The sequence below is a fragment of the Notolabrus celidotus genome, chromosome 18 (assembly GCF_009762535.1).
Source record: "Notolabrus celidotus isolate fNotCel1 chromosome 18, fNotCel1.pri, whole genome shotgun sequence".
Taxonomy (NCBI): Eukaryota; Metazoa; Chordata; class Actinopteri; order Labriformes; family Labridae; genus Notolabrus; species Notolabrus celidotus.
The window spans coordinates 9991693-10102247 of NC_048289.1; the positions used below are offsets into that span (position 1 = coordinate 9991693).

A 110555-nucleotide genomic window follows, 5' to 3' on the forward strand; every position below is an offset into this window, starting at 1 on the left:
AGACAGCAAAATAGCTGTTTGGACTGCTTGTGGAGAACAGGTGAGGAGAGGAGCAAAACGACACACCATTGACACAAAAAATTTAATTGTGCATCTTAAGATCTGTCATCCTGAACGGCATCAAATTCATGAATTTTGGTGTTGGTGTCAAATAAACCTGTCAGCAGCCTCTCTAGAAATAGAGCAGTGATTACCAAAAGGTGATGGAGCTTGCCAAAGAAAATAATAATAATTGTATTAATTGTTCTTAATAACCAGTGTTTCAGCTTTTGGTGGACGATGCAGGCTTCTGCAGGCTAATGATGGAGCCTGCACTGTGTCTAGCTGGTGTCACTTCTCAGATGTTGCCTTACCTGAACATCTGGACATTGTGTGTAAGTGCTGTCAGCACCCTGAGCCTCACTGTCCAGTGGACTGACGATATGCAATCCACAAAAATGATTCTTTTGTTTTTCATTACTGAATATGAAAATGATACATTTATTATTTCTGGTTGTTGTTTTAATATCTGGACAATGAAAAAGGGTGTTTAGATCGGTATCAACCAAAATGAGTTTGAAAGTATCGGAATATCGGATATCTCTGCACTTTGATATGTGGGAAAGACAAATGGAGACAAAATTATTGAGGATGATTGATTTTCGGTTCAAATAGCAGGAGAGGTGATTGGACTTGTGTTGTGGTAAATCCTGCACAAGTGTTGCGAAGCTTAAAAGAAGAATTGATTTCAACATCTTTTGCAGCAGAAATAGTTTGGTCAATCATTCTTTTTTCAATTTTTTGTTTATTTCAAATATAAGTCATGCTTACAAGCAAAGCACATGGTACACACGGGATGAAATACAAAATATATGAAAAAAAGAAAAAATGGAAGAAGGAAAAAAGAAAAAAGCACAAACAAAAAAAATGCAAAATTAGAAACATTTAGAAAAAAGTGATGAAGTGAAGCAAAATAAAGTAGTTGTACATGATTAAATGAGTCAGTGACTGACTCAGAGAATGTTATGGCTCAATGTTTAACGTACGTAAAACACCATGTCAACACCATTAGTATTTTGCCATCTTATTCCCCAAGCTTCCAAGCCCCAGCCTAAATCTAGGACTCTCTTTTTACTTCTCTCTAAACTAAAAGTACACCTGTCAATCATATATGACAAGAAATTCAGTTCATGTGATAATTTGCTGTGAAAGATTGGCAGGGTTTTGGATGAGCGAGTCACATGTGGTTCAGTGTTGTTAGTATAAACTCAGGGAAATCATTCATTCATGTGCAGGCAGCATGCAGATATGCATAAGTGTTAGAGGGACTGCACGTAAACATTCAGAGATGGAAACTGGACGTCCTGAGATTCCAACATCTGCAGCCGATGACACATGCATGCTAATACACACACATACATGCATTCACAAACACACACAGACTACACTCATGTGCAGACACTCATGCACATGAGCAGACATACCCACAAACTTCTACCCATCTATTTCTTACACACTATGTCCCACTCATTCACACTTCTACACGCCATCACTCTCCTCACCTGGAGTTGAGGTCAGAGTGCGATGCCCCCACTGTGCCTCCTCCTCCGCTTCCTCCTCGGCTCTTCTCCAGGCCCAGTTTGGTGAAGATGCCCACCAGCACCATGATAGCCACCACGCCGCAGATGATGTAGACGATGAGGTGTGTGCTGTCCCGGTCCCCGTCCTCCTGGCCCTCAGTGATGGCTGCCACAGGTTTGCCGGTGTTGGCCCAGATGGGCGTGTCGTAGTTGGAGCAGATTCTCTGGTCCAGACGCTGCTGACGGAACTGGCAACAGAAGCGGTAGAAGCAGGTACCGCAGCAGTACAGAAAGACGCCGGCGTTGCAGTTGAACGGTGGGTCCCATTGGCCCATCACGTCGTAGTAACCTCGACAACGTGTCCCTCCGACAGGAGGCACATCCTCGTCGTCTGCATCTCCACCGCTGGAGGGAGTGGACAGCCCTGTCTCTGGAGGAGTGTTCTGAGTGGGCTCAACATAATTTAGAGATGTCTGGTTGATAGGTGTTGTGGGGGCAATGTAAGGGTCACCGTCTGTTGCTGTTGCTGTGGCGATGGATGAGTCCTGGGTGATGGCAGGTTGAGGTGTGAGGAAGGAGAGGAGGAGGAAGAGGAAAAGGTGGTAGAAGGGACATATGGTGGCTGCCATGCTGCTGGAGCGCCGTTCTGTCCAACGTTCCACCTGCAGGAAGCAAAGAAGTGTCAAAAAACATAAAGAAAACAACGCCAGTGAGATTTTTTTTCTATTTCAAACTCACGAACTTAAAGTGGAAGTTAACTCATCATGACATGTCAACAACAGTCCCAATGAGGCTGAGTTTTGGACATGCAAGGACAAACTTACACTACATAAGAGCATGCATTAACTGTTGAAAACACTTGCAGCATGTTCTCTGTGAAAATTGATTGACGCCTGTATGATTAAACCCATGATGCATCAGTTGACCTGGCAATGCTTATGGAATCAATAACAGAGAGAGGATGCAGGACGTTTAAACAGGTCAGTTAGAATCACTGCTGCAGACTGTTACTACTCAGTGAGACATGATCAATGCCAACTTTCAGGTTTTAAAAAGCAAAGTGAGGCAAACTAGAGAATCAGCAGTGTAATGACAAGATGTGACAGAAAGATATCTGCCCTCAAAGTGAAAAACAATAATGGAAAAGAAAGGATCAAAATTAGCACAACAGCCTCTTACCTTCAAATTAAAAGCACATACGTCACATTTTTTCTTCTAGAGAATCACCGTGAAGCATGACAACACAGATCAACCTCATTGAGAATTTTGTGCAGAAACTCATTCTTACCTTTTTCTCTTTGCAGTCTGCACAGACGACCCTCTCTGCGATTCTTTCCCAGAGTTCAAAGGGCTTAAAAATCCCCTCTAGAAATATCCACAAACTTTACTCAGCAGCATTTTTCCCCCTCAGATCTCTCGCTTTTCCTCATGTGTTCTCCATCGTCAGCTGGGGGCTCGATCCGTGGGACTTCACAAACACAAAACGACACGCTCCTCTTATCCTCTTTCCTCTTCCAGTGTCACCTCCTCTAAGTCTTCTTTCTTCTTCCTCCTCTTCTTTTCTCTAAGAGCTGCTCAGTCTGCCATGGCAGGTGTGAGTCCACATCAGTCCAGGACTGTTAGGGATCTTCTGATGTTAACTGTGTGTGTTTGCATGTGTATGTGAGCGAGAGAAACTGATAGAAAGAGAGAGAGAGAGTGTGTGGCAGCACTGAGCGCTGCAACAGTTCAGGAACCAAATGAGATCTCCTCCCCTGTTTACCTCTTGTCAGTGGCAGATAGACAGAGAGAGGAAGAGAGGAGAGAGGAGTGGGAGAGAGAGGGAGAGTGTGAGTGTGCATTTGTATGTTTCTTTATTGGAGGGGGGTTATATCCAGCTGGATCTCCCATCATCCCCTGAGGGAAAAAGCCTCAGAGGAGGGACAAAAGGGGAGGGATAAAAAAAAGAAGAGGGGAAAAACTGATATGTGAAAGGATTGAATGACTTACGTCATTTTTTTTTATCAAATTTGAGGCTGTTTTTGCGTGTTTCCTTTTCTGTCTTGTTTATTTGTGTGTATGTGTGTGTTAATTGAGTCTGCTTGTGTGTGTGTGTGTGTGTGTGTGTGTGTGTGTGTGTGTGTGTGTGTGTGTGTGTGTGTGTGTGTCACTGCATGTTGAATGTGTTTAGGAGACAGTCAACATCTGCTGCGGTCACTTCTGCTCATCATCTTCTTATTGCCCCGTCACTTCTGTGTCCTGCCTCTTTGCATCTTCACACACACACACACTCCCAGACACACACACACACACACACACACACAAACACACACACACACACACACCGCCTCCCAAATCGCTGATCTCCCACACAACACCCTCCTTTTTCTCCTCTCTCTTGCATGTCTCCCCCACCATCCCCATCGCTTGTTTGCAGATTTCTGATTTAAGCATGTCCGTGTTTGTCTGTGTTTGTCTGTGTGTGTGTGTGAGTGTGTGAGGGATTGTGAGACTTTGCTTATATTAGAAGGATTCAGAAGTCAGGGGGGTCCAACTCCAGCTTTGCCACCTCTTTTGTTAAAATCCTAACCTGCATAAGACATGCCAAAACCAGCAGTCGAGAAACTGGCACACACTGCTGAAGGCTGCAGCGCTTGAAAACACACAGATACTTGGCCACACAAATGCATGCTCACACACATACACACACACACTAAACCCACACAGACAAAACTGGCACACATGCACATGGAAAACTAAAAAAATATTCAAATAAAAACCTGCTCATTTCTGAACAAGCTGTATTTTTCTCCTCACTCATTCACTCACTCACACACACAAACACAGACACACAGTCAGATTCCACTTCTGAGGCCAATTATAAGCACTCTTCTCAAAGTAAACTACCACATGTACATTTTTTTAATGGAATTATAAGCCAGATTGACAAGAGGCTTTTTGTTTTGCTTCCCGCTAATCTCCTCTTCCAAAATCCTCTCCTTTATGTCTTGTCAGTCTGCAGAAAAAAAAACTCCACGCTTCCTCCACTTTCCTCTGATTTTCCATTTTTTTGCATGCGTGGATATCAGCGAGAGAGGGAGAGCGTAATACAGAGAATGAAAAGAGGAGAGTGAATGTAGGGCAGTGGGGAGGAGGCCGACAAGAAAAGAAAGAAAGGAGGAAAGAAAGGAAGGAGGAAGTGGGGGAGGGAGAGGTGGAACGGTGGAGGAGAAAGGATTGGCTGAGGACCAAAGATGAAAAAGGAGGCGCGCACACATAGACCAACATTGAGAGCGGTTTAGAGGGAGATTTAGGAGGGAGAGTGAGAGTTTGGAAGATCTGAGGATGAAGGGAGCAGAGTGATGACAGGTAATGAGGGGAGAGATGATCAGAAAGAAGGGGGAAATGGTTGACATTGTGGACAGAGTGATGAATAACCTCCTTGATTTATTTACAGGGTGCTTTTTTTCAAACTTTTTATGCTGATGAGACCACTCAGGGTGTGAGATTCAGGATTCACTTACAGTATAAGCAGACAGATGTGTTCTATGAGGAAGGTGCAGCAAGTATTGATTTGAAAGCAATGTGCAGGTTTCCTGATGGCAAGCACGATGAGGCTGAGCACAAACTAGATGATTTTAGAGCAGATTTAGGGCCTGATTAGAACTGTCTTTATGAGTGTGGTCTCTGCCAAAGGACTGTAACGTTTTGATGGACAGGTTGGGGATCTTTTTCTGCAGGGATATTTTCTATTCTGTGTTCACAGAACTTTTTGATAGTTATTTGAATATAATTGGTAATTGAAATCATACATTTTTAAAAAAATACTTGAGACCTTAGGCAAGTTACCACTTGTACTGCAAAAACTCAAAATCTTATCGAGTGAAATTGTCTAATTTTTATTCAAAATGTTTTATCCCACTTGATTTAAGATAAATTTACTTAACAAGTAACATTTGAGCAAGATAGAGGGACTTATTTTAAGACAATGCATCTTAAATATCTTGTTAAGTCAAACAATCTTGAAATGATCTTGTTTTGAGTTGTAATTTAGAAGAAACAAGGTTTATTTTAAATTTCATATATTTTTCAAGCTGAAATCTTATTTGTGGAAGACGGATAATCTTGATTTTTACTTGATTTAAGTAAATGCATTTTATTGGAGACTCTATCAGAAAACAGCTACATTGATAAATAACTGATAAAAAGAAAGAAAGAAAGAAAGAACGAAAGAAAAGTTGTTGTTTTTAAGGGTGGGTTACAGTTTTCAGGCACTGTTTCTTCTAAATCAGATAAAAATATACATCCTCAAACTACATGCACACAATGAAACACGTACGTTTGAGCATAGCTGGCTTATCCTAAAAAACAACATGACTGAATATTAGTATATCCAGCTCACTATGAGAAGACATTATATCTCAAAATGCTCAAATTAAACCTTGTAATCTTATTTCAAGGACAAGATGGTCTTAAACAAAGAGAAGTGCTGCTATAATACAACTCAAATTAAGGTGAATATGTCTCAAATGAAGAAGTTGACATGAAATTTATTAGTGCAGAAATCTTTTTTTGAGTGAAGAAATATTAATTGTTAACTTTCCTGTCTTATTCTGAGACACTAAGCTTTAAAATATTGGTAAAATATTACCTGAAATAAGTTTTCCCTGCTAATTTTAAGATCACAGTTTATAAATATTATGTCTTATTTGAAGAAATCTTACCAAGAAATTTTTCACTTGTTCTATTGGCAGATTTTGTTGCATATTTCAAGGTAAAAGTACCTTGAAATAAGTTGTTTTTTTCTTGTTTTTGGAGGGGCATTTTTTCCAGTGTGTATTCATTTTTCCTGACACAAGCTTTGTTAAAGAACATTGCCTCTGTCTTTAAAACATCTTCACTGTACACATTTGGCTGGGTTTTCTTGGGAGCTCTACCTGAGCAATGTGTGTATTTGAGGTTTTCTGCAGTCATGCCAGGTGTGCTGAAAGATAGCTGTTGATCCCAACTATTTTATGGGCGCCATTTCTTGTTTGTGAGTGTATGTTTATGTCTCCTTCGCTGAAAAAGCCCTGTGTGACCCTACCAGCAACATAAAGAAATTGAGTGTCTGCAAAAGGAATGAGTGAGTTGATGCCCAGACTTATTGTCATTCAGTATATGTTTTGTGTGCACATTTGGACATATTGGTACAATAGCTGTAGAAAGTTCTTCAGTTTACATGCACAAATTGCCTTGTCACTCTAAATGGGGAGTGTAAAAATGATAAGTTGCCTCCAATGAAAATGTCACTCTGTTTTCACCGTTGCAGCACCTGCAGGAAATAGAGGTCATGGTGTCTAACTGAGAAATCACAGTGTGTTTTTGTGTAACATTTAATAGAAACAGGAAAATGAAGATGATGATTATGTGTGTGTGCATTTGTGTGTGTTTGTTGTGACAGTGAATGAGCAGAGGAGCTGTTGTCAACCCATGAATTCTAAATAATCCTGTTGAATTAATTTTCATCTTGAACTAGATTCTCAAAGTGCCTGCAGGTCTCTGATTTACCAAAGCAATGTTGCTTCCTTCATTAGCAGACACTTTGAATATCCCGAACATGTTGAATATTTCATTTGATGACTTCACAGCATTAATAAATATTCATTCTTTGGCTTTGTGTGCCTCCGCTGACAAGTGTTAATGGGAAAATCTTAATCCAAAAACACATGTTCACATCAATTACTGGTGCTGTGTTTTGCTGGCTGTGGTCCTTGCTGTTTTCATTTACAGACAAAGGAAGAAGGTGTTTTATCCCAATGTCATCAGCTTATACAATGATTTTCATGTAAAAATAAAACTACACCAGCCATAATTGTCAGTCTCTGAAAACAATTCCTTGTATATCTTACAGCATGTCAATCTACGAAATTGTTTTCAGCAGACACGTGACATAATATCATTAAAAGATCATGAGAATCTGGAGAAATCTCTGTACAAATGGGACAAGGTGAGTAACTAATGCTGGATGGCTGTGATCCTCAGGCCTTCAGGCAGCACTGCATTAAAACAGAAATGACTGTAGTGGAAATCAATGCTAGAAATCAGCAGAGGGGAAGGATCACCTTGCTTGTTATCAGTGCACTGTTCAAAAGCAAGCATCCATAATGGTTTGAGGATGATTAAGTGCCCATGGTATGGCTAGTTTACACCTTTGGGAAGGCAATATTAATGCTGAATGATATATACAAGTTCTAGAGAAACTTATGTGGTCATTCAGACAAAACTCTTAGGGGAAGCCATTGCATTATACAGCAAGAAGATGCCGAGCTACACTTTAGATGTATTACAACAGCATGGCTCTGTAGTAGAAGAGTCCAGATGTTAAACTGGCCTGCCTGCATTGCCAACTTGTCACCCACTTCAAACATTTTGGGCCATCATGACACAAAAAATAAGACAAAAGAGACCATGAACTGTTGAGCAGCTGAAATCTTATTTGAGGCAAGGATGGGGACAACTTTCACTTTAAAACCTCCAGAAACTGGTCCTGGGTGATCCAATCCCAGTTGGACAGCTCTATACTGGACCTTTTCCACTACACAGTTCCAGCCCTTCTCGACTAGACTCGACTCAGCTCTACTCGACTCGACTCTACTCGGTTTGGGTTTCTTTGCCACCAGCCCGAGTACCGACGGTACCGAACGGTACCGTCTCACGCTTGGCAGGGTCGTCATACACACAGCTTCGCGAAACTGCGTTCACGTCATTTTGAACGTGACACATCAATCACAAACAATGGAGGACATGGAGGCAATGGTGTACTTGCTGCTTGGTCTGTGGCTTTTTTGTCGCAGGACGAGTGAGAGAGGGAAGCAAAAGAAGAGCAAAAGAGTACTGATGTCGTTTGATTCCTGTGTTGGGCGTCGCGCTCATGACTCTTGGGTGACGACATTCTCTGACCAATCAGTGGCCGGCAGTCCGTCGACGTCACCTTTTAGTGTCGGCTCAGCTTGCAGCAGGTTTGAAAAACTGGTATCTCACACAAGGTACCACGCCCGTGGAAACACAACACAAACTGAGTAGAGTCGAGTCAAGTCGAGTAGAGCAGGGCCAAGACAGGCCGGTGGAAAAGGGCCATATGTGGTTAAGCAGTTTGCAATATGATACGTGTCCAGATCTCACCTACTCACTCTGAATGCAAATAAACACAGAGCCTCATTAATCTTCAATAAACATTAAAAACATCAAATTATATGAAATAAAACAAAACTGTGATGCAGGGAGACTGAGATAGCTGCACCCATACCTGGTGTGGGAGTGACAGATTAACAGGTGATCATGGAGTGAAGTGATGACGTGATATTAAAACCTGATTTTTCCCCTACAGTTCTGTAACACCAGTGAAAAAAAGAGATGGCTTGACAAGAAACTTTAGCTGTGCTAACCTTTTGTTCTTTTTCCAAATGATTGCATCTAATGGTCTTCATCAATAGACAGTGGTTAATCATTTTCATATCTGGTTAACATTCAGCTCCAAGCTCATAAACAAGGTTCTAAAAGGACAGAGAGTTAGTTTAGTGCAAGTCAGACAGTTTTTGAAGGTCAAGAATTTAACTTTTAGGATCTACTTTTAAAGCTCTTTAAAACAATAGAGTTTCAGATCTCTTTAAAGTTTTTAAAAATATTCCCTGACACTGACTCGTTCTGAAGTGTCTTGCAAGTGTTTCTCATCTTCAGGAGATGAAGCAGATAAAAACATCATTTACATACTGACTGCTGTACGTCTGTGTGAGAGCTGAGCAGACATAAAACAGAGGTACTGCCTGCCTCTGTTTGAAAGCTTTTCAGAGGAGGTGTCTGACTCCTGCAAAAACTTGACGATTCTAAATTTGCAATCTCTAGTGCTGTGTTGGGTCTGTCTGTAACTGTGTGTGTGTGTGTGTGTGTGTGTGTGTGTGTGTGTGTGTGTGTGTGTGTGTGAATTATTTCAGTGTATGAGCAGGAGAGAGTGAGTACTCCACTTGAAGCTGAAGAGCTTCAGGGCTGTGATCAGAGGGAAGCCCCTTAATGAGTTGTTCCAGGCGAGTCTTTGATGCTGCTCCTCTCGGGGAATTTCGAGAATTAAAAGAAAGGAGTTAGGATGGTGGAATGACCTTTCAACTTTTACATCGCTTATGCTGCAGGGTAACATTACAGAAAGGAAAGACGTTATTTCAAGTACTATGTTTTGGTAATCCCATTTTCAATTTTGTTTCAAAATTAATTTGCGCAGCTTCTTGAACATTTATGCAACAATGGAGTATGTTTGAAAATTCATTGTAAATGCTTGGTTTTTTTTCTATTGAGAAATGACTTCTCGGCCTGAGCCCATTTAAAAATAAACTGAGGTGTAGTGGAAAACTGTCCTGTTGTCTGACAAATCAGAATTTGACATTCTTGTCTCTGCAGAGAGGAGGGACCACCTGCCTTGTTATCAGCACACAGTTCAAAAAGCAGCATCCCTGATGGTATTAGTGCAGAGGCATAGTGCACATGGCATTGCTAGTTTACACCTCTGGGAAGGCACCATGAATGCTGAACAATTTAAACAGGTTTTGCAACTTATTCTGCCATCCAGCAGGGAAGACCTTGCATAAAACTAAACAGCAACACAAAAATGGCAAACTACATTTTGCATGGATTATAACAGCATGGCTCCATAGTAGAAGAGTCCAGGTGCTAAGCTGGCCTGGCTGCAGACCCAACCTTGAAAACATTTCATGCATCATGACACAAAAATAGAACAAAGGAGACTGAACTGTCAAGCAGCTGGAATCCGATATCAGGCACAAATGTGATAACATTTAACCTACAAAACTCTAGAAACTGGTCTCCTCAGTTCCCAAATATTTCCAGAGTGTTGTTCTAAGAAGAGGTGATGCTACAGAAAGGCAAAAATGCCCATGTCTCAACCTATTTTGAAATGTGTTGCCGGCATCAAATTTAGTATGAGCATATTTTTCAATCACACATTCTCAGGTAGCATTGGTATCAACCCCAACACAGTCGAGGCAGATGGCTGTCTAACATGAGTCTGGTTCTGCTCAAGGTTTCTGCCTGTTAAAGGAAGTTTGTCCTTGTCACTGTAACTTGCAAAGTGCTCTGCTCATGGTGGATTATATTCCTGTCTGTAAAATGACACTTGATCTTATCCTGTCTTGATGTCGGGAAAAGGGCAATAGTTTGCAAATCCTAAGTGACTTCTGTATTACTCTACTGACGGTGAGAGAGGAATTGGGAGCTGCTGTGGATGTCTGCCCAGCTGGGTTTATGAATTCTCATGCAGTCACTGTTCCTGTTGGTGTTTCATGCTATTAGCACGAGTGACGATGGTGCTTCCTGACATATACAGGCAACCGACAAATCTCAGTCCCTCTGAACAAAAATTTAAAGTTATTCAGTCAGCCAGCATCATTCACCAATCATTAAACTACTTTAACCAGTAAATTCAACACCACTAAATTATTTTTAAAGGTTATGATTTGTATTCAGTTTAGTTAAGTTCTTTGTTTCTTTGATTTTGTAGTAATCATTGTTTGTATTGGTTGTTATGAACAGGAATGATCTAATCATCAACTGGCTCAGTTCATCATCAGCATCAGCTATTAGGTTTAATACTGCGGAAGAAAAGCATATATATAACAACAGTACACACATACATAATAATAATAATAATAATACATTTTATTTATAAAAGCGCTTTAAACATACACACACACACACGCACGCACACATACACACACATGCACGCATGCATGCACACACACACACACACACACACACACACACACACGCACGCACACACACACGTTCACGTATACAGTTGTATCAGTGTCTCCTAACAGATGTATCTCAGCTGCTGACAGTTTGCAGGGCTTCGGGTTAGGCGATTATAAGGTCAGCTCCTCTGGGACAATCTGGCCGACTGCACACTTCAAACAGGAAGCTGATAGATCACAAACATCAGCCCATCGATCTCTGCATATAGAACGTAATCGTCATGCAAAGGGTTCATCACAGGAGCTCTGCATGCACACATGTCTGTGTGTGAGTTCACCAACATATTCAGCACATAAACTGAGGGCTTACGTGACGTCCTGGGAGATGCATGTACATGTTTTCATAACATATTGAACGGTGAGATTCAGTAAGAAAACAAACAAGAACATAGTGGGGTGGGGGTGTGAAGCCCTAATGACAAAAGGCTTGCCATTTTTGGACTTTTGAACCCTGATAATTATGACCGTTTAAAGTTCTTCATACAGTCATTCACTATGTTTATTACCTGGCTTAAATACTTGATACTGATTAGTCAAAACCCCATAACCACAGTTATTAGTTCTCGAAAGCAAATGTAACGCCAAGGAAAGCATGATCACACAGATCCCATCCATCCAATCTGAGCTCAACTCTTCCTGTTGACACTGTGGCAAAAATGTTAGTTAGCATCTCAGTCTGGTTTTGAGAGTGGGGGAATAATGAAAGCATCGGGCACAGATGTGAGAGCAGCCTGAGGAGCTACTGGACTACTGGAGAAAAGTGGACCAATATCTTGTCCTGCAGTCCGGGCAATGGCAACAGAACTGGTGAGAGCATTTAAGTTGCTGCAACAGTGTTAAAGTTGTGAAAACTGTGGAGCCCAGAGAAGAAGGAGAAGTGAATGAGGACAAAAATATCAGCATAAACGTCCTGCAGTGACAATATTTTGTTGCCTGTGTTCTTGTGGGTTCCTGTAGGTTCTTATAGTTTCCAGCATATCCGTATCAGCTGGAGTCCAGATCGTCCGCAGCAGAAGGATGCCTATGGCAGCTCAGAGGGACCTACGAGACAATGGAGCTCAGGGACTCCAGAAAGGCTGCCACCGACGATTGGCCTCAAAACAGCTCTTCAGAAACAGATGGGTGACGTCACGGACACTACGTCAATATTTTATACAGTTTATGGTAAGAACTAATGTTGAGTGAATCAGATAAGACTTATCTGATCCATATCTGGGTCCTGCTCACCCTTTCAGGATTCTCATTTGTATAACCGCCCCTTCACTGTACATAATCCCTCCTTCTCAATATTTGAAGCTCCGACAGTGTTTAAATATTGAAGTGCAGAATCCTGATTTCTGATGTTCCTACTCAGTCATCTCATGTTCTGGTTTAAAAGTCAGCGTGTGCGTTAAAAAAAAAGATAAGTTGTGATATTAAGTGAATCTTGTGTGCATTGGTTTAAAACACATCAGAAGGTTCATTTAGCTGCTCGGTAGAACTCCAATGTTGGAGTTCAAACAGACCCAGTTTGATGAGGCTCTGCTCATGCAAAGGCTTTTAATGAATACCAATTACACTTGTTAATTCAGGCAATGCTTTATCTGCATTTACATGGTCACGAGTGAACACCAAAGGAGGATTTTTCTTTGTGTGTCTGTGTGTGTGTGTGTGTGTGTGTGTGTGTGTGTGTGTGTGTGTGTGTGTGTGTGTGTGTGTGCGTGTGTGTGTATGTGTGTGTGTGTGTGTGTGTGTGTGTGTGTGTGTGTGTGTGTGTGTGTGTGTGTGCTCTTATTTGTTCAGGTCTCATTGGACCACATTCTCACGTAAAGAGTTTATACTCCAGGGAGTTGGAAAAGGTAATCTGAAATTACCTTGTGGGACGTGATGTTCAGTGTCTGTCTGTCTGTCTGTGGGGGGACGTAAGTCTGTCATTTTCATGAGATATCTGGAACATGCACGTTTTCACCTTCATTTACATGTGAGCACACATTTAGAAACAAACATAGGTAGAAAACGAGTGGGTATGACTCACACTGCTGTGTTGCTGCTACATCACTGAGATGTATGTGTCAGTTGTTGTTTATGTCTGTGTGTGTGTGTGTGTGTGTGTGTGTGTGTGTGTGTGTGTGTGTGTGTGTGTGTGTGTGTGTGTGTATGTGTGTGTGAGAGACAGAAAGAGAGCTTTATACTCTGATCTCTCCTGCACTGAAGTACAGTAGGTGCTTTATTTTGAGGCATCAGCTGCCAATCTTTTGTCTTTTTATCTACGCACTCTGTGTGTACGTAGTAAACAAGTGTGTGTGTGTGTTCTGTGTGTGTCTTCCCGCTGTCAGTCGATGTTGTGATAGCTATGAGTGTACAACACACAGCTAATGAGTGAGTCCGATGTTTCCGAGGCTGCAGGATTGAACCTGTTTGACGGCACATTCTCCCCAACGTCACAACGGAGCCCAACAGATGGACGTGTAGTGCACCACATGTTTTGACCACAGTAAATATTGCTGACTTCACAGCCCTCCTCGGGTGGTGGGTTTTGTTTTGTGGATACGAGATGTGACGTTGGGAAATGTTTTCTCCCCCGACTCTTTCTGGTATGCCTGGAGAACAGTTTCAATCTGTCCCTGTCTGTTCCCTCATGCATTCACGCATCACAGTACACTTAAGGTCATATGTCTGCTGCAGCTCTAATAAAGCGACTTGAGGTGACATATTGCGGCATGATTTGTTCATTGTTCACCAGAAGGCAGAAGGTGCTGAGGAAAAGTCTTTAAATTAGAGTATTGAGGCTCAAAATTTGCAAAGCTGCACGAGTGAAGCTTGAATGTGTGTAAGACGGGTTGCAAAAAGCAGTATGACATTTGTATATCCTGGAATACGTTTTCATGTTCTGTGTTCATCAGTCACTTTTCTGTCCACAGCAGATGGTCATTCAAAGATTAAAGGGTTAGTTCATCATTATTGAAGCAGGGTTTATGAGGCACATGAGAACTGGCACAGAGGCTAGGCTACCAACCGCTGCAGACACTTTCAACTGTATCTTATAATTTAACTAATATCAAGACAGTGTGGCCCAAACACCATGTTGGTATCGGTGTACACTCTATTTGCACGCTCCACTCCTGCAGCAGTAAAAGTTCATTTTGTCTTTTACTTTTCTTGCATTGTAATTATTTCTGATTTGATTATTTCCAATGAACATCAACCAGTAAGTCTAGCAGACATGATCATCCTCTGTGTATTTAACACATGTTTTGCTGAATGTTTTCTGCTAATTAAAGGCCAGCATGAAGCTGCAAAAGATAAGCACAAAGTCAAAATCTCCATAGCTTCTGAATCTTTCTGCAGCCTTAATTAAGAGATCATCAAATTAATTATTTAAGCCCTCCTCCAGGCATGTTTTTAAACATGATTAATAATTTGCAATTTCAACAAAATGGCTTTTATTACAGGGTTAAATGTGTTTAATTAAAAATGTGTTTTAAAAAATACAGCCAAACAGAGAATAAACTCACTCTTATCACCCATGTGCAGTATGTCTATAAAGACACTGCCAAAAACTCAAATCTTACAGCTGTACTTGTCTTAGTAAAGCTGCTGTTGGTAGTTGTGATATAAACATCAGCTAGGAGCATAGACTGTATAAAAAATGGACGTAGTATCCGTGACGCCACCCATCTGTTCCTGAGAGCTGTTTTGAAGCCAATCAACTGCAGCAGCCATATTGGAAATGCAGAACTCAATCAGGCAGAGTGTGACGTAGTGTGAGCCTCCTAGCCAACAGCTAGTGTTCCCGACCGGGAGTCACGTCAGTCATGTCCTTATTTGGGCAAAAACTCGTAATCTTAATATCTTCTGAACCGTCACTTTAGAAAAAGATTCATGCCCCATACAGTGTGTGCCGATAGAGAAATTAGCTTCGTAGGGCCAAGCCGTTTTTTGAACCAGGCTGTGAACATGTTAATTCATGCTGCAAAGATCATCTTTTTCCCATTCATGTCTATTTGGTTTCCGGTGTTTCTGCAGCCAGCCTCAAGCGGATTCTCGATGAATTGCAGGTTATAACACTTCCGCATGGGCTCCTCGTTTGAGACCGGAGGTTGCCGCTTGGTTAGGAGAGAGGTTTCAAATGCCAACTCTACCCCTCCCTTCTCTGCTCCCGTAACCCCGCCCACAAAAGATCATTGTGCACATTATATGAGGAAGTAGTGGCTTCCCAGCTAATCAGGGCGACGTAGTGGTGCCGCCACTCGACCAATCAGGACGGAGGACTGCAGATTAGCTATGATTGGTCCGTCATAATGGGAACGAGGGAAATAATAACATTGCTTTATAAATAGGCATTGGAAAACAGAGATTTCGCGATAGTCTTACAGATGAGTACTGATGGGCATTATGACCATTTCTCCAAACCCAGAAGAAAAAAGGTAACGTTTTTTACACCATTCCTACCAACAGCAGCTTTAATGGTCAAAATATCAAATTATGATAATCAGTATAAGCCAGACTGACCTGACAAGCCCAGATATACATCTTAGTTCAAATTATTCCAAGCCATACTTGATAAATTCCTTTTGATAAGTATTACATCTTGTTTCCACTTGTTGAGAATAAATGTGCTTACTGCATTGGCAGCAAAGATTTTGCGACAGATAATGACAAAAATACACTCAGAAAGATTAAATATTTCAAACTGCTTGTTATTTGCTGTGTAAAAGGCTTCATCGTCTGCATAGCATATCATTGGCCAGTTTTATTTCACTGTTTTCCAACATGACATGTTAATTGGTCCAGAATGACCTTTAAGTTGAGGGTAACCCAGCTCCGTATTGATCGCTGACTGGCTTGAATGTCTGTCAGCTGTTGGTTAAATCCAGGCAGAACAGCTGCAAACAATCCATGAAACAACATCCACATTGATTGTTTTCCCTGAGTGCATTAACTCTGCTATGGAAGGAAAGTTAGTTCATCTAACAGTATCCGGTTTATAAAAACACTCTGGTGACCTCTTTTCTGTATTTGTAGAAAAGCATAGTGCAATAGTAAAAGCTGATGCCACAATGTTGAGTGGATTGTGGAAATCCCATTGACTTGAATATCGCAGCTCTCGCCATAAATAGAACACATGGAACTTTCCTAGTTCACCACTGAGTTCAGACTTTAACTACTTTTTTCTTAAGAAATACAGAATCCAGATGAAATGTGAGTCTGGCTCTCAAACACAGACATTACGGACTCCTCTTCCCTTTCAGAAAAAGGCAGTAGACAAGAAGACATGCTAACAGAGAGCAACAGCATTGTTATTACACTTGCTTAGGTGAATGATTAGCGGTGTTGCTCTGACTGTTTGAATGCACTCCATCAGCCAATTAGAAAAGCAAAGACAAAGAGGGCAGCAGTGCCCAGAGGGCCTGAAATGGAGCGCAGGACTGTCCCCACAATACCCTGTCACACATATACACACACTCACAGAGACACACATACACAGACACTGCTGGTTTATGTTAGTTTTAAACTGAAACTACAAGGAGCATAAAAGAAAAAGAGGGAAATGAAACATCTCCGTTTGGATAATTGAGACACAGCACATGGAAAGAAAAGAGTGCTGCAGCATTGTCTCCAATCAGGGAACAACATGTGTGTTTATGTGTGCGTGTGTGTGTCCCACTACACAGTCCCCTCTGGACCTCCCTGTCAGCGCTGACCTTTACAAATCAAAGGAGATGCAAATATCCAGCTTCATTTGGGCCTATTACCACCCCACACACAGCCACACAGGAGTGGATGAGCCCTGTGCAGACACCCGGTGAGAATAGCTGTCAGTCGTCTCAGCCGGTTTGATTAGTGATTTGAAAGGCCTCTCCCCGGCCCGACTCTCCTCAACAGATACAAATCAGCTCTGACGCTGCCTCATCCATTATGGGCATCATTTCTAGGGAGAATTGTAATGAGTCTCATTTCCCCACAGTATTGTCTCTTCAAGCACTGTTTCTCTCTCCACCCTCACAGCGTTCACACTATTGTCCAGTTATTGGCAGAAACATGTTCTCAAAATAAGTCACTCAATGCTTCACGAGCTGTCATATATACTCTGAAAGAAAAAATAGTTTTAGACATTTTAATAAGTCTTTTTTTTTTCAGTTTTATGCACTAAGTTTAATAACTGTCATGACAAAGATTTGATGAATGAAGGTTAGATATGAACCATGGTTTAATCAGGAGTCCTAAAAAGTTCTACAAGGCCATAAAGACAATGAGCAGATCAAAGCCCTCCATATAAAACTACTGTATCACCATAAATCTACACATCAACTGTTTTTATCACCATAAATTTGAATTTAGAAACACTTTGTCACTTTGGATGTGCAGAATACCATCTCTCATTGACTATAACTGAGCATGGTGCACTGTTTTGGGGCATTTAACACAAAGTTTTACAGTTTTACATTTAACATTAAACATTCAAACAAATGGCAGCACCAGAAGTGTGTGTTTTCAAATAAAAATACCAGTGGAACTATCAACCTAAAATCATTACTGCCATGAATACATACTACTGCTGGCCTGTTAAATTTTTTCTGTCAACCAACCTTCATTTGTTGTTGTCATCCCTGTAACCCCTGGGTTATATTTTCACTAACATTGCAGACATTTGTAAAGGCTGTACTGAAAAAGAAAAAGGAGTGGAAATTTCAATCTCAACTTGGGCGATAGAATGCATTAAACCTACTGTAAGGAATTTTTGATTGGTCATGAAACAGACTGACTTTGATAGTAATGCCTCTTTTTGATGATGATGGCAAAGCAAACAAGACCACCAACAACAAGACTGACAATTTCCCAGCTAGCAGGGAATGTTCTCACCACAGTGGCTAACATTCCCTATGAGTTCTGATAATGTTTCAAGACAAGATTTTCAGTGAAAAATTCAAAGAACATCTTAAGGATGTTATCGATTTAAATAATGTTCCTTTTTTGTTAATTTTTAATTGAAGAAAATTTTGTCTTTAACATTCAGATGATGCTTTTATAATATTCTTTAGATAACAGACAAGGTTTTGAGTGTAACATTCAAAGAACAACTTAAGGATGTAATCGATTTAAAAATGTTCCTTTTTTGTTTACTGTTAATGTCAGAAGAACATTTTGTCTTTAACATTCAGATGATGTTTTGATGATATTCTTTAGGTCACAGATTATTAAATGTTTTCTATAAAATGTTCCTATAATGTTACTTAATAACAAATAAGCAACATTCTCAAAGCAACATGTAAAACATATTTTCAGGATGTTTCTGATGCCTCAAATCACAAAATGTTTTATTTAAGAATAGTCCTGTGATATTTCATTAGAACAAAGATAGAATGCTTTATCTTTAACATTCAAAGGATGTTTTGATAACATTCTTTGGGTCACAGATTATTGATTGTTTTGAGAGTACGTTATCTGAGAACAAATTGTGAACATAAGGAAAACTTCCCGCTGAGAATGTTTCAAGAACATTAAGGCACTGCTGTCACTTAACATTTTCTTAATGTTTTTAGCAAATGTTACTAGAGAACATTCTTTAAAGACAAAGCAAACGTCCTGCTGAAAACAATACAGAAACATTCTCTGTAATATTAACACATTTCTTTTTTAGAACAAAACATTGCTAGCTGTGTTACATGTTGTCATTTATAATGCTCGTAACTACTGTGAGGGACATTTATGTGTGAGCCTGACTTCTAATTATGGAACATGTGAAGTCATTGTCAAAAATGTTTTAATTGAAATATAAATCCCTGGTGTGAAATGACATGGTGTTATGCTTAATTATTAAAGGTTACGATTGTTTATAATTGCTGTGGTTAATTGTGGACATCTGGCAGCAGTCATTTTGGCTTTTATAGCCATTGTTGGCCAGAGGTGTGTTAAAGTGAGTTAAAATCTCAGATCTTTTTAGCAAGGAACTTACAGTCTTTACTTTTGGTCCAACGTTGAGATACCTCGTACAACTGAAAGGTCTTCTTTTGTGTGTAATCTCATTACAGTTATTATGGAGTTCATGCCTGGGGAATATGAGCACCCCTGTGGGGCAAATTAAATTACCATCCATCCAGTATTGGCAGGACACTTCACTCTTAAACACAAATGTCAACCTCACAGGCACCAGATCACTACAGCTATAAAGAAATAATGATCCGGTAACAATGACTGCAAAAACATTCAAGACACTTCATTCAATAACTGATAGACATTAGAGCCTGGACCACAGGGGTAGATAATCTGACTGACCAACCAACATTACCATTCCCAGAGGTATACTGCAACAGCTTGATGTTATTGATCCTGTGGTTTCAGGTATGATTGTGTGTGAGACAGAGGCAGCTAGAGGAAGGGCAGACGGATACATGGATCACAGTAATCAACGTCATCGAATCCCCTCCATTTACCTTCAGACAGCCTTTTGACAGCAGTGATGATACTCAATCCTTAAATGCACAAATATGTATTAAAAAAAATGACATCCCTGATGAACAAATGTAGAAGGATGTACAAAGACTGGATGGATGGATGGATGGATGGATGGATGGATGGATGGATGGATGGATGGATGGATGGATGGATGGATGTATGGATGTATGGATGTATGGATGGATGGATGGATGGATGGATGGATGGATGGATGGATATGTGGATGTGTGGATGGATGGATGGATGGATGGATGGATGGATGGATGGATGGATGGATGGATGGATGGATGGATGGGGTACTGTATGTTTGTATGTATGGATGTATAGATATGTAGATGTGTGGATGGATGGATGGATGGATGGATGGATGGATGGATGGATGGATGGATGGATGGATGGATGGATGGATGGATGGATGGATGGATGGATGGATGGATGAACGGACTATGGATGGATGAACGGACTATGGATGGATGAACTACGGATGAAAGTATGTTTGTATGTATGGAGGTATAAATGGATGGACAGCTGGCTGGCTGGCTGGCTGGCTGGCTGGCTATAGAAAGATAGATAGATAGAAGTTGGGTAGATAGAAGGATGGATGGATGGATATATAGATGGCTGGCTGACTGGACAGGCTTGATGGATCAACAATGACAGAATACAGTTGTTGACATAAGTACTGAGTGTCAGCTCATTGATTGACGGATGGTCAGGTCACTGAAGCTTTATTAACAGACAATTAATTGACCAGTTGTTGTTTACTTTTAATCACAGAATCAGAGCTTCATACCAAATTATGTCTCAATAAGTTTGTTACCCTGCCCTACTCCACAGCATATTTTCAGGATGTAGTTCTTCATTAGACATTTTTTTCAAATCAACCAAAGTTTCCTTTTAAATGTCAGCGAATAAAAAAGTTGAACAACTCAACCTTATCGCATTAGACATAAAATCCATTGATGAAGTCCAGCCATTGATTTCTACTCAGCTCACACTTTTCTGACCTGTAGCTGTAAAAGGCCAATGTGTCAACAATCCCCAATACTACAGCCAATCCCAGAGCAGGAAAATATATTTTGTATTAACATACAAATGTTACTCAAATGTTACTGTTTTATCATTGTTGCCATATAAATTGTCATCTCTTGTGGAAATGTAATACTTAACAGGGAAATTGGGATGATGGCCCTAAAATAAATCTCATCCTAACAAGGATAAAGGTTATAGGAACCTAAACTTACAGGAGGGACTCAGCAAATAAAATCAGCAGTTGAGACAAAATATTGAAGATGGATGGCTCAGTAAATGAGTGCAAAGCTTTGAAATCTGTGACAAAGCAAATTGTGATGAGGAGGGGGAAAGTAAAGAAGCAAGAACTTAGAAAACTTCATGATTCGCTGATTCTGTCTGAAACTCAGAAACATAAACTGCGCAAAATAAACTGTCAGAGGAGAGATTTATTACACCAGATTACTGGCTAATTTCCATCTGCTGCCTCGAGGCAGGTTGACATACACACAAATACAAGTACAGGAGATAATATGATTAAAAGTTCAAAAGACAGTCAATATTAAATACTAAATTCAATCATGGATCAAGTACAGACGTGTGTAAGAACACAAATTCATTACCCTGCAAATCATATGACTCATCCCTGCTGCTCAGCCCCTCCATACATCACACATACAGCAGCGCACTTTATAATAATAACACTTATGAATACTCCTCAAACAATACTCACAATGAGAATGAGAATTGAGAGAATTATTTGATTTTATAATTTGAGAAACTGTAAAATGTTGTAACTGTTGGAGCACGAGCAGCAGTAAGAGCAACAACTGTGACAACTTGGTAAACAGATTAGTCCCCTGCCCCTGACCTGCTTTTAGAAGCTTCAGGCCCCTTACTTTTTAACAGTGTTTTTATGCAATGAGATACTTCTTTTAAATACACTGTGTGTGTGTCAGGGGCAGTTACCTCACGGCGGTGTTTTATTTGAAATTCATGAATAATCAAGCAGAAACTGAAAGTTTTTATCACAGAGGTCATATGTTCGGTATTTGTGTGCCTGCTTATGGGTATCTGTCTGCAGCTAATCTTACATACTTCTGATGTCATCAGGGAATAATAAAATTGTGTGATACAAAGGCATTGGAAAACACAGAGATTTCGCAATAGTCTCGAATTACTCCACACACCGATGAGTACCGATGGGCATTATGAACTTTTCTCCAAACCCAGCAGAAAAGAAGTAACGTGTTTTAAACCATTCCTACCAACAGCAGCTTTAAGTTATCCATATGCAATACCGTCAATGATCTCACTCCCAGTGTCCAACAGTTCTATGAACTTGTACGACCTAACCATTAAGCCAAAGTATCAGAAATTCTCATCACAGCTTTGTGTCCAAAGTTTATTGAGAGAGCTCAATAATTAGGATGTTTTTGATTAACTTGATGAAAATAGAGGGATTGATGTGTTAGAGGACAAGCAAGTCCTGATAATGTTCAGCCAATGAGCACCAGCTGATGACAGGGTGCAAGGGGGTCAACTAGGTGGATTACTGGGTTCAGGAGTTCAAATGGATGAGGATAAAAATGGAAAAATATTCTGGATTATTAATAGGAAAAATGCCTTGGATTGTCTGAGCATACACTACAAAACAGAAGTTGGCATTGAATCTTCAAGTCATTCTCAACATCATCAAAAACATCAGTTTGGTTAGTTGCCAAATTCATCCAAATATTCACTGTAAGTAGGCCTACCCCTCTTGCCTGTGTTGTACAGGTTCACAAGAAAAATGAATGAGCTCAAAGTTCAGTTCACGCAGACCTAAAATGAACTATAGTTAATTTTTTTAAATTTTGAACTAAGTTCATTGTCCAAAAAATGAACTATTTTACGATGTACCTAAATGGAGCGACGCCTGCGAGCTAGTTCAGACAGACAGCTCGAGCTGCAATGCCATTCACGTCACATGTCCCACTCTCTTATCCATCATCCAATCCTGCCCTCTGCCTCTCAAATTGGCGGTCTATTTAAACTGGGAAAAAATCTCCCATCTCTCCCTCTGCCTGTCAACGACTCTGCTGCTGCATGCCATTGCTGATATTTTCTTCTTCCCCGCCGCCTCCCCAGCTTCCACCTGCAGGCTCCGAGGGTGTTTAGTATGTTTTACTCATCACTCCTCAAGTCTGCATGTAAACTTATCTGCAGGGAGTGATGAGGCCGGAGCCTGGGCGCCAAACATGAATATGTATTTGCTGCTACAATAAACAATTTAAATGTGAGTTGTCTGACTGAACTTCTTTTTCAGTAGAGCCTGTCTTGCTTCAATCCCTTGCCCTCAATCACTGACATTTTCTAAACTAAATGAATCACTGTATTCTTCTATAGAGTCATAAACAGATATGAAGTTTAAAAGCAAAGAAAATCCCAATTAAACAGAAAAAATCTTCAGCATTGAAAACTTAGACCAACGCATATAACTATGATTTGTTGGCTGACTACTTGCCAAAGGTACTGACTTTAACACTCAAACACACAGGGAGATCTGTTTAGTAAAAGAAGATGTCCATGGGATGGTTTTAACATTCCCTTAAAAAAAAGGGCTAAGGAAAGGGAAACACAATAAGTGAATTACTCTCCATTCTCAGAAAGCTACACCCCTCTAAAACTGTACAAGACTTTGCCCATTGGAATATGTCCTGATTCTTCATAAAACTCCTTTGTAACTCTCACAAGAGCTGGCTTCATCAGCACCGCTAACTACATTTCAATTGCTAGCAGCATATGCTATGATAAATGCCTTCCTGGTGCCATGAAAGTGACTTTGGTAGTTGTAAATACAGTACTTGTAGACTTGTTTATGAGATTCAAATTGAGCCATTCAGTTCACCTTTCACCAAAATATAATGGTGTTGGTCAGGTTGTTTTTGCCCTTGCTGGATTTTCAGTCTCTTGTCTTTTCAGTTACTGATCAATGAGGAACAGAATGATGGACTTCTCGTCAAACAACTCATAATGATACATTCTTGATCTGCAAGACTGTTGAAGCCTGTTTAGCTTGATGCAAGTTGGTGCTACTGATGAGTACTATAATTGAACACACAGGTGATCATTGATCAGAAATATATATTTATTTTAATGCTTTTTTTATTTGGCTCATTTTGAAGGACTTCTCTTTCTGTTCAATGCTTTTTTTCCCTTTTGTGTGTCCCTGATTGGTCGCTCAGATGCATAAAACATTGTGAATACAATTTTGAAGAGGATTATAATATTCTACTCACAAACTCTCTGAACCAAAGGAAACCTACACTTTCACTTGTGCAGTCATCATCTCTCTGAAACAAGGACAAATTCTTCCTGACGGTGCAGCATGCTTCCTATAGATGCTGTGATGTACCGTCTTGTCCTGAACATTTGCATTGCTAAGCAGCAGCCAGGTGAGTGGCAGTCGCAGTAGTTGATTTTAATAGGGAACTGCTATTTCGGTGAGTCCTCCAGCAGGCTTCTTTCTCTGGAGTTAATCACACTGAACAACACATCACAACTCTGCGGCTCCTCTCTCCTCCTCTCTTGGGTCTCCACTGGCTCTCCTTTCTGGCTCTGCTCTTGTCTTCTTCTTCCCTCTCTCCCTCGCTCCCTTCCTCGCTTCCACTGCTGCTCCTTGTTTTTATTTATATCTACATCTGTTTCACCTCCTCCTCGTCTCGTTTACACCTCTCACTCTTCGCTGCTTTTCTTCACTTTCCTCAGTTAATCACCGACGGTCTCTCAGGGATGTTTTTGTTGAATGGCATTAAAAAGGCTGCATTGTAATAATACTCACTGCCCATCATTGCTCCCATGCCACCCATTCATTTTCACCCACTCATTTTTAAGAGCCTCCAAAAATCCTGAAACAATCAGCTGGACTCCCTCTGCTTCCGTCTATCCATCATTGTAATCACACAGCAGCCAATTTGAACACATGAGGTGGGAAACTTTGACTGAAAGAACAAATGCAGCTGACATGTGACTTTTGAAAAGAGGATATAAAAAGCTACAAATGTCAGAAATCAACTTTTTGATCATGTAAAATGTTTCTCTTGGAAAAAGCAGAAAACTGGGTCTACTTTACATACGTAGTTCTGATTATCATTTTGCTCACAGTATTTGATATTTGACTGTGAAAGTGCATGCAGGAAACAAAGGGAGTGACAAAGATGTGATGCACCACAAAGGGACTCTGGCCGTAATCAAACTGGGGCAGAGCAGTAATGTAATGTCAAATGTGCCATAATGTTCTGTTACTAGAGCGCGTTTCTATTGATTGCAATGCAGTCGAACTCAGACGAGGCACCATCATCAGACAGAATGTAAATTGTCGGTAATGCTGTTATCTTATGTCACATTACAGGGAAACTGCAGCAGCTATAGTACAATCATTCAACCAGGGATGTGTACGAAGGGTAATAGTAGTAATGCTGCTGCGCTCTTACGTCACACCGATTAACTTGTCCAATACGTCCGATATCTCTCCTCAATTTGTCTCATCTGGTGCTATTTTTTTCTTCTTCTTTCTGGTGTTAATAAAATGATCGGCTATTAACCCTAAATTACTTTGAATACTAGGTTACAAATTAAAAAAAACATCAATTGAAAAAAGTTCCATGTTAACTTTTACGTCACATCAATCAATCAACCAATCAACCAATCAACCAATCAAGCTTTATTTATATAGCACCTTTCATACGAATCAAGTGCAACCCAAAGTGCTTTACAGCGATTGAAAAATAAGAAAGAAGCAGAAATAAAACAATGGCAAGACACATTAGGGGAAGATAATAATAATAATAATAATAATAATAATAATAATAATAATAATAATAATAATAATAATAATAATAATAATAATAAATACAATTAAAATAACATAAAATAAAATAGAGACTAACATGGCTTCTCTCGCTTCTTGCTCACCCTGTCGGTATTCTAATATGCATAATCACCTATTACTATAATTTGTCCCACTTTTAAGCGGCTACCAAGTAAAGACATAAACATGTTAGCACAAAATATTGATTTAAAGATGATTCTATTGATTAAGAAAGAGGTTTTTTTTATAAAGGTATACAATATAGTTCCTCAAATTTCCCAATTGTTTACGCTTCCATGGCAACAGATTCTTATCCGCCTACTTGCGGGAAATATTATAATTAAACTGAACGTTTTAAATCATTGGGAAGCTATCTAATTAGCCCACCTAATTGTTTTAAATTACTTCAGATATAACATTTCCATTGATGTTAAAGCTGGGTTGGTAGTCAGATTTAGATATACTTTTTGTTATACTGGTTAAAATGATCTGTATGTCCCGATGGCAACCAATACAGAATGTGTTCTTAAAGAAGAGCGAAAAAAAAGCCGCTATCTACAGCCGGAGTAAACCTGGGAAAACACCAACCAATCCCTGTCATCAGGATCCAAATTATGAAACCAATCAAATCCTGTCCTGCCGTTCTGCCCGCCTCCTGCACGTACATTTCCCCATCGTGCACTCCCTGACCCCTGCCTCTGCTTCCCCTGACTCTACTGACTACCCCCCTCACTCGACCTCAGGCCTCTCCCCCTGACCCGATTAAGTGCTTTGCTCTGGACTGTAGTCCGGATCAGAGTCTAAAAAGTTCTCACCACAGGGGTTCTGACAAGCAAAAAAATTTAGGACACTTAGTGAGTCCTACAGAAAACTTAAATGTATTATTTATAGCTTTTCTCCTGAACTGGATAATGACAGTTGTTAGTACTAACAGTAGCCATGTTTGTTTGTGTTTGTAACTTTCACTATGATAATGTTTTGGTGTTTTCTTACCGCTGAGTGAGACATGAGTTGACGTAGTGCAAAACACAACCGATGTGCTGAGGACAGGTTTTGAATCAGTCACGATTATATGGTTGCGAATAAGCGGCGCTCATGCATGTAAGCAGGGGAAAGCTGAGGAAATGCTACATTCAAATCCGTGCTAGTTTTCCGTGACTACCAACCCCAGCTTTAACGTTAGAAAAAGTGGACTGGACTTCTCTGAGTTTTGCAGTTGACACATATTTAAACATAAAGGTGGCAAATGTCACAACTTTTAACACTGTTGCTACTTATCACTACAACTTATAGTGTCAATTACTTAAGATGCATTTAACAGCTCTGTTTCCTGGGGCCCAGTCGCTCCTCAAATCTGTGCCTAGTAGGCTAACTGTCATAATTTCCTGTCTGTCAAAACCAGCCTGAAACGGAAACCAATATTTTTTGCCACAGTGTCAACAGAAAAAGTTCAAATGTGCCAGAATCTTTTACTAGGATAGGTTTGTTATGATTTATGTGATCAGGTTGTCACTTTTGCTACAAAAAACTAATCAACATTACTTTGGGGTTTTGACTAATCAGAATCAAGTGTTTGGCACAGCCAGGTAATAACTGCAAGTAATACAAAAAATTGCACATAGTTGTTAATAAGCCTTGTAATGTAAAATATCGTCTCAGAATATAGTATGATAATTATAATATATATTACAGCAGAGTCGATCTTAGAAAATGCTGATCATAGCAGCTCACACTGGTTTGCATCAGTGTTTACCAAGTTAAAAATAAGACCCAAGTTGTCATTAATTATTCCTTGAATGCAATTAAATATTTCCTCTACAATAACACAAACAAGTAAATTGGTGCTTGAGCTGCTACATGTGAGCCTTGTTTGAACTTTTGTTATTTTGGGCCCTGAAAGTAAAACAGTTCTTTCAGATTATAAAAGAGGGAATAATTACTCTGGTGCTGGGCTTTTCTCAAACCTCTCCTTACTCCCTCTTTTTACTCACGTGCTCTGTACTCTGTAGGCTGTTAAATCCTCCAACAGCAGGTCTGCACTGATGCTGACTTGGTGAACACGTTTAACATTATGTTGTGCTGATCATGGAAGATACAACATGGATCTTTCATGATGAAAGTTCAATGTTATTACTTGCACATTTAATGATATTGTCCAGTAATTCCTCCCCTGGTTTATACAGGAACCCAATACATAACCACGGTGACTGAAGTATCCTAACACTTTCTGTTACCCTATTATGCATTTGTTTACATATCTGTATATGTTCAATGTATTTGTACTTGTGTTCATTTACAGTATGTGAACTTTCTGTAATATTATAAAGAATAGCAAATGTATGTAAATTAGAAATAAATATAAATATATATATATATTCTGCACAATATTTTGCATATCGTCACCCTATTAAAAATAATGGCCTAAATCATTTTTTGACAAAAATTCGTTTTTGACCTAAATCATCTCTTGATGATTCTAGCCACCTCTGGTAAAATCACCTTAATCCTTAGTTGAAAGGATTATGCTCTTTATGCCCTATAGGACAATGGCCTATGACAAGAGGGTGACTTAGGCCATTTTGTTCTTGTCCTAAGTCAAAATTTTTGATTCTTAAGGATACACCCGTCGAGGATCATCACTTCTTTGACAATTTTCCACATAGTTAGGCAAATCAAGATGACCGAGAATGAAGATTCAGGGGATAAACTGAGTAGTACTGGGATAGGTACAGAAACATGCCTCCTCAGCGTTTGATTAATCTGACATTTGTTCAATTTAGGTTATTAACGTTTTAAGTTTGCTTTACGGAATTAAAGGACAGCTAATAGTTTCAAAAAGTTGTCAAAACTGGATGTTGGAAATGGGTTCAGTTCAATAAAAACCCAGCAAAGAAGACCTGGAGAAGAAAGGAAAGGGACTGCCTCCTGACCAATTTCATTTACCTGACATTTGTTTAATTTAACTCAGGGTAATTTCAGTTTTGAGTTTGCACTATGGAATAAAAGGGCAGTTTAAGCCAGGTTTAAAGTTGCCTAAGCCACTCTAGAATGTTCGAAAATTGGCCTAAGTCACTTTATTCTTTAATGTTACATAATTGAAACACAACGTTCTATGTATGTCAACAGTCATCCACTGTCAAGGCCTTTTTGATTGAAATAATTAATAAATATCATATGCTCTGCATTTCGTAAGGTTTTTTGTGTTTTCCCAAAAACTTAAAAAAATGACAGGCCATTATTTTAATAGGGTGACGTTATAAAAAGATGGATTACACAACAGTTCTCAAAAAGTAAAGCTTGAAAACATTCGGAGCTCGCCCCTGGCTGAAGTATAGCTCATGACCTTGTCTCCTCTACATTGACGGATGGGATATGTGTCAAACTTTAAAATTAAGAGTCATGTCAAATAAACTTCTCTCAGCCATAGTTTGTGTCATAAAAGTAAGCTCTTATCATACTGATTTATGTCTATGTATATGACTATCTGAGAGGTTTAGTTTTAGTTGTTTTTTTGATACTATATGAAAAGGGATGAATTGCCATGATGGACAGCTCTGTAGAGAAAACGCAGCCCCTGATTCATAATTATTCACCAGATGAGCAGATCAGAAGAGGGATGTCAGGAGGAAGCACTAACACAAAAGTTCATTAACTTTCTTTAACTGTGGGTAAGTGCTTCAAACAACACAGGAATCTCAACCAAATCACACCAACCTGTGTTTTGGTTAGTGCAAGGAGCAGGGCTTCAATACCACTGCTCTACCACCTGATCCCGAATGCATAGACTCTGGCTCTAAATAACGTCATCCGTGCAAGATGTCAGTGTCTATTGCAGGTTGTTTTGGCTTCACTTTTGTACAAGGGCTGGATATGGAGATGCATCATCTATCTATGTGCAATCAATGGTCCAGTTTGAGAAAGGCCCACTGACTGACTTCACTCCTATCTGAAATGCTTGAATAAGAAGAGATAAATGATAAAACCACAAAGACACATTCAAGTCCCTTTTAGACATTCCCAACTGTAACTTTACCCAGTGCCTAATCTCAGTCCTGTTCTGTACAACCTGTACTCATTAATGTAAGTGATTCCCAGTACATTCAGTCTGATCCTGTCACTTGCCTCTTGACTGTCACTAACATCAAGCGTCTGAACTGAAGCCTCCCTCCAATTACACTGAGAGCTCAGGGCCGTTTTGGCAGAACCGCTCAATTAATTGATGCTTCCATTGTGGTGAACCAACGTTCATGTTGTGCTCTCATGGTATCCTTTCAGCGTTTCAACACCCATCCAATATTAGATCGCTGACACAGAAACAGTAAACTGTTGAACTTACTGATGGAACCTGTTAAATGTCAGGAAACGTCCTACAAAGCAGCAGAAAAAGAGCCGTTACAAAATCTGTTGAGCTAAATTTGCTTTTCTGGTCAAAAACTGATCAAACATTTGCAGAAGACATACTTTTCTCATTTATTTTACAACATCAGTCAGCCAAACTGAGCCTGATACACATCAAACCTTCTGACACTGATACAGATCCATTGATTGAGAAAGGAAATGACACTCCAGTGATTGTGCCAAACTCAACATTCATCAATCAATCATCAAAAATGCTTGTTTTTTTTCATACACAAACATTTCACAGCTCTGGACTAACCTGAACATTACAGCAACATCTGTCTCTCCCGCCAACTCTTTAAAACCTAAGTGCGTCCAAACCCGGCCAACATGGGTGCATTATGTAACTCTCCCGCACACAGTTTAGCTGTCCCAAGGTTATGTTAAAAGACCTCGATGACATAATAACTGGTCGACCCTGAGTGCAGCCGCCCTCTAAAGAGCCAGTTGGATCTCTCACCATGGTTTACACGTGGGGGCTATTTCTTCTAAAACAGGATGAAACCCAGTTATTTTATATTTAGCCTGATTCAACTACATAGCTGATTCACTAAAAAGTGAAGCCCAAAAAATGTAATAATAGATTGTTTTTTCTTTACTTGAAGTGTTTCTTTTGAATTCATAGAAAGATTAATGTTGAACAAATTGGATGTTTGGAGCTCTTCATCTCAAATTGCTGGATTTACACATGCCAAGAAGGATATTTGCACGACAGTCTCAGCTTTATTAACAAAGAGTGATTGTTTTTGTTGGCATGCTCATGCTTGACATTAAGATAAAGAACTGTAAAATAGATGTGTTAATTAAATTGATTAGCGATGTTCAAATAAGTTACAAAAGTGAACACAAAGGGCCTTATTTAAAGGATTTTATACACATGACCCATTGCGCACAGCACAAAGTGAATTAGGGTCGCCTTTTCCTAGTTAGTTGGCGTACAATTGGGGCGCTAAGTTGGGTGCATGGCGTAGGCGAGGTTTGATTAAGTCCCTTGATTATTCATAGATGCATTTTGGGTGCAACATGAATCAAAACCAAGGTTCAAGGTTTCTTTATTATCCCCGGGGGGCAATTTGTCTTTCAGTCAGCGGTGACACAAACAAAACAGTACAACAAGTCACACCAACATCAAACCATTCAAAACAGTAACAACAGTAACAACATGGAAACAACAGTTATGCGGCATCGTTGAGCAGGCTAGCTGCTACCAGTACAAAAGAGTTTCTTTTCCTTTTGTCCTGCTTTTTGGCATCGCAAATCTGCGGCCTGAGGGAAGCCAGTGGAATCAAGAAAAAGAGGATGGCACGGGTCAGCCACGATGGACCAGGCCTTGCTGAGGGTCCTGGCTTGGTGAAGGCTTGACATGTCAGGCAGGGGTGTGCCTGCAACCCTGCTGCATATCTTCACTATAGCCTGCAGTCTATTTTTATTTTACATTTACGCACGAGACACAGCAGCATAACTTCATTATTCGTATAAAACCAGGACGCATCAACAGTATCAGGCAGGATCTGATGATGGCTAACGTCCCATGCACTGTACATCAGAGACAGGTAACCGTAAATCTTTATATGCTGGATTACATGGCTATATTCTTACTGTGTGCATAATTTATATGGTACAGTTTTTGATTGTTGGGGCCACTAGGGGCCATGTGGAAGGGTAGGTATCCTCGGTGTTGTCACCACCTGGAGCTTGCATGAATGGAGCCTATGTCTGTTGAATATTGGAAAACTGTGTGGGTTGTGTTGTAACACACAAATGTTCTCCTGGTGGATATGATGGACAGTGGAAGCTGGCATGAAGGGGGGTGGCTATGGGATGCCAGAGCTTACTGTTAAGCCTCCCAGAGGTCTCGCGGGTCTTACTTATATAAACACCAGTAAAGGGAGGTACCCACTTGATAACCCCAGTGATGTGCTCGCTCTCACTGCCCATCTGTTCACATCTATCTGGGGTAGTGGGGGGCATTAGGAACCATGTGGTTGGCTATTTAACAATGAAAAGAGAATACTAGTATTGATTGGATGGGTTTCTTCACTGGGAGCTTGTCTTTCTTATAAAAGCACAGTACATTGTGTTTATTTTAAACTCAGAGAGGGACAAAATGACTAATAATTAAAATATTAAGATGAAGAATATCTGAGTCCTCTGTGCAGCAGGTGAATCTGTTCTGTCTGCTCTAATTCAGTGTGACTCTTTGTTAAGCTGAGGCTTGTGTTTTGTGCTCTCAGTTTAGCTTTACAAAGTTACATTTACTCATCTGGCTGTTCCACATGTCATGTGTCAAAAATAAAGTTACACAGGAAGTAATGGTGGAAGTAGAAAATTGTTTACTTGTCCTGACAGCTTGCATTCAAATGGCTGATTTTCCCTTGAGATCTCACTGCAGTAATGACTATGATGACAGTAATGACAGTAATGACAGCTTGTTTACTTACAGTAATTCCTCATATTGGTCTGTAATATTATTGATACATGGAACTTTAGATGAAATTGAAATAAAATTGTGTATTCTGCCAGATTCTTTGTTAAGATTTTGCTTTCAAATGTTTCAATACATGTTATAAGATTTACTGATTTTACTGGACTAGTTCTGAGTAAAAAAGAAAGAAGCCAAGGATTCTTGCTTAGCTGGGACTGAATGCCAAGGAGAAAAGATGGGTTTTCAGGAGTGTTTTAAAGTGCTCAACAGACTGTGTAGCTCTAACCTGGAAAGGTAGGCTGTTGGGGCCGCCACTGAGAAGGCTCTGTGCCCACGAGTCGAGAGTCTGGACCGAGGTACTGCCAGGAGCAGCTGGTTTGATGACCAAAGTGCTCTGGAAGTACTGTGAGGCTGTAAAAGGTCTGATAAATAAGACGGTGCCAGACCATTTAAACACTTAAAAATAATTAATAAGACCTTGAACTGGATCCTAAAGTTCACTGGCAACCAGAGCAAATATGCAAGGACTGGACTGATGTGATCCCACCGTTTCTTTCCAGTCAGCAGGTGGGCGGCTGCATTTTGGACCACCTGTAGACGGCGCAGTGCTGACTGGTCGAGACCAACAAACAAAGAGTTACAATAATTTAAGTGTGATGTAATAAAGGTGTGAATAACTCTCTCGAAAAAATGTCTTGGAAGATAAGCCTTTACTTTTGCTAATAGTCTTACCTGAAAGAACCTTGTTTCAACAATAGAGCTTATCTGCTTGTCAAACTTAAAGTCACTGTCCGAAATAACACCGAGGTTACTTGCAAAAGGGTGACAGTAAGGCTTAAGGGTGCTATCATAGCCATCTAACAGGTATTGTTGGCCAAATAAAATAATCTCCATTTTATTTTTGTGCATGGAGAGAAAGTTCACTTCCGTCCAAGATCAAACATCATTGAGGCAGTCTAGTAAGACATGGACAGATGTTTGCTCATTTGTTTTTAAAGGCAGATAGACTTGTACATCATCAGCAAAGCAATGAAATGAGACATTGTGCTTTCTAAATTTGGATCCCAATGGTAACATATATATCGAAAAGAGGAGGGGGCCCAAAATAGAACAAGACATCACCTGTATTCAAACTAACATGAGACTGTATTGATTTAAATTATACTATTCACAATGTGAATCAGAAGGCTCTGTGTTTGCATGTTCATGTTTTAGTGTTTTTTTGTGCTTTGTTCGCTGCCCTCCTAGCTCTGTCTCTCGTGTTTCAAACAAACAGGTGTAGAACAAAACACTCCTGCTATTCTCCCAGCACCCTCCACTCTCCTCCACTCCTCTCTTTCTCCCCCTGCCCGTGCAAATGTCAGCCTTCACATCCTCCGCAATCAAAGGTTCTGCAGTCGCAGCAGGAACCTCGTGAACCTGACTGTTCCTCTCGCATTATACAACCTCACTGAAAAAAGAAAACGGAGGCAGGATGAGACACATTCGCTCTCCGTGAAGCATGGAGAGGTGTGGCTGAACAAACATGGATAAAAACATGCTTGTTGAGGTTTGCTTTTTATGCAACTTTTTACTCTGTAATCGGTAAAAAGGATGCACTGGATCACTGTACAGCATCAGATCTGTCCTAAAGTAAATACAAGATCCAAAATGAAACATGTGCACCTTCAACTTTAAGGCTTTCAACATTTTGTTAATATGAGTGTCAGTGAAGGACATACTATCGGTACAGAAAACAAAGCAAACATGCATCCTTGCATCTTGTCTTTGTTATCTCCGGGAAACATCATAAATAAAATGTATGGATCCATGGCTGCTAAGGGCTTCTGTACATTGGCACTCTCAACAAGGATTCGTCAGAGAAAGGGCTTTTATTGTGAAATGTCTGATACTGCAAAACCACAGCAGAAGACATTTTGCTGGTGCTGGTGTAAAAAAATTTGTCCCAAGTCTTTTTCATTTGCACATTTTTGAGGATAACTATACATTTAAATATATTCACATAACGTAACATGTGACAAGTAAACTTCTAAGTGTGTTGAAAGTACTCTGAGCTCCAGGGGAGCTTTGTGAGGGATAAACTGACTCCCCCTCTGGTATGGGTGGGATTTAATTGCACTGTCTTTATTGATCTTTTTATTTCACTAAAGGCATGAAAGCAAAAACTGATTAACAAAAAGTCTGACCAGTCCTACACAGGGAGAAGTTTGAAAGAAATCAATTAAATAATCTGTTTTATGTCAAATCTATCGATGAGAAAAAATCTTACTAAGAGTCAATTATATAAAAGAAAGATAGAAATTTTGTTGAAAACTTTCACATGTCACTGTTAAGATTTGCTGAGTGTATGAGTGACTAAAGATCGTGTGTGTGTGTGTGTGAGCCAGCTGCAGGGCAGGGGCCTCCTGTCAGAGGGATGTGGGATACAGAGGAGATCTCTAGCCCTTGTGGCTGCGGCCCTTTGGACCTCACTGTAGTTAATTAGTGGCATGGCCTCAGGACTTTAATCTGCTCTGTGTACGGGAGAGAGAGAGAGAGAGAGAGAGAGAGAGAGAGAGAGAGAGAGAGAGAGAGAGAGAGAGAGAGAGAGAGAGACAGAGAGACAGAGAGAGAGAGAGATGTGGTGATGCTTCACTTGAGAGCTGCTGTGACCTGTGTGTGTGTGTGTGTGTGTGTGTGTGTGTGTGTGTGTGTGTGTGTGTGTGTGTGTGTGTGTGTGTGTGTGTGTGTGTGTGTTTGTGTGTGTGTGTGTGCGTGCGTGAAGTGAATGTAAGAGAGCGGAGCAGGCTGATTGTGTGGTTGCGTGCTGTGCATTGAATATCTGTACGTTCTGGACTCAGTATGTATGAGAGTGTGTGTGTACTAGAGAGAGAGGGCTTCTGATGGCTCATCAGGGTCTTTGAGCGATGATGATGATGATGATAATGAGGAGGAGTTGGCCGAGTGGAACTTGAAAGGCTGAAACAGAGCGTTTGGACTTGATTCAGGCCGGTGCAGCAAAGAAACCCTTTTCAGAAGAGGAGGAGGAGGAGGTGGAGATGAAGAGGTCACTTTACACTCCCTCTCTGAAACAAGAGCTCTTTAATCACTTACATTTCTCCCTTTAATTCTGGTCCATGAGTCTCTTTCTAGTGAGCGATTAGCTCCCTGTGTGAGTGTGCCGGACCAAAATGGTTTCAATAGAAAGACACTCTGGTTTGATATCCACCCTGATGTCTACCTCTGGTGTTTAACATCACTTTTTAAGTCTACGTAGTGACGCTATGCAGCAAAGTTTCCGGAGCAGGATTACACCTCAACCACACCTCTTCCTATTCAAACATATTCCCTCCCTCCATTTTTCTTCCTATTTTTCTCTGTCCTCCCATCTGTAGGACCCTAAAGGGGGGTCTGTCATGCCCGGGAGCTACAGCAGATCCCCTAATAAGCTTCCCCAAATTAACAGCAGCAAGAAGTTCAATTTCAAATTGCATCCTGTTGATGGTGTGGTCCTTCGCTCGTGAATTTTGTTAAGGTGAAGATGATAACTAGCTGGAAAAAGTAGTGAAATGTCAAATCAATTTAAGTCAGTTATGAATCATAAAACTATATTTGTTAACAGTGCCATATAGTTCTTCACAAATAGCTTGAAATGCATCAACCAAGATAACAAAGCTCTGGGTACAACCAGTAAACCCATGTCAGCTGATCTGAGAGAGTGCCGGGGCTCATAGGTGATTAGAAGGTCATTAATGTACCAAGGGGCTTAATCGTGAAGAGCTTTGAAATTTTAGAAATCGATACAGAAATGGACAGAAAGTCAATGCAAGGAGGCAAGGATCAGGGTTTAGTGATCTCTTTGTCTTGTTTCAGTGATGAGTTCAGCTGCAGCACGTTAGACCTTTTATATACTCACAGTGAGGACAACAGAAGTCCAAACGTGAGCATTCAAGACATTGAAAAGTATAAGGGGTCCAAGATTGATAATTACACTGCTTGAAGAAATGTTTAGTTTTTCATCATTTCATTTGAAGAAGTTTTCAATTCTGAATAGCAAGAGAGATGCCAGGGAAAACCAGATCCCACATGAGGTAGATGGTCTTTCTTGATTGTTTTGTCTTAAAGTGACAGCAGTCTTAATTTCAGTGTTTCATAACCAGTTAAAAACTCATCACATGAGCTTTACAGGCGGGGAGTCAACACGGGGGAACCAGCAATAAATGGCATCATTCTTACTCATTGTTTCCATCTCCATTTCTCTGCTATCCAAGTTCAGATGAAGAGATTACCAAAAAATGATAGGAAATACATTTTTCCAGGCAAGTGACGGTCAAAGACACCTGATTCATCTCAAAACATTTGATACATATTGCTGGCAGGAAGTAGAAATAATCTCATTGAATTTAACAAAAAAAAAGTTTTGAAGGTAAAATGCTAACACTTGTTTTTACACAGCCCCCTCTAGAGTCACAAAAGGTTTCACACAACGGTCATATATAAGTATGACATGTCTTTGTTCATGCCAATAAATTGAATTGAATTGAATTGAATTGAATTGAATTGAATTGAATTGAATTGAATTGAATTGAATTGAAGTAGCTACACCTCCATTAACATACAGAGTCTGAAGAGTCCAACCTGCTGTGCTGCCTTTAAAGGTTGAAGTAATGGATCATAGAGTTGAGTTGGTCATGGCCTTTTTGGACTAAGATCAAACATACCAGAGTATAAGGTTTCAGATTTCAAAGGATAATTTATTTCCTTTTCTTAACTCCTTAAATAAAGTCATGTGAGTCTACTTAAAGACAGTGGCTGTTTTTGAAATGGCCTGCTGCATACTACCTACTAATGTAGTATGTAGTAGGCAGTAGGTACTGTTTACTACATACTGCATTTGGATTTAGTTTGTAGTATGAGTATTCTGTTCGATCTGTGATACAGTATGCTGGGTCAGACGTCACTTAATTTCCGGTTTCGGAAAGCAGAAGTAAACATGGCCAAGCTGATGGAGAAACTGCTTCTTTAGCTTCACTTATGATTTAAAAAGTTAGTAAGTGGTTTATATGGAATTTAATAATTTTCCCAGCAACTAAAAACTGAGTCCCCCGTCAAAAAAAGAAGAAAAAAGAAAAAGCAGAACGAGCGCTGTGCATTATGGGAAACAGTATGCAAGGCAGACTGGTCTGATGCATACTGAGAAATTTCCTGAAAAAGTAGACATCTGGGTAGTTTTGCTCTTGTACGCGTACTACTTACTACATACTGAATTTTGGCTAAATCAGTACGTACTGCTGGTATAGTAGGTGGTTTTGAAAACAGCCATAGTTTTCTTTTAAGATGGTTTAACATAAAAGTATATACGCTACCAGTCAAATAACTGTCAGTCACTTTATATTAAGTCTTTTTGGAGACCATCATTTTTTACATCACATCCATTCATAATGTGATTATGTAATGTTAAATAGAATCATTAATAACTGAAGGGAAGATGCAGCTCAAAAGTTAAAAAGCAATTTGACTTACTTTAGCTGCCTGTGTTTCCTCTGCCACCAGAAGAATTGTGTTTACTGTTTATGAAACAGATTCAAACTCTGCAGCGTCTATACATCGAAGACTTTAAGTCATTTGATAGAAATTGCAAGAAATCTTTATCACAGGCAGCAGATGTTCAGACATTAACTGGTCAACTGGTGTAGGAGCATGTGTTCAAGCCGCATTACATTTTCATGCAAGCAAATTTGAAGCAAAATGGGCTTTGTGTCGTGCTGCCTGATATCTATTCGGTGCGTGGTCATGTAAGGAATTATTCAATGCAGCCAAATGTGTAGTCGGTGTCTTAAAGACTTCTCATGCTGGTTCCAGACAGCTGATTCCTTTACAATGGCGCCCCCTTGTGGTCTATTGATTTATCACCAGGATTAAGTCAACCAGGAAGTAACACAGGGTGGATTTAATAGATCAGGGGTTCCCAAACTTTTCAGCATGCAACCCCCAAAATATTGGTGCCAAAGACTTGCGACCTCCACTGTCCCTCAAAGTGATTTAATGTGGCTTCATGTAGCTGGTCTTCAGAAAATGACCCTACATATATGAGCATGTGGCTGTGTTTCCTGTGCCATTAGGAATGAACCCACTGCTACTGATGCTTTTGATAATTAACTGTTCACTAACCCTAAACTTAGGACTCATCTGGCAAAAAGAAAGGCAGAAAACTCATTACATTTTCTATTTTCAAGGTTTTATTTCAAGTTTAGCTACTATTTTGTTAATATTTTTTAATATAATGGGTAAAATGTACTATTTTTAGATAACTTTGAAAAAAAAAACATTCTTGAAGACATCTCACGACCCCCCCATTTGTGTCTCGCGACCCCCCAGGGGGTCCTGACCCACACTTTGGGAACTCCTGCAAAAGATGACTGATATGATGGTAATGTAATGGAAAGAATAATGATGAAAACAATGATTGTCAGTAATAAAAGCTCTTATGAAGTCTCTGTATGTAATTTGTTCATCTATGGTGACCATGTGTGAAAGAAAACAGACTCATCTTTAGACTTTTTATAATATCTTTATTTTTTTTTCTTTAAAAAATGACAAGGTCCAAGTACTTTGGAAGCCCCGCCCTCACCCTATGTTCCCCAGCCGGCTAGCTCAACTCTAAAGCAACCAGCAAAGAAAAATAGTCATATGGACAATTGATAATATACACCCCATATACAGCAATACATAGTGGTCTACCATAATGTTACCATTAATACGCAACCTCTAATGAGGCTTCAATTCAAACTGTTGCCAATGATATGGTTCATTTCAATAGCAACGGTCAACCTATGACGGTTGTTGTTTTTTGACTAGTGTGGGCGGGTTCAGGTTGCCGCGGGCGACAAGGTCACTGACAGCTGCCTCTCTCTTCTCACAATGAACAAATCAGCTGATCAAAGTTATGGTGACTCTTGCTTTATCTCACCCAGCAGCTTTCAGATTGTGACCTGAACGCCCCCTTCAAACCAATCAGATTCAGCATAAGTGCAAAGTTTAGGAGGTACTGACACACACACTCTGATATCTGGAGGAGCCTGAGTGATCGTCACTGACGGTCAATCCTCGGCTCTAATCTGTCAAACCTTTTTTTAGGAGTTAAAATGTTTCATTACAGTGACCAACAGCTCTGCTGGTTCACTTTAACCTGCTTAGGTTGCAGCTCAGGACACAGGAAGGAGGGTTTCACCAGCTTGGATGTGAGCCATCTCCTGTTTGGATGCACATAGAATTCAATTTCAAAAAGTCCACTTCAGTTCCAACAAGTTCAAGTCCTTTCTATGAATTTACACTCTATGTGTCTCTCTTGTTTCATCCTGCATTCAGTAACAGCCAGTAAAAGACAGGGCAAACGTGTGTGTAAATGTGTGTGCATTTGCATGTGCCAGTGACCCCCGCAGTGGTAGAGACAGCATAGAAAAGGTTTCAGTATGTGCATGAAATAAAGACGCAGCCTGTACACAGTGTGAGCGAGCGCCTGACAGTCCGCGCGGAGGGCTACAGACACGACTCCCAGTGCAGCTGAAGGTCCGTACTGTCCAAGAAGTCGGCAGAGAAGACACTGGGTGGAGTGTGCGGCGCCAGCGGGGTCAGGCTCGTGCCCCCGTCTCCGTCATTAACTCCTCCTACTATACTGCCTCCTCTCCCCACACCACCCCCGCTCCCTCCACTGCTGCTTCCCACCATGGAGATATCCAGCCAGTCCATGCTGTCCAAGGTGGGGTCTCCAAAGTCCAGCCCCGTGGAGTGAGGGGAAAAGCCCAGGTCGGATGTGTCCATGGGGGAGGGGGGGTGGTCCAGGATGCTGGGCGTGCTCAGCATCTGGCTGTGGAGGTCGTCTATCAGGGTCAGGCCGCCGTCTGGCTCCACGCCCAGCAGCGGGACACCTGTGGTGCTCTCCAGGAAGTCCTCCAGGCGCCCGCTGCCCGTGCAGGACTCAGACACAGAGGGCTGAGGGGAGATGAGGGACTGTGTGGGGGTGGGAGGAGAGAGGTGGAGGGGAGATGGGGGTGAAGATGGGGAGGGTGGGTCGGAGAGTGGGGTGAGGGATGGGTCTGGGTTGGACTTGAAGCCGGGGATTTCTTTAGGATGACAGAGAGAGAGAGAGAACATCATCAACACACTGAAGCGGACTGAACGGCTGTTTACTGTCATTAATGTTTGAAACACTTTGTTACCTCCACTCTTCAGCAGGATGTCAAACAGGTCGTCCATCTGCTGACTGTTCAAGCCGTTCTCCTGCTAACAGAAGAGAAAACATGTCATCAGTCGGCCGCTAAGAACAAAAGTCAATCCCTGTCAAGGTTTGATCCTTCTTTGCCAATTTAATTTCTATGTATCTAACTGGCCAGAAGCAGATCACACGACAAATTAGAAACTTTAGCACCCAGTGTGCAGCACATGGACAACCTGTGCATTAGAAGGGGGCAGGACTACTGTGATGTCACCAATGAGTTAAGAGACTCCTGTTTTAACCCTCCTGTTATGTTCGTTTTTCTGGAACAGCAATAATGTTTCTGGGTCAATTTGACCCAGGGCATTTTCAATTATCCAAAAGTGTCAGAACTCCAGTAAATCCCAATACACACACTGAAATCAGGATTTAGTCCATTGGCGTTCTTTAATTCTCACAAATCCTTGTTCAATGAGGATAACTCGTTTTTCATAAAAATTCATGTTAAAACTTTTTTAGTATACATTGGAAAGCCCTAAATATAAATACAATAGTTTTACATGACAGATTTTTTGTTTATTCTACTTTACATTTTGAATACATTTTTTTAATGGAGTGATGTTGATAAGTTCACATGACACCACTTCTGTCAAATGCTGCCCAGATTTTTATGCTGCATTTAGCTGGTTTGGAAGACATATATTGCCTAAAATAGACTTTAAAAAGGGTCAATTTGACCCGCAACATAACAGTAGGGTTAAAGCCTCAAGTTTGTCTTATTTTCATATTATGGAGTCAGAAGAGACCATACTCTGATAAGAAGCTGGATATAAGATGCTACACCTCGACTCACACTAGGGTGACATTTAATATGTCAGTCACATTAAGCCCTATACTCGGCATACCCTGCTTTCTGTTAAGTTTGAATCAAAATGGGACTATTATTTATTTACAAAGTAATCTAGTTCAATTTAGGAAAAGTTGAGACCACATATTTGGTAGGACAATTTTAGCTGAGGTAGTAAAACAAGTAAGAAATTGGGTCCATGTGTGGTGAACTTGCATACTTCTTTTCGCCCTCTGCTGGCCATATGAAGAACTGCAGACTTAAGACACTTGGACATGGGTTTCATGTATTAAAATAAGAGGCTACAAACACCTCTGACAGCCACGGTGCAGCCTGAATTTTTTTTACATTCTCCAACAACCTTGAAACCTTACAGTAAATGTGGTGTCAAAATACAAAATGTAACAACTGCAACTCGTTGTTTCTCAACTTGGTTAAAAGTTTCAGAAAAACTCATTAAAAGGCTAAAGATGTTTTATTTTGGTGATCTGTTTTTGTCACCTTGGAGTGCCTACATGTAAATATGATCAGAGAAGTTATGTTTTGAGTCACTAAAGCAGGGGAAGTATGAGAGCTTCAGAAAGTCCTCACAGATCAGATTATCACAGGTCGTGGTGGAGCAACAAGTGTGATTCTGATTCTCTCATAACTGCAGGTCAGTCACTGGTAACATGTCCTCGCAGATATCTCACTTCTGAGCGTGCTACGTTTACAAAAACTCTCAGGGGATTACCAGAAGCATTGTGGGTAATGTGTCAAAGAAGCTTAAAATCTTGTCATATTTAGTGTTTCATCTAAATACTGACACCACAAGTGGAGAACTGAAAAACAGTCAAGTCTTATCACATTAAATCTAATCTTGCACCAAATTTCCAACCACCTTCAGATGAGTAAAAAAAAGAAGCAAACAGCTCAGAGAGAGATGTGGGGATAGAAAATGGAGGAGCAGGCAGAAACAGAACAAAAACTGCAGAAGAGATGGAAAGAAAAGATGAGCTGGGGGACATACTTTGGAGCGCTGAGCAGGAAGGGAGGTGTTGGGTTTGGGAGAGGGAGGGGTGAACAGTGTGTGCCGGTCGTAAGGCGGACACACCTCCTCTCTCTGCCCGGGTGGAGTGATGAAGAGATGGGATGAAAAGTAAAGAAAAAAAGAGAAAAAAAAAGGAGGTTAATGAAGTTTACAACACATGGAGAACAGAGCAGTAGAGGGAAGAGGAGAAGGAAGTGGATTTACCTTCAGAGACGAGATTAAGCTGCTTTGGCTTTCACTGTCGGACACGTCGTCAAAGAAAGGCTGTAGATTGGGCGGAGCAGTGACTGACAGGCTGGGCTGCAGCACGCCATTGGTGTCCAGGTGAAGCCCCGCCTTCTGTCCCTGTGTGAAGAGAGTGACAGAGACACACTTAATGTGATGGATACTGATCTGTGATGGATTACTCTAGTCTTATCTCTGAATGACAGTGTGCTGTTTCACATCTTATAGTGGCTGTGTTTGTGGCCCAAGCCAGAGCTTCACACCTTCATCAGTGAGTGGGATATGTTAGGCAGTGAGTGAGCATTTTTTCCTCCATGTTTATGTGTAGGAAGCATGAAATATTGGCAAGCTTAAGGATGTGAGCAACTCTGACAAGGACCAAGTTGGGATGTCTGGAGGACTGGGTCAGTGCATCTCCAAAACTGCAGCTCTTATGAGGCATTCCCAGTCTGCAGTGGTCACTATCTACCAGTGAGTCAGCACTCAGCATCAAGGTCACGAGCGGCTAGGGCTCGCTGATACATGTGGGATACAAAGGCCTGTATGGACACAGGGCATCGCAATTTGTTGTGCACATGCCTACGTAGTTGCAGACCCATGCGGGTGCCCATGCCGACCCCAAAGATGACAATGCCTAAAACGGGCATATGAACATTAGAATGGTGGCCTTTGGGAGCACCAACAGTGCTGACTTGGTCTCCACATTCCCCTGATCTCAACCCACGCGAGCATCTGAGTCAGACTTGGTTGTCCAAACCAAGTCTGATCCATGGTGGCCCCACTTTGCAACGTCCAGGACATAAAGGATCTGCTGCTAATCTCTTGGTGCCAGATATCACCGCACACCTTCAAAGTTCTAGTGGAGTTCATGTCTCATCAGAACAGGACTGTTTCGGCCTTGACTGGATGAGGGGGGGACTTTACAATATTAAGCAGGAGGTGATGATGTCATGGCTGATCAGTGTAAGCTTGTAACCTCCAAAAATCCGTACCTTGTTACAAATTGTGAATTGGTTCATTCTTTATATTCCCCCTACGCATTCAATAAACATGTTCAGAGAAAAGCTTTTGTGTTGTACCTTTTGGATGGGCTGGCTCACAGGCTCGACCTCTGGCTGCTCTTTTGATTGGCTCTCAGTGCTGGGCAGTTTACTTGGGGTCGACTGTAATCTCTACAAAAAGATAACAAGCAGAAAAACAAATATTTAAGACTGAATTATTTATCCTTTTTAATCCACCAAAGAGTATAGTAAAGAGTAATATGTTTTTTTATTTACCTGCAGTGTGATGCGCCCGTTGGTTTTGGCCAATGATGACACTCCGTTCTGTCCGTCTGTGGTGTTACTCGTGAGGGCGATCAGGTAGTGGTTGCCGTTGCTGTCAGTGACAAGTGTGGGCGCTCCGTTTGCCTTAAGCAGGTCTAATGAAATGGCCTGAGTGTGGATCTGAGTGCCGTTCTGTTGGTTGATGACAATTGGAGTCACCTAGACCCAGAAATAAAAACTAGATTATATTTAGAGCCAAACATTTGACTGAAACAGTCGCACTCAGATGAATCATTCACATGTCACATCTGCTGCTGCTGGGACACTTCACCTGTTGTGTGGTGGCGGTCGCTGTCTGCTGCCTCTGATGGTGCCTCTGGTGAGCCTTCAGCTGCTTCCTCTGCTGCACTGTGGTCCCTGCAGGCTTTTGGATCTGCACCTGAACCTGCTTCAGTTGGACCTGGTTCTTCTGCTGGTTCTGTTGGACCTGTACTTGGCTTTGTTTGAGCTGGTTCTGTTGCACTAGCTTCTGCTGACTGAGTTTCTGCTGGGCTAGTTTCTGCTGCGCTAACTTTTGCTGGGCCTGCAGCTGCTTCTGTTGGGTCTGCTGGATGATGAGTTGCTGCAGTTGCTGCTGCTGATGGAGCAGGATTTGAGCTTCTTTCTTCTGCTGTTGTAGTTTCAGAGGGTTTGGCTTCACTTCTGGGGCTTTCTGGGTTGGACTTTGCTGCAGCGTCTGTTTCTGCTGCTCAGCCTGTTGGACTTGTAGCCGATGGATGTGCTGTAGCCGTACGAGAGTCTCCTGAGAGCACTGCATCGGCTGTTCTGATTTCTTCGTCTGGGCCTCCTCTGTCACTCCCTCCATCCCCTCCTCAGGCTCCACCTCCCTTTTCACCTTCACCACAATGCCATTGGGCAGAACAGGGGGCTGAATAGCTGAGGCTTTTATCAGAGTTTGAAGTTTCACCTCTGTGGTCGTTTTGCTCTTATCCCCTGCTGCTAACACTATACTACCTGACACCTTGCCCTGCTCCAGCTGTGACCTGAGCGTCTCCACCAGCCTCTGCTTCTGCCGTAGCATCCGGGTCAGCTCCTCAATCTGTTTGTCCTTCTCATGCAGCATTTGGTCCTTGTCCATGGTGTCCATGGCAATTCCAAGGTGGGGCTCTGGAGGCTGACTGGAGGAGGGTGAGGACCTGGAGAGGCTGCATGAGCTCTGGATTTCCTCTTTGACGCTGGAGAGAGGCTGTGAGAGCGGAGAGACGTTGGAGGGGTGCTGAGGAGATGGGTGCAGGGTGAGCTGGGTGAGGGGAGAGCTCACCTGAAGGATGACAAAAACAAGAAGAGTATTGGGGAAAAAGTTAAAGAGACGTCACTGCAAAAACTCCGTCATTGTAGACACTTGAAACAATAGACCACATCAGCCTTTAACCATGTCTGTAATTTGGGGTCTTAAGAGTGTAAAAGTGACTATCTCAGATCTAAAACATTTGTTTACATCCAAAGCTAAGAAAATGTCACCTTATTTTCAACAAGCCATGAACCCCACTACAGCTGTTTGGCTATTTTCACCCAGTCTTGTGTGCGCCTAATTTCGAGGACTATGGTGCTGAGGACTAAAGGCTACTGTTTGTTTTACTGAGGGAGTTTGGCTCTAGCTGATGCCATCACTTAGTCTGGCATTTATAGCTGAAACAGATAGGATAGCATATCAGGTAAGCAGATAATAGTGCTTGCGTATGCTTACTGCACACTTTGACCTTTGTGTTCAGATGCCGAGTGAAAGACATGATTTTCAGATGTTAGCACAGCTGTTTATTTGCATGATTCTAATTTGGACAACAGGGAATGTTCGGATGGAGAAATTTAAGGCCAATTCAGATTTCAATGTTAGAAATGACTTTCAGGACTCCGTAACCATGGTTTATTTTTGTTTTTTAATAGTTTTTAAACAGTTTTATTTCCTTTAATATATAAGTTGATAATTGTTGAAGTAATTCAGCCTTCTTATATCATTTATGAGAGAGTGCATCTTCAATCCCTCAAATGTACAAAACTAACATTAAAGCCCTCGTAAGGACTTTTCAACCGGTAGTAAAACTGATTTAAATTATTACTGAAGTAAAAAAGATTATCAGTGATGTGACACACAATTTCCATCTTGTAAAAACTGCTGTAGAGGTAGGTGTTAGACTCAATGGTTGACGGCATGCTGGAAAAGCAGCCTTTGCATTTTCAACAGCAAATGTTCACTAAATGACACATTTACCTGTCTTTATTGCACATAAGTAAATTATGTATATATATACTGTCGCCTGTAATTTTTTTTTTTCTATAACTATTTTCTTTCTTTTTTACAATTCTTATAATTTAAGTGTCTGTTTCTTGTATTCAATGCTGCTCATACGTACCTTAAATTGCCCTTAGGGGACAAATCAAGTTTTTTTAATTCTTTGTCATAGAAAATTTTCAAACGCTAAAAATGTAGATAAGCAAAGAAAAGAGATGTTAATCATTTCCCATATATGACACCAAAATGTGTAAATGATTCAACCTTCTCCCACATATAAGTATTTGAAATAACTGCTGTTAATACAAAATACCTTTGTTTCCAAAAAGCCTTACAGTCAGTTCAAACATGAGGCTTACTAGCTTGCCATCATTAAGTTAATGCTGTTATTCGCCAGTAAGCTGATCTCTTTCAACAGGGCCAGATCGACCAAAAGTGGCACTCAGCTGTAATATTGGTGCATCCCTATAGACAACTGAACTAGAGCTGCACAACACATAATGTGAGCCGGGCCTTGAGAGAGAGGAGGTGTAGGGGGAGAGTGGGGGAAAACATGCACGAGATCCCGTCTGGACTGGGGATGGATCCTATGAGCAGTGTGAGAGGTTCGGACTGTAGTCGTGTCACACTTGCCACCTGAGCTACACTGATGAATCTATCTTTCTTTTTGAGTAACTTTTTTAACAGTTCTGATAATTTGTTTGTATTAAGATGTATGTGGATGCTTATGAGACTTCACTGTTTTATCATGTTTTTTCTTATTTAATATTTCAAGAAGCATTAATAAAAAAAGGCAATGATTTACAAACAGGTCTCACCATCTCTCCAAACATGTCTCCATTACAGCTCGTCTCGTCGGGGCTCAATCCAGCCAGAGATCTCTCAGACGGTGTAGGCGACACTGGAGGGCTGGAGCTGGTGCTGCCAAACCGCATGACCCGCCCCGGAGTCATCTGAGCCAATGACGACAGAGCCAGCTTAAACCCTCCCTCTCCTGGTTGGTGCTCAGGCGTGGTGATTGTGGTTGGGGAGGATGTGACGATGCTGGCAGCTAAGGTTGTGGCCTGCTGACTGGGCTGCGATGTGCCGTTTTTCACAACCACTGCATTATTGCCATTTAGCTCCTGGTAGTTGCGGAGCCTCTCAATGAGATCGTTCTTGGTGCCTGAGACCGTCAAACCACGCAGTTTCAATTCCTGTTTCAGCTCAGCGACCTGGAGGATGAGAAACCAGACCAGGACTCAGTGAACAGGTAGTGAGTCAGAGTGAAAGAGAACAGAGTTACTGAAAGAGACAAAAACAGAAAGTGTGAAGCGAAGAGGAACAAAATAAAGTTCACAGGTTCCCAAATAGGAAGAAAGACCCCTCAAAAGGTCCCAAAATAAAACTGAGAGGTCACATCATGATAACAAAAGTATAACAGAGAATAACTGCATCAAATAATGATGATACATTTCTATTTTTCTCCTTTTCACTCATGAGAGTAGCTCTCAAAGCCTGTACAACGTTTCCCAAATGAAGCCCTTTACGCTGTGAATCGTCGTCCCTTTGTAGGCAGAGCTACAGGTTTAGAGTCATTCTTGTATCTTGTAACTTTTGGAGGACTACATGCATCAAAAACTGTGTATTTAAAGCACTGAGTAATCATTTAAAGATTGGATAACTTGTTGAAATCAGCAACAATGTTTGAATGCTCACTCGCTAACCTTCAGTATCTTTACAATGAAGCCCTTTAAAAAAGCTCAAAGAACTTGATGAGTTAACAATCTTCTTGGCAGGTACCTGTCTGCTTCTGGACAGAGCTGTCTCTTAAACTCACCTTGAACTCATCCAGGTTGGCTGGCAGGGTGCCTGGTTTGGCCCCGCCCACTGCGGTTTGGCTCTGACGGGCATTGCCGCTCTGATTGGAGGTGGCGGGGGTGGTTGTCGTGGGAGCACTGCGGGATGGGGAAGGGCCAGAAGTGGTCGTGGGAGGCTGCTCAGTTGGTGGCCTGATGAGGAGGGAGAAAGATTTACGGATGAATATCGCTGGTCCTTCTTTGATGCAGCAGGTAATGACATACAGCGCTGAAAAATGTGTGAAACAGTGATGAAGCAGTAGAAAAATGTTCCTTCTCATTGACCATGTCCACACTAACAGTTTCTTTTCTCTACCTTGGTGGCTTTAAGTCCTCCATAACAAAAAAAACAACATCAAAGAGGCTTCATGAACCACAAAACCTAAACAGAGTGAATCAATTTTAAGAATGTTCCAACAAAATTACTTCTGCTTTTTTTTTTAAATCTCAGGCTCGTAGATAGAAGTTCAAAAGTATGAATAAGGGGAAATGACCCAACGCAGAGAGGGCAGGAAGTCACAGAGGCTGTTTACACCTGGTATCCACATCCGTCCGGGGTGACTGGATCACAAGTGACATCCTTAACTGCAGGTGTGAAAGCACCTCAATGTGTCCTCCACTGAGGATGGATCGAACACTGATCACTCAGGCCACATATGGAGGTGGACTCCCACTCTCCCCATACTCACAGCAACAAGCACGTGAAGTAACAGACCACCTGATTCTCATATACGACTGATTTTATATTTCTCTGCTGCCTCGTGAATTTATGTTTTATAGAGTACATTTCTATGTTAGTCCAGCATGTGAAAATATAGTTTATACATTACAGTGGAACTGGATTTAGTGTCCTTATCAATTCAGTAACTTTTAAATGTGGTGATCCTGTCCTGATAACGGAAGAGAGTGAGACAGAGAGAAGTTGATTGGAGTAGATTTGAACGCTCGTATTTCCGATCACTCAGCATGCATGTCAAAATCATGTCAGATCAACTGTATGGGGAAAACTTTTGGCAGGTAGTGTTGCATAATTGCATTATTGGTACTGTTTTTATATAAAGAGGAAAAAGGAGGTTGGCACTCTATTTGGGTCTTTGCATAAAACCTCTGCAGCATCCATGTTTTCCTTCAGGCTCACACATACTCATAACATCACATTCTGGACTCACTTGGGAGGAGCAGGCAGGATGGTGTGGTAGTTGTAGTGCTGCTGTTGCTGGTTGAGGATCTGCAGCTGCAGGAAGAGCTGCTGCTGATGGAGGAGCTTTGCGTACGACGAGTCCATCTGAGGCGGACGCTCTTTGTCTGCCTTCTGGTCTGGAGGGATGTACTGGTGGTACTTCAGCTTCTTCACCTGAAACCAGAGGACATACAGACTAAGATCCAACTCACTTGTTTGATACTTTTATATACTGTTGCATTACATCAGCATGGGGCTTTGATTCCGCACCATCTTCCAGTTGATAATTTTTGACATTTCGAAAGGCAAAAAGAAAGTGTATTCGGTTAATGTAGGCGGAAGGATCAGCTGTAATAATGTCATTACAGCTAAAGAGCATCTATTTTCAGTTCTGAAAAACAAGTCTGTGTTCTGGTGTATCTAGGAAACAGGGACTGAAGTAAATTTCTTCTTCTTGCACATGATGTTCCTCCTTGTAAGATTGCTAAAAGTAAAAAATAATAAGTATCCTGAGAAGTCCTGGCTCTTGAGTTCTGAGAAATCTAACACCAGAACCACAGTGAGGTCAGCCTGAAGGAGAAGTTGAATAATGAACTCAAACTTCTCAGTTGAATCATACAGAAACACTCATGATTCTGTAAAATGAACCCATGTCGTTATGTGAATCTGTTCTAGGTGCCATGTAGGAGGAAATAAAACCAAGAGCGTGCTCACCTTGGGTTTGCTGTCCTTTGGTTTCTTGGGTCTCTGTGGAGGACGGTCTGAACTCGACTTAGCCTGAGACTGCTGACAGAAAGCGTGAGAAACGGGGTCGGGAGGAGGAAGTAAGGAAATGAAAAGATGAGGGAGGGTTAGCCAGTTATAGCAGCTCCAAAAATAGAGATTAAGGTCAGATTTATTCATAAGTCATCAAATCTGCAGGACGTTCAACTCAAACTCTGGGATTATTAAAAGAAATAAAAGTGTTTCTGCACCTTGACCTGTCCTGTAGAGGGGCGGGAGCTTACGATAGTCACCGCCGTCCCGTTTGTTAATTTTGTGAAGGGGGAGGAGTCTGACCCATTCACCTGGACAGGAGCTGGTTGAGGAGGAGGTGGAGGTGGTGGAGGAGGAGGAGGAGGAGGGCGCTGTGTAAGGAACTGAGAAGACATTACTCTGGTTAATGGATGATAGTGTTATGAGGAATACTTTTAAATCCCAGTGACCCACTCTTGACTCTGATGATGGATTTAATGTGACGGTACCTGTGAGAAGGGAATTTCTCCATTCTGGGTGAGCATGTCCGGGGGGGACAGCTGAGGAACAGCGCTCACAGGAGAGTCATGATTGGTTAGCTGGTCTGGTGACAGAGCATCACTGCTGTCTTCATCTAACGACGAGCTCTCTCCTTCAGCTCCCTCTGTGAGAACACAAACATTTTTCAGATTCAATAAAACACCAGAGTTAGTGTCACATCTTGTTGTGATCTGCTGCACATTTCTGTGGCGGGTGAGGGCAACAAGTTCAATTTCCAGCTTCCTCACAGTCACACTGTACAGCACTGTCATGGCTGTAAAGCAGATTGCTCAACATCACTGACTAATTTTAGAGAAGTTATGCAACACTCTATGTTCTGCTGTGTTTCGACACACGACTGTGTCCAAACATTGTTGTTGTGTCATTTCTGTTGTAAGTCAAAAGTTTGTCAGGCATCACCTTCAGGAGAATGATGCAACCTGGAGTTATTGAGGAGTGTGTTAGTACACTCATCTGTACAGGACAGTATTACAAGTGTGTGTGGATACCTGGATGTTGTAATTAGACAGCTCAAGGTGAGCTAAGATGAATACAGATACCATGCAGTTTCAACTTGTTTTATCTTTGTTCTAACTTTAATCGTTTAAGGCGAGATCAGTTGTGATTCTGTGTCCGCCAGGACAGTAAAACTCTGCAAGTTACCAACTTCAGGAGCAGTGAAGGGGGCTGATTATTTATGATCCCTCCTAATTTAAATAATAAGACCCAAGACTATTTACTATGTACGTTAAGTTACATAAGTACAGAGAGAGAGAGAGAGAGAGAGAGAGAGAGAGAGAGAGAGAGAGAGAGAGAGAGAGAGAATAGATCAAACATAACTGGTCGCATATAAAATTCAATGTTTGAAGTGTTTGCTGTATGTTTTTGTTGATTGTTACTGGTCATGGTTTTTGTTTTTTAACTCTGTAAAGCACTTTGAATTACTCTTTGTATGAATGGGGCTTTATAAATAAACTTGCCTTGCCTTGCCTGGCCTAATCTGAGCTGCGTGGCTCCAAAACTATCATTATTAAACACTAGAAACAGCAACAAAGCATGTTATGTAACTTCCATTAGCTACAGTGGATAGTGCATTAGCACAGCCATCACCAAACTTTAAAACACCATGGCCCAATCTGATATAAACTTAATATTCTGGGGCCTTCGTCAACCTTGGCCCACTTTCAGTACCTTTAGGGCCTACCATGGGGCCGCGAACCACACTTTGGGAATCACTGTATTAACAATCTGTAACTGCAGCTGCTACAGTTAAGCTAATATGCAGAGAGGACATGAGGTTTGTACACCTGCTCACTGGCTACAAACAGTCATATTCACAACTCTTCTGCAAGACCTCAGAACCCGGGCTGTGCAGAAACCTCAGATCACTCACACATAGAATAGACACAGAGAGCTAATGGACGCACAGTTTAGATAATAATGTTCATGTGTTTGTGACTTTAACGTGTACTTGTTTAAGTGCATATTTACAAAAGTAACAAAGAGTTCTGCATAACTATTTGTATGTTGTACTGTTCTGGGGATTTTAAGACAGTCAGTCCGACTATGTGTCAAGACACGTGGATGTTTGAATGGTGGAGGTGTTTGTTTTTACATGTGTGAGTCGTGAGTGTGTTTGCAGTTACCCGGTGAGTGCACAGTGCAGGTGACAGACAGGATGTTCTTGTGAACCAGCTCGATGGGACCAGGTCTGTGGGAGATCTTGTCGTTGAGGTCGTCGGCCAGACGCGCTCTCTTTAGCTGCAGCTGCTTGGCCTGAAGGGACGGCTCCGCGGACGTCTCTGTGGAGGACACAGACAGGACACGAGCACATTCATGGAGGGGATCATGAAGGTCTGCAGCCAAAACAAGACATGGTGGAAACACAAGGTGTCAAAAACTTGAGCATACAAGATGATACACACAAAAGTGGAAGTTGAACAACTGATGATAACAGACATGACTTTTAAAGCCCCTCTTTTTAAGTTTAAGCTAAATTCAAAAGCTGAAGTGAAAGGGGAATCAGGCTGTGACAAACACACTAGAAATACATGAAGCAGACAAAGAGGTCACTACAAGGAGAACCTTCATTGGAAACAGTTTATAAACCGGCCTTATTAACCTTCTTTCAAAGCAACTGAAGTCTTGATTTAGCTTTTACATGTTCTATAAAGTGAATGTGCCATCAAACTATAAGTAATCACAAGAAATAACAGCTGAACTCATCCTGAATAAACACATGTATAAATATCTATGAACTGAAAACTACACATTAACATTTAAACTCAGTTTCATGTTCGTCACATAACTTTTGGATAACTCTAAAGAGATCTCTCCCATGTTGACTTTAAGGCACAAACTCACCCTCCAAAATGTGCATCCTGACCAGCTCGGAGCGCTCAGGCCGACTGCGGATCTTCCTCTTCAGGTAGTCCTCGGTCTGAATCAAAAACAGAGAGTAAAATTAAAACATGAATGCGCGTCAGTTATTTATCTTCTATTAAACAAATGACTGAGGATATAACATAAATACAATTTCAAGGGATTCTCTCCAGGTTGTGCTGACATTGTTTCAGCTGAGGTCAATAGATTGGTGAAAATGATGAAGGCATGAGGATTGGATTTCAATTTTAACAGGTTTTAATTGTCAGCTGCTGAATGGGCTGCATCACTTTTTGAGCATGCTCAGTTGAAAGCTTCTTTTGCATGATTTAGCAGATTTGGACTGTGATTTTAATAGTTTGGAACAAAACTTTAAGATGATCAGAATCCCGAGCAGTCCTCTTGGTCCATGCAGCTCCTTACTCGAGAAGTACTTCTATTTGTGCCTCCGATTAAGTATTGACATGCCATTTATCAAAGGGTTCTAATCATATAAATGTATGCTGACAGGGGGATTCAATTATAATAGTGCTTTGTGATTTGAGCTGGTCGCTTCAACCGTAAACAAAAACCTTTCACAAAGCATGCCCTTTGAGAAAGCAGGAAACTCTCTGTACAGAAAACACTCACCCTTGCTCGCTCCAGACTCCTCCGCTGTTCGTGAAAGGCTGCTGGGCTCTTCAGTGCTACACGGGGGGAGAGGAAGAGGAAGAGAGAGAGAGAGAGAGAGAGAGAGAGAGAGAGAGAGAGAGAGAGAGAGAGAGAGAGGGGGGGAGGGAGAGTTAGAGTCAGCTCAGACAGACTAATGGAAGTCGTAATGCTCCTTTCAGCAGGCGACAATGTGAGAAAAGATACAGATATAGAGGAAGACGGATTCGAAGCAGAAGCGACGGCAGGATGCGAAGGTCAGGAGTGCGCTTCTGAAACGCAGCGTGCTGCGTGTGCAGGAACAAAGTACAGTTTCTCTGCGGGAGAAGCCAGCTCAGTTATTACAGTGTAACGACATTAGACATCTTAGGTCTGTTATTCTGCAGGTGAGCTCCTGCTCGTGTTATTACTGAGCTCCATGAGGCTTAAACAGTGAAGCAGCTGCAGGAAGTGTCGAGCTGGAGTCATCAATGGTGGTGGCACATAAGGTGGGTTGTAAGGGAGCAAATATGCGGACAAGCCTCACAGGACCACATGACTGCAACCAAAACCAGAGCCTTCCTCAAGTAAACTCAGCAGTTCTATTAGCTTAACTACAAACAGACTGCATTCTGGGTATTCTTCCTCTTTGCTTGAAGTGAAAAATAAAAAATGGTTAAGCCTTCTTTGTTGCTTTTGTAGTGACTCAGTATTGAAACAGCAGCTCCTTCTATGGTTCTGTGCCTATTTTAAAACAGATAACACTGAAGGGCTCAGACTTTCAGGTTGGATTCTGAAACTTGAAGCAGACTGTTTCAAGGAGTAGCTGTCTGGATTACAGCATGTCTGAAAAATGACAGCAGCGAGGTCTGGTGGACGTCAGATCTCAAAGATTAGTAATCTGGACTGGGTCATTGTGAAAAGAGCAAAGAGGACAGAGGAGAGAGGGAACTGATGGATGGACTGCTGCACACAAAGAAAACAGTAATGCATCACTGCACTCAGCCATGACTACTCTCAGCAGAGGAAGAGGTGTGAATGTCTGTTTGTGCATATGTGAGTAACATCACACATGTGTATATTTTTAAGTCACGTACAGTGCAGACTTGAGATGGACTTACCAAAGAAAGATTGTGCAGAATTGTCACTAAAAGGTCAAATCTAATTTTGAAGTATAAGTACAAACCTTAAGTTAAAAAAAAAATCAAAGCTGACTTTTTTTCTCTTTATAATCATTTAAAGCCAAAGTCTTACATTTTACACATCAGTGTGTTTTCATAACGGTAGAGACAAGTCCATAGCAGGGCTAGATGATGATTTTTGAATATTTGAATATTCGGATATTCATTTCAAAACTGGATGACCACATTGAGTACTTAATGAAGCTATTATCTCATCTTAAAAATATACTGTTTCAAAGTTTTTTTCCAGCCTCTAGTTGTAATGTGCTACAACCACCAGGTGATGGCTGCAGCACAATCTGAAAGCTGTTTGCTAGCTGCCATTAAATGACAAAAGAAGAAGAAAACACAAAGGTCAGTTGCTGGTTAAACTACCATCAAAAAGGTTTGTGTGAAACTTCTTTGAAACAATTAACAAAAGTGAGGTCATGTGCAAACTTTGTGAAATAAAAACAAGCATCTACATCATGTCCATACATACTGTATCTGTGTATCTAACTTGCACAGTCATGGGTTTCTCTCTTTCCTTAAGTCTGCATGTTTGCTGCAAGGGGTTGGTTGACTAATTTTAAAATCATGCTTAACCAAACTAAATAAAGGATCTTTAACATTTCTAAATTACATTTGGAGCCAAAAGCGGCTAAACAAACATCAACCTGATAAACACAGAGATGTTCTCTTTCTTTGAGGAAGGATGTTGAGGGACAGCGGCAGTTACGATGATGTAACGCAGCGCCTGTACGATTGGTCAACAGCTGGTGAAACCCCTGCTGTAGGTGAGTGTGGACATGCTGGCTACAGCGGGGCGTCCACTCTGTGCGTGTGCCTCAGATGACTGGGTGGGAGGCATTCCTCATGTCACAACGCTCCCTGACTGTCAGGAGAGGAAGACCCACATACCAGCTGTGATATAACCTATAAGCCGTAAAGATCTCAGCAGAGCAGACAACTGGTCAGCTGATCCTCCAGCTATCATGTGACATAAATAACTCTGGAGGATATTTCTTGCGCATGAAGTGAGGATCTGACTGTTGTCAGTTTGTTGGTAAATGAGGCTCAAATTGGGATTTCATTGTGAATCAAACATGAGAACAGCGAAGACAATGTGTCTATATAATCTAAGGAGCTGCTTCACTGGAGGAATATTATCTCTTAAAGACAGAAAAAATAAACATTCATTAAAAGTCCAAGAAGTCAACTGTGGATCTGTAATGAGTCGATGCCCTTTGGTGTTGCTGAGGCTGTATGCTACGATAATCTCTAATTTTTAAGCCCTAAATGACATTATGTTGTTCCAGCAGCACTTGTATCACCCTGATTAAACAATAAGACTGCAGAATAAACCGATATTTTGAACTTGTGACACTGACAAAAAATATCAGAACAGAGCGGGAGCAAACAGACGGGAACTCTACTCTGCAGAACACTCATAATGCATAGTGTCACTGTCTCACAACTTCAAACCCACACGATACTGAGGAGGAAAATGTAGCTGAATCTGTAACTTATGAGTTTAATTTATCAGGCAGTGTGTCAGATATGCTTCAATTTGTTTCTTACATGCGTATCTGAAACACATGACTGAGCCGTATACCTCTACATTGAACCTCACTATTCACTCGTAGACTGTGGTGGGTGAAGACAGAAAGGATGGAGACTTGGTCAGTCACACCACCAACAATTTGCAAAACTGGTGTGAAGATTTGATGCTGCAGCAGAAACTGACCCTTTCTAGTTCCCAGCACTCTCATTTTCCTCTAGAGCGGGGCGATATGCTTTAAAGCACTTCACAATAATATTGTTACCATTCACCCACAGTATTGTAGTGTACAGCAGCTGGATATTCAAGGACTCGCAGCAAGATTTGTTATTCTCCAGAACCTGACTGATATCCATTTCTAGGTCGATGACATGGGACAGAAATTTGAGAGGCCGATATCAATATTTCGTTCTGGCTCTAGTTTCTCCTAGTTCATGTGTCAAACGTCTATAACTGACAAGAAGCTTCTATTAATAAACTTTATATTTAATAAATACCCTCTCTGAAACTCCTTTTACACGTGCACTCCTGACTATTTCTAGAAAACTACAGGAGAGCCTCTAAACAGGACACTGTAGATGTCACATCAGCTGTGTCCCAATTCAGGCGTACGATCCTTCGAAGGATCCAACCTTCGTTGCCTACGTAGACTGATCAAGCTGAACGTGACTGAGACGATGTGGTCTACAAAAGATTTTCTGTTTCTGTCACTAGCCGCTACCGCCTTTACACTGCAACCTAGCAAAAGGTAGCTAGCTGGCAAACTAGCTAACATCACATGACTTAATCTCCATCTACAACATTCCAAAGATGATCTTACGTTTCAAGGCAACTATTGTTTTAACATTTAGATCAAGCGCTATTCCACTGAGTAGAAACCAAATACCTGTATATTCGAGTGTTGGACGCATGCGAGGCTGCCTTCTCCTTTTAATTGGCGCGCAAAGAAACAAGGGATATGTTGAGCACCGAAAGATTGCACATAATCTTCGTATTTTTCATGGCTCGGAAAAGAAGGACGCATTGTGCACCCTCTGAATTAGTACGCATGGGATGTAATGATTAAAAGATGGAGGATGGGGGCGCTGGTGGCCTAGCGGTCTAAGCGCCCCACATACAGAGGCTACAGTGCTCATCGTAGGGGTTGCCGGCTCGATTCCTGCATGTCTTCACCCACTCTCCCCACACATCTCCTGTCTCTCTTCAGCTGTCCTATCAAATAAAAATTATTGGGCAAAAGCCCAATAACATAACTTAAAAAAAAAAAAGATGGAGTATGAAGAGACGGAGTCTGACGCATATGTCTTTCTATCAATGCAATGTGTAAAAGGACGCGCTCACAGTGGCATTAAAGAGTGTAAAAGGATCTACGGGTGTGCAAGAAAGAATACGAAGAAGCCTGGTTACGTGATGATCAAAGACATTGCATTGTCATGCGGTATAAAAGTTGTGACTGCTCTCACTTGGTATTGGGGAATTTACCTGACTTTTACCTTCTGCATTTACAGAAGATCGGATGACACATACTTCATACAAACATTTAACTAGGGGTGGCTTGATGGAAAAGTCTGGAAAAGTCTGTTTGCGTTCACACATGCAGCTCACTCAGACAACTTAGGGACATTTCAGGAGTTTCGTGCATGTGTGAAAAATCTGTGACTTCTGAAATACTCGGAGCATCTGTACTCTGTGTTCCTTACATTCATATGAACATAATGTTCAAATCTACAATCACTTCTTCTTTAAGGATCAACTTCCACATATACTGTCTGAAGCGGATTCATTACTTTGACTCTTTTCTTAACAAATATTCTTCTTTAAAACAAAGCCTATATTTATTGCTCATGGCTTTGCTGTAAACAGAAACAGAAGACATTTCTGAAAACTTTATCTCCTCCTCCTCCTCCTCCTCCTGCTGTGATGAGCGGAACTTTGAAACAGGAAGTGGATACAACAAGAAGAGGAAGCTGCCCTATTTGATAACGCAAAGTGGTGCAAAGTCACCACCAAATTTGACACATGCAGAGCCCACATACAGCTTTAGATCACACAAGCAGATAGCGTCTGACATGTTCTGCAGTCTCAGTCTTTGTAATAGTTGATTTGAAATTAACTAGAAGGATAAATTGAATATCCTGTGTAGCAGATGAAGATAATGAGATATGCTCAGAAAGCACACTCTTCTAGTAGCCATCTTGTGTTTTTTAAAAGAATAAAAATATGAAAGTCTTTCACACGCTCGTGAAAAGCTACCCTAAGCTGAGCCAGAGAGAGTTAGAGCTTCTTCTATTGAGTTTACTGAGCATGTGCATCACTGACTGGAGATGGAAAAAAATCAATGCGCTGACTATGCAGAGTACGAGTTTACAGAAAAAGAACACATTTGAACTCTCCTGAGCATCACAGACTTAAAGCAGAGACTTACGTGGCATGATCCCTTGGCTGACCAGTTCCTCTCGTGTGCGTCTCTGCAGGAGTTTGAGCTGGAGGACTGCATGGAGACAGAGGAGGTGAGGAGGGAGGGAGGAGAAAGAGAAGAAGAGAGAGTCAGTGAGCGCCGGTGAGAATAAGAAACTGCAGCGATGGAGCTCTGAGCTCTTAAAGCTTCTAGATCATCTCTTATTGTCCGGCGGTCAGCAGTCCGTCTGCCTCGATAGATCAACATCCACGCACTGAACACACTGATGCATTCATGAGGAGGACTCAAATCATCCTCCCATTTCCCCCTTCTTCTGTGGTTTTTTTTTTAAACTGCAGATGGGGCGGGTACAAAAAGGGCGTGCAACTTACTACACACTTCCTGATTCTGGGTTTTGTTTTTTTCATTTCAGTGAACCAAGTGAGTGCACATAAAAAAAAAGTTTCCATTTACCAGAATATCAGTGAGAGACACTACAGACTGAGAGAAAGAAAAAAAAAACATGTTTAACGAAACATGAAATTCTTTAAGTGTAGTGGAGAAAAAAGAACAGTGTATGGGCTGATTGCTCTGTCATTTCAAAACAGGAAGTACTTGTTACATAACGTAGAGGCTGCACAGAGAGAGAGAGAGTTTTAAGGAACGAATGATGTCTGACCTTTCTGCACACCAATTTCAGGACGAGGACATCTTAAAGACCTACTGCACTTATCAGAAAGCTTTTTAAGTCATTATTTAATGTAAAATCAGACATGAAGTTTAAAACATCATTGGAAATGTGATCTGCTGCAGAGACATGCAACTGCACAGTATTGTATCACCTCTAGTTAGCCTGCACCAGCTGCTAATGTCTGTTATTATTACACAGCTGTGTTAAGTGCTTGTTTCTGATTGAACGTTAGATAACGCTCTTTGACAGCAACAGTCAGTTATTTCTTGATAGCAGACTGTTGCTATGAAGAACACACCGCCGCTAGGGCTGCAGCTCTAATAGCATGTTCTAACATACTTCAAGGTGGGATGTTTACACCTCTGTGTAACACAAAGAGGCAGAATGGCGGGGTGAAGTTGTCCACCTCTGATCCTCTCTCAAAGGTAGTAACAGAAATGTGATTGGTGGAAGATACAGTATGTAGCGTCATAAACCTGATTTATACTTCTGTGTTGAATCAACGGCATAGCTTTCGCCGGATGTCCGCGTAGCTACTGTACCAAAGCAGAGGCCTACGCACGTAACTACGTGTAGAATTGATGCAGACCGCAAGCACTGTGATTGGTCCGCTCGGCAGCATTGTATTTCCTGCCTTTACAGCACTTCAGGGATCCTGCACATCAGCTGTGTATTTCATCTCCTCCTCTCTATTCTTCCCTGTAATAATGTCTGTATGGGGGCGCTAGTGGCCTAGTGGTCTAAGCGCCCCACATACAGAGGCTACAGTCCTCATCGCAGGGGTCGCCAGCTCGATTCCCGGCAGCGACCATTTGTGTGTTCCCCTGCTCCCTCCCCACATTTCCTGTCTATCTTCAGCTGTCCTATCGAATAAAGGCAAAAAGCCCAAAAATACATATATAAAAAAATCATGTCTGTATGATAAACAGCAACATGTATCAGCTGTAGATTAACATAACACGCTCTGAATTGCTGTGGAAAAGTCAACAGAGATCGTAGTGGGGCCGGAAGCAGGCGGCCGGCTATCAGAAAGACCACACTGCCCTCAAGCGTTTCGGCGGAGTATAACTGAGCGACACGGACACATAGACGCAAAAATATGTGATGCTCATGTCCGTGTCAGTCCCTGCTGGGTAGGGTCGACGCAGAAGTATAAATCAGCCTTTAGTGTTTGTGTATGTTGCTTTCTGAGCAGTGCCCCTCACACTGAGTCATGCAATGTGAAACTGCACACCGGGATACTAACAAGGCTTAAGACTTATAAGAACTAGCTTTAATCATATCAATACGTGAAAGAAGTCCAGTAAGTTTAGCATGGGTTTGTTTACAGCGGGACAACCAAGAAAAAGTCTGGTGAAGTTAAAGACACAAACTGTCAGCTTTATGCAACACGACATGAACACTTGACATCATGATGCGGGATATGACGAAGTTTGATGACTGTTAAATGGAAAACAAAATATCGCAGTCTCTTAAAGTGATGCGGCAGAAAAAACTCAGTTGCTGTGGCGCTGATTCATGCCTCCTGCTCACTGTGTGTTACTTCACCATCAGTGGAAACGTTCAGTTCAATGAGTTCTAATAGCTAAGCTGGCTCAATTTAAGAAGGCTATAGTAATTGTTACTTTGGACAAACTTCAGTGTAACAGATCACTTCTAATGGAAGAAGTATCCTCATATTCTAATAAGTCAAATCATTTCTAAATCAATATTTGGTGGACTTGTCATAACGTATAGTGAGTAGGTTGTTATAGTAGAAGAACCCCTTCAGGACCCCTACACTTAGTGTCCTGCTCACCGTGTCAGGGTTGGAATCAGCTTTGACAACTTACTTACTGTACATAATCCCTTACAAATTTAACTTGAAGTTATTTTGATTTGTTCACATTCTACATTTATTTTGCTTTATAATCCTTCAAGGTCTTAATGGACCCTTGTAGTAGGTTTTCAAAACACAAAACAACTATTTTATGCCTTTTGTTGTTGTCTTTGTTTGTTTGTTTTTCTCCTAATGCTACTATTATTATTACTTAACCCCCTTTGTTTTCTTTGAATTTGTTGAAACAGATACACTATTCTCCTGTTTTATGTGGACATAAAACTGTACATCATAAAAAAAAACACAAACAGCTAAGAAAGCCTTTTTAACCGTGCACTGAAACGTTGGAGCCCCTTCTCCAAGACAGCAAGAAATGCAAACTGTGAACAATTTGAATGACAACTTGAGACTAAATGAGTCATTACTGCTTTGATTAGATCACACTTCACCTTTGTTTGTACTTTTCCTTTTTAATGTAATCATGCTTTTCTTTTTCCCTCCTTCCTTACATGCATTGTACTTCACATTACCTTGCTACGTGCTGCCTGTTAAACATGCTATAGTTGCCTGTTAAACAAATGAGTTAGGCTGAAAACACAGAGTATGAGGTGGGCTGGACCTCTCACTCAAACACACAGATGACTTCCCGGCCACAAACACGAAGGCCACTATGATAAGTATGTGCAGAGGAGCTACAGGTTTGTCTCTGCAGACACGCGAGTCCATCAGTAACTGATACGGCACTATACTTCCACTGTGCTTCCTGGCAACAGGCTGTTTCCATTTTAAAACTCAAAACTATTTTCACAGACATTCAGCTCAGCTCCACTCAGCTGAGACTCTGGGTCTGAACGCATCAGCTGTTCCTGTTTGAGGGGGGTATGTGTGTGTGTGTGTGTGTGAGAATGTGTTTGTGAAGTTGAACACACCGCCGAAGTCTCCCGAGCATTTAAGGCCGGGCATGTGTCAGCACCTGTTCCCTCTCACCAACACAGTGACATCATTGGTGCCTGCAGCTAAGCTAGCTAGCCGGCCTGTTAGCTGCCCCTGCTTTGCTGCTTCTCTCTGTTATGACAAACAATCCAGCCCTAGACGGGAACACTGCGAGTTCTACGAAATAACGTCAGCCCCTTTGAATCTAAATGTCACGCCTTGGCTCTGCACTCTCGCTGGCGGTCCAGGCTCCTCTCTGTTTTATTTACAGAGCCTGTTCGCTCTCCATCACGGAGGATCAGAGCGGCACTCCAGACTCCGCTCTAGAAGCAATAACATGTCAGCTTCACATTCAGCGAGGTAAACACAGAGACCTAAACACGGCCAGGCACGTTCATGTGTGCGCCGCAGCAGTGCAGCAGTCCAGAGATTAATATTCTCCTCTCACCAAACACACTGGCAAACACTTAAGAGACTCACGTGTTGCCTGAGCCCCCACACACACACACACACACACACACACACACACACACACACACACACACACACACACACACACACACCACACACACACACACACACACACACACCCTTTGACTGCGCCATGGCAGGAGTGGAGGGGAAGATGCCGAGGCACTTGGCACTTCCAGAGAAGAGGTTTATTCTGGGAAGGGGAATCTTACACTTTACCTTGATCCAACCTCGCGTCTCTGTGCTCCCTCCTCATATTCTGACACAGCGGACAAACTTTACAGTTAACATTTTTACTCTTTCCTAACCTCTCTCTTTCTTTATCAGTTGTTTCTGACTCTGGGTGAAGTGGAAGCTCTCGCATCAGATGCTTAATCAAGCTGCCACAGTCGCTCATACATGCTGATATCATAGTGAGTGAGATACGAAACAGAAATGTTGGTGTATCAAGACTTGGAAACCATGCTTTTAAGCCGTCATTTGACATGTTTTTCAGTGGTTTGAAATGCAGAAGTGTCACACTGACACCTCATATGTCTAAGTGGAGGTGCTATGTGTGAAAAGCTGCAGTGGTGTTGAAACTGTGGGCTGATGTGGGCACACTAAATCGACAGCCCAATCATTAATAGACGACATGCAAGAATGGTGAGTTAAATCAAAAGCTTAAGAAGTACAGAGGCCAGAGAGTCCTGTCGGCACAAGCATGAAGTGAACTCTGCAAACAGAGGGAGGGCTGAATGTAGTTTGGAGGAAAGACCATTCCATCCAAAATAGACCCGCCAGAGTCAAACTGGAAAAAAACAACAAAAAAATGTTGCTGCAGCAGAACAGAGGATGATTCTTACAGTGCATGAAAACATGATTCAACATGATTTCTCACAGTAACCTCATTTCACGCTTGCATGTTAATACAGTCAGCACTAATGCCAAAGATATGCCAGCTGTCATTGGTGTTTAAATATGACAAAGCCTTCTTCTAAACTAGGTTAGAGGGCCATTTATGGTTAATTTAAGAAAAGGGATGAAAAGGCAGGGTAGTTTTATTGGGATACTAGGCCACCGCCAGATCTGGCCTCTGCAGTCATAAAAAGTTAGAGTGAAGGAGCGCAGAGCAAGAGAGATGGAGAGAGCATGGCTGCACTTACAGCTGGAGAAGAGGAAACAATGCAGCATGAAAAGTCTGCTGGCTGCTTCAAGGACTCTTTGCTGAATCTAGTTGAGATTTTTTTGGTCACAGGATGTCTTTTGTCGTTGCTACAAAGACAACCTGTGGCCATCACAGTAAGGGACACAATATACAGTTAGATGTAGCAACATAATATATTGTTATGTTCTTACAGAGCTTGATGTAGGGAATCACAGCCTCTGATTAAAGGCTTTATCTTAAAGGTGATTTTCACTTTTTGAAAACCACTCATCAGTGCATCACCTATAACCAAAAATATGTCTTTCCACTTCTTGGTTGTCCTCACCCGCAGCAAAGAGAGTTTTTTTTGTTATAAAACAAATGACAGAAGTTTAATTTTGTCATTGGTGAAATACAAAGTGCCTGCCTTTGAAACTTTTGGTGTACAGTTAAATACTTAAAGCTCCTCTCAGGAGTTTTTAAAGGCACAGTGAGTAGTTTTCATGTTGTGTTAACGCTGGTTAACCCTTCGGATGAAATCAATGGTGGGCTACATTTCCCATGAGCACTATCCCCTTCCATGGTACAGATGTGGCACTTGACTAACCGTCCATTTTTTTGTGGAATCAAATGAATATGAATCTTCTTTGTAATACTACTTTTTTAATAACAAGATGTCCTTCAGCAGGATGCAGAGTGATGAGGTCATGTGTTGATTTATAGCTACATAAAATTAACTGTCACCCGACAAAGGCAAAACTTTGTAAGCTCTAATTTATTACTGATAGTTAGCTTACAAATGGTAATAAAAAGTAGCCATTTAATGTCACCTGTTACAGCCCTGCTATCATGATGTGAGCTTCAGAGTCCCAATGATTTCTGATTACCATAAATATGCACACTGTTTAACTCTTTTGTCCTCAGAGGGCAGTGAAGCATTCACATGCTGGCATACACATAACATCCTGTTCCTAGCCATTTTGCTTTTAGCTAACAAAGTCATGGTTGTAGAGTTTCTCTGTCTACAGCAAAACTTCAACAAAAACTTGTCTTTTTGCTAATCCTGCTCCATGATCTTTGAGTACAGAACATTTGTAGAGGAAATTGTATCTGAAGAAGAAAAACTCCTTCTCCTTGCATTCTTGCTAGACATTTCAGGGTGAATGCCGAATATCGACTCAGCTTTTTGAGGTAAATCCCACCTTATATAGGCAACAAATTCAGTATAAAATAATAACCAATCATGTTGCTGATAGTCTCAATTTACTACGTAGGTCATGAAGAAGTATCAGTCAATCAAAACTTCCTACAGTGCCTTTAAAACATTTCTTTGACAGTCAAATATTTTAAAGCTGATGTGAGGAGTTTTAAACTGATTAAGAAACAGGCTGAAATGAATATTTCTGTCTTTATATGACTGAAACAAGCAAACAAGATGATATCAATAAAGACTGACCGTCTCTTTATATTTATTTTTAACGTCTGAAACTGCTGCGGCAGGGTAGGTGTCAGATGAGGAGAACAACACTGTAGCGTTTCTTTTCACAGCAAATATTCTTGATGAGTCATTAAACTGGCCTTTGAAAGAAAGGAGGATGAGATTTTTATATAAAAAATGATAAAAGCAGCCTAGAGATAAGAGGTACCGCTTTGTGCAAAAAGGTTGCAAGAATCAACACAAACAGGAGCTTTAAGAAGTAAGTAAAGTTTCAATATATCGTATGAAGAAGCCTGTAAATCAACTAGGTATTTGATTAATGAGACAAAAATAGAGGTAGCCTGTAAGACATTAAACTTGAAAGTCAGGGATTCCTGTTTCTCAATAACGTACATGTAGTGTGGAATGAGGGATCCCAGGATTAGGTTTAAGGTTAGAGAGCCGTCAGCGAGGGAAAAGGAGGAGGTCAGTGAGACAGAGCCAAGTTCCTTCTGGCCAACTAGGCTAATCCTGCTGTGCTCATGTGTCACCAGATCTGATTAAACATGTCTGAGTTCATCACTGTCCCCAAAGACCCCCAAGCCTGGCACAGCTAAGCCTACAAACTCAAGACCATTATAGCAGCACACATGTAGGCAGTATGCTCCATGCCCACACAGAAGTCTGCTCACGCCGTCACAGACCCACCTAACAAACACCAGATACTCCGCGATGCTGTACACTTGGCATTGTCACTGGAAATGTTCTGTTTGGAAAGCCTGTTGATGCTCTCCAGTATGAGATCATCGTTCACTCAGTGGCTCAGTTTGATTATGAAGGCAGCCTGAGCACACCACATGTTTCGCACATCAATGACAAAAAAAAAAAACGGCGGTTAGAGAGCAGGAACAACGCAAGGTTAAGGCTATTCACACCTTGAAATCAGTCGCACTGCTTTGGTGTGCCGCAGTGTGCTGGGAAACTAATGACAGCATGGGGGGCTGGAGTGAATACTAATTATCTTTAAAGTTTGAGGAAGGAGAGTCACACTCCCAGAGCTTTCATAGCTTTCTGCAGCTCCTGTCACTCTCACTCTCTCTGCATGTGATGCCTTTCTGGATGAAATTAGCAAAGGTTAGCAGTTAGTAAAAAACAGGCTTGGAATGACTTTTCAGCTGTCAGCTGCGGTGTAATATATGCACAGTACAGGGAAACATTTTGGCTACTGTTGCTGGATATTCATTCCACTTTATTTTCTCCTTTATCGCTTTATCGCTTTATCGTCCAGAAATGTTTCGTTTTTTTCATCAGCCGTCGACTGTTTCTTGTCAGGTTGGATAAACAAACTGAAGCTTGTTTTTATTATGTTGAACTTGATGTGAACCATCCCAAATTAGGCAACTTTTTTTCCCCCTCTCATTCATCTAGTGGTTACATATCAGTTTCAATGTACTGGAGAAGAAATCCTACACAAACAAAAAATATGTTTTCTTGCCACACTGTACATTGTTGCAGTATCTAGATGGTGCTTTCAAAGCATTCTTTCATGTTGGATAAAAACAAACTGAAGCACATTTTAATGTTGAACTGAGTGTTAACCGATCCAAATTAGGCTGCACTCCCATTTTTGAGGGATTTTGGTAATGTCACTTCTGGCTACAGTATTACATTTTTCAAGTAGCTTGAACTAAGTCCACACTAAAAGGTCTTAACTTCCTCATTACAAGATCTTCTGCTAGTTTCATATTATTTAACTTGTCTACAGGTTGCGTTAATGAGAGAGGAAGTTCAGCAACCTGACAGAAAAGGAAAGAAGAAGAATACTGCTAAAATCAATATGAAGGTTCTCCAAATGTGGACAATGGTTCATGAGAACGAAATGCATGCAGCCAGTTAGTTATGTTATCATCTGGCTGTGTTAAATACTTGATTCTAATTGGTCAAAGCCCCTTGAACAAGGGTGATACACTTCACATCAAATCAATCTGCAGGAAGCAGTGCCTCTGCCTGTTGACACAGTAAACAACATGGAGGATATTTTTGATGTTACTATTAGTGTAATTTGGAGAAAACAAAACCTAAGATTCATGTTAAATGGCTGATCAGTCATGTTCTGTATCAGTTCATAATATTAATGGAAACCCCTACGTTTTGATTTTATGAAGTTGAATGTTTTTCTGTCCTAAAAATATGCTGGTTTTCTAATCGACCACACGCTCACTTACATTAGCTGTCACTTATTTTGTTGTTTTGGTGATTAACCGTTGACGTAAACATTCATTTGTTTCTTCCTTATTTCCTATGTAATGTCACTGCTGGCAGAAGTGTCTAATATTTGCATGTAGCCTCAACTAGGTCAGAACTAAAAGTTTGAAGTTCCAAACCTTTAGTTAAAAACCTGCTGCTGGTTTCACACCATTCTGCCTGTCAACAGGTGGCGGTAAAGAGCAAAGAAATGATGCAACATGCCAGCAAAAGTAGAAATGACGAATACAGCTAAAGTGAATAATGCAGACAGTAGAAAACATAAACAGAGTCTCGGGATCATCTCCCTTTGGTCTCTGAAGAGGTGGACTTTTAGCAGTACATATGTTTATCTCTACTCTAATAATGGGCTTTTTATAAGGCTGTTAATGGGGTCACTTTGGTTTTAGGAGCCAGCCTCAAGTGGACACCATAGGTACTGCAGATTTTGCACTTCTGTATTGGCTTCATTTTTCAACAAAGGAGGATGCAGCCTGGTAAATATGGAGTTTTTTTTAAGTGTTGCTTAAGTTTAGTGAAGAAGAAAACGCATGAAACTACTTTTTTGTCAATATTTGTAGTTTTGGTGTCTAACCAATGATGTTAACATTGTTTAGTTTGCTCCTTGTTTGTATATGTTACTGCTAATCGTGGCATTACAAATATGTAAGTAGCTCCTACTGGGTCAAAACTTAAAAGCTCAAAGTTTTGACCCTAGTAATTCTGCAGCGTATTTCACATTATCCTGCTTGTCAACAGGTTAGGTTAGGATTTTAAAGTTTGGAAGAGAAAGAAAGTGTATGCAACAATTTTTTTGGGACTTTTTTAGGCGACTAAATCAATCTAATTTTTTTGACACATTTTTTGGAAACTTATTTCCTTTCAGACTGAATTAAAATGAGATGTGACTTTCACATCATAGACTCTGTTTTTCTCACAGCTGTCTTGCCACAGTGGTAAACTTTGCTGTAATGAACAAGTTTATCAGAGAGAGCATGTAACCACTTGTACTTCCTTCCTTCTTAGGTCTATTAACCAAATCACTTATCTTTAGCAAAGCCTTGTTCTCTGTTAATGTGAGGCCATAAAGTGCGAACATAAAGGACATAAACACAAATCATATCATGTACCGCGTGCAGCTCCAGATCGCCCACCTTCTTTCAGGCTGTGATAGATCTGTCTGTCATGATCCATCGTCAGTCCTGCCTTCTCCATGTCATCTCCCATTGGAGGAGAGCCCGGGGGGGAGGGTTCAAAGGACAGGCAATGGTTGGTGTCCAGCATTATCATTCAGAATGAAGTGCAATTATCTGATAAACATTGGACTTCTTATTCAAAAGCGGTCCTCCTCCGAGTACCAAATGTTTGCAGTTTTTGGTTGAAGAGGAAAGGAAAGAGGAGTCCTCGAGGTGTCAAAACTGCGCCAGCTGTCCTCTCAAATAACTGTCCTCTCTTTCCAAAGGAAGGACGTGATTCAGACGACTGTAGTAAAAGTCACAGAAAATCCTCTGGAGCAGAAAGGTGTAAAGAAAAATGCTGCTGCTGCTGCTGCTGCCTCGCCTCTTCTCTCCAAGTGCTTCTTTCTTCAGTAGCGGAGTGATCGATTGGTCTGTCTCTCGTCTTCTCTTCTTCCTCCTGCTCTCTCCTTCCCTTGCAGTGGCAGCCGGCGAGTCACGACAGAGCTGCTGCCCGGAGAGAGAGAGAAATCCACAGGGGCGAGACGTGGATGAAAAAGAATCAGAGCCGAAGGGGAAGGAATCTGAAAAGAGGCCAGTGGCGGAGAGAGAGAGGACGGCAGTGAACTCGCCAGAGAAGAGTGCCCGGAGAGATTGCTCTGGTTGCAGCTCCTCCTGAATCTCTCTCTCTCTCTCTCTCTCTCTCTCTCTCTCTCTCTCTCTCTCTCTCTCTCTCTCTCCCCCTCTAACACACACACACACACACACACATACACACAAGCAGGCAGTGTGGCCGATAAAGTTCTCCTGCTCAGCTGTTGCCGTTCATTCACTGTTACAGGCTGTCAGGGGGGCTGCCACATGCAAACCTCCTCCCTGTCAAACACACAAACAGAACAAACTCACAGCAGCATGAATGAGACGATCTGTTCTTGAGCACTTTCTAAACTACACAGACTCTCTCTAAAACACTGATTGTGTTTTCACAGGGGTTCTTTATGGGACCGGTAGCGGTAACAGTTTTCAGTGATGACCTCATCCAATAGAATCGACCTTTGTCGGAGATGCTCGGGTAAATCTGATAGCAGGATGAATCACACACACACACAGACACCCGGTGACTTTTAGAGTGATTGATTGATATCCAATCACTACCACAACACCGGAGAGGTTTTTGTGAACTGAATGCCCTTAAGGAAAGAACTGGGATAAATATGATTATACGTCTATATATTCTTAACTACTCTTACGCCGTTGTTTTTGCTTTTGTTTAGTTATGTAGCCTTAAAACTTCCATAAAATTGAGAAAGAATGAGAGCAGGAGATCAAAGTTGGCGCATCCCAATCTGGTTGGACAACTCAACCGCAGAATGCTGATGGTAAACGTCGACCCCCCTCCCCCATCGCTCCCCTCTGTTTTAAATAGCAGGGCCAGCTGGCCATAAGGGGGCTATATTCAGCTTGGTATCACCTGTGCACTCGCAGGGTAAGGTTACTATGAGCAGCACACATCATTGCACACAAACTTTTCAGCTGGATTTTCTTACTTTGAATCAATATTCAGCAAAGTGTCACATAAAAGGCAGAGCATCACTTTCATTCCTTTTGTTTGGCTGTACATACCGCACCAAGAGGAGCCCGACTTTCAATAAACAAAGGACTATATGACTATCTAATATAATTTATGACATCATGGCTGACCTGTACAGCATGCCCCTATCACACCAGTAACACACGCACACACACACACACACACACACACACACACACACACACACACACACACACACACACACACACACACACACACACACACACTCAGTGCACCTGAAAACACAGACACTACCTTGAGCAAACGGCGGCTGGTACCTACAATAACCGTCTGCTTTGGGTGTGTGATTAAAGTCCACCTGCTGTTGTGATTCACAGTCTGGGCAGGAAACACGTAGATGACAACACACACACTCACACACACACACACACACACACACACACACACACACACACACACACACACACACACACACACACACACACACACACACAGGCGCTAGGATTAGGATGTTGCTGTGTGGGCTGAGCAAATCTCAGCAACACACACACACACACACATAAAGTGAGACACAGGATGTCAGCATCCTCATCCTCGGACATTTTCACGTCTGATTTTGCACCTTGTAATCAATCAATTGTGTTTTCTCTTTACAATAACCACTGGTTGCACTGTTCCCAATGGCAAATAAATACCAAGAGAAAATGCAGCTTAACATTTATAGTAATGTATGTATTCTTTGCAGCTCAATGACCATAATTGTTACTTTGACCTGAGTAAAACAACGGTTTGCGGAGGAGTTTTTATGGTTTTCAGGCTCACTCACCATGGCGTGTGGGAGGTAAAGTTATGGTTCGTCCAATAGCATTACAACACTTGAATTAGTAGCTAAAGATAATGTGAGGAAACACGACTTAGCGTTAGACTTGTAACAAATACATCATGAAAATCAATGCATAAGCTGTCAAACCTGACCCAAAACCACAACTGTGAACCTCATGGCAGCACGAGGAGGAAAGTCAGGGGGTTCATTTCACTCTATAATACGGGTGTCTGTACTAAACTTAACGTCAATTCTTAAGAACCCAGATGAGATATTTAGTCTGGACCACAGCTGAGGACACTGACAAAACATTGACAGTATGTTTGTGTACAGAGCTCCAGAGAAAACCACTGCACTCAGCCAGGGTGTTAACCTTTAGTAAGAGAAATGAGCTCTTATTACTCTGACTTTTGGAACATTCCTGTCAAACTATTTGGCCTTGGACATTGTTATCTGGGTCCTTCTTATTCGTCACTAGAAGACATTTTCTGGGAATTGAGTAAAGAAAAAAAATGTGTGCTTTCAGTGTAAGTAGATAGGACATTATTGTATGAAGGTCTTGCCAAAACAGTGATTTGAGGACTTCCTGTGGATGTGTAAATGAAGGAAAAACTCCCACAAAGATTCCAGTTGGTCATTGTGACCTGATGGGGCAGCCAAAACATTGTTTTAAATCACAGTTAAGAACAGCAGCTTGTCGTATTGACATTATCACTCTCTGCTATTATAAATTAAAGAGATAATGTAAAGGACAGGGGTGCCTTAAGATTTTATGACCAAATCAGCACAGTACATTATCATGTAGAGTTTTCAAAGTGAATCAACATACTTCTTTTCAATACCAGGTGCTATGAAGTGTCAAAATCTGTTATTTTAAAAAGTATCAAAGACAGGGCGCTGGTTGCCTAGTGGTCTAAGCGCCCCACATACAGAAGCTATAGTTCTCGTCGCAGAGGTCGCTGGTTCGATTCTCAGCTACGACCATTTGCTGCATGTCTTCCCCCTCTCTCTACTCCCCATATTTCCTGTCTCTCTTCAGCTGTACTATCAATAAAGGCAAAAAGCCCAATAATATGACTTTAAAAAGTATCAAAAAATTATGAAAAATAATAGATCTACTGTCATATTTTTTACCAAAAGATAGAGAGAGCAGCAGAGGTAGACTGACATTAAGTAGGTTCAGAAAGCAAGCAATTCTAATCAAAACAAACCGATGAAACAGAGAAACAAGACCTTCTTTTCTAATTGTTAAACAGCACTTACTACATGTGTCCACACCACCGCATAAATGTGCAGAAAGGAGCAAGCTTTTGTTTAATTTCCTGCTGAATTTGTGCTTCCTGCCTGTGTGTGTCTCTGCTCTGCACTTGTATAGAAACAAGTATCAATAGTTTTATTTTTACCAGTATTGCACCAAAGCTCAAAACTCTGGTACCATGACAACTCTATTATCATGTGTAATCCACGACTTGCTCTGATTTCAAACATCAGCTCTATAATGAAACAGCCAACAGCTTCAAAAAACACAAAATCACCTCTGAACTATGTTTCACATTTAAATAAACTCACAGTAAAAAGTGTCTAACGCCAACATGTTTTTGATTTTTTTCGACCCAGGTCAAGGAATATCATGACCCTCCACGCAAAACTGTTCGTCCTCCAGACACAACCTGCCACAAATAATTACCCCACCACATTCCAATAACTTCCCCTCAACAATTAGGAGTTTCCGCTTAACTCCCCCAATCATTGGTAACAAACAAGACCAGGCAAGGCGGATTCAGGTGAACCACCCGGGAGGAGCCGGGAGGAAATCTGATAGTTTCTATTCATAGTTGGCACAACTTGCCCTTGGACTTCCTCATGTTTTATCCTGCTTTATGAAAAGACATAAACAAAGGTTCTCAAAAGAAGGGTCGCTCTCTCTGAATTTTTCTATTATCTTCCTGTTGATGCTGAGCTGAAGCAGGATCATGCTGGAATGAAATCCCTTCACATCCTTCAGTATCACTGGCTCGTACATTCTTGTCTAATGCTGGAGAGAGCAGCTATTTTGACTCTTAGCTTAAAGCAATGTAAGACACGTTTACAACTGAACTGATGCATCATGTTTACAACTGATGCCTCCTGCACACATATTGTATATCTACACTTGAAATTAAAAACTGTCAAGTATCCAAAGTTGGCATCGGATGCTTGCCTTGAATCACTGCGAGTGTGCTTGGGCTGAGGCCAGATGTTTACTTATCTAAATGAGGAAATGTTAGTATTTAGATCATTGATATGCAGGCGATGTTCCTCTTAAAGCACCATGCATACTCAGATATATAGTTCATGTCTTATATAACATTCCTTTTGTACTTCTATTGAAGTGTCCAGATAGAAGGAGTGCAGCTGTTCACTCTACTCTTCTGTTATCTCTGTGTTTACACATATAATTCAATGCATGTTGAAAACAGTGTGGCATTAAGCCTAAATTCTTACATTTCCAAAAACTAAAGGACCAGGTCAGATATTTTCTTGTCATCTGTGCTAAATCATTATAAAGTAACATCATAATCTGCAATATTCCTGGCTTTGATATTCTCCCTGAGTTTGAAACTGGTGACCTTCTACTCAACAGGCAAATTTACCAATTAGACCGAAGATAAAGCACCAAAAAGATCAACCAAACAAAAATCTACCAGGTCGTCTGTGAGTCTACCTCAGGTCAGGGTAACCATTAACATTCCAGCAGAGAAAACAGAAGGTGTTTTTTTTCGTCCACTTCCTGGTCCTCCCCACCACTCACTCTGTAGAAGAATTTACAAGCAGTGCTTATACTGAGCGATGACTCAAAGCTGACATCAGGCCCTGTGGTTTTTCTGTTTGATGCACTTACATTTGTGAACAACCTGAGGACTTTGGTTAATGATATCTGAACCAGGGCACTTACACTGAGGGCGATCTTGAACAAAACCCTAATGCAAACACAGGTATGACACGCCTGCACTTAACCACTCTACTTTACTGTATCCCCTCTGTGTTTGTACTGGAAGAGGTAACCACCAGAAGCTGGTTGGCCGACTCTGCGTGTTTGCAGATGAAGCAATTGTACTTCTGGGATATCCGATGTATAATCCTTGGCTGACCGAATGCTGCACTTTAGTTTCATTCCCAGGAGGAGGCATGTTTTTTTTTCTTTATGAAAGAAGAAAGCCTGCTAGAATAATTAGAATAACAAAATAGGACAGAGTACTATAGGAGCCACTCCAAGCTATCACATTAGAAGCACTGGGGTCTAGAACTTTAGTTCCTCAGTACAGAAAAGCTGGGGTTAATAATTATAACCTGGTTCCTATTTCATACCGTGATCAAACAGTGCTTAAAGCAATGGTGACAAAAATTACACTCACCAAAGCAAGGCAGAAGTAAAAGCAAAACTAATCTTGCTAAAAATATGAACTCTGTTCTGACTGACTGCTTGTGATGGTCAAGCAGCACAGTTACAACCATAGCACAATATGAATGTCTATGACACGTTCAAATACATGACATAACAGAATAAAATGGGAAATGTTTGTCCAGACCTATCAAAACCACAAGACCATCAAGAAGAACATCTACAGCCTGATGTGTCTGCCTCCAAATAGTTTAACCTTAAAATCACCAGTGAGGCCGGTTCATTTAGCGTCAGATCTTTTTGTAATTCATTCCAATTAAAGGAGCAGCAAATATAAACGCCTTTTTACACATCTTAGGTCTGACCTTTGGCCCACGCAGTAACAAAAAAGTGTTAGTTTCTGTACTCTTCTGTCTGATGAAGTTAAGAAGGTATAAAGGAACAGACTTAAGATTTATAAATGAGAATCTGCCCGTGTTTTAGTCTACGTGCTCACAAGGAGGACCAACCAACACGCTTGTACAGCATAAAGTGATGAGTGAGGGCTTTACAGTTAGTGATGAGTCTCCTTTTACCAAGGCAAAATACAAGAAGGTAGCCAAACATAGTTTAAGTTGCAATAATATTTCTTACAAGGTGGGGAACACAACTGTCTATTCCAAGCATATCAGCATCGTGCAACATATTACACATGAAGGCAGTATCTTCATAGACTGTATAAATAATGGACGTAGTATCCGTGACGCCACCCATCTGTTTCTGAAGTGCTGTTTTGAAGCTGATGGTCAGCGGGAGCCATATTGGAAATGCTGTAGTTAACCTAACTTCTGTCAAGCTAGTGTGACATAAAGAGGCAGGCTTTGAGCCTTCTAGCCAACAGCTACAGTGTTCCCGCCTGTCAATCAAGTCAGCTGTGCCTCTCATAATTTTGAAAACTCGTAATCTTAATATTACGCGTTCTGAAAAAATTCACCCCCCATACAGTGTGTGTCAATCAAGAAGTGAGCTATCCAGACTACACTCATTTTTTGTACCAGGCTGTAAACATGTTTATTTCTGCTATAAAGATCGGCATTTCTTAATTGGTGTGTATGTGATTTCCAGTACTTCCAGAGCCAGCCTGAAGCGGACACTCCAGAAACTGCAGTTTGTAACACTTCCGCATTGGCTTCAATTCTTGCGGCCGGAGGTTGCTGCTTGAGTATCTTTCACTGTCTCTGGGCTGAAAAACTCTGATACATATGACTGCTGTTGCAGGACAGTTATCCTCCTCCTCCTCCAAACATCCGTGATAAGTCCTGTTAGTTATAGTAACACACTGTTAAAATCTGTGTTGAAATTGGTAAGATAGAAGCTAGTTATCTAGCTAGCTAACTAAACAAGGGGACATATTCAGATCTTGAATTTCCCCGTTGCGGGATGAATAAAGGAGTACCTTATCTTATCTTATAAGGTTACATTATGATGTGTTCAAGATCAGGTCAAATGGCTATGAGTCAAAAATATGACATCATCAATAAAAGAAAAGCCAGTTCTGCTCAAAATGTATTGTTGTCTCATTTTCATTGATAGTGGAAATGATAAAGACTCTGAACATTCTCTCTGGAACAAACTAAACTCAACCTATTTATTTTCCAGAGCGTATAAATAGTTAATACTGTGAACAAGTAGATATGATGACTCGTGACTGGCTGCATGTGCAGTGATACATTTCTGTAGGATTCTACTTTCTTTATGCTTTTTGATGGATTGCTGTGTCTGATGTATGTTGGGTGTGTCTTTTTTTTTTAAAGCAACTGTTATTGATTGTTTTCTATGTTTTTATCCTCAATGTAAGGCACATTGCGCTTACCTCTAAGGAAATGTGCTTTATAAATAATAAAATTGCTGTTTCTATGAAGGAGTCTCACTCATGTTCATCTTTATCAAAAAAAATCTGGTGTTAACATAATAGATGTCCAGTGCTATGTATTCACCAATGTTTGCTATCTTGTGTTTGAATATTTCACTTCCTTTATGTATATTTTATTTAAAGCTGATAAAAAGGAACTTTACTGGAGGATTAAGCTTTTACAAGCCTTACAAACAAGCACACCAGTGACCTACCTACATGACGTGTGAACCCAGACACAGAGCATGACAGGAAATAAGAGCTAAAAAAACCCTTGCTAATTCTGTTGTGCTTAAAGTAAAAAGGAGCTAGACGTAGAAACAAAATGAGCTCTTGACACGGTCAAACGTACTTTGTTCTGCAGTAGCAGCCGTCCCTCTCTCACATCTTGTCAATAAAAACCCGCCTGACTATGGTCTAATTGTGTACTGTTGAAGGAGAGAGAAGAACCTATGAGAGCACAAGTGTTGAAGAAAAAAGAGAGGCACAGACCAGCTGGCAGCTGTTAGCATCTGGTAACATTACCCTCACTGTAATACAGAGAGAACTGAAGGAGGGATGCAGGAGGAGGAGGAGGAGGAGGAGGTTGTGTTCAGTAAATGAGATTTTCAGAACAGAGGCTGAGGGAGGAAAAAAAGGGAGAAAAACAGAGCAGCAGAGCCGGGAGAGGGGTGTTCCCTGACCAGGGATGACGGCTTTAGTACAGACTGTTACATAACTCCAACATCTGAAAATGATTTTTATTGTAGCGAACCCACCAACCTCCTACCCTACATACAGAGGAAACACTGCTTTCTCTCTCCTTTTTACGACTGTTTTCTGAGCCAGTCGTACGACAACAGACTCAGGGGCCAACTGGCTGCAAAGAAAGGTGGCTGCGGAAGCTAATTAGCACAACAGAGAGAAAAGAGAAGTAAAGTCTGCAAAGTTGAAGAGCGGGTGACAGCATGTGTGCAGCAGATGAGCGTCAGGCAGAGAGGGAACTTCTGCCTGTTTGATGCTGTGAGTGTGTGTATTCTTGACTTCTTTAAGGTTACTCTTTAGGGTTTTATAGGCGTCCTCTTCCTGCCTCTACCTCCTCTTATCTCGCTGTTACTCTGAATAGAAGTTCTCATGAAAGCCTGGCTGTTAATTTTAGACCTTCTTTTACATTCAGAAGAAGCTGCAATCGTCTCTTTTAACTTGAGCCTTACAGTAGTTCAAACTTTTGCTGCTCTTTTAAAACAAAAGTTATCTTTAAAACCATTGAAATGATTATTGTATGGATTCATAACAAAACACATCACGGGGCTTTCAAAAATAATAATAATAATAATAAACTTTATTTATATATCATTTTTTAACAAGGTTACAAAGTGCTTCACAACAAAAAAGCAGAGAATTACAAAGCATGAAAAACGGTGCAAACAGGGGGAAGAAAAAAGACAGAAGCAAAACAAGACATCTGAATGCAGAGCAAATTCAAGAGTTAGGGGTGGAGAAATGTCTTCTTATATAAAAATGTTTTTAGTGATGATTTAAAAGCAGTTAAGGTTGTGGACTGACTAATTGTCAGTGGCAGGGAGTTCCACAAACTTGGAGCTTTGATTGAAAAGGCCCGGTCACCTTTTGTTTTAAGGGGGGATCTTGGCACAACCAGCAGAGATGCATCCACAGACCTGAGGGGCCGCCCAGGCATGTAGGGGGTTAAAAGGTCACTTAAATAGTTTGGGGCCTGTCCATTTAAAATTTTAAAAGTAATCAATAAAATCTCGACATGACAAAAAACTGGAAGCCAATGTAGGCTGGCGAGGACAGAGGAGGTCTAGACAAAATACTCTGTTATACTGTTGACACGACATGGGCCCACCATGAGCGAACATTTGGCAACATCTGGCAACCATGACGAGGAAAAACTTCCTTTGAAGCATGAGAAACCTTGAGCACAATCAAACTGATGGTGAACAGCCATCTGTGGGAACTGGAAGGGTTGCAAACGTGGGACAAGGGGAAAAAGCCTGAATAGCAATAAAAGCAACAAACATAGCAGCAGCAGCAACAACAACATATAATGCTTACTTGAGGCTAATGCTAAAAATAATAACAATGGCAAATATGTGTAATATAAGCAATAACAGCTTAGGAATGATGATACAAGTAAAGTCAACAGGTCTATTATCAGCATTAACAGCCATAATAAAGATAATACAGGGAAGACTGATAAGGTTCTGTGTAATACTTTGTGTCTGATGTTCAAACGAGCAATGAGATTTGATGTGTTTAAAGTATTGTTAGTAATCAGACACTTATCTTTCACATAGAAGGTGTAATACTCCCAAAACTGCCAGCATTGTCTGTCTCGTTTGATCAAGCTGAATTCTCTGGGGGTTAAAAATGACGACAAGAAGAGCAAAAACTTGCAGTTCCTTGATTCTCCACTTGGGGCTGTTTCTAAAAGCCAAGGAATACCCCTCAACACTCATGTTAAAATGCACTGGAGTTGAGGCTTTAGGCCTGCCCCAACTATACCTCCTCTGTTAGGTTGAGTCAACATTTCCAATATGGAGACCGCCGTCATTCAGCTTCAAAAACCAATGGGTGACGTCACACAGAGTACTCCATATTTTATAGTCTGTTCACTTGACCATAAAAACAAATCAGAGTTTGTGCAACAGGTGTCTTCTTCAGCCTAATAAAGACCCTCATCTCTGAATCAGCATTTAGCTGTATGAGCATGCAAACATAAATCTGATAAAGATGAGATATGACAACGTACAGATAAACATTAGCTACTGACATTGATGAATGGCAACTATTTGCAAAGGGCTGATGTCTGTCAACAGTTTTTATATTGTTTTTTTAGACTATTATAACCCCCTCCCTCTCACCCACTACGCTCTGCCTGTGAAAGACGCCTGGTGCTCCCAGGCCAGCATGGCTCTAAATCTCGAGCCAGACTCTTCTCCTCTGTTGTTCCCAACTAGTGGAATGAATTACCTAACTCCTTACGATCTGCAGAGTCCCTTTCTACGTCTAAGAGATATCTGAAGACTCAACTGTTCAGGGAACACTTAGGCACTTAACCTGACCCTTCTCCTCTCCTTCCTCAGGGGTAGAATGAATCAGAAGGTCTGAAACCCAGCTCTTATTGAATATTTAGCACTGCATACTGAATGCTGTTGAATGTTGAACGATATTGTTGACTTGAATTATTTGTTGTGATTAGCTGTCGCTACATTATCTTTTTAAAAAAAACAGCAAAAAAAAACTGGCACTTCTTCTGGCACTGGATGGCAGAACCTGTGGCCAATCAACTTGAAGCACTTTGTCGCACTTACTAAGGCTTTTCCCTCCAGTCTAAATCCTTGTTATCGTTGTGCGTCGCTTTGGACAAAAGCGTCTGCTAAATGAAATTGTAGAATTATAACTTGTAGAATTGTAGATAACCAATTGGATTCACTAATGAATGTATTATAAGTCTGGTTCTTATTTTTGTTCACTCTGTGCTGTCATTGTGCTTCTATTTTCTTCTTTCTAAAACACTGTGAGCTGCATTTTGTGTATGAAACAAGCGCTATGTATATCTAAAGTTTATTATAGTTGGTACTAACTGGGACATGTTTTCAGTATACTGTACACAGACATGCTCTCTATCTCCGTCACATGTTTTGCTTGTAGATTTGGTTATTGCTGATAAAAACAACACATAACTTCTGTCCTTCACTTTCTGTTGCACCTGGCTGACAATCTACCCAATCTTTGTATCTCACAGACGCCACATTGGGAAACCACAACTTGGACAGTTAGCTTGTTTTCACTGAGCTTGAGCCTTTCTGCAGCTAAAAACAAACACACAACACAGGCCCATTCAACATAGTATGTGAACATGAGAATGAAGATGGTATCGAGTAACCACGATGAGGACCTAATGACCGTGAGCGTTTCAAGCACAGGCAGCTGTGTTACTTAGTCTTCAGTGACAGCATACACACACAAACTTCATAGTGCAAGTAATTATGGAGTAAGAGAGGGACAAAGTGACGAGACAGCAGCAGAGTCCCAGTCTCTAGAGCTTGTGGAGTTTGGTGACAGTGTTTATACTATCTCCAGTTTTCAACAGATTACAGTTTGTGTGCATGTGTGTGTGTGACAGACCGCTGCATTCTCACACTTACTCCAGCATCAAACTAAACTTTTCCTGACCCTCATAAATGACTGAAATCACTACGTATAGCCCCCAGACTGCCCAACTGAAAAACGCCTTGGGAAGTATCTTCTTCTCACCATGTCATGGCGTCTGAGTCACTCACAATTACAACAACACAAGCACCGTCAGCTGACAGCCACCTCTGCTCCACCCATCAGCTGACGTTAAGTGCAACACACTTGGTGTTAAGCAGGTGAGTCACAGGCTAATGGTTGTTCTATTATTCAGAAACACCACAGTGAGCTGAACTGGAGACACAAGCTACATCAACATGACTTCTGTTTGTGTGATTTGGGCATTTGCCAAAGCGGCAGGTCTGTAACAACTTCTGACTGTGTATGTGTGTGAGTACGACTCGCTCATACAGTTTAAGTGAAGGCTCTGTATTAGGTAAGGCTAGGTAAAGTTACTTATTTTAATATTTATGCAGCTGAATTACCTGTTATTAAAGTCACCTGTTCAAGAACATTCTCATTACCTGATTCAAAAACAAGCTGTTGCACGACATACATGTAATACAAGAACACAGCTGTGATTGTAAACTAATACACGGATCTCATTAATACTGAACACGTTGAGATTGTAGCATAACTTTGACACAAGATGCTGGATGTGCATAACACCTGGACCACAACACCATATACTTCAGTACTGCAGTTTGGGGTTATTTTACTTTTATCCCCCTATAAACCAGGACACAGTCTGAGATCCTCTGGCAGTGCTTTGCTTGCTGTTCCACGGTCTAGACTAAAAACTAAAGGCGACAGGGCCTTTGCTGTCAGAGCCCCCCGACTGTGGAACAGCCTGCCAGAGGAAATCAGACTTGCAGAGTCAGTCCCTCATTTTATTTCACTACTCAAGACACACTTCTATTGCAAAGCTTTTATTTTGTGACTTTATTTTAATCCTTAATGTTTTACCTCTCATTTGCTTTTATTGTGTTTTTATTGTTCCCGTGAAGCACTTTGTTACTTGTATCAAAAAGTGCTATACAAATAAAGGTATTATTATTTTATTTATATATATATGTATATATGTATATGTATATGTATATATATATATTTATATATAATGTGTTGACTCTAAAAAGAAAAACTGTCAATTAATAATCAATCCTTTACATTCAAAGGTTTTTTGGTGAATTGCTTTTGTTTTGTTTTTAAACTCCCGCCCCCCAAAGAGCTGAGCCGTAATTCATCTTGACCCCTTTTACTTGTGATTTCAAATGTCATATTTTGAGACTGGAAGACATGAGCATGAATTTCTAACGCTAACTCAAAGAGTACAGGCTAATGAAACAGTTGGTTCTTGTACAATACCAGTATCTGTACAAGGCCTGCACGATTAAAGAGAAATATATAACGTGCAATAACACTACGCTATGAAGTGTGATAAAATAAACACAAATCAAAGATTGGATATTAGCTTTAACTCAGTTTTTTTAGGTGTATCTGTGGTTTCTCATGTTTTACATTATACATGTGTTTGCTAGTGCTGGGCGACATCACACTTTTATGATTCGATACGATACCGATTACTTTTCTGGCAATTTATTCGATACCCGATACCCGATACCCGATACTCGATACCCGATACCCGATACTTTCAGTGATTTATTTTTTTCAATAAAATGCAACCCTTGAAAGACAACTCCCATGACAAATACTGTTCAATTAAAAAACTTTTAAACAACTTTTACAATTTTTTAAACAATGAAATAAATTTAGAAAAACACTTAAATAATAAATAATCAACATCCTCTATTTAAATTATCTGAGTGGAAAGCTTAAAACAGCCTCTTCACCATGACTACTGTTAAATGACACTCTGATCATGATGTCTCTGAATTTGTCGGTACAAAACTTTGGAGTAAGTTACTCTAAAATAATCAGAAGTGACACATGCGCTTTTATTTCCCATTTATTAATTAGTATCAATATTTTTTCAGAGTAATCGACACTCAAATGAGTAGCGTGTAAATGTCGATATATCGATACCATAGAATCGATACGCTCACCACTAATGTTTGCATTATGTTTCTTCTGCGTCCAGAATAAATCCCCAAATTTATGTTGTTGTTCTTTTACCACAAAAATGGCACCAATTGGGGCGCTGATGGCCTAGCGGTTAATGCACACCCAATATACAGAGGTTATAGTCCTTGTCGCAGTGGTCACTGGTTTGACTCCAAGCCTCAACCTGCATGTCTTCCCTCACTCTCCACTCCCCCCATTAGATAGCTATCCTATCCAATAAAGGCAAAAATGCCCCAAAATACAACTCAAAAATATATTTTTTAAATGGCATCAATATACCTGGGGTTTGCAGAAATCTAGCTCAGCATCTTCTGACTGCATCAAAATGGTGTAAAAGATTAGTCATTACACTCAGGCCTCCATTGCTAAGGTGACATTTGACCACGCTCTGTGAGAGACCATTCATCACTTTCTTATTTTTCGCAATAAATTCAAACTTTTGCAATGTGTTTACTGCAAATCCTCATATCATGATAAAGATGAAATTGCAATTCATTGTGCAACTCTTATCTCTACCAGCACGTGACCTGGTCTGCACTACTGCCTAAGATTCCAAAGATGGATATGGAAGAATATTTATGAATGCAGGTTTAAGATAACGTGTGCATTTTTGTTCAGCTCCAAGCTGCATGTTTCAGACTGTTCCAAGACTGTGTGCCCTGAAGTAATGTATGCTATAAGATACTGTTTATGTATGTCTCTGCTTGTGTGTGTGTTTGTGTGTGTGTGTGTGTGTGTGTGTGTGTGTGTGTGTGTGTGTGTGTGTGTGTGTGTGTGTGTTTGTGTGTGTGTGTGTGTGTGTGTGTGTGTGTGTGTGTGCGTGTGTGTGTGTGTGTGTGTGTCTTTAAAGATCACTGAGCTACATGAGTGGGCTTGTACCTGTGGGTGTGCAGGCACCGTGTTTGTGTTGCTCCGAGAAGAGAGACCTACGGAGCTGATAAAGCGCTTTTGTGTAGCTCCGGGCTACAGATGTGTGCGAGGCGCTGCAGCTGCGCTCGCTCACTTCTCATTATCTAACAGGAATTTACTGGATCACAAATCAAAGATGTGAGAGAGTGTGTTAGTGCTTGTTGAAACACTGCGCTGTCAGGACACAATGTGCGAATGGAAGGCTACCAAAAGCCTGTGTGTGCACGTCCAGGTCCTGACAGTGACAGGAGTTGTGAAGTATGTGTGTGTTGTTGCGTTTGTGTGGACTGGTGAGTCATGCAAAGTTTGTGGGTGTGTGCGTGGTGAGCTGGACACTTCTAAGATTTAAGCCCTCTCTGAAAACTTGCCTCGGTTGCATAAAAAGGTTTCAGCCTGTTTATCAGACGGAAAGCTGTTTACATTCAGAGAAAAACTCCAACATTTGGTGTCCTGCTGTTGGATTCAGCCTGTTACGCAATGTAGCTTCAAAGATGAGATTCATGCTGCAGCTAAAGACGCACTACGCTCAATCTCCATTATTCATCACATTTCATCGACATCTACAAAAGAAACAGAGTCCCTAAAGGAAGACAATAAGCGGCTGTCATTGTTATGGCTGTTCTGAGTAATTCTGCTGCCTTTTATCTTTGTGTTTCTCCTACTTTGATTGGTTCATTCGTCTTTACTGTACGTTTTTACAGCTCTGTATTTTAAGGGATTATCTAATGCCAGACAGAGTAACTGGCAAAGAGGTGAGGAGACACCCAGCTGGATTGCGTTAGCTGCAGCTGTGTGTTTGGATTAAACTGAAACACTGCTCCCCCCCTCTCTCTCTTTCCTTCCTGCCCAACAACCAGTTCAACAGAGCTTGCCACTCTGTCCTCTTATTTTCTAATTCCTCCCTTCACTCCTTTAATTCTGCGTTTCTTTGCTCTCTTCCCCTTCTCACAACACATTCCATCTCTCTTCCTCGCTATCTATCACTCTCTCCATCTCATTCTTCTCCTCTCAGGCTGACAGAGAGCTGCGGGCCTCTGCTGCTGGCAGCCTCCCAGTCTGTTACATAACAGCACCATCAGGCTCCCTGAATCACTGCTGGGCTAAGCTAGCCTCAGCCACGGTGCAAAAGCCGGAATACATGTCTACAAAAACGACGCCCAGCGGCTAAGTATCAGTTGGTGAGGGTCAGGGAGACGCTACTGTTTTTAATTTTTGTTGGCAGGCTGATCTATTCTGGTGCTTATCTTGTAAAACTCAGCTCTTAATGCCAGAGAATCTATTGACGTGAAGCAAGGGTGGGGACAAGGAGGGATGTGATCTTTATCTCTTAATGTTTACATGTCTGGATGGTGAGGTCAGGCAAATCCGTAAACTCCCTGAGAGAAGCTGAGTCTGCCAGCACCTCAAGCAGGAATCACAGTCATCCAGTAAAGGTCTGAAGGGCTACTGCATTTCTTTCTTTCTGCAACACAAACCAGAAGAGTTTCAGAGCTCTTTGATTTCTGGATTAGTCACTCTTTTTGTTGTGAGTGCGAAATTAAGAGAAACAGTCTGAGTGCCGCTCTGTTTCTGTTTGTTTGGCATAAAAACCTGCAGACTCTCAAGCCACCGCGGCACAATTACAAATCAATGTTCATGCTTCCAGCGCTGGCACACACAAAGATTATGTCACTGCTTTCCACATTTACATTCCGCTCCATGTCTGCGGTCTGTCATGATCTGGAACAATCTGTTCTGAGTGGGTCATCTCCACCTAAATGTGGAGCAGAGTCTGACGCCTCGATCCTACTTCCCCCCTCCCTAACTCTGGTAAAGTTCCATAGTTGTGCCAGGCTTTGTTCTCTTGTTCCTCTTCCCTCGGCTAACCCCCCCAAATCTCCAGATCAAGAGCTGCCTGGGTGCTGGATCCTGGCCTGCAATGAGCCCGCTGGGAGCCGTGGTGGACAGTTGACAGCTGCATTAATGTGGGGTGGGGGTGCCAAATTCACCAGCCACACCTTTCAACTCGCTCTATGCCCTCATTCGCCCTGCATATCTGGCACCAAGTGTTCTCTTTTGTTCCCTGAAAACCACCTTTACAATCTCAAAACTTCACTCTGGTTTCATGTGAAAGTTTACCTTTCTTTTCTTCTCTACAGAACTTTTCTTCCAACACACAAACCCTCCATATATGACCTTCTAATCGCACTGTTATTACACACTTATAAATTTAAACTACAGACACTTTCAGTTAATGCTAGTGGAAGGAAAACAAGAGTTAGCGAGCACATTTTCACAGCCATTCTAAAAGAAACAAGTACAGCTTGTGCAGCAACACTTGAGCCTGCAGCGACAGTTCACCCAACTAGTACATGCAATAGTTCACACCTGCAGGCTGCAGAGCTCACCTCCAGCTAGACTTCACAGGTAACTTTCATTTGTTGCCATTGTTTTCAAAAGACACAAACAAGATTTTTGGGAGCAGGAAGCAACATGCTCAATCAGACTTTACCTGACAAGATAGTCATTTCCTTCTGCACCATGCTGTAGAGAACTCCACCTCCTGGCAAAGTTAACGCTTCATCTTCATTACGAAAGCACCGTGAGAAGATTGGGGTGAAAAAAGTACAACACCAAAGTGGAAGCAGGCAGAGAAGAAGTCCAGCGACAGCAAAACAAAGCGACACTGAACACGTTTTCCTCTCACCGGCAGCTTGTACTCCACAGGTAGCAGAGCACCTCACATTCCCTTTCTCTCCACTGTCTGCCTACAAGTGTGTGCACGCCCCGGCACAGAGGGCGTGTGCAGGTCTCTTTCTGTCCCCTTACAGGTCCTCGGGGAACAGCGAGGTCCACCCAAAGGTCCCAGCTTCTCTGTGGCAACACTCCTAGTTTACTCCTGCTGCTGAGCACTTCTTAAAAACTTTGGGTCACTCCTCTGGACTTCTTCTTCCGCAAGTTTGGAAGTTCAGATTTGAAAGAGGAATACAAGTGAGCTGGTGCCGAGCCTCACCTCCTCCTGTAAGGGTTACACGCCTCCTCCTTTCTTGCTTTCCATTTTCTCCTCTGTCCTTCTCTTCCCTCTCTGCCAAGTTATGCAATACTGCCATTACAGACATGACTCCCCCCACTCTTTAGTTCTTCCCCTTCCTCCTTCTTCTGCTGCTGCAGCCCACACTCCCACTCAAACTCAAACTTTGAAATGATTCAACCAACAGAGCCGGACTGCTTCTGTTTTCTGTCAAACAACACAGCCAACCAGTTTGTGACAAGACGGCAGAAAGTCTGAGTTCATTTGAATGTTATTTTCTATCCATTGAGTCTCACAGCTAAAATACTCGTGCACACATGCACATCAGGACCTAAACATCTGTCTCTGGACAACACGTCACCTCTCTCTATGTATACACACATGCGTCTGTTTAACAATGAATCTCCCAGCGCTTGCCCATGACAGAGGAAGGAACCTCAAGTGTAAACACATTGCATAACCCGCAGTGTGAGATAAAGCTGTGATAAGCTTCACTATGTGGGCATTCCACTCTGTTCCATGTTTGCATACAGATATGCTCCTGCAGTCACATGCAACGCTCTGAAAACACCTTCATGTAAGAATAGCTGCAGCAGTGCCTGCAGCAACATGTCTGGTGAGCAGAATCCTGTGTGTGAAAACGAGGCCAACAAGAGCAAGGGTTGTTTCAATTTGGGAGTGGTGGCCCGAGGCCGTGCGTGAAAGAGTGTGTGTCTTTGTGTGTCTCTGTGAGGTAAACATGGTCCTGTGACTGCCTGTCACAGGATCCTTCTTAAACATTTCTGAAATCATGTAAACATGACTTTAAATATAGGTCAGGTACCACAAACACTGGGTTAGGACTTCCATTGTAGTCTATTGTAAACGTTGGCCACACTCTGCCGCTCCTACTTTTCTACCGTTTACTTTTATTGTGTGATATTACATTATTCTCTGTTAAAGATGGTCGATCATTTACAGGTCCAACCTTGCCTCACCTTCTTCTGCTGACAAGTCAGCAGCAGGTCCAACCAACGGTAGCTCTAAAGAACAAAACAAGAGGCCAACACCCGACTAGGAACAATGGTGGATGTGTCTTACTTTTGTGACAAGGAGTGTGTTACAGTCTATCCCATGTCTGACCAATGCTGAGATATCTCTGCTTATCAGAAAGTCTGAGTCTGACTCAGTGGGGGAAACATCCTGAGGTCTACACTCATAGATTGGATATTAAATCGGTTTTCCATGAGTGATCATGAACTGTGAAGTTAAAATATCTGGATCATTTCTCAATAAGAACCAGCAGACAGAAAACTGGACACTGTGAGTCTGAAATATGATTCTGTTCAGTTGTCCTGTTGTTGTAAATCCACATGTTGTCTGGGTCTTCACTGACTCTGCATCTGTGGAGATTATTTATAAGCCTGCTCCACATGTTGATATTCAGCGTGTTGATTATTCTGTACGCCTCAATATGATCAGTTCTTCTGCTGAGGTCATTTTTAAAGATGTCAACAACAAAACAACAAATCAAAACCTAGGGTGGCTGAAGTTGTTTTCTTCATCCCTCGCACGCACGTGTCTCGTTCTACGGAGATTTTTGGCCATCGGCAAACCAGCTGAAAGGTGCATTACGGCCACCTACTGCATGCATGTCTTGTAAGGTTGCGTCTGTGTACATGAAACTTTTTTTTTTTTTTAATCGCAGCCTTTGCGATTTGAAAGTTGCATTCTATTACATTGCGATGTCAGTTTGAATTCGATTAATCGTTCAGCCCTAGTCAGAGCCCAAAAAAATCCCAATAAATAGTTTTTTAATCTCATCATTAGCTTCATTCCTAACCATTTAAATCAATATTTAGTCCATTGGTGTTTTTTAATCCTCACAGATCATGGTTCAATGAGGATAACTCACTTGTTTTTTATGAAAATTCATGGTAAAACTTTTTTAATGTACATTGGAAATACCTATATAAAAACAATAGTTTTACATGACTGAGATTTTTGTTTATTTTATTTTACATTAAATTTTTTTATGAAGTGATGTTGATAAATTAACACGAGACGCCTCTTCTGTCACATTCTGCACAGATTTTTAGGCTGTTTTTAGCTGGTTTGGAACGCATATATTGCTTAAATGGAAGGACTCTTTGAATACCCCCCACTATAACTGCTGGGTCAAACTGACCCACGAACAGTATCTACGTAATATAAATATGTTGATTTCATCTATTAAGCCAAGCAGAAGAAGTTTCATCCTAAATTTTTTTTTTTAACAATTTCTTTTTGATTTTTGAACTTTAAAAAGGGTCAATTTGACTCGCAACATAACAAGAGGGTTAAACCCCTTTTAATCAATGTAATTTTACGTGTAATATTTATGTTACTTATTAGCATTAAAGCATGCTCAGAAGCGATCTTGCTAGGGGAGCCTCAGGCCTGACATCAAACCCCTTTTATCTAGCAAAACACACATTTAGGATCTGTTCCTATCCCAGCTTTGCTCCCTTTTTTGTATCTAAGTTTTCTAGCTTGACCCCATAATCCATTTGTTGTAACTGGGGGAGGTGGGCTTTAAGACCCATACTGCAGCCAGCCACCAACTATACATTTTGGCTTCACTTGGAGTAGCTGTTGTTCTGTCCATGGTTTTATACAGTCTATGGTTAAATTAAGGGTGTATTCCCATCACGCATGTTTGAAGCTGTGAAGCAGAACTTCAGGTCAGGTGAGACTAATACTTACAGGCTCTAAAAAAACTCAGGTGTAACCAGACGAGGGGTAACACTAGTCAACAAACAAATGCTTTGGTTTGATCTTGGGATCTTTTCCTAACCCAGTTGTGATGACTTAGTCAGAAAGAGACACAGAAAACAACCTGTAAACAGGTTTTATGGGTGCAAAGAGATGTGTGTTTACATATGTGAAGTGTTCCTTGAAATAAATAAAACAAAGCAGCTTGACTAACAGACAAACTGCTGATGTTTGCAGTTGTTTTCAAAGTTGAACAAGTTCACCAAAAATCCCAGAGCTATTGTTTGTCCAAAATTCAAGCTGTTGTTTAAAGATACTAAAGGTGAGTAAACATGTGCTGCAACTCAATAACAAGGATATAAAACTTACCATAAGACATACAAGGATGTACGATGATCTGAAGCACACAAAAAGCCCCTTATACACACACAAGCTACAAATAGGAAATGTTTGATGTTTTTATTCAGGCAAATTAAGCCAGTATAAAGCTTTTAGATCCAAAGACGTCCAAATAATCAGATTAAAAAAGACGTCATCATCAGGTGCACTTCAGCCTTCATCCAATAAAGAAACTGACTTTTAGCTTTGTTGACTTTGGCTTCATGAGCTCAGATTCATTTGTAATTGCACTGTGTAACTCTCAACAACAGAAACAACAATCAAAACAAAGTCAAAGTTTCCACCATGCAGGACTGGGACCAGCAGAAGTTGCTGTGTGTTACTCTAAGCTCTAAGAATACTCTAACAAGTACTCTAAGCTCCGAGCTGACTCCAGACACAAAAAAGGCCTACAGAGTGTTAAGTCCACATAGTAAGCATGCAGCACAGTCTAATCTACTGTAACAGCAGGTCAGCGCATGGGAGCAAGCCAATTACGCACAGCAGCTCCTTCACTCCTTGCTTTCTGAAGACGACACATGGTGTTGTTTTTACGTAGATGCACACACACATTCTCACACACAAGCAGAGTTAAACCTGTGGACTTTAATCTCCATGACTCTCTAAAGATACACACACAGCTGACATTTAACTTCCGTCTCTGTTAAGTGTGTTAAGCTTCAAAGAATATATGTTGGAGAAAGGCAGCACCTGGGAAGACTGTATGGCGTTAAACTAATATTCACCTAAACTGGAAGCAGGAGCATTGGCCAGCAGGGCCTGTGGCATGATGAGACAATGGTTGCTTTGCATTTAGACAAGAAAATGTGTCCCTAAAGCCAGGAAATACAACATAAGTTAATCCACTGTTTATTTCTGACATGTAGACTGCATTTACTTTGTTGAAACTATCAATATTTTTTAATACCACGTGCTCTTAAGCAATACATTCCCCATTATTTAATGTTTGATAGTTGATAGTATAGTAAAGTATCAGGAAGCCCCAAGCCAATGATGAAAAGTCAAAATAGGTCCACACTCATGTTTTCAACTTGAAGCTGCTTTGAGCAAAAGAATGAGAGAGAGAGAGAGAGAGCAAGCAGGGGTGGTCAATCGACACATAGTTTAAACAAAGAGAGAGAGAGAGCGCTCGTAAAGTCAACACAGCAGCAAAACCACAAACATAAGAACTTATAAACACATACACACCTCCATACAAACATGCGGGACGGTGCAGAACTGTGCTTGTTTGCTGTAGAGGTCACAATCCCTTTCTTCCTACTGTGTGTCTCTCTGCTCTACCCTCTGTCACAGTCTATACGGCTAACTCTCCTCATTCACAGGTCGGCAAATTAAGATGTTTTGTTAACTTCTTTGAGCATCTTATGGCACACAATGTCACCTGGCCCGTATATGTTTATCATTTCCGACCTATGGACTGTTGACAAGGAGCCTCACAGCCATAGACTGTATAAAATATGGACGTAGTATCTGTGACGTCACCGAGCTGTTTTGAAGCAAATCGATGGCGGCAGCCATATTGGAAATGCAGAACTCAACCAGGCAGAGTGTGACGTAGTGTGAGCCTCCTAGCCAATAGCTATGTGTTCCTGACCGGGAGTCACGTCAGTCATGTCCTTATTTGGGCAAAACTGGTAATCTTAATATCTTCTGAACCGTCGCGTTACAAAAAAATTCACCCCCCATACAGTGTGTGCCATTAGAGAGATTAGCTTCATAGGGCCAAGCCGTTTTTTGAACCAGGCTGTAAACATGTTTATTAATGCTGCAAAGATCGTCTTTTTCCTATTCATTTCTATGTGGTTTCCGGTGTTTCTGCAGCCAGCCTCAAGCGGATTTTCGATGTATTGCAGTTTATAACACTTCTGCATTGGCTTCATCGTTTGAGACCGGAGGTTGCTGCTTGCTCACAGCACTGCCCGTTGTTTAACACCCATAAAATGACCAATTTAGCTGGGATGCACCAAAATAAAAATTCATTGCCGAAACCGAAAACTGAAAATGAGGAAACGAAGGCCAAAAACCGAAGCACAGAAATAAATGATTACACCAATTATTAGTAGGGAGACCGGGGACAGTTGTAACACTTGCACTTGCTCCAGTCAGGAACAAGTTAGGAATCACCTGATTCACTCTGCACATGCTCAGTTTAGTTGCAGCTTGTTTATATAGGGGTTTGAACACACTGGGTTAAAAGAGCTCATTGAAAATATTAGACAACAAGGGTGCATGCCCCTCATCTGGTTCAGTCCTTTTTTCTGTGCTCTGTTCTCCGTCTCCAAGCGGGTTCTCTGCATCCATCACGGCCTGGATCATTTCTTGTGCACGCTGCTTTATTCCCACATCCAAGTAATGATCTTTATAACGCTGATCAAGTACAGTCGCGATGAAGTGCAGAGGATCCGAATAGATCTCAGTGAAATGTGTCCTGACAGACTCTAAGAGTGTACTTTTCATTGTTTTCCCTTTGTGGTTCGTCCCAACTTCTTTGCTTAGAAGACGTTTTAGTGCTGCAATTAAAGGAAGAACGGATGCAGACATGCTGGCCTTTATCCAGACAAGCGCGTACTGGCCGCGGTTTTGGCTTGCGTCATTACAACACTCTGTTTCGGCCGTGTTGTTTCAGTGACAAAATTCTTTCAGCCGAAAACCGAAAATGCACTTTTGGGTCATTTTCAGTTGAAAATCTTTGGAGGCCGAATTTTCGCTGCTTTTCCCTACAATTTAGTAATAAAATGAGAAAATACAGAGAGAGCACACTCTGCAGATACACACACCATCACACCCACATGTGGGGGGAATTTTGTCTCTGTTTGAGCAAGTTTTGCTTTGAAATGTCTGTAACAACCTGTGGCCAAGGCTGAACAAATATGCATGGAAAAACCTCTCATCAGGTCATAGGCACATAAAGATCCAAAGTTCAGCACTACAGGTGAGTTCTGCAGAGGGACAGACTATTAATGGAAGTCAGAATATATCATTTTATAAGATCAGTGGACTGACAATGTCAATGCAAATAACCATGCCGTGTGTTTGTTCTACTTCTTCTACCAGATGATGTGCAGTAATACACAATATTGTTTGACCTCTTACATAAGCAGGAAGGACGGACAGTGATGACTTCAACTGTACACAACTTTGCTATTTTCATATGTAAATAATGCTTTTGTATTTGTCAGCTCACAGCAGTGCTCTGTCAAAATGTGCTCTGAAAAATGCAATGGAGTTGTTTAAAGCCAAAGCACTGTGCAGTAGTGGCATATTTCTACAGCAGTAATACCCTTTAAATCCCCAAACGTGGGTGTGAAGTGATTAAAAGAATAAAGAGTGCATGTAACACAGCCTCACCGTTCTTTCTCTCCTGCAGCGGCAGCTCTATGGATGCAGGATGCAGCGACAGCTCCTGAAGCTCGTTGGTCACTGCCTCGCTCTGAGGGCTCAGGGCCAAGCCTGGCGTCCTGACCACTTCCACACTGCCAGGACTCGGCTCTTGCCCTTGCTGTGGGTGTAGCGTTGCCATGGTGAGAAAGAGACCTGTAGCAAAAATAGTACGTTTATAGTTTAATGACTCATCAGAGGGCTCCAGCTTAAAATATGAAAACATAAAAATGAAATCCACTGCAAGTTTGGTTAACTTTGAACACAGTATCTGTTTCAGAACATCTGTGCTGTGTTCAGGAAGATCAAGAATTTAAAGCTGTGAAACTTAAGTACTGATGCAGAGTTGGCGTTTTATTAACTGATAGGTAAGCAGCTTATGATCTAGCTTTTCAGAAAATGAGCTTTAAGGCTAATGTTTGTCTTTAATACAAAAAAAGCACATTTTTGGGTCAACACAGCAACACTTTCAGTAACATTTTACAAACATCCTGTGTTTTGTTGTTATTGTTCACAGTCCTTAAAGGAAAAGCAACACTTTTGAGTAAAACTGTACGCTGTGTTGGTAAGAATACTGGACTTAAAGTAATATTTGATGAATATGCCTTTCAGTTTAATCCAAAGATGACATGGCAGCTCCCCAAAAGTAAAGCCTAAACCTTTGAAGCTCTCTGTGGTGACTGGCTGCAGTACAGGTCATAAGCTCCGCCCTTCCATGTTAACAGATGGGATATGCGTCAAACTTTAAAATTAAAATACACTTACAGAGGCTACAGTCCTCGTCGCAGGGGTCGCCGTTTCGATTCCCGGCCTGTCTTCCCCCACTCTCTATTCCCCACATTTCCTGTCTCTCTTCAGCTGTCCTTTACAATAAAGGCCAAAAGGCCAAAAATATAACTTTAAAAAAAATATATATATTTTTTTTCTTTAACTTGTTTGCTGTCATCACAGTTGTAACTTTTTTATTTATTTATGTATTTATTCTAATTTTCTTTAATATGTGTACATATACATATACATGTGCCTATGTGCATAAGTATGAATTTGTGTATATCGACATGTGTATGGTATGATATGTTTCTCTCATTAGATGAGTTGTTATGTTCACTGTGTTTTGCTGTAAATAATCCGTCAAATTTATGTTTTTTGGCTGAATTTCTTTTGTCTTTTTTGTTGTTGTTTTGTTGTTTGTTTGTTCTGCTTTGTCTTTTGTTTTGTTTTATTTTATTTTAATTATTTTTTAATTGTATTGTATTGTCATTATTTGTGTGTCTTTATTTTAATGTTTGTAAAAACAAATGCATTTAAAATAATAAAAAAAAGAAATCACAGTTTTAACTCTGATTTAAGTCTTTCTGAGACATTTGGCTTAAATTGTGATTTGATGCTAAGAGAGCAGCTTCAGCAACATGAGTGACAGCTCTGTTGACAAACGCTGCTCTTGCAGTGTGTTTACTGGAATAGCGGAGTAGAGGAAGAACAGCAAGGGGAAATGTTTCAACGCCTTTTGTAGGTGTATTTTGGCTTCATTTTTGTACAGTGGCAGGTGTGTTATCCATCTTTATTTACAGGCAAAAGTGCAATCTTTATTGCTCAGCCACTTCCTCAAAGCATTATCAATTGAAGTCTTTGTTTCATGAGTTTATCAGTGAAGGTTATGTATTTGGAAATGTATCACAGTATATTGTCCTCACTGGCTAATCAGAGCTCAGGATTAGGCATAGGCATGTAATAACAAAAAAGCTAGAGTACCCAGGGCACGTTCACAGGCCATAACAAGTCAAAGGTTTGTTCCAAGGAAACCGAGTAGTCTATTTTCTCCTCTATGTGTCTTTTTTTCCTCTCTCTCAGTCTACCCCAAACACAGACTCAATAACTAAGAGGAGAGGAAGAATGCAGGGCTGTGGGCTCTGGGATTAAATCAGCCATCAGGGAAGAATTTGCATGTTTGGGCTTTTACAACTGTTGCTGTGGCTGCTGCTTCTTTAAAAGGCTCAACTCTGTTTATGGATTTTTTGTCTTTTCCTTCTTAACGAGCTCAAAGTGATTTCCATACATTTAACCCATCACACAACTGACCCTCGCAGCAGTAGGTTAATCATAAAGGAAGCTATAAAAGGTGTCTGTGTGTGTTCTGTGCTGAATCTGGCTATAGGACATATTTTCCTCATGAGGACAGTTACGAGCGCTACACACTAACTTGAGCTTAGAGACCGAGGCTTAGAGAGAGAGAGCGTTTACAACCACAGCTCGTAATGGGCATGTATGCAAACTGGAATACTGAGGGAAATTTTCAAGCGCCACTGCCATAAATGAAGTCACAGACAATTTACAGCAGCAAACAATGAACCACTTGTAAGTGGATACTTGCTGTAATAGAACCCAAGGTAAGTTTTAACAGCCATATAAAGAAAGTAACAAAGTTAGCGCCCTTTAAAAACATTGGAAAATTACATGATTAGTCTTAATAAAGAACAGAGACTTGATGTATAATCTGGAAGGCCACACCACTGTAATTGTGTGTTCAGAGGCTTTAGTGAAACTTGGTTTAAAATAGTCTAAAATAGTGAGTTTTTAAAAGTGACTTAAAAGACGACAGTGTATTAACTTCCCTGATATCCTCCAACAGGTCATTCCAAAGCCTAGGGGCCTGGACAGAAATGCTCAATCACCTTTTGTTTTTCTGTTTGAACATGGAATAGTTAGTAAAGACCTACCGGAGGATCTGAGGTTACATAATGGCTCGTTGGGAGTCAAGAGGTCAGCAATGTCTGCTGCTTTAAAATAAATTCTAAAATGGACTAGGAGCCAGTGAAGCGGTTTTAAAATGGGTGTGATGTGTTCTCTCCTGCTGGACCTGGTTATGAGTCTGGCTGCGACATTCTGGATCAGTTGAAGTTTATTGAGGTTATTTTGTGAGAGACAGGAGTAAAGTTAATAGCAGAAATCTAACCCTGGATGAAATACAAGCACAAATTACTGTTTCTACGTTTTTGATTAAGTCAGTTATACTAAATGGGAGCGGACCTAGATGGGCTGAAATGTTATGTTGGTTTAAGTATGGACCTATAATAATTATCTCAGACTTTTCTGAGTTTAATTCTAAAAAAATTGGTTGCCATCCAGATATATTAATATCTGCAATGCACATGTGAAGGTTGCTTAATTGAATTGTATCTTTACTGTCAAATGAGAAATATAACTGTGTGTCGTCGGCATAGAAATGATAATTAAGAGTAGAGTAGGCAGAAAACTGGACACTGAGTCTGAAATGTGTTTCAGTTCAGTTCTCTTGTTGCAGTAAATCCACATGTTGTAGTCTGAGCCTTCACTTAATACGACTGTATGTTTGCAGAGATTATTTTCATTAGCCTGCTCCGCACGTTGCTTTCAGCATTTGTTACACCTCCATATGATCCGTAGCTATTAAATACTGTCAGTTATAAACATTGTTTGCTAAAGAAAATTTGATTCAGGGGAAAAAACGCATTTGGCATTGTTTTTGACATGGGAAACATCTACTTTTTTTATTGATTAATCGTTAACATTTCCAAAGATCGATCACGGAGAGTGCTTAAAATTGTCATTTCTCATCTTGAGGATGCCATAAATGTATAAACTTATAAATTTGCCTTGTCTTGGAATAATGAGGCTCAACACCATCCAAAACGTGTATTTCCTACACAATAGGATCCACATGGAGTTTTAAAGCATTTCATTTACAACAATATGGATGCCTTCCATGCTAACACAGCATATGCAAAATCCCACATAAATAATTAATAATACAAAGAACTTGCTAGAATGTGTGAAATTGTAATCACAAATCTTTTTATTTCCACAGCAGACATTTGGATTTGTGATATTGGGAAAAGCACAAGGGAAATCAACGAGCCAAAATTCCCCGTACGACATGACACAGCGTGCACAACACCAGGACGTGAAACAAAAGGAGCTCATTGGAATTTGGCCAAACTTAGTTTGATCATTTATCCTCTTTGCTGTGACATGTCAAGATGTCTTCAGTGAAAACAAAAAGGAAACTGTTGAACAATAACATATGGATCAATGTTTTATTATGGAGTTATCACCCCACCCTGTTTACATAACATCAAATCAAAACCAGTTGTGTCCAACATGTAGCATGTGTTATAGTTTACCACAGATTCATGTCCACAGAGTAGCAGAACTGAGAGGCAGTCACAGAGGAACGTTGTGTTTCAGAGTAGCAGGTACATTTGTCCCACTAACTGGTTCAGCTGAGTGGAGCTAAGCCTCAACACAAACGTGCCTGAGATTAGACTGGTCTGGAGGGATATGTTTTCATTGTAACTAAGCCGAAATTCATTTAACACTTTCTTCACTGAACAGATTTTCCTGATTTACTGGAAGGAGGGCTGGTGGAACCAGTTATCAGCCTGTATGATTTTGTCTGGATGATTGTGGTGGTGTTGTGTGTTGTTGATCTCTCCCCCTGCTCTCTCTGCAAATGTGTGTTTTTGAGCCGAGGGGTTCTGATGGGGTTTCTGTGTTTGCGGCACAGCGGGCCTGAAAACAATGAGCCAGTGTTGTCTGAGATGTCACTCTTCTCTTTCACAATCAGATGCCGGCACACACACACGGTGAATGGCGGCACACTGACCACATGACCCAGTAAACGTACTCTTCATGTTGCTGGCTGGCCTTTAGGATGTCTGCAGGTTTTAGCAGGTCAGTTTGAAACATTAGGGAACTTCATGCAGTGATTGGTAGGATTAAATAAAATGTCTTTTTAATAACTTAATCTGAGTTGTAAGAATATCTGAAGACCTATCATAATACAGGTGACTGGGCTTACTTTCTACAAGTGACAGTCTATATCAATAACTTTGTGTTATTAAACATGGATTAATAAAGCAGAATACATTAGTGTCATTACACAGTCTTCACTAGCCTGTTGAGCAGGTTATCATGAGAACTTTTAGACCTAATATCTAGGATCAGTGTTAAGCGCAACACCATGTGACACCTGGCCTGAAACAGGAATTAAACATGTATTCATGAGAAAACTGTGTTTTCAAATGTTAAAAAAGCTATGGATGTACAATATTGGAAACAAATCTGATATTACAATATAATATATTTTGCAATCTAATTAGGTTTGCAAAATTTCAGGGGACAAAGTTGGAAACTTTCCATGGGAATTTATGGGAATAAACAGGAATAAACCAGGAATTTACTAAATTGAAGGTTGGCTCTTAATAGGGAACTTAGATATAGTTGGGGAAAATATATTTTTGCATAATCCTGACTAAAACAACCAGATTTCATGCAAGTACAGTTGAATATCTATGCTATTCCTCAATCACATGCACATGGTACACTGCTTACTGCAGGTCTATTGAGACCACGCCCCCTACATGCACTGTGTATTCCTCCATCACATGCACAGATGATTTCTATTTTGGATGGATGTCTGCTTATAACAAAACAAATACTTAAGCTTGGATATGATACCTTTTTATTAAATTACCCTCAATTCCCAGTTAATTCCCATAAATTAAAACCCATGTAAAGTTTCCATTTTGGAATATTTCCCAAATTCCCCAGCTTAACTTCACATGGAAATTTACCGAAAACGTTCCCGAAATTTTCCACCCCTTTGCAACCCTAGATGTAATAATATATGATTGTCCCACAATTAAGTCAATATTGCAGAGTTGCTGTATCGTGATATTATCATAATTGTGGGATGTTTACTGGGTAGGGATGCAGTGAAGTATCATTGATTAGTACCACCCCTTATTTGCCTCGTTGACAGACATCATCCCATCTGAAAATAATGTGCCATGCACCGACCTCAGTAGCTGGTCTTTAACAGTTATTTCACATCAGTTCAATGCTGGTTAGCGTGTGTAGAGGGTTTTAATTAGTTAGAAGAAGTCACCTGTCAGACAATCTTTGACTTGTTTTTATGCTCAACCCTGAAGGAAAATGTCGGCAGTGTGGGAGTATTTTACCGTGTCTAAGAAAGATCAGAGACATGGAGTTTGTAAAACATTTGATGACGAGGGAGAACTGGCTGCCATTCAAATACATTAAATATCATGACTCATTTGAAAAAAAGGACACAAGAAGTTACAAGGAAGTCATGAAAAAACCACTGACTTGTATTGCCATCAGCCCTGATTTGCACAATCTGAGTATCTTTGATATCAGATGAAGTATCACATAGTGAGTTACCCTGCAGTTCACACCACTACCGTAAACAGAAGTAGTCATACAAGAACTTTTCTTAAACAAAAACACAACAAAGTCTGTAGAATTGAGATTTCATCAAGGTGGTGGACATCTGTATGGGTTATATAACATAATAATGAACAAGTCGAAAGACATGTCATGAGTCTTGGAATGTGCACATATTGCACCGGATGATATCCTCTCCTCAAAGACTTTACCATAGCTCTGACCTGACAGGGTAAGTGAGCAAATCCTTAAGTGTATCTGCTAATCTAAATCATCAGCTTCCAAGAAAAGCTGGAGCACAGCAGCAGACGCACACAGGCGTAGGTTTTAAATGTACATATTACCCCGATCAAAATCAAATCACGTTTCAAAACAGTCTGACAGAGGGAGTCACAAGCTTATCCACTCACCGATAATTAAAAACACTGATAAAAGGAGATAAATAACATGAGAGTCAAACTCAGTGGTGCTACAGCAGCATTATTGGAGGAAATACTTATTAGACTGCTTAGGTTTGGTGAAATGTCTCAAGATTAAATAAGCTGGTACTTTAACACGACACAAAACATTAACTACTGTAAACACAATCTATTAGGGGTGTAACGATTCTTTTTAACAACGATTCAATTCGTATCATGATTCGTGGTTGCCGATACGATTAAAGGACGATATTGGTTCATTTAGAACGATACGATCCAAAACGATTCAGTGACTTGAAATCGATTCAGTAACTTTTTAGCAAAAAATTTCAACCAGTGTGACTGTGAAATAAATACATTGATACTGGACAGTCCTAGATTCCTGTTGTTTCTTGTAAGGGAATCAGGTATCAATGAATTATGGATATAAATGTGGTGTGAAATCCCATGGCACCTCAGTAGGTGGTTGGATAGATTTGTCATGTTGCCGTGGTACTTTACTTGACCTTTACATATCCTACAAACAGCGAACGACTTATTTAGAACATCTCCGTCTTTGCAAAAGCCAAAGTGTTTCCACACGCTGGACCGCAATAGCGGCTTGATAATTTCTCGCTTGCCGGCCTTTCCTCTGCCATCCGCCATGCTATGTTTTGTTGTCTGCAGGAATGTTGCGAAGACGTCACTGACAGGCAGCCTGAATTGAGTAACGTTTAACATCTTTATCATTAAGAATGCAAAAAAACACATCCAGTCAGCCGTGCTTAAATCCAATGTGTTCTTTCCTAGTATCGATACAATCGATTTATTACCTTTTAAAACAATGTTAGATCGACATATGTCGTCCGGATGGCCAACTTGGCGAGCAAAGATCGATGTAGTCGGATCATAGGATTATAAATCAATTCATCAATGTAGTAGATGAATTGTTACACCCCTACAATCTATGCTAAATACTGGTGCAAGCTACTGTGATTTGAGCACAAGTTGATATCGAAGTGGCTTCAAAACAACATGTGATCACTCTCTGTGTGCAACACTTTAAGATGAATATCAACCGTCAACAATAAGAAAGTATTACATTGGATGTTTTTATAGAACTGTATTTTATTATATTTTATTGTATCTTATATTTAAATTTTAGATATTTAAAAGCTGGAAGAGAGAAACAGCATCTCGTTTTTCCTGTATGTCTCGTATATACAGTGAAAATTGACAATAAAAACCTTTGAATCTTTGTATTACATGTCTGCAGTGCATTCACAAATGCTCCAGTTACCCAGCCTATCGAGGCCTCGGTCCTTACAATGACCTGGATTTCAACTGTTACACCAACAGGGCCTTTACAAAGAAGATGGATTTCAAGAGATGCTCACTGCAGCATCTATTGCTTCACCCTTCCCTTTCCAACAGAGAGCTGCTGCTGTCCTAACACGTTGTGTACACTCTGCTGGTGCAATGCATTTAAAGTCAGACACTGAGACACGAGCATTCCTCTCTACACGCCCACACAAGCCTTTTAGATATGCTTTACAATTACACAGATAAACACACAAACACACACACTTATACTTGCTTACCAGACAGAAGAAAAGCCCTACCTAAAATGACGAGACAGTAGGATGTGTGATCCACCTGAGCTGTCACACAGGTCTGCTATATCTTACCTGGTGTTCTAGATGGTGGAGGGGCGTTTTCCCATTTCAGCAGGACAGAGCTCTGAACGATTCTGTTGAGGAGAATTGAAAAATAAAGCCTAAATAGACGATAATCCAAAACTTCTCTTCTCCTTAACCAAACCCTGTTATCTATTCTGGTCCATGGCTCTGCGGATTATGATGCTGAGCAGCATGATCTGTCTGCCAACCAGGGCACGTGCTGAACGGCCATTAATACAGGTTAACACAGAATAATAAGAGTTTCTAAAATATCTTAGACACAAAGCACCTTTCAGGAGGCCTTTCCACAGATGTCCACAGCTGTCACTGTCCAAAACACAGACATGCTAAGCTATTGTTAGCTCGTCTGGGTGGGAGTTAACCTGCAGAGTCTAAATGCGAATTAAACGAAGCTGCTTCGTAAAATCGCACACAAACGACACCATTTACGTGATAAGTTATCATCTACAGGATACTTGATTCTAGCGCAGGGAACATCTGGACCCAGTTTGTCATCCTTGTTGACTCCAGACAGTCAGACACTCCAAGTTAGCTAGTTAGCATGCATTATCAAGCGCTAGCTAGCTGTAGTTAGTGTAAGCACGCTGCAGACATCTCTCTAAACCCGGGTCTCCTTCCATTTAATTTATATATTCACGCTTACTTTTCATGGTCGCCACTTGTTTGTTGTGTCAGTAATGATACACGGCTTTGGCATCACACCATCACTTCCGAATCACAAAGGAAACTTTAACCGGAAAACCCTCCTCTGCGTGGGACGCATAGACCCACTTCCTCCACAACACCTTCTTTCTCACCAGAGGACTACTGCGACTGCTCTGTGAAGGCACGGGACAGGACAGCAAGGGATCATATGGAGTATTTATATGCAACATTGTCATCTAGTAAAATAATGAAGTTGAGGAAACAAAAGAAAATCAACTTTAACGTAAATATGAGCGGATTATAAACCCACATTAATCCTCTCTTTAGGCTCTGTCGCCATCTTGTGTCAAATGTGGTGTACTACAGGAACCAGAGCTACAGGTTTGTAAATCCTTCTAATGTATACACAAGGTACAGGTGCATCTGAACTATGGTTGCAAAAATCCGGGAATTTTCAAAGTTGGAAACTTTTCATGGGAATGAACCAGGAATTGACTAAATCGAAGGTTGGATCTTAATAGGGAACTTAAATATAGGCTAGTTGGGGAAAATATATTTTTAGCATAATCCTGACTAAAACAACCAGATTAATTAATGAATATCTATGTTATTCCTCAATCGCATGCACATAGCCCACTGCTTACTGCAAGGCTATTGAGACCACGCCCCCTACATGCACTGCACATTCCTCCATCACATGCACAGATGATTTCTAGAATCCTGCAGAGGCTAGGCTTGAGAAGCTTGAGGGAAGATGCTTTTTTATTTAACATTTTGAATGGGACTTTGTTGGGATTGCATTATTGTTAATTTTTGAATGGGTTGGGTTGGGTCGGGGGGGTGAGTAATATTTAACTCAACATTCATGTTTTTGTTCTTCAATGAAATAATTTATTGTTCAATAAAATATTTAACACTTGATAAAGTTCTGCTTACAATTAAATCTGTTTTAATTGTAATATTTTGGATGGATATCTGCTTATAACAAAACGTATTTATGCTTGAATATGATACCTTTCCATTAAATTACCCTCAATTCCCAGTTAATTCCCATTAATTCCCATAAATTCCCATAATTCATAAAGTTTCCATTTTGGAACATTTCCAAAATTCCTCAGCTTAACTTTCTGGAAATTTACCGGAAAATGTTCCACTCTTTTGCAACCCTAATCTGAACATTTTAGAATATTGTGAAAAACTTCAATATTTTCGATCAGTAATTTAAGATCATGAAAATCGAATTATTATAGACTCATCGCACATTAACAATAATGTTTCAAGCATTTTTTTTTAATGTTGATAAATAGGCCAGGGAAATCAAAACAAACCAACAGATAAAGTTAAACATATCTCAAAATATAAACTATCATTTCAAATTTGAGTTGGCTGAATTGCTAATCAAGCAGTCTAGATTAATACATACAGTTAATTATAAATACTGTGTATCTCTCAGTTTATTTCACTCTGCTACAATAAATTCTGATTGGTCGAAACTCTATAACAATGGTTAATAGGACTAAATAGTAAGATATAATAGTAATCACTCAAGCCATATCAAGTCAATCCACAGAAAGGAGTCCGGCGCAATTAATGAGTTTATGATTTCACCTCTTCCTGTTGACAATGTGGCAAACAAGGCCTCAGAGAACAACCTGCACCAACATCTGTAATGACCTGTATCATCTTTGGGTCAACATAGGACAACTCACCATTGAACTTGAGACACCTTACACACACATACACACACATCTCCCTTTCATGTGAGGGAGATGAGAACATCCTGGATGACATCATGAATATTAGCACACAAACATATACACTAACACACACACATGCTGAGGGGACAATGGGTGGGTGCTGACACCCAGTGTAACGCCTACGCCCTCTGCTCAGAGATCGAATAACAAAACTCCGATAGCTTTTTCTTCTGTCTTTTTGAGTGTGCTGTTCCCCTTCTTCTCTTTCTGTAGCTTCGCTGGTGAAAGCTCTGGGAATCTCTTAGGAATCATTACCGACTCTATAGAAGGGAAAGCATGGAGATTAACAGGAACTAATCTTAGAAGATGATCATTCAGACACACATAAAAACAAGTGTTCAAGAAAATCTTGAATAAAGAAAAGTAACTGACTAACAAACTCTCCTCTCTTAATTTCTCTGAGTGTTGAATAAACTCTTGAACAGTAACTGGTCCCTAAAAGGAGGCCTCAGTATCTCCCTGGTGAGTGCATTCCCCTCCAATCATTCTTTCTGGGTAACTTAGGTTGTTTCTTTCTCTGCCTTTCAGAGCTTACAGAGGGGCAGGACTCGACTGGACATCCCTGGTTGAAATAACTTTAACACTTCTGGTCCTGGTGGGTTGTGCCCCTGTGACATATCCCCTGACAAGTTATGTGTGTTGTAATGTATTGTGCTCAAGCAAATCATTAAAAAAATTTCATTATATAACTTCACAACATTTCAAAGGGAAATGTGACTTTGAAATTTTCACATTTCACTTGATATTAACCCATGCATATGAGGAAGTACAACAAATAAGGTTTAAACACAAAACATATTAACAAGTTGTAAAGCAGTATGAAAAACACAAGATACAAATAAATGTCGTCTGGAGTTGCACTTTCATGTTTTAAAACTTTACTAGCCACACTGACCTGAAAATGTTTTATTTCTTTTAATTTGGAGGAGAATATTCACACTGATGAAAACTTGCATGTGTGTTGCTGTTTGTGTGTGTTTTACTCCAAGATGAGACTGTATACACGCCATTCCTTAAGGGTATACCCTGCCCTGACTGTAATCATGCAGTATGCAAACACCTTTATTAACCACTCCATAAATGTTCTAGATTTAAAGCTGTTTTAAGAAGTAAAATCAGGTCAAACTAACTGTGAAGAGCTACCTAAGTCAAAGTGAATGCAGAAGAAGAGTATGAGAGTTACTTTTTGACTTTGTTTTAACTTTTACTTTTGAAATAAAGAAGCAGATGCAAAAAATGTCTTGAGTTTAACTCATATGGCTTACGCTCCAACAAAAAGCAGATTCCACTTTTTCATTGTTTCCCTGGAGCTGTTGTTATTACCCCTTGTCGTTTCCAATAGAAGGTGTATATAATTCCCATGTTATTGACTGTTAGGTTGGGTTAACTACAAAAAAACATGAAGTGGTTCATGTTGTACACGTTTGTTTTAGGGTGATTCTGCATGATGAAGGACCGTTTTGGACAAATCCCAGTTTTATGAAAAGTCCAAGTTTCCCATTTTTATCACCAAAAACAAGGAACAAATGTAATTGTGTTAACTTTAATATGACTGAGGTTTTGGAAAGCTCCTTCAGAGCATCGGAAAACATAACTGTTCACAGGCTCCTTTAAGAGTGCAAAAGAATGAGGTAAAATGACAGTGATTCATGATTTGAATAAGACAGTTTTAATCAGATTTTCATGACGCAGTTTGCAGTTGCTGGTAGAGGCTTGAGTTAGAAGAATATGACAGCTGTTATTTGTATTGCACTTGTGGTGAGGTGGTGGTTTCTGGTGTAAGTTGCAGATGAGGCTTGGCTTGCATCGCATAGGTTCAGAGTTGAATTTCTGTCAGCCATAACTGTAGGCGGAGGGACTGCAGGCTAATGACAGAGGCTTAAGTCAGAGACATCAGAGGCATCTGTCTTTTAAAGGTAGTGGCGAATGGTTTCAGGAGGAGGCTGCAGGTAGAGGTAGTAGCTGAAGGTTCCACATGTGGTGACAGAGTTTGCTGTTTATCGGCTTGGGTCAGATGTAATGCGTTAGGCCACAGCTGTCAGCCACAATTTTTAGGCTGGAGTGCAACTGTTGGTTAATGTAAGAAGCTCTAGTTAGAGGTAGTGGCTGCTGGTGTTTGGCTGACGTTGAAGTTGGAGGCACGGGCTACATCTGTCCACTTTAATTTGCAGACTGAGATATCCAAGTCACTGGCAGAGGCTTGAGTTGGAGGTATTAAAGGCAGCTGTCCTCCATGTGAGCAGGTACTTTGTTGAAGTGGAAGATGCTGCAGATTGTTAGCCTTGGCTGTGTACTAGGAAATCAAGTTGCATCACTCGTAGAGTTTGCATGTCGATGCTAATGAGTCACAAGCCTGCAGTTGGGCGTATAGGCTTTAACTGTCAGGCACAGACTGAAAGTGGAAGCAGCAGCAGCATGTTGCATGGAAAGCTTAAGTTAGAGGCTCTGGAGGCAGCTGTCTCTCTTATTGCAAAGTTGGAGGCAGAGGGTGCAGATGAGTGTCAAAGTAGGAACTGGAGGCATGGTCTGTGGTTGTCAGCAATATTCTGATTCTTAAGATGAAGTTATCTTTATTATTGTGTAGGTGAAGGTTGAGGCCAAGGTGGAGGCAGCAGCGGACACTGTGTGACAGAGGATTCAGTTGGAGGCACTGACAATTGGCTGAGCTTGTAGTTTGAGGCATGGACGGAGTTTGGCAGAGGTTGGAGTCAGAGGTCTGGGTTGTAGCTGTCAGCTAGAAACAACAGGTTACATGTTGCTAGCACAGGCTTCAGTTGATGCACTTAAAGCAGCTGTCTTTAATATCAGCAGGTTATAGAAAAGGAAGATGGTTTGTGTAGGTTGTAGATGATGGTAACCATTGAAGGTTGTTGGTACTGCAGGGATAGACACTACAGCTGCAGGCAGCAGCTGCTAATATGTGACACAGGCTGCAGTTGGAGGCATGAACTGCAGCTATCTACAAGGTGGTAGCAGCTACAGGTTGCTGGCAGAAGCTTAAGTTAGTTGAAATGATTGCAGCTTTAAACTGGATTGCAAAGGTGGAGGTGGAGGATGATGTTTTCTGGCAGCATCTGATGTTTCTTTTTCTTGAGGAGGCTGTTGTGTGTATGACAGTGTTTTTTATTCCTGTATGTATTACTTTTTATACCTTGATTGTTTTTGTCTCTTTTAAATGGCACCTAATGAGGACTGCACCTTTCAATTTTGTTGTACTTGTTGCAATGACAATAAAGGCATTCTATTCTATTCTGTATGTGGAGGGTTTGTTTGCTGAGGTGTAGCAGAGGTTGGAGTTTAATGAGTGGGCTGAAGCTGTCAGCCCTACTGGTTTGGTTGGTTATAACAGGCTGACGTTATCTGGCACAGGATGCAGATGTCAAACAAAACTGCAGGTGAAGAATGTTGAAGGTTGCTTGCTGAAGGATGAAGTTGAGTCATTGCAAGTATTTGTCAATGATAACAAGCAAGGAGATGTAAGTTCTGATTGTTTCTCAGATAGAGGCAACAGCTACAGGTTTTGTTGCAGAAGCTTAGGATGTAGTTCACGTTTCTTGGAGGGGCTGCAGTTGTTTGGGGGAAAATTAAGTTTAAAGCAGAGGGCTGCAGCTGTCAGTTACAATTAGAATGTAGAGTTGAAGGCCCATAGATGCTGTCAGAGACTTAAGTTGTAGTGTTGGCTGCTGGTTTCTGGAAGAGGCTGGAGTTTGAGGCGAGGGCTCAGCAGAGGCTGCATTTGAAAAGTGGCTCTTGTTGTTTTGCTGAGGTTCCAGTTGGAGCAAATAAGAGAGATGGAGATTGCTGCAGGCACAGGGTCAAGTAAAAGGCTTTGGAAGCAGCTGTCAGCAGCTTTGCTGTACAGGTGAAAGGATGGGGCAGCTTATGTTAGTGTTCTGCAGTTGCTTGAGTTTGAGGCATGGGCTACAGCTTTTGGCAACCTACTAAATGTGTATGTAGTTATGATTTGATTGCTACAGTTACAGTTGGCTACAGTTGTGAGCCAGATGCTTGAGCTGTCGGCTGATTTTATACAGGGGATGGTTTAAGTGTGTTTATTGGCTGCAGGTGTATGCAGAGGTGGCAGGTAGAGTCAGCAGCTTAGTTAGCTTTTATGGCTGCAGATGTAGACATTGGCTACAGATTAGGCAACATACTGGAGGTTGATGTAGCCATTGATTTTTGGCTTAGAGTTGAGTTTGAGGTAGTGATTGATGTTTTGCAGAATCTGAAGTGAAAGACCAGGGCTGCAGCTGTAAGTCCCAAACTGCAGGCTGAGGTGGCGGCAGTTCACTGGCAGAGGAATGATTTAAAGCCCTGGGAGGCTTAAGTCATATATGTTGCAGGTCAAGGTGTTTGCAGATTATTGTGATTGCCGGCAGAGGATTATGTTGTAGTTAGTGGTTGCTGGTTTTGGCAGAAACTGTAGTTGGGGCATGGGCTACGTTCTTTGGTCATAATCTGCAGGTGGAGGCTACTGCAGTTCCCTGTAGAGGCTTGATCTGGAGGCTGATTTTCTGGAACAGGCTGAAGATAGCTGCATTAGCTTAGGGTGTATGCAATGGTGGCAGGTAGAATCAGTATTTTAGTTTGCTTTAAAAAACTGCTGGTGGAGGTGCCACAGGTGATGGCTGGTTGTGCCCACAGAAGTTTCAGCTGGTGGCGTTGGCTGTTGGGTTTTGGCAGAGCACTGGGTAGAAGGTACTGAGAGCTGTCTGAAATTGCACAGGTGGATGAAGAGACTGAGGTTATCCTGAACACGCTGTGTGTGGACGCAGGCTGTCAAACCAACTTGCAGGTCAAGTTGGCTGAAGGTTGAAGTTAAAACGATTTGAAGTAGGCCTAATTGTCGTGAGAATTTGCAGATGAATGTAGATTCATGTTTTTGTAGAGGCAGCAGCTTCCGCCATTGTTGGAGCACATAAGATGCAGTTAGCATCTTAATTTCTTGTCAAGACTTTATTGTTTTAAAGAATTCAATGTCTTAAGTATAATGTTGCAGTAATCCCATATAAATCACAGGTGGGTGAAGCTGTTGGATTCTTTCAGAGATCAATATATAGACTGAAGGCAGTGGTTGCTACTATCTGGAAGAGGCTGGAGTTGAAGGCAATGGCTTTGCTGGTGGTGTCAAGCAGAGGCAGGATGTGGAAAGTGGCTCTTGATGTTTGGCTGAGGATTCAGTTGGAGCAAAAATAATCACAGCTGGAGATTGCTGTAGGTGCCAGCTAAAGGCTCAGTTCAAGGCATTGGAAGCAGATGCAGTACTTTTTCCACAGGTGGGGGTTTAGGCTGGTGATATTTTGCAGAGACTCTTAATTGAATAATGTTTCCACAAAAGATAGTTGCACTGGCTGTAAGTGGAGACTGCAGGTGGAGCCAGTGTCAGCAGCAGATGTTTCATACAGCATTACCCTTCAAGCATGGGCATCAGCTGGTGTTTTGCATTGTTGGAATCTGAAGCATGGGCTGCAGCTTTTGGCAACCTACTGGAGGTACAATTGGCTTGATTAATAGCAGAAGGTCCGGTTGGAGATGGTGGCTGCTGGTGTTTGTAGATATGGCAGGTGGAGTCAGCAGCTCAGTTTGCTTTAAGAGGCTGCAAATGCAAGTATTGACTACAGAGAAGCGATGGAGATTGCAGTCTATAGAAACATCTGTTGGTGTTTGGCAGAACTTGCAGTTCAATACATGGGCTGCAGCTACAATCAACAAACTGCAGGTGGAGGTAGCTATACTTTGCTTGCTGAGGCTTCAGCTTGAGGCGTTGATAACAGCTGTCTTTCACATCATATAGGTGGAGGTAGAGGCTGCAGGATTTGCAGCTGCATTTGGAGGCAGGGTGGACGACGTTCAGAGTGGAAGCAATTGGAGTCAGCAAATCAGTTTCCAATCCCAGGGTTTGCAGATGGAGGCAGCAGTTGGAATTTGGAGGCGGTTGTAGTTTGAGGCATGGACTGCGGCTGTAACCCTCCATCTGCAGCTGTAGATGGCTGCAGGTTGCTGGTGGAGGCTTGAACTGGAGGCATTGGAGAAGACTGTTTTTTCACATTGTATAGATTCAGGCAGAGGCTGATGGATTCATGCAGAGGCTTGAAATGGAGGTTAATAGATCTTGATCCATGTGCAGCACTTTGATGGTAAAAGCGCACATGGAAAGTGGTGAGGGAGGAATAAAGTCTGATATCCAAGATGACATACTGTACATAGGGAGCTACAGCCTGCTTGCCTTACAAATAAAGGACAGGAAAGAGTCTCACATACTGATCCTAGAGACTGCATGTCTTTCCAGTTCCCTGAGAACCCTCCGGAGCATTTTCAGGGTGTACTTGAGTTCAGGGGAGTATTCAGGATGCAAACTAAATGACTGTTGTAAATGGTTTATATCAACATCTTCCACCATCATTTTTTCTGGTTTATACTGGACTCCCGTTCTTCACGAGCTTCAGCTGTGGTCTCCTCACACAATCCCTGACTGAGAACTTCAAACCTGCAACATGTGGAACACATATTTAAAACTAAGATCAGAACATGCACTTATGCAACATAAAGTACACTCATGCATGCATTTTGAAAGAGAAGTGTGTGTAATCACTTCTTCTGTTCCTCTCATAAAGCACAAAACGCACAGACTTTATGGTTCTTCAGGTTCCGAGGGAGACAATATGATTGACGCTGTATGGACTGTGAAAAACAGGGCTTCACTTAAATCAGCGCAGGAATAGTTCTCTGGCAAAATTTGTACTAAAAATAAAGCTCTTTGTTCTATCTGCTCTTGATAAAATTTGTTTGTCTAGATGACAACATTTAAACAGCATGACCATCTAACTACTGAAATGAAGGAATCTCATAAACCAGCAACCAATGCAGTGGTAACTTCCAGATGGCCACACACGATGCTGCAGAAAGAGGAAACAATCCTCAAA

The 110555-nt window shown here is 41.1% G+C and overlaps 2 protein-coding genes across 30 annotated transcripts in view; both read right to left on the reverse strand.

The window, feature by feature from the left end:
* Nucleotides 1-2381, reverse strand: part of shisa8b (shisa family member 8b) — a 44550-nt gene extending 42169 nt beyond the window's left edge. The window contains exons 1-2 of one of the 2 annotated variants that reach the window (XM_034708228.1): nucleotides 2302-2381; nucleotides 1542-2221 (exon numbers count right to left, since the gene is read on the reverse strand). In XM_034708228.1, the coding sequence (XP_034564119.1) occupies nucleotides 1542-2188 (647 nt within the window). In that variant the 5' untranslated portion in view covers nucleotides 2189-2221; nucleotides 2302-2381. Of the gene's footprint in view, nucleotides 1-1541 lie in introns of both variants that reach the window. The other variant, XM_034708229.1, reaches the window with a different exon arrangement.
* A 36613-nt stretch (nucleotides 2382-38994) lies between these two features.
* mrtfab (myocardin related transcription factor Ab) lies at nucleotides 38995-102200 on the reverse strand. 28 transcript variants are annotated; one of them, XM_034707648.1, is made up of 20 exons: nucleotides 101874-102200; nucleotides 101219-101280; nucleotides 92878-93063; nucleotides 58760-58825; nucleotides 53617-53672; nucleotides 52969-53044; nucleotides 52251-52460; nucleotides 50574-50728; nucleotides 50304-50468; nucleotides 50044-50112; nucleotides 49319-49503; nucleotides 48131-48302; nucleotides 47130-47525; nucleotides 44353-45342; nucleotides 44034-44240; nucleotides 43836-43928; nucleotides 42736-42876; nucleotides 42511-42603; nucleotides 40659-40722; nucleotides 38995-40562 (listed from the first exon to the last, which is right to left on the reverse strand). In XM_034707648.1, the coding sequence occupies exons 3-20, from the start codon at nucleotides 93047-93049 to the stop codon at nucleotides 39979-39981; spliced, it is 3894 nt and encodes a 1297-aa protein (XP_034563539.1). In that variant the 5' UTR covers nucleotides 93050-93063; nucleotides 101219-101280; nucleotides 101874-102200; the 3' UTR covers nucleotides 38995-39978. The 28 variants fall into 28 exon arrangements, with proteins under 28 accessions (XP_034563539.1, XP_034563547.1, XP_034563540.1 ...); XM_034707656.1 differs by having other exon boundaries at nucleotides 52251-52406; nucleotides 101874-102143; XM_034707649.1 differs by having other exon boundaries at nucleotides 40659-40719; nucleotides 50044-50115; nucleotides 101874-102082.
* Between the last annotated feature and the right edge of the window lie 8355 nt (nucleotides 102201-110555).

Coding starts and splice junctions, on each gene's coding strand:
- mrtfab (XM_034707647.1), bottom strand. CDS start 93,049: ATGGCAACGCTACACCCACAGCAAGGGCAAGAGCCGAGTCCTGGCAGT. Junction 50,469..50,573: donor GAGAAATTCCCTTCTCACAG/GTACCGTCACAT, acceptor ATGTCTTCTCAG/TTCCTTACACAGCGCCCTCC. Junction 48,303..49,318: donor ATCCTGCCTGCTCCTCCCAA/GTGAGTCCAGAA, acceptor CCTCCTCATCAG/GCCACCAACTGAGCAGCCTC.